The 109735-nt window shown below is 43.5% G+C and overlaps 29 protein-coding genes across 36 annotated transcripts; 16 read left to right on the top strand and 13 right to left on the bottom strand.

Moving 5' to 3' along the window:
• Positions 1 to 3958: 3958 nt before the first annotated feature.
• Positions 3959 to 13831, bottom strand: LOC132264597 (fragile X messenger ribonucleoprotein 1 homolog). 3 transcript variants are annotated; one of them, XM_059764846.1, is made up of 11 exons: positions 13711 to 13831; positions 13131 to 13183; positions 12570 to 13056; positions 12420 to 12490; positions 11126 to 11273; positions 10903 to 11052; positions 10706 to 10846; positions 10011 to 10224; positions 6734 to 7030; positions 6577 to 6654; positions 3959 to 6140 (listed from the first exon to the last, which is right to left on the bottom strand). In XM_059764846.1, exons 1-11 carry the CDS (start codon positions 13759 to 13761, stop codon positions 5797 to 5799), a joined length of 2034 nt encoding a protein of 677 aa, XP_059620829.1. In that variant the 5' UTR covers positions 13762 to 13831; the 3' UTR covers positions 3959 to 5796. The 3 variants fall into 3 exon arrangements, with proteins under 3 accessions (XP_059620829.1, XP_059620830.1, XP_059620831.1); XM_059764847.1 differs by having other exon boundaries at positions 6577 to 6651; XM_059764848.1 differs by having other exon boundaries at positions 10706 to 10837.
• A 333-nt stretch (positions 13832 to 14164) lies between these two features.
• On the top strand, positions 14165 to 19676 carry LOC132264600 (carbonic anhydrase 1). Its single transcript, XM_059764850.1, has 6 exons — positions 14165 to 14345; positions 15350 to 15415; positions 17081 to 17239; positions 18245 to 18368; positions 18434 to 18714; positions 19220 to 19676. Exons 1-6 carry the CDS (start codon positions 14312 to 14314, stop codon positions 19468 to 19470), a joined length of 915 nt encoding a protein of 304 aa, XP_059620833.1. The 5' UTR covers positions 14165 to 14311; the 3' UTR covers positions 19471 to 19676.
• Positions 19677 to 19788: 112 nt separating this feature from the next.
• On the top strand, positions 19789 to 20412 carry LOC132264601 (small lysine-rich protein 1). Its single transcript, XM_059764851.1, has 2 exons — positions 19789 to 20086; positions 20152 to 20412. The coding sequence occupies exons 1-2, from the start codon at positions 19892 to 19894 to the stop codon at positions 20224 to 20226; spliced, it is 270 nt and encodes an 89-aa protein (XP_059620834.1). The 5' UTR covers positions 19789 to 19891; the 3' UTR covers positions 20227 to 20412.
• A 367-nt stretch (positions 20413 to 20779) lies between these two features.
• On the top strand, positions 20780 to 24174 carry LOC132264599 (heat shock 70 kDa protein cognate 2). The gene is made up of 3 exons (XM_059764849.1): positions 20780 to 21109; positions 22218 to 23699; positions 23759 to 24174. The coding sequence occupies exons 1-3, from the start codon at positions 20936 to 20938 to the stop codon at positions 24011 to 24013; spliced, it is 1911 nt and encodes a 636-aa protein (XP_059620832.1). The 5' UTR covers positions 20780 to 20935; the 3' UTR covers positions 24014 to 24174.
• Positions 24175 to 25182: 1008 nt separating this feature from the next.
• On the top strand, positions 25183 to 26199 carry LOC132264342 (transmembrane protein 135-like). The gene is made up of 3 exons (XM_059764504.1): positions 25183 to 25353; positions 25411 to 25555; positions 25618 to 26199. The coding sequence occupies exons 1-3, from the start codon at positions 25184 to 25186 to the stop codon at positions 26158 to 26160; spliced, it is 858 nt and encodes a 285-aa protein (XP_059620487.1). The 5' UTR covers position 25183; the 3' UTR covers positions 26161 to 26199.
• Positions 26200 to 26362: 163 nt separating this feature from the next.
• Positions 26363 to 28525, top strand: LOC132264332 (uncharacterized). Its single transcript, XM_059764492.1, has 4 exons — positions 26363 to 26543; positions 27276 to 27406; positions 27466 to 27589; positions 27693 to 28525. Exons 1-4 carry the CDS (start codon positions 26388 to 26390, stop codon positions 28518 to 28520), a joined length of 1239 nt encoding a protein of 412 aa, XP_059620475.1. The 5' UTR covers positions 26363 to 26387; the 3' UTR covers positions 28521 to 28525.
• Position 28526: 1 nt separating this feature from the next.
• On the bottom strand, positions 28527 to 29318 carry LOC132264350 (mitochondrial transcription rescue factor 1). The gene is made up of 3 exons (XM_059764518.1): positions 29111 to 29318; positions 28927 to 29051; positions 28527 to 28861 (listed from the first exon to the last, which is right to left on the bottom strand). Exons 1-3 carry the CDS (start codon positions 29312 to 29314, stop codon positions 28585 to 28587), a joined length of 606 nt encoding a protein of 201 aa, XP_059620501.1. The 5' UTR covers positions 29315 to 29318; the 3' UTR covers positions 28527 to 28584.
• A 205-nt stretch (positions 29319 to 29523) lies between these two features.
• LOC132264635 (STAM-binding protein-like) lies at positions 29524 to 31957 on the top strand. The gene is made up of 5 exons (XM_059764899.1): positions 29524 to 29840; positions 29922 to 30705; positions 31291 to 31403; positions 31467 to 31569; positions 31630 to 31957. Exons 1-5 carry the CDS (start codon positions 29725 to 29727, stop codon positions 31690 to 31692), a joined length of 1179 nt encoding a protein of 392 aa, XP_059620882.1. The 5' UTR covers positions 29524 to 29724; the 3' UTR covers positions 31693 to 31957.
• A 225-nt stretch (positions 31958 to 32182) lies between these two features.
• LOC132264649 (calcium-binding mitochondrial carrier protein Aralar1) lies at positions 32183 to 41412 on the top strand. Of its 3 annotated transcripts, none has more exons than XM_059764917.1 (7): positions 32183 to 32469; positions 36269 to 36421; positions 36715 to 36877; positions 37647 to 37933; positions 38022 to 38245; positions 38812 to 39501; positions 40208 to 41412. In XM_059764917.1, exons 1-7 carry the CDS (start codon positions 32422 to 32424, stop codon positions 40680 to 40682), a joined length of 2040 nt encoding a protein of 679 aa, XP_059620900.1. In that variant the 5' UTR covers positions 32183 to 32421; the 3' UTR covers positions 40683 to 41412. The 3 variants fall into 3 exon arrangements, with proteins under 3 accessions (XP_059620900.1, XP_059620899.1, XP_059620901.1); XM_059764916.1 differs by lacking the exon at positions 32183 to 32469 and adding an exon at positions 34184 to 34451; XM_059764918.1 differs by lacking the exon at positions 32183 to 32469 and adding an exon at positions 35535 to 36202.
• A 606-nt stretch (positions 41413 to 42018) lies between these two features.
• Positions 42019 to 43902, top strand: LOC132265257 (uncharacterized). The gene is made up of 3 exons (XM_059765834.1): positions 42019 to 42220; positions 43396 to 43574; positions 43762 to 43902. Exons 1-3 carry the CDS (start codon positions 42130 to 42132, stop codon positions 43900 to 43902), a joined length of 411 nt encoding a protein of 136 aa, XP_059621817.1. The 5' UTR covers positions 42019 to 42129.
• A 1570-nt stretch (positions 43903 to 45472) lies between these two features.
• On the top strand, positions 45473 to 51251 carry LOC132264445 (corticotropin-releasing factor-binding protein). Of its 2 annotated transcripts, none has more exons than XM_059764674.1 (6): positions 45473 to 45791; positions 48403 to 48472; positions 49938 to 50143; positions 50211 to 50442; positions 50502 to 50650; positions 50982 to 51251. In XM_059764674.1, exons 1-6 carry the CDS (start codon positions 45741 to 45743, stop codon positions 51225 to 51227), a joined length of 954 nt encoding a protein of 317 aa, XP_059620657.1. In that variant the 5' UTR covers positions 45473 to 45740; the 3' UTR covers positions 51228 to 51251. The 2 variants fall into 2 exon arrangements, with proteins under 2 accessions (XP_059620657.1, XP_059620649.1); XM_059764666.1 differs by having other exon boundaries at positions 49938 to 50146.
• Positions 51252 to 51370: 119 nt separating this feature from the next.
• LOC132264436 (sphingomyelin phosphodiesterase-like) lies at positions 51371 to 53998 on the bottom strand. The gene is made up of 5 exons (XM_059764654.1): positions 53699 to 53998; positions 52889 to 53622; positions 52276 to 52822; positions 51630 to 51809; positions 51371 to 51521 (listed from the first exon to the last, which is right to left on the bottom strand). The coding sequence occupies exons 1-5, from the start codon at positions 53963 to 53965 to the stop codon at positions 51372 to 51374; spliced, it is 1878 nt and encodes a 625-aa protein (XP_059620637.1). The 5' UTR covers positions 53966 to 53998; the 3' UTR covers position 51371.
• A 61-nt stretch (positions 53999 to 54059) lies between these two features.
• LOC132264427 (sphingomyelin phosphodiesterase-like) lies at positions 54060 to 56328 on the bottom strand. The gene is made up of 4 exons (XM_059764642.1): positions 56167 to 56328; positions 55382 to 56100; positions 54413 to 55318; positions 54060 to 54341 (listed from the first exon to the last, which is right to left on the bottom strand). Exons 1-4 carry the CDS (start codon positions 56261 to 56263, stop codon positions 54174 to 54176), a joined length of 1890 nt encoding a protein of 629 aa, XP_059620625.1. The 5' UTR covers positions 56264 to 56328; the 3' UTR covers positions 54060 to 54173.
• A 784-nt stretch (positions 56329 to 57112) lies between these two features.
• On the bottom strand, positions 57113 to 59092 carry LOC132264462 (trypsin-like). Its single transcript, XM_059764685.1, has 3 exons — positions 58935 to 59092; positions 58575 to 58858; positions 57113 to 57823 (listed from the first exon to the last, which is right to left on the bottom strand). The coding sequence occupies exons 1-3, from the start codon at positions 59017 to 59019 to the stop codon at positions 57170 to 57172; spliced, it is 1023 nt and encodes a 340-aa protein (XP_059620668.1). The 5' UTR covers positions 59020 to 59092; the 3' UTR covers positions 57113 to 57169.
• Positions 59093 to 59416: 324 nt separating this feature from the next.
• Positions 59417 to 60522, bottom strand: LOC132265256 (serine protease 1-like). Its single transcript, XM_059765833.1, has 5 exons — positions 60489 to 60522; positions 60329 to 60420; positions 59912 to 60271; positions 59663 to 59845; positions 59417 to 59596 (listed from the first exon to the last, which is right to left on the bottom strand). The coding sequence occupies exons 1-5, from the start codon at positions 60520 to 60522 to the stop codon at positions 59417 to 59419; spliced, it is 849 nt and encodes a 282-aa protein (XP_059621816.1).
• Positions 60523 to 61243: 721 nt separating this feature from the next.
• On the top strand, positions 61244 to 62354 carry LOC132265255 (trypsin 3A1-like). The gene is made up of 4 exons (XM_059765832.1): positions 61244 to 61277; positions 61341 to 61763; positions 61879 to 62021; positions 62085 to 62354. Exons 1-4 carry the CDS (start codon positions 61244 to 61246, stop codon positions 62352 to 62354), a joined length of 870 nt encoding a protein of 289 aa, XP_059621815.1.
• Positions 62355 to 62824: 470 nt separating this feature from the next.
• LOC132263965 (sodium-independent sulfate anion transporter-like) lies at positions 62825 to 68483 on the bottom strand. Its single transcript, XM_059763995.1, has 6 exons — positions 68268 to 68483; positions 67091 to 67212; positions 65833 to 65965; positions 63554 to 64743; positions 63348 to 63493; positions 62825 to 63286 (listed from the first exon to the last, which is right to left on the bottom strand). The coding sequence occupies exons 2-6, from the start codon at positions 67179 to 67181 to the stop codon at positions 62960 to 62962; spliced, it is 1887 nt and encodes a 628-aa protein (XP_059619978.1). The 5' UTR covers positions 67182 to 67212; positions 68268 to 68483; the 3' UTR covers positions 62825 to 62959.
• Positions 68484 to 71394: 2911 nt separating this feature from the next.
• On the bottom strand, positions 71395 to 73768 carry LOC132262754 (phosphoribosyl pyrophosphate synthase-associated protein 2). Of its 3 annotated transcripts, none has more exons than XM_059762163.1 (4): positions 73620 to 73768; positions 73230 to 73346; positions 72802 to 73165; positions 71395 to 72197 (listed from the first exon to the last, which is right to left on the bottom strand). In XM_059762163.1, the coding sequence occupies exons 1-4, from the start codon at positions 73634 to 73636 to the stop codon at positions 71565 to 71567; spliced, it is 1131 nt and encodes a 376-aa protein (XP_059618146.1). In that variant the 5' UTR covers positions 73637 to 73768; the 3' UTR covers positions 71395 to 71564. The 3 variants fall into 3 exon arrangements, with proteins under 3 accessions (XP_059618146.1, XP_059618154.1, XP_059618162.1); XM_059762171.1 differs by having other exon boundaries at positions 73230 to 73360; positions 73471 to 73757; XM_059762179.1 differs by having other exon boundaries at positions 73230 to 73360; positions 73620 to 73745.
• A 114-nt stretch (positions 73769 to 73882) lies between these two features.
• LOC132264606 (GTP-binding protein 2) lies at positions 73883 to 76033 on the bottom strand. Its single transcript, XM_059764858.1, has 2 exons — positions 75898 to 76033; positions 73883 to 75727 (listed from the first exon to the last, which is right to left on the bottom strand). Exon 2 carries the CDS (start codon positions 75700 to 75702, stop codon positions 74005 to 74007), a length of 1698 nt encoding a protein of 565 aa, XP_059620841.1. The 5' UTR covers positions 75703 to 75727; positions 75898 to 76033; the 3' UTR covers positions 73883 to 74004.
• Positions 76034 to 76395: 362 nt separating this feature from the next.
• On the top strand, positions 76396 to 78224 carry LOC132264596 (uncharacterized). Its single transcript, XM_059764845.1, has 7 exons — positions 76396 to 76498; positions 76650 to 76765; positions 76836 to 76977; positions 77042 to 77171; positions 77235 to 77329; positions 77598 to 77834; positions 77895 to 78224. Exons 2-7 carry the CDS (start codon positions 76692 to 76694, stop codon positions 78006 to 78008), a joined length of 792 nt encoding a protein of 263 aa, XP_059620828.1. The 5' UTR covers positions 76396 to 76498; positions 76650 to 76691; the 3' UTR covers positions 78009 to 78224.
• A 1374-nt stretch (positions 78225 to 79598) lies between these two features.
• LOC132265253 (meckelin) lies at positions 79599 to 83438 on the top strand. The gene is made up of 5 exons (XM_059765831.1): positions 79599 to 79890; positions 80583 to 82837; positions 82897 to 82984; positions 83048 to 83211; positions 83271 to 83438. Exons 1-5 carry the CDS (start codon positions 79701 to 79703, stop codon positions 83349 to 83351), a joined length of 2778 nt encoding a protein of 925 aa, XP_059621814.1. The 5' UTR covers positions 79599 to 79700; the 3' UTR covers positions 83352 to 83438.
• On the top strand, positions 83436 to 84231 carry LOC132264832 (nuclear cap-binding protein subunit 2). The gene is made up of 2 exons (XM_059765160.1): positions 83436 to 83723; positions 83796 to 84231. Exons 1-2 carry the CDS (start codon positions 83673 to 83675, stop codon positions 84210 to 84212), a joined length of 468 nt encoding a protein of 155 aa, XP_059621143.1. The 5' UTR covers positions 83436 to 83672; the 3' UTR covers positions 84213 to 84231.
• Positions 84224 to 85190, bottom strand: LOC132264831 (uncharacterized). Its single transcript, XM_059765159.1, has 3 exons — positions 84948 to 85190; positions 84746 to 84867; positions 84224 to 84683 (listed from the first exon to the last, which is right to left on the bottom strand). The coding sequence occupies exons 1-3, from the start codon at positions 85045 to 85047 to the stop codon at positions 84252 to 84254; spliced, it is 654 nt and encodes a 217-aa protein (XP_059621142.1). The 5' UTR covers positions 85048 to 85190; the 3' UTR covers positions 84224 to 84251.
• On the bottom strand, positions 84956 to 87805 carry LOC132264830 (ATP-dependent DNA helicase DDX11). Its single transcript, XM_059765158.1, has 3 exons — positions 85471 to 87805; positions 85235 to 85414; positions 84956 to 85060 (listed from the first exon to the last, which is right to left on the bottom strand). Exons 1-3 carry the CDS (start codon positions 87785 to 87787, stop codon positions 85050 to 85052), a joined length of 2508 nt encoding a protein of 835 aa, XP_059621141.1. The 5' UTR covers positions 87788 to 87805; the 3' UTR covers positions 84956 to 85049.
• Positions 87806 to 87877: 72 nt separating this feature from the next.
• LOC132264320 (histone acetyltransferase Tip60) lies at positions 87878 to 90726 on the bottom strand. Its single transcript, XM_059764466.1, has 5 exons — positions 90597 to 90726; positions 90357 to 90489; positions 90044 to 90291; positions 89041 to 89837; positions 87878 to 88513 (listed from the first exon to the last, which is right to left on the bottom strand). The coding sequence occupies exons 1-5, from the start codon at positions 90645 to 90647 to the stop codon at positions 88297 to 88299; spliced, it is 1446 nt and encodes a 481-aa protein (XP_059620449.1). The 5' UTR covers positions 90648 to 90726; the 3' UTR covers positions 87878 to 88296.
• A 122-nt stretch (positions 90727 to 90848) lies between these two features.
• LOC132263153 (dnaJ homolog subfamily C member 3) lies at positions 90849 to 93294 on the top strand. The gene is made up of 5 exons (XM_059762771.1): positions 90849 to 91105; positions 91170 to 91280; positions 91352 to 91551; positions 91623 to 92292; positions 92359 to 93294. The coding sequence occupies exons 1-5, from the start codon at positions 91012 to 91014 to the stop codon at positions 92772 to 92774; spliced, it is 1491 nt and encodes a 496-aa protein (XP_059618754.1). The 5' UTR covers positions 90849 to 91011; the 3' UTR covers positions 92775 to 93294.
• A 415-nt stretch (positions 93295 to 93709) lies between these two features.
• Positions 93710 to 94246, top strand: LOC132264857 (mitochondrial import inner membrane translocase subunit Tim10B). Its single transcript, XM_059765189.1, has 2 exons — positions 93710 to 93927; positions 93989 to 94246. Exons 1-2 carry the CDS (start codon positions 93892 to 93894, stop codon positions 94226 to 94228), a joined length of 276 nt encoding a protein of 91 aa, XP_059621172.1. The 5' UTR covers positions 93710 to 93891; the 3' UTR covers positions 94229 to 94246.
• A 49-nt stretch (positions 94247 to 94295) lies between these two features.
• Positions 94296 to 95011, top strand: LOC132264856 (uncharacterized). Its single transcript, XM_059765188.1, has one exon. It carries the CDS (start codon positions 94296 to 94298, stop codon positions 94995 to 94997), a length of 702 nt encoding a protein of 233 aa, XP_059621171.1. The 3' UTR covers positions 94998 to 95011.
• LOC132264858 (small ribosomal subunit protein eS27) lies at positions 94985 to 95838 on the bottom strand. Its single transcript, XM_059765190.1, has 3 exons — positions 95731 to 95838; positions 95167 to 95386; positions 94985 to 95106 (listed from the first exon to the last, which is right to left on the bottom strand). Exons 1-3 carry the CDS (start codon positions 95734 to 95736, stop codon positions 95078 to 95080), a joined length of 255 nt encoding a protein of 84 aa, XP_059621173.1. The 5' UTR covers positions 95737 to 95838; the 3' UTR covers positions 94985 to 95077.
• Positions 95839 to 109735: the final 13897 nt, after the last annotated feature.

The following is a 109735-nucleotide window of genomic DNA, read 5'->3' as shown; positions in this document are numbered from 1 at the left end:
CCTCCCCAGGAAGCAATCAATTCCAGACGCCGCACGCACGGAATTATGCATGGCGAGATTCTCTCTTCAGCAGCGCACCCGATAATTTCATTTACCAGGTAATAATCATGGGAATTGCAATTAAATTGCCGCTAATGCGACGTGAGATGCACAAAGCAATTACTTTCCGTGCCATTTGCCAAAGACTTCTCGGAAATAACAATTGCAAAGGATTTCGCGCATCAATAATTGAAGGTATTTCAATTACTGCATCAATTGGATGATTTATGTGGAAAATTCTATGAATTTAGGGAAATTATAGGCTGTGAATTTTTCTTTCAAAAACGCTTAAATTTTCTAAAATTCGCCATAATAAAATGGCGTCACGAAAATTCATAGAGACTTTTATTGTTAAAAATGTTCAAAAACACTATTTTGTGACTATTTTTTGCCCTTGATATGTTCTAAAAAGTTGTAGGCTGTGAATTCAGCTTTCCAAAACGCCATTAATTATTGAAATCCACGGAAAAATGTAGTCATAATGATGATTTGATTGCAAGATTAATATAAAGACTTGGGTGTCGCTTTTATCCCAAAAAATGGTCAGAAACACCATTTTGTGTCTATTTTACATCCTTGACATGTTCTAGAGAGTTGTAGAGGACAAAGTTCCCTTTCCAAATCTGTGCCATTTATGATAATCGGATAAAAATATTGGTAGATATTGACAGATTAATAGTGGAAAGCATAATGAAAATTGACACTTTCTAAAACAAGGATTGTCTCAAAATGTGTCAAAGATGTTAAAGTGGGTCAAATTAAGTATTAATTTTGTTAAATGATAAATTAGAAACACAATGATTTGACATTGATCATGAATTCTACTCCTTTTTCTTGGATTGACACAAGAGAGACACAATTTTGCCTGAAACCGAAACCACAACGTTATTCGTCGCTTTCATTTGTTGGAAAACTTTCAAATTATATGTATGAAATTCTGCGGAAAATGGCAAATGAGAAGTGAAACAGAGAAATGCACAGCAATCGAATTACATGAATTCCCCGATGAAATGGATTCAAGTGGAAGTTTGAGTGTCGATTTCAATGAAAATGCTCTACTTTGCCCGAGAATTGCACCTGAATTGATTTGCTCATTCGTCTGAAAATTCAATGGTTGGACGACAATTTGAAGCCAGTATGAAATATTACCACAGATAACACAAATTGTGAGAACCTCTCACATTCAATCTCCTCGCTTTCCGCTCTTGTGATTCAATTTCTGCCTCTTCCCACACAACACTTCTTCCGCCGGCATTGGAGGATTCTGTGTGAGCTTCATTTGAATTTTGAGCCAATTGATTTACAGGATAATATCGCATTTCCCTAATAAGATCACGGATTGTGTGCGGATTGAAAGCACAACATCGATAATGCCGTCGTCAATTTTCTCCTTTTCTCCAGCCGCTGCAGCCGAAGATGCGACTGAAAGGAGGAGCGGCTTTGAGACAAGAAGAAAGCTGTCCATTCTCATGCTTTCTTTCTCCATCTTCTTTGATGTTCACCCCAGAAGAAGAGATTCCATTGCAGAGTAGAAGAAATCAATACGAGAAAACCCAGGGAAATTTCATTCGCCGCACACTGAATGGCCGAAGCGAAGTAATTGTGGTATCGATAAAACAAAGCTAAAGACATCGTTTTGTGGAGACTTTCACTTTGAATTAATCCCCGACAATCTGTCGACAAGAAGACACTTTTCTTCACATCTCACAATCCGATTGATTATAGAGTTCGATTGGAGGAAAACCACCTAGAAAAGCAGCAAAATGAAATACAAACGCCTCGAGAGATGTTTTCTTCGCCCAACTTCAATTCTGTCTCATGTTTCTCAAATAAAACACAAACATTCTACGATGGAATTTCCATAAAGTTTTGGGCAAAATATGAGCTTTTCTCAGCACGAATAACCAACTCGATGGCACTGGGATGAAAAGAAATATTTATCTTTGACGCCTGAGTCACTTTTTTTCCCTGGCAAAATCCTTACTTAGAGGCAAATCGCTAACTTTTGTCGTTTTCATTGAATTATCGGAAGTTAAGAGGTTGGAATTTACCATGAAAACCGAGAAAACCAATTGAAAATTGTTAAGTTTGTTCATTTCTAAGAAAGAATCAAGAAGAAATTTCGTTAAAGAAACACTGCTGAAGCTTCCAAGAAAACTAATTGATTTTCTCGTTATTAACCAAGGAATTTATCTACATATTCAAGGGGGAGATAATGCAGTCAAAAGTGGTGTACAACTCAGTGAAGTAGAAGTATTCAAAATCCTACAATATTTATATATGATCAAAGTGTTTTTTTACTGCCAAATTATCTCGTTTCGTTGGATTTTCTCTAATTTTTAACGTTAAAACAATCACAGTAATTATTTTTTTTAGGTTATGTGACGAATCTAGGACAGTTTTATTGAATAATTCACATTGTAATACATCAATTCGACAGTCTTTGGCACAATTCTGCATTTGCATGCAATAAACATTGATTTTCTGTGACATTGATGCCAAGAAACACTGCGAATTGTGTTAAAGTCGAACATAACCTCAGAAAGAGTCATTAAAACTTGGAAAATGGTGATGATGAAAACTTTTTTGACGATTTTGACTCTAAGAATAAATAAAAACTGATTTCGTGATCTAGAAAGCTTTTAAACGTAGTTTTTAAAGTCCTTTTCGTGATATTTTGAGGTTATGATTAGAAAAGATACCCAAAAAAGCGATTTAAAGAGGATTCCTATAGAAATATCGGATGGAAACTTAAGAGATTGTAGAAATGATCTCAAAATCTTATGTAATGAAGGTGTTACGAAGGAGTGTCCTTATTTAAGGCAATTATCTCCCCCTTGAAGTGAATCTCGGAAGCCAGTGTGAATTTTGCTGTGATAAATAAACAATGCAGATGAATTTCAAATCACATTCACACATTTTGCCCAAAGAACACTTAAGAAGTTACGCACTTGATGGTTGAGAAGCTTTACGCGAAATTCAGAGGAAATTCTTCAACTCCTGAAGTTTTTGCCGACCAAATTGTGTCTGATTTCAGTGCTGCGCGTGTGAAAAATCATCTGAAAAGTCAGTAAATCCGCCAAGAGTTAAATTACAGTGAATATTTTCTTCACATCTTCCCTTGGCGAAGGATCTTATTTTATTGTGCAATTTCATCTAATTTTCCCTCACAAGTCTGACTGCTTCGGATGGCAGAAGTGCGTCGACGTGATTCACCATCTGCTCGGCCGGATTTGAACCTAAATAAACAAGGAATTTGAAATTTTCCCCGACAAATCTTCAGCACATTTTCCTCCCTATGAACACCCCTGAAAGTCTCCGGCTGTAAATGCAAAAGCGCGCGTGCGAAGAGGCACAGGTGAAGCCAATAAAATCACACGTATTTTATATACAACAAATAAATTTATTACGAATTTTATTTTTAATTTAATTAATAGTAAGGTTTGAATTATATTAATCATTATTTAATGTAGTAATTGTAACCGTTTCATTTCATTTAAAATCATGTGTGTATTTGATTTTACTTGTTTTCATCTTTTTTTTTATTCCTTTATAAAATACCAAATTGTCTCAAATCATGTGTTTTTTTTCATATCCTCATTTTCATTTACTCTTTTTCTTCTCCCTTCTTTTTTTCCCATGCTTCATTTTACTCTCGTTTTTCCTTGTTTATCCTCTCCCTCTTTCGCTCTCATTTTTTTTCTCTTACTCACCTCAAATATACATGGTTGTATCCGTTATTTTTCTGTGTATTTAAATAAATGAAATACTTTGAAGGCATTAGTAGAGTAAATTCCATGTACAATGTTGGTTTTCATATTCATTTTTTTTCATCCTCAAAGACAAAATTGGGTTTTTTTCCATTATTTTCATTTTCTCATATTTTTTTGCCATTAATTATACTCATGTTTTTTTCGCATTGTATTTTTTTTTCTCCACGTCAATAAACACTCAAAATGCTATTACATTATAAGAATCTATGCTCTGTTTTTAAGTGTTACATCTTTTCTTCTTTAAAAATGTTTCCTTTCCTTTTTTCTTTACTCTCCATTTTTTGTTTTTCTCTCTACATTGCAAAAAATGTAAATTGTAACTAATGTAATAGATGAGAAGAGTTTTTTTTTATTTATTTCTCTCGTGTGTTTTTCTCTCTCTCTTGTTTTCACCCTTTTGAAAGACGAAAAAATGTCGTACAAAAAAAGTCGCAAATCAAGAAACAATCCTTTTAATTTTCTCTCAATATTTTTTTAAGCCTGCTTTTCAATCGCAAAATTCCTTGCGCACCAAAGAAACAAACATCCTACATAACTAAAGTCACTAAAGTGTGGTCATAGGAAGGTGTTAGTAAATCAGCAAAATAAATCATTTATCTCTCCATTAAACACGTTCAGCGTTTTTAAATTAATCTTCCCTTCGCGCATTGTTCATTACAATTCTTTCCATTTATCATCATCATTATCATCATCGAATATAGCAAATATTTATAATCCTAGGATTTGACAAAAAAAAACAGTTCTATCATTCGTAATTATATCAGTTCATCAAAGAAGAGGAAAAGAAAAACTTGTATTTCCATTATTATTATTAAATATACTGGTGGAAATGAACAAAATAAAAATACAGAGGCTTTAATTGAAATTGGGGGAAAAAAGAAAAAAAATTGATTATAGAACTCTCGCATGATAAGAAAGTAGTACAAAAAGCTCACTTACTTAAATTCTTCATCTTCATCTTTATCATCATCTTCTTCTTCTTCTTCACTACAGCGTGTAATCATTTGTTACTTATTTAGATTTTAACTTTGAGTTCTTAGTCCAGAATTTCACATTTTCTTCCCTTCTGTTTCACAAATTTTCTCTCTTTCTTTCTCTCTTTATTTTTATGATGTATTTTTCTCTTCATTTTCATTATTATTTTGAAGCCAGCAGTAAAAGTAAGAATAGTTATTGAATAAACAACCAAAAATATTATGACAAAAAGGGGGATAAATATTCAATTTTATGCTCATCAATCTTTGCATAACAACACTACACAACTGAATAAGTGTGTGATCATTATGTGAAACACTTCTCTACGATAAGAAATTTGCATTGCTGTTTATCTCTTTCTCTCTCTTCAAGATCATCTGCCATTCTTCTTCAGCTGCAGTTTCACTTCTCGGGATTATCTTCGAAAAAGATATTTCTCTTCTTTTTTTCTTTTTGAATATTTCATCTTGTATTTCAATGTTTTTTTCAAGCTTCAATCTTTTCAAATTGAGCCACACATAATTTAACTTCATTTCTTTCTCCCTCATCTTCACAAAGAAATTATACAATTTTTTCTTCTTTTTAACTGCTTTTCCCATCGAAACAAAGAAACCCAGATTTATCAACCAAAGGAAATATATATATTGTCAAATTCTTCCAATTCAACTTGTGACTTTGGTTGGGAAAATCAACGAAAAAAAATCCCCTTTTTTTTACTAAAGAAAAAAGACATCAATTTGTCTACAATATTATGCATGTGATCTTGTGTTATCTCTCTCTCTTCTCCATACATAGCGCAATTTTGCTCTTCGGGTTAAGATCAAGTGTCTCTCAAATTCGGTAATTCATTAAGTCGAAATATTTATGTGGTGTGTGATAGATATTATCGCGTCCGCCCATCGCTCTCTTCTCTCTTTCTCCCTCTCCTGCTCACTCTCTCTCTCTCTCGCCAATCGCCTGTTTTCGTGTGTTTTGTGTGCTGCTCTGTCATGTGTCCTCTGTGTCCACTTTAGGCTGCACCGTTGATGATGTGATTTGACTCCGGCGCAACTGGCTTGGCAGCGGCGGCAGCAGAGAGATCATCGCCGGCCGCCGCGGGCGTCGCGGCGGCTCCTGCGCCACCCTTCGCCTGATGCTTGCTGCCGCCCACGCCGCGGCGGTTGCGCGGCTCTCGTTGTCCTTTCGGATTGGGATTCCCACCAGCCGGAGCGGCGCTGTTCGCGCCTGTCGCCGCCGCCTGGCCGCTGCTGTTGCCGCCTTGTGCGCCCGAAGCCTTCTCCACAGTCTCACCACTGCCAGGATTACTCATTGAGCTCGCATTCATGCTCGTCGCCTGCTTGGCAATGCCATTCGCTGCAAATTAACAGAGAAAAAGTCCTTTTTCACTCTGAACTCAGGCAAATAATGAGCAAGAAAATGAAGAATGAGGGAAATTACTCTTGTTTGCCAATAAGATTAAATAAAAATTGATCATTTTGAATTGTTTACTGGTCAAAATAAAGTCTAAGCATGTCAAAATCACTTGGAAAATCATCTAAAATTTGACTATTTTTAGCAAAACTTCAATAAATTGGGATTTTAGTCGATTATCAATAGGAATAAAAGCTTTTAGAAATACAAAATCTATGTTTTTCACATTTTTCTGCGTTAAAATTGATACTAAACTTTCGCTTCTTGTCTAAAAGAAACTGTCTTGGCTTTGAATTATCGACTAGTGAATAATTTTCAATGGATTTCTTCAAGAAATAATCAAAGATCAGTGTTTAATAGTCTGAAGAAAGCATCTTACTTGAATGCGTCGTATTCTTCTGACGGCGTCGTCGTCGATTATTTACACCGCCGCCCTCTGTCGATGATTGACTATCTGCTGAAGAAGACAAAGACGAAGCGCCGGTTAGTAAAGAAGAGTCCACAAAATTACACACTCAAGAAAAGCATTTTTCCACCTCGATCAACACTGCTCACGTCTCGACTCTCGCGCACTTCCTCGTGATTCTGCTGATGGTGGAAATTCTCGCCTCGAGTCGCGCCGTACTCTGGAGGATCCCGCCTTCCTTCGCCGGGCCTGCGATCGTTGCCGCCGCGTCCGCCGCGACGCTCGCCCCTCTCGAAGCTGCTCCCGCCGCGGCTGCCGCCGGCGCCGCCTCGACTTCCACCCTCAGCGCCACTGCCGTCCATGTAGCTGCGCTTGTGCTCGCCGCGTGCGTGATAATCCTCGTCGGCATTCTCGCGACGTCTCGAGTCTGCAAAATTGTGGTGAGAAAGAAAAAGGCGAGAATCGCGCATGAAATTAGTCACAAAACCACTTTTTTTTTTTTGTTCTTCAGCAGGGACAAAAAGAGGCAAAACACAGCGGATAATCAAAAAGGGAAGACGAAAAAAAGGAAGAAAAATGAAAAACAGAAGAGAAAGATTGCCAATAAGAAACGCAAGACAATCGAAAACAATCTCAACAGACAGCAACATTGCGCCCTTTTTTTCATCATCATTTCTCAATATTCTTTTCTATCGAATTTGTTGTGTAACAAAAATACAATTTCGTCGAAATCTCTGGCTTTTTTTTGCTCTTTTTTCTTTGTGTTTTGCAATGCGAAAAAGCGCACTTTTGGACCATTTTCTTGTCACTGTGTCTGGACTTCAAATGTGGCCCAAAGTTTAATTTTTTATTAGAGATTGAAAAGACATCAAAATGTCAAGAAATTCATTAATTTATAATTAGAAAAACACAGTAAATAAATATACAGAAAAAGGGCACAACATTTCTCTCGTCGAGACACTCGAGACATTTTTTTTTCTTCTGCCAATTAAACAATGTTTATTCTTAACATATTTTCCCATTGAAAAGAGAAAAGAAAAAAAAATTCAAGAAGAAAAAATCAATGTGATAAAATTCAGTGAAATAGAGAAATAAAAGTGAATTTATCGTGTGTTTCTTTTTCTAACACATTTTTTTCTTTCTTCTTTCTACACGATAAATTTTGTGAATCTTAAAATCTAATCAAGAAAATTTATTCAATATTATACAAAATTATTTTTATCCTTTTATTTGAAAGAAAAGGAAAAAAATTAAGGTGAAACAAAAAGTGAGAATAAGAAGTTTTGTTTAATGAAAAAATTATTTTCATCATAAATTCAATTAATATTAAGATTCTTAAAAATATGTTTTATTTCTTAAGTGTTTTTCTTGCGCATTTTTCAAGCGTGACCATTTTTTTTTGCAATTATTCAATCATTTTTTTCCGTTTGGTTTAATTCTGTTTTGTGTTTTGTGACAAGAGAAGAAAAAAAAGACAGTCAATTGTGGCAATTTTATTTTTTTACTGCATTTTCTATCAATAACTATAAATTTCTCACTCATTTTGCAGTGAAAATGTTTTGTGCCAATTTTAATTTTATTATTGCCACGACAGATTTGACGCATTTCTGCTCTATTAAAATTAATTCGAAATAATTGCACAAGAATCAACCTTATGCACGAGAATGTGTTGAATTGCATTTTGGCCAAATATTATTAATAGACTCTCTTCATCCAATCTTCCCGGCAATCATCATCATCATCATCATCACCGTCATCATCATCTTTGACCTCCAGCGTCCATCAATGCCAAGTGAACGAACGCAATTCCATTCTATATTCTGTCTGACTGTCAAAATGCTGTGCATTTTCTGCCCATCAAACTTCAACTCTTATTATTGATTAAACGCATTTTTACATAATGCGCGGATCGAAAGTAAATAAATCCTCCGTCTTTGCGTGCAGAGGAAATCAATTGGCAAACTGTTTTTAAGCGCTCTATCGATTCACATTGCATTACTTTCTCTCATTGTGTGTGTGTTTGTGGGAAATTTCCGAATTGTGTGCATTTTCAGAAGAAGTGATTTTAGTGTTTTTGTTTTTTTTAGGTGAAAAGAATTACAACAATGTTAGAATAATTAATGTAAATTGTTTTGGTTAGTTGTTACACAAGATCTAAAAAATAGTAGGAAGTTTATGTACAGAGAAAACACCATTAAAATCTATGTTTTTACTTAATTACAAAGTGCTTAATGTTAATTAATTTACTCTAATCATATTTAATCCTACAAAAGAACGGAAAAACTCATCGATTTTTTTGTTAGATTCTTTCGTCATTTCAGGTTCTTTGAGAAACACTGATTTTTTTTTCTTCCACACAAACTTGTACCATTTTTTCAATTTTTTAAATAATGTCAGTCTTACACAAATGTTAGCAATATTATTATTATGAAATTGTTAATGAAATGAATCAAAGTGCAAAAGAGAAAACTGACGAACGTTAATTAAAAAAAAAGAAAACAACAAAATGCAACACAAAGAAAGAAGAAAAACAAAACATATCACAAAGATATTCAAAAAAATAAAACAAGACATTTTTTCATTCACTTACAAGAAACAAATAAAAAAATAAGTTATAGAAATCATCTTGAAATAATTATTAGGCTCTTGATTTTGACTTTCTTATATGCTTTTTTCTAATCTTTACATTTCATGTAAAAGCATTATTAAAGATATGAAGAAAGGAGGAAAAAAAAGAACCATTTTTTTTCCTTTTGCTTGTTAATGGCAAAAAATATTGTACTCTAAATATAAATTACTTTATAGTAATATTTAAATTCTTCTTCATTCAACTTTTTAGCACATCAAGTCAAAATCACCCTTTTTTCTTGTTATAATAATAAATTTACACTCTGCCAAAATCTCTTAACAGTCCAAAATTCAAGTCTCTCTTTTTCGACACAAAGAAAAATCCTTTTCACTATTTTTTCTCAATTCTCATTCATCTACTTTTGTGTGTGAAATTGTATTTTTGTTACCTGCGTGAACTCTTCTGTCACTAAGAGCAGAAGTTCTCGATGCTTTCATGACATTTGTGTGGCTCACACTGCCATCTTGTCCGTCATCAGGCTCAGCATCACCCGCGCCGGCGACAGTGGCAGCGGCGGCGCCAGACGACAGTCCGTTGCCACGACTCTTGCCGCCGCGCTGCGACATTGAGCCAGCGGCGCCAGACTTCCGCCTGTCGCCGCTGAGTCGCGTGCGTCCCATCGCGCCGCCCTTCTGATAACCGCCGCCGCCGCCGCTGCCGCCGCCATGCTGATGATACTGAGCCTGATGCGCGTCCGCCGCACTTGCGGATGGCGTGAATTCACTCATGTTAGTGTAACTAAAGTCATCGACGGTGTTTTGCGAGGAGAAATCATTACCAGATGGATGATATCGCGGATTTCCGCGGCCACGCATTCGTCCGCCGCGCGGTGCTCCGCGCCCAGCACGATTCATCGAGTCCATATCACTGCTGTAGCCGCGCTCAGATCGCCTGGACGATGGATAACTCTGCATGGAGCCCAGCGACGAGCCCTGAAGTGCACGCAATTGCTGATCAATCTCCAGTTTCTCCTGACGGAGTTGCTCAACTTCCTGCACAGCATGAAGAGGAAAAGAGAAACAAGAACACTTTCAGTCACTTCTCCAAAGCACACAAAGAGAACATCTTCAATCAACTGTTCTTCTAAAAGATTGTCGATTGGTTTTGTCATCAATTATTACAATTTTTGAGTAGGAAATGAAAGGATTTAAGCCTAAATTCCCCTAGAAAATGCTCTGGAAATGAAATTTCTGAATCTTTCGCTCTTAAATCCTTAGAAATTAGGCATGGAAATGAACAAAACCCTCAAAATCTCCAAATTCTCAGGATTTTCAGTGATACCAAAAATCTCATTTACATTTCAGTGTCAAAAATTCGTAACAATTTCAAGTTTTTCCTGGAAAAAGTACGATAAAATACTGAAAAGTGCACTTTAGGCGCTAATAATCTATTTCTGGACACAATTTAGAGCCCAAAATTGTCGACAATTCAATTCTAAATGCAGAGAAAAAGCAGTAAGTCAGAGTCTCTCACCTTCAGATGCTGTAAATGGTATTCCAGAAGTACCTTGGCATTGGCAATATTCTCAACGATGCCCACGAAGACAAAAGGAACTTGACCTTCCTCACGAGGAATACTCTGTTGCGTGTCATTGTCGCCAGCAATCTGTGAATACTCCCATTCGTTCTCAACATCATTTGTGCGGAGGGTGTAAAAGTCATTCTACTCACTTTCACCCGCACCACGCCGCTCTTGTCCACAATCTCCTGAATTATGCGCCCATTCTTCCCGATCACCTTCCCCACCAGACTGCGCGGGACTTGGATGGACTCTTCGCTGTACTCCAGCAGCGATCGCGCCTTCTTAACAGCCTCGTCCGACTGCACAGAGAGAGAGAAACAGTCAACACTTCGCCACCCTATCGCTTGGATAATAGATAAATTAAATATTTACATCGCCAAATATCTTAAATGTACATGTATTCTCCTCCAGCTCCACATGAAGAACGCCATCCAATTTCCGAGCTGTCTGAATATTAGTACCGTGCGCTCCAATCGCGAGTCCCATCAAATCTTCACGTACTCTGAATTCATCCGAATATCTACAATTGCAGAGAGGAAAAGAGAGAGAGAGAGAGAAAATCATTGTGTGGTGCGAAAATTGACGAAATTATATGCAAAGGAGAAGCGCAAATATTAATATTATTATTATTAATAATTATATAAATAAAAAGAAAACCTTAACATTCCGCGACGCGCAATAAGCAAGACTTCAAAGCAACTCTTTCCTTCTTTCTCAATTCACACAGTTTTGTCAAGGTTCAAAATCAAAACACGCGTGCAAAAGAGCCTCAAGTTACCATTTAAACAAAGGTTATATTCTTGCACAAATTGCGCATTCACAGCTATTGCAATCTGCCAATAAACTGCTTCATATTATTTCTACCAAGAAAATGAACTAGAATTATATTCTAAGATTGCGCGATGAACGCTGATAAAATTGCTTGAGTTCATTGACTTCTTCAGCACGTGAGAAAATTTGCCATAAAAATATCAAAAATCGCAATTTTTCTATTCTTTCTTCTATCAAATTTGCCTTTTGGATGTTTTGCAGAATTCGAACTTTCCAAAAATACCAAAAAATCAACCTCTTCTGATGAGGAATTGCGAAAGACACTCAGGAAGAGTTATTTATAAATATAGTTTCTTCTTATAGAGTTACATAACCAAGATTTTTGCCACATTTTCTCCACGATTTTCGAAAAACAGAAAAATCGCCACACAAATGAAGTGATAAAAATGACTCAAAAAAAAATTTCATCTTATTAGGCAACATTTCTTAATGTGTTTTTCCCTATAAAATGTTTACTTTAATCACTGAGCATTAAAAGGCAATAAACAAATCTATTTTCGGAAAATCTTTCAATTTTATAGAGAATCAAAAAAAGAGAGAAACTTTACTATAACATCACATGATAAGAAACCAGTGATAAGCCTGTGCGAACTGTGATTCAGCGCGACTCATTGTCTCTTTAAACTAGGAAGAGAGAGAGAAAAAAAGCATAAATTGCATCACATTTCCAGATGACAGACGAGAAAATCACAGTTTCTGCAGACTTATTGGAGTTTCTCCATCACGCGAGAGAGCGAGAGAGAGTGAGAGAGAGAGAAAGAGAAAAGGAAAAAACCGACAACTTTCGTTGCACTTTCAGTGGAGAATTGATGGAAATTGGCAAAGCGAGACTCACCCTCCAGAATTGTGTAATTTAGTCGACTCCAGTTGCCTCGCAGCCTCTTCCGTTCGCTTCAGCAGTGTTACCTTTGCGTGATCCGAGAAAGAGAAGAGAGAGAAAGACAGAGTGAAGCAGAGAACATTTGCGGCCCGCGGCTTAACTGACCTTTTGACTGAGATTCCGGAAGTGCATGTCCTGCATCATGAGCGCGCGCTTCTGTGACATCTCATTCTTCGAAATGAACTTGTAGATGCCGCGCTCCGGGACGTAGCGGCAGACGAGGGCGCGCACGGCCTTCTGGAACTCCTTGTCGACACCCTCAACTTTGGCATAGTCCCGCAAGTCCTCCGGCACCTCGATCTCGAATCGGTGAAAGGTTTTGGCATTGATGGGCAGGTTTGTGTTCTTCAATCGCAGTCGCTCCACGGGCACGATCTCTGTGTAGCTGTGATCCCAGCCGAGGTACTCCACCACGTGGAAGCTGCCCTTGATCATCTTGATGGACGCCATCCACCAGCCGCACGCCTCGCGCTCGTTGGAGCGCGAGTACACCTCCACCTCCATGCCCTCGGCCAGCTGCGGCAGGCTGCTGTTGGGATCGGCGGGCGGGAAGCGCACGAGGTTGAAGTGGAACTTGGACTCCTCCTGCCAACTGCAAAGACAGACAGACAGAGGACAGCGAGCGTGAGACACTCCGCCGCGGCGCCGCGGGCGCGGGCTACTTACTCCTCTTCGAACGCAACCTTAACGCCGTCGTCGAAGACGTCTGTGACAACACCCTAAGAGAAGCGGCGTGAATGGGCGAGAAAAAGGAGTTGAGAAAAGGTGGCCGAGACAGAGAGAGAGAGAGAGACAAAATGGAAATTCAATTCCTTCCTCACACACACGAATTATTCAGACACACAGCGCGCGGCTCAAAAGGGGACGATGATTTATGCAAAAAGAGAATATTTCAGTCAAGAATGTGTTGGTCAGAAGGCTGTTCAACTCCCGGACCGCGCGGCCTCCGCGGGCGCCGGGGCGCGCCCTCGCGCCGCCCGGTGCCCAGTGGAGGCGCCCTGCGCCCTCCCCCCGCCCGCCGCGGCCCCCTCGAGCGCGCCGCACTCGCTGGGCGAGAGAAAATATTCACGCCCTGTCACATTCCGGACACGGACATGGCGGCGTCACACACGTCTCCACTCGCAATGCTGCCATTTGCCGGTCGCTCTTTCACACCCAAGCGGCCGCGTGAGCGCCCCCACGCCGTGCCCCGGCCGTACTTCACGCACTCTTCACTCCCCCGACAGCACTCCTGGGGCCCACACACCTTATAATATGCTCCATTTTCGCCACAAACTTCCACCGCTAGTTCGTCCATTTTTCAAGCTTTTTTTTGTTTTTCACTACTGCACGCAGCGCATTCGCCAAACAGCGACGAGTCGTGGAACTGCACTGACAATCGCCCGCGACGCGCCATCTGTGCACAACACGGCCAAAGCTGCCCACTATTCTATGTTTTTTCTCCCTTTTAAAAACGCCCCAACGGTTTGCATCACATTCTCACTCACCGCAATTTCATTTTTCCCACCCTTTGCGCCCACCGGCATTCTTTTGCACCCCCTCCGCCCCGTGAGTCAATCAAATTTCTGCACTATTCCGCAGGCATAATGCAAAAGTGTCACGAGAATGCCGCCTTCATCGCCAGAACTCGCCATATCTCAAATGCTCAGCAGTTGATGATTATATAAAAGCCCTCAGATTTTCTCCCCACAGCTTAGTTCACTGCAGAACGCGCGCTCAGATGCAGAACAGTGGATGCTCGGAGCGGTTCTGAGATCTGTGCTTGTCGGAAGTTTCAGGGAAAGCGCGTGTGAATCCTCGATAGTTCTCGAGAGCATTGCAAATTAGGAAAAAATTACCGCAGGAAAATGTGGCATTTAGCGGTCTTGCTGTTGTGTTCAGGTGCGTGAATGTGCAAATTAGGCTCACAAATCAGTGCAGAAAATGCCGAATCAATAAGAAAAAAATTAGAGGGAATAATTGGTGCCGCAAAAGAGCAAAAGATGTGCAAAATAGAAGTTTAATTAGTAATTATTTCCCCATAAATGTTTGAATAATTCATTTTCCTGTTCCTCTTTATGCAAACATGACAAATATTAATGTTTAGCTATTTTCTTTCACACTAAAATTTATTGTCACTTTAAGTATTTCCATTTCATGATTTTCCTATTGACAAAACATTCCAAATGCTCATGAAATGCATTAAAACCAATAAAACCATCCATTCAGAATGCGACATTTTCTGCCCGGATCTTCTGCATCAGCCATCGAGACTCCTTAAAAGCCCCATATTTTCGTCATCAGCATGATATTTGGTCCCATTTTCTGCATAGATGATGCCCAATGATAAGATTAAGTGTGTTTTTCTTGGCGCTCGTAAATCTTCTTTTGGCTCCATCACCATAAAACAATTGTATAATAATACATTTTCTTGCTTTGCGGTGTAAAATGCAATAAAAACCGAAAACGTGTGTCTCTTCCGCAACTCCATCGCTTTAGCATAATCTGCAAGAATTTCTTCTGAGGTCTTTTATCAGGCAATCGTGAATTTATAGGGTGAAAAAATTCTGTTTTTTTCCGCAATTTACTGAGAAAGAGATGTCTAATTTTAGAGAGCATTTTAATATATTTTTGCTTCTTGAAATATCATCGCTTATTTCCGCGAGCGACAACAATAAATCCCCAAGTGAGACCAATTATCGTCAATTTCACTTCCTGTGGCCAGGAAATTTACACTATCCAGAGCAATTTGCCATGCAATTTGCATGCGAAGAATAGCATAATCTCGTGAGAATGCAGAAATCGCCGCATTTCCTTTGACTCACGCTCTTCATCTCTGCACTAGTTGCATATTTCAGAGATTTCCCATGATGAAGAGACTCAGAAACTCTCCCTTTGACTTTCAGCCAGCGGCGTCAGCTTCGCCTCCCACTGGGGATATCCCACGCCCAGGCCCAATGGCGAAGTCGTTGGTAAGTCTAATGCACTCCTTATCTGCACTGCTGATAACGCTGATCTTTGCTCAGTCACGGCCAAGAGCGGAGACTCAGCAGGGCTGTTGCGAAGTCGTTGACAAATGGAATAATATATTGGTAAATTGCTCTTATCACCAGTGATTCTGTCCAATCGTTGCAAGATTTACTCACTCAATGGACAAACGCCCCAATTGTCCGGATAATGAAATTCACCTACATTTACGACAGCCACAAATCTCCGCTCTTCTGCCAAGACTGAGACAAGAATAAAGTGTTTGATTTTAAGCAAAAAGAGGTGAAATATAGTTAGACGACAAAGAAAATACACTGTTTTATGTGCTGAAATATTTTTTTACGCTTTTTAGAAGAACTTTATGATGATTTAATAAAATCAATGCCAAAGACTGTTCAAGAATCATATTGATTAAATGGCATTTTATATTTAAAACATTAAATTCAAATGTTTGATTCGTGTTTATTCGAGTTATTTATTCCAAAGTCATGAAATTGAGCTGAAAAAAGTCCAAATTCGTCAGCTCTGACTGTTTAATTCAATCATTTTCTTGCATCCTGTTTTTCACTCCTCAAGAAGATCCTAAAAATTGCAACTCTGGATGAGAAAGGAAATTGCTCAAATTGGCACAAATTATTCGCATCAAATTTAACTCCTTAAAAATGCGAAGAGATAAATTTACAGCAACATTTCGTCTCTGCAAATGCAATTTTTCAGCATGACAATAAAAGCAAGTGAAGCAATAATAATTTCTTTCGTGATGCAAATAATCACTGAACTGTTCTCTCAGATTCTCATCAAGCGCGTGGACTTTCATTAAAATGATATTAAAAATGGATCTGTTTAGTGAGAGATATAATTACACTCCGGAAAAAAGCATTGTGCATGTGAAGCATTGCAGAAAGAACGTCTGAGAAGTGCTTTTGACAGAGATGCGCTCGTTCATGAATATTGCAAAGATCCTTTGATCCTTTGAGCCAAAGTAAACACTTTCAGGTTTCACTTTAACCTCTGACATGCTTTGATGCTCAGAATGTTTGTCATGAATGGCATTGAAACTGTCGAGATATTAAAGAGAGCATAAAAAGTATATGATCAATTAATGGAATGAGTGATAAAAGTAAATTTTTCAAATTCCACTCAAATATTGCTGTGAAAAGTGCTTCACATTTCACGACTTTTGCCACAAAAATCTCAGCATAAATTCCCTGTGAAACTGCAAAAAATACACTAATGAGAAACTTTTGTGGGCATCAGAAATAGACGCGATGGCTCTGATTGACATGTGAAGTATAGAAAGTCGTCGAATTCGTTACAATTTTTACATAATTAATATCGTCAATTCGCTTTGGAAGCTGAAAAGCTGAAGTGTGAGACGCCTTTTGGCTTTATATTTAAACTCGTGTTACGCATTAAGCGTTTATTGCCTTCTTGCAAGCGCGCAATCTGCAAACCGTGCATATGAAATGTTATTTTCTCAAAAGTCCTTAAAGTCAGAAGTAAATTCGAATGTGAGAGCTGCTCAATAAACAACAAATTATATGCAGCAATAAATTTTATTTATAAAACAAACACTTGTGCGAAAATCTCGATGAAATTTGCATGCAATTTTCAGGGGATAAATATTGCGTCTTTGTAATTAAATATAGGCCCGGAAAACTGGGGCGGCGCGTGCGACACGGGCCTGAAGCAGAGTCCAGTGGATCTGTCGTTCAGAGCGTCCGTTCGCGGCAAATTCCCACTCCTGCATTTTGAGGACTACGACGAGCCCATCAAGGGGGCGCAGGTGCTCAACACCGGCCACTCAAGTGAGTAGAAATCACGCACACGAAGAACTCTTCTGTGCCAAGAAATGCAATTTGCAATTGATAGAGTGTCTCAAAGACTCATTGACGAGACGCAATCATTCAATTGCGAATGCAAATTGAATTGTTTGCAGAGGAGTAAAGTTGATAGTCGAAAAGAAAGATGTGAGAATTTATCGCCTGTGCGGGGTCAATTAGGTAGCGAAAGTAGCACTTGAAGTCACTAATCAAATCTATAATTTGTTTATACACAAGTTTTCTACACTCACAAATCAATTGACTCGTTTGCGGTTTTCTCAATTGTCCACATCGCATCTCCATGCAATTTATTCAAATTTATTGCTCCGGCATCGCCAAAAAGGGCGGCAAATTGCCACGCTTTTGTGTCTTAATCTGAATTTTAAAAATGAATTTGATTATTTAGAAATCAACGTGACTTTTATCGCCTTTTTTTTAATCTTTAGACGCGATTTTCACGCTCATAAAGTCCATTTTCTTCCTTAAATGGAGTTTTAAATTGTTTGACGTTTTTCTGGCCATGCTGGCCTCTCAACAAGTGCTTTGGAGGGTAATTTTTTGATATTTATGATTTAAAAATGTACAAATTAACCTTTTTTGATACTATTTGCGCTCAATAGAAGCTATTTCAACTGTTATTGATTAAACACATTCTTAGCATCTCATTTATCACCACAAAACGTGAAATTGAATGTAAATTTAACAATTTTCCGCAGAGACACTTAAAGAATAAAATCTTCCTGTGCGAAAATAGAATTGTCTGCAATAGCAGCATTTGAAGCGCAGTCTTTACAGCTTAAATGAGCGTGAATCACGCTCGATTGCGCCACATTTATCAACCCCTAGCTTATCACTTCTCTGCAAATTACCCGCATCTCTCGTGCTCGCCGAGGAGAGACTCGCTGAGCTGATTGATCCACTCGATATATGTTATGCAAGGTGTGAACTTGACATAGACCTAATGCGAATCTTCTCTCCTCCCAACGTCAGTTCAAATTAACGTTGGATCGCCGCCAAATGTGGTGCTTTCCGGTGGGGGTTTGCCAAGCGAGCAGTACGTCATGGAGCAAATGCACTTTCACTGGGGCTCCGAGCACACAATCAACGGCCGCCGGTATGTTTGTGTCGTCGATGGGGATGTCGGAAATAGAACAAAACCCCTTGTTTTTCACCCCCCAGATATGCGCTGGAGCTGCACTTGGTGCACTTCGACAGCAAATTCCCCACGATTCAAGAGGCCGTGGCCACGCGGAATGGCGTTGCGGTGCTCGGCGTGCTCTTCTACGTCTCGTCGCAGGCGAATCCTGACCTGGAAAACATCCTCGACAGCGCCACGACGGCAAAGGATGTGGTGGGCATGTCGGATGTGTTGCTGCAGCCACTCTCGCCGGATGATTTGCTCCCCCGCAATCGGGACGCGTACTTCCGCTACGAGGGCTCGCTCACCACGCCCGGATGTGGTAAGAAAGGCTTGCCGGCGAAGGCTTATTAGCGTGATTGATTGCCGCTTGATTGATGATGCTTAAGATGTTTTATGGCAAGAAAAATCACCCTTTGGAACCCCAGTAGAATATTGACTGTGACTTTCGACCCAAAATATTATTGTAAAAGGTCAGAAAGCAGTGAAAAAATGATCCAAAATTGTGGCAAAGAGAATTCTAAACTATTCTTTATTTATCTTCAAATTAACAACTCAAAGCTCCGCCAGATATTAAAGCCAGACACTTGAAAGCACGATCATGAGATATTTGGTCTGAGATACAAATATCAGTCTATAGTTAACCCACAATTTCTATTTCAGGATCGTAAAGATTCTAGCAAGTCAAGCCAACTTTCATTAGAACAACAAATAGTTTCGATGCATTGAATATTTGACGGGAATATCGACATTTTGCATAAGAATCTTTCTCTCCCGCAAGCTTTTCCAGTCTTTCTCACAGCTTTTCATCTCTCTCTCTCTTGCAGGCGAGGCGGTTCAATGGACAGTTTTCACTCAATCTCTGCCAATATCCTTTGAGCAGCTGGAGCGCTTTAAGAGCATCAAGACCAACAATGGCACAATCCTCACCCACAACTTCCGCACCGTTCAGCCTCTCAACTCGCGCCCATTGATTTACGTCGCCCCCACAGAGTACGAGGAGGAAGTTTCATCTGCAGACGCCGTCAAATATTCCTCAGCGCTTGCCATCTGTCTCTTTGTAGCGCTATTAGCTTAAGAGAACATCTCTCAAGACTCACTCTTCCGCGCTTCCCGATCTCAAGAGAGCACTTCGTTTTGGGAAAGAATCTAATAATTCATCTGTGTTAGTTTATTGTAGGAAAAATGTTCGTGCCAAAAATGCATCTGTAGCAAAAGTGATGAAGTTCAGTTGCAAAATTCTGACTAGTCAAATAAAATTGTATTATTCGTTAGTTCCTAAAATTGAGCTTTTTCCTGCACGAAAGTTCCACATTCCAAAGAAAGTAAGGAATCCTCGAAACTGCGACAGTCTCTGGAATGCTAATGCATTAACGACAGCGATGAAGAAGTTGATATTGCGGTGGAAATATTGATTGCACAGCGTGACTTTGTTGGATCGATAGACACAAAAGAGTGTGCGAATTGTGCTAAAATCCTCCGCGAAGTCAGTGAAGAGAATGGCTGGGAAGAGCAAGAAGAAGCGCAACAGCAAGGATTCATCCGACGGCCAAGGAGACGGCGAGGAGCAGCGCCGCGGCTCGAAGAGCAAGTCCAAGAAGTCCTCCAGCAAGTCCAAGAGCGGCCGTTTCCAGGGCGACATCTTCAACGAGGCCGCCATGGAGAATGCCTACTTCGTTTGCCACAATGTTCAGGTGAGAGGCGCAATTGTTTCACGAACAAACATACTCGAGACACACTTTCTCTCCAACATTGTCAGGATGTGCTCAAGTCGAGAGGCTTCGCGTGGCCAGAGGCGCAGAAGAAGAAGAAGAAGGGCAAAGGAAGAAAGTAAAAATCACCTTCTCCGGACATCTATTTATAGGCACCATTTTTTGACTATTCGCGCGCTCTCAAATGTACATCTTCGGTCCAATTTCACGCGCTGTTAGTGTGTTAGGAATTCTAGTAAATTCTCTATACATTCAATACAAAAACCAATGAGCTTTATTAATAAAATGTTAGGTAAACTCTGAATTTCCCACCAAATTCACCAAGTGTTTTACTGTGTGTTTTCCGCGATGCATGTGTATTAAGCCGGGATAAACCCTGTCAAACTCTCAATGGCTTTGATTCGCATCTCAGCCAAAGCAAGAATTTGATGGAAACTTCTTCTCAATCATCACAGTTCTTAGAAGGCATCAAAATGCGTCTTGAAAGTGATTTTTTCAAGTCATTTCGTCACCAACTGTCTCAACTCTGCGAACAAATTGAGAGGCGAATTGAAAAAACTCTTCATTTGCAATATCTGTGAATTTCTGCTCACGCTTCGCAACTAAAACTCACACAGTCATGATTATATCCAGCATAAATTGAAGCACATAGTGAAGAATTCTCTATTTTTGTTTGAACCGCGACCGCGAAGAGGTGATTTTGTGAGATCAGTGGAAAATCGTGAAGTTCTCATCTTACAATAAATAAGAATTGTAAAGGATTCTGCTGAGAAAAATCCTCCTTTAAAATCCTTCCTCAAATTACTCAAAAGAGTGTTGGTGTGATTTAAGATGGGAAAAACTCCGGCAATTGGCATCGATTTGGGCACAACGTACAGTTGCGTGGGTGTCTTTCAGCATGGAAAAGTCGAGATAATCGCAAACGATCAGGGCAACAGGACGACGCCCAGCTATGTGGCGTTCACGGACTCCGAGCGTCTGATCGGCGACGCGGCCAAGAATCAGGTGAGAAAAAGTGCACCATCAGGTGCCACAGAAGTCCACCAATTAACGCATGTCATTGCGCAATCGGAGCCTCTGTGCGTCTCACCACTGTTTTCCCATTTATGGGATTATCATCTCTGTCTCTCGGCGATGCCGAGGCATTGGCATATGGTGTAATGTCTGGTAAAACAACGTGTTAATCACTCGCAGATACAATTTGTGCACAGGAGAGATGAATTGCGCCTTTATTAAATTTATAGTGTTGCACATTTGAATTAATTATGTCAACACCTAAACATTCTATATGGCCATTCAATTGCAAATTCGCCTCAGCACATTTTTCCAAATGATTTCACCGCTCTCACACTGCGTATTGATCACTCAATCGCGGCCATACAGATGGAATAAAACGATGCGATGAAGCGTCGCCAGATTCACGCACACAAATCGTATGCAAAATACACTCAATTCACTCAATTACACTCTTCTTATTCTTGTGGGTGTGCAGAGATGAGCTTGAATCCAAACTCAGGCGGAAAAAAGCCCCAAAATGCATTTCTTTTCCCTCCTAATCAAGTGTCTTCAGTTCAGGGAACTCTAGAAAATTCGCTCGGTTTTTTCTTTATTGTGTGAGAAAAAGCGACAGAGACTAAAAATAAGATTCATATAAAATATACTTCATGTTACATCACAAACTCCAAAATATCCACATTATTTTTAGTTAAGTGAATCACGCAAATTTGGCAGTTTCACGGCAGCGCGAAGAGACTCTCCGTCAAAGATCATGAGAGAATTATGCTAATTGAATGAAATATTGGACTTTTTCACCCAATTCAGTTATTCTTTACAAGATTATTCAAGACATTTTTATCATTTTCTACTGTTTTGTCTTGTCTTTTCAATAATTTGTAGGTTTAAACGTGCAAAAAAGGCAATATTTCACGAAAAAGACAAGAAACACACCACAAAGTGTGATGAATTTCTTACATTTAATGTACTTTATGTACAATAAACTTCTCTTAAGAGCAATAAAAGTCAATTTACGATGGTAAAAAGATAAATCTTACGCTATTTAAAGGATAAAACACAAGCTCAAAGGTGGAAAATTCTCCTTTTTCTCCCTCAACAGGTCGCCATGAATCCCAAGAACACCATTTTCGACGCCAAGCGTCTGATCGGGCGCAAGTTTGACGACCCCAAAATCCAGGACGACATGAAGCATTGGCCCTTCCAGGTGGTCAACGACTGCGGCAAGCCAAAGCTGCAGGTGGAGTTCAAGGGCGAGAGCAAGAGATTCGCTCCGGAGGAAGTGAGCTCAATGGTGTTGATCAAGATGAAGGAAGTGGCTGAGATTTACCTGGGCGGCAAAGTCAGCGACGCCGTGATCACCGTGCCGGCGTACTTCAACGACTCCCAGCGCCAGGCCACCAAGGACGCCGGCGTCATTGCCGGCCTCAATGTGCAGAGGATTATAAACGAGCCCACGGCGGCCGCTCTGGCTTACGGACTGGACAAGAATCTCAAGGGTGAGCGGAATGTACTGATCTTCGACTTGGGCGGCGGAACGTTCGACGTCTCGATTCTGTCCATCGACGAGGGATCGCTGTTCGAGGTGAAATCCACCGCCGGCGACACTCATCTCGGCGGCGAGGACTTCGACAATCGCCTCGTGAATCACTTCTCCGAGGAGTTCACGCGCAAGTTCAAGAAGGATCTCAAGGGCAACGCCAGAGCCCTTCGTCGGCTGCGCACGGCGTGCGAGAGAGCCAAGAGGACGCTCTCGTCTAGCACCGAAGCCTCTCTGGAGATCGACGCCCTGCACGAGGGCGTGGATTTCTATGCGAAGATCACGCGAGCGCGCTTCGAGGAGCTCAACATGGATCTGTTCCGATCGACGCTGGCGCCCGTGGAGAAAGCCCTGGCCGACGCCAAGATGGACAAGGGTCAGATCCATGACGTCGTCCTCGTGGGCGGATCTACGCGCATCCCGAAGATCCAGAAGATGCTGCAGGACTTCTTCTGCGGCAAAGCCCTGAATCTCTCCATCAATCCCGACGAGGCTGTCGCCTACGGAGCCGCCGTCCAGGCCGCCATTCTCTCGGGCGACAGCAGCTCCCAGATCAAGGACGTGCTGCTGGTGGACGTGACACCGCTGTCGCTGGGCATCGAGACCGCCGGCGGCGTCATGACGAAGCTGGTGGAGCGAAACTCACGGATTCCATGCAAGCAACAGCAAACATTCACGACATACAGCGACAACCAGAACGCCGTCACGATCCAGGTGTTCGAGGGCGAGCGCGCCATGACGAAGGACAACAATCTCCTGGGCACCTTCAATCTCACCGGCATTCCGCCAGCACCGCGAGGCGTGCCCAAGATCGAAGTGACCTTCGATCTCAACGCCGACGGCATCCTGAACGTGTCGGCGAAGGATAACAGCACCGGTCGATCCGAGAACATCCGGATCACCAACGACAAGGGACGCCTGTCCAAGGCCGAGATCGATCGCATGCTGTCGGAGGCGGAGAAGTACAGAGACGAGGATGAGAAGCAGCGCCAGAGAATCTCCGCCAGGAACGCCCTGGAGAGCTACATCTTCAGCTGCAAGCAAGTAAGTCACAATTCTCCAGATCTTCAGGACAAACTCATAATTACCCGATCCCTTTCTAGGCTGTCGAGGAGGCGCCGCAGGGCAAACTGACGGACGCCGACAAGCAGACGGTGAAGGACAAGTGCCAGTCCGAGATGTCCTGGCTGGACTCCAACACACTGGCAGAGAAGGAAGAGTTCGAGGATCACCTGAAGGACACTCAGCGCGTGTGCGGACCCGTGATGGCCAAGATGCACGGCGGCGGACCTCAGGCTCAGCCGCAGGGCGGCCAGAACACCTCCGGCCGCGGCCCAACCGTCGAAGAAGTCGACTAATCCAATCACTAACTCAAACTAATTGCCACAATAACCAGAGATAACTTTACCACTGAGAATTGGTGGTGGGAAAAGATTAGAGTATTTGCCATTTTCAATCACAGAAGAAGCACATCTAATGTATTTTTGCAAGAAAGAGAGAAATAAATGGAATCAATTCATTCGGTGTCACATTCAATTGGAGTGAACTGATTAGAACAAATAGGTAATTAGCGACTGATTTCATTCAATCGCCCCAAACACACAAGGTTGATGTCGCTTGCAGCACACTCTGTCCAATCTTGGACTGATGGAAGTGGCAAAGCTGGAAAATCATGAATAACAGCAATTAAGGATCAAATTTATCGATTGAAGCTGAAGGAAACCATTGAAAATCCTTGAAAAAATACCAAAATTGACTGTTGATTTGCAAAAATCAGGCTTTTTGCACGAAAAATCTTATCTTGAATGATCGAAAAGTGTCTTTTGAGCCTCGAAAAAGGCCCAAAATATCACTTCTCAGCGAATTCTTAAGAAGCTTCAGTCTGTCTCGTTGTGACGCTGGCTGATGAAGCTCACGAGACAGTGAAAATGTAATATATACGACACACATTTGTCGTCACAGGAAGACTGTACTTAATTATTCACCGAACCATTCTTATTAAGATGCCGAACTTCACACGACAATCTTCAGTTTACATTTCACACTTCAGCGCGAAACAACCCCTTGGAAAGCTCCTCCTCAATGGCGGGCTTTAGTAAGTTCTTCTACGAGAATTTGGGTGAGAAATCCTGCAACTTCTTCACACATCCCGGCGTCACGTGTGAACACTTTGCCTTCACCACGTTTCGCGATGGAATCATCGGCGGTATGCAGTACTATTTCCCAGTGATCGTGCTTCCGGCGCTGCAGAAGTACGATCGCTGGAGTTGGGAGTTCTGGAGCAAGATCCTGCGCGAATACTTGCGCTCCATCATGGCAGGATCGTGCTTTATGGTCTTCTTCGGCTTCGGCACGTTCTGCTATTTCTTGTGAGCCACACAATTGTGTGATGTGCGCTAAAGACAGTGGATGAAATGAGTGATCTTCATTTCAGCAACATCCTCAAGAAGCATCACTGCATCTTTGTGTTCCTGCCATGTCTCACCGGATCACTGTTTTGCCACTTCTTGCCGCCCAACATCAGGGAAATGCAATCAATTGGCGGCTTCAATATGATTCTCGAGTACTTTCTCCGCTCATCCAAGAGCAATGTTGTTCGCGTGCTGAAGAGATCAACGATCTTCGCGACAATTATGTTTCAGATCTGCAGTGCAGTGATCGCTTATGTTTACAAGTCGTGCGCTGTTAAGAAATTCTGGTGAAATTTGACATGAAATTAGGGAATTTCCATATTTATTGCATGAAATCTTTGCAGGTTCTTCAACATTCCCGCGCCTGGAGATAACAATGTCTCAACTTCACACTTCCGCGAAGGCAGAAATGGTTGGATGGACAAGATTATCGGCACTTCGAGACACATTTGCTCTCACAACGAATCCTGTGAGAGTTTTGTGTTGAAAGTAAGAATTCTGTAGACCCAAAAATCCCTCTTTTTGATCGAATTCTTCATCAAACATTCAAGGAATTGAAGCGCACAACAACCTTCGGACTAATGGTGACTCTGCTGAAAGCAATTGTGTCTCACATCAGCAGCTCTTCCAGCGGCTCTTTCCTATCAAAACTCCTGCAGAACTTCGACTACAGACTCTTCCTCTTCCTCTCGTCCTTCGGGAGTCTCTTCAGCCTGTGCAATTGCCTCATAAATCGCCACATGCAGACTGATTCGCCGAAAACCAGCACAATTGCTGGCTTCCTCGCCGGCATTGCATTCCTCTTCTATCCCAAATACGTCTTCTTCTCATTCGGCCTCAGTCGCATGATCCAAGTCGTCTGGCTGCACTACAATCAGACCGCTGAGCAGAAGCCCAGAGTCATCCAGTTCCTCAACAAAGTGCCCTTCAGCACACTCATCTACGCCTTCGCCTCGGCCTTCCTCTACCAATGTCGCGTCTTCAACCCCGGCGAGACGCCCAAGTACGTCTACCAAATCATGACAATCGCCACACAGAAGAGAAGCGACACGCTGGCAGAGTCTTATGCTACAATGCTAATGGGTCTGGCATAGAGCACGAAGACCGCGCGTCGCTCGAATTTGTTGATGCATTTGCATGTGATTAGCAAATAAAATGTTCTCCTATCCGCCACTCCTTTTGCTCACCACTTTCGGCCATTTAGTGATAATTACACCCTGCAAAAACACCGTCTAATTAGATTAACTGCAACTCTCTGAGCTTTGGCCACACTTTCTTCAGTGAATTCCCAACCGCGCAATCAACTTGTTCTGTGGCTAATATGACGACCTACAGCAAATACGTCAATGAGATACTGAAGGGATGGACTTGTCAGGATCTCATCCATCCCTGGAGCACCAGCTGTGGACAATCCTTCCTGGACTACATGGCAAATTGGTCGTTTGACGGTGTGAAGTTCTTCTTTCCCGCAATTATGGTAAATTCGTAAAGTTCGGTAGAGTTTTTCGTGTCTTTCCCAAGGGGGAGATAATACAGTTGAAAGTGGTGTACAGTTCAACGGGAATCTTAAAAATGAAATTATCCAAACATGTGCTACAATTGGCTCTTAAAGGTTCTTTTTAAATTAAATAAACGCATTTTTTTCTGTCTTTGGGCAATTTTGCTAAGAAAAAGCAATATTAATGTTTTTCTAGGTTATGTGACTAATTAAATTGAATTTAAATAGCTAAAACATTAGTTCTTGTGATTCTTGCACAGAAATTAGAATAATTTCCACTTCTTATGGCTATAATTTAGATTTCACGCTAAGAATCTTACGGAATTATGGTAGTTTTGGAGTGAAAAATATGTTTTAAAGTCAAACATAACCTCAAAAGTGACTTAACGTATGAAAATAATGTCCTTTTCCGGAGCTTTTTGTAATTTTTCGCTTAAAAAACTAGATCTGAACTTAGTTTGAAGTAATAACAACCTTTTATCCTCTTATGATAACCTCAAAAGGATCAAAAAGAGGATTCCTAACCTCACAATTTGATAAGAATCTTTTTTTTTCGATTCTTTTAAAGTGTTTCCAACTGAATATCAAGACAGAAACATTTCCTTTCTTAAGACGAATTAAACTTGATCAGATTACGATTAAGGAATTGTGAAAATGGCACAAAATGATGTACAAACTTAAAGCACATTTATCTTTCCCTTGCGCTTTCAGATTTCAGTGGTGATGAAGACCAAAGATAACTACACGAAGGCAATCCTTAAAGGGATCTTCGACATATTCCTGTGTTCGGCAATTGGACACGTTTCCTTCGCCATCGCCATGTCCTGGTCCTGCATTTTCTAGTAAGTTCTTCAAGCCAGTGCTTAAGTGTTAAATTACACCGAATTATCTTGCATTTCAGCAACATCTTCAAGCGATGCTACTACTCAACAACAGTTCTGATTCCCACATTTTTGGGCGCTCAAACAGTGAATTTGCTGCCCAACAATGCAATCGTGGGTCACGCCAATCCTTTCGCTTGCATGGTAAGTGACTTTCAGCGTTTCTTTCCCCACAATTGTGGTTCAATTTCTATTGATTGCTAAGCAGCAAGAAGCGGGGCTTTGACCGGATTAATATATCTTGCAGTTCTTTGAGATCCTCATAAAATTCATGGATTTCGACTGCATGAAGTCGATGCGGAAGTCCAAATGGTGGGGAACACTGTGGTTCATGTGTGGCAGTGCTGGATTGCTGCATTTGCTGGCAAAACAGCGCAAGACGGGCGTATTTTGGTTCATAATTCCACCAAAAATCACCAAATCCACAAATGTCGAAACGCCCAATGAAGAGGACGTGCGCAAAATCGTCACGCTCTGCACACACAAGGAGAAGTGCGTGAGTTTCATCCTTCAGGGCATGAGAACCTATGCAAACTACGGATTGATGTTGGAAATTCTGCGAAATATCACCGCGAATTTGGGCAGAATCAAGAGCAATCCCAGTCAATTCCTCACGCTGGCCACAAAGCGCATCAACTACAATCTCGTGACCTTCCTCATGGCTTACATCGGCTGCTACAGACTCACGAGTTGCCTGCTGAAGAATTACACAAGCGGACACAGTGTGGACTTCGTGAACATAGCGGCGGGATTTGCGGGCGGTTTGGCTTATGCCGTTTGGCCGAACTACAATCTCTTCACCACGTGCATCGTGACAATGCTTCAGGTTTACTGGCAATATCTGCTAGCGCAGGAGAATTGCCCCAAAGCGGTGAGGGAAGTGAACAAACTGCCGCTCAGCGGCCTCATCTATGGCATCTGCATGGCTGTTTGCGTCCAAACGATGGTCTTCTATCCGGACAAGACGGCGCACTTGTCCTACATCGCGACCAGAGCCAACAGCAGCGGAGCAGTGGATGGCCTCAAATTCACCCTAACGCGACCCTTTTTCGACGCCCCCTTCAAGTATGATTAAAATGACTTTTGGAAGAACTTTATGGCTCTTATTTCAACTACTCTTCGCTTAAACCGATCTTCCCTCAGCCTTCGGACTTATCAGACTCTTTGTACGCATCCCTCTCGTCGTAGTTGTCCACCACCAGCGTCTTGAAGCGCCTCAAGAGCACAGAGATGCTCTCCTCCTTGGGAGTGGCCGACACAAGTTCAAGCCTCGAAATCACCAAGTGTTCCGGATTGTTGGGACTCACATTCTTAATCACATCAATCTCATCTCCCACCTTCACATGGTAGCTCTTCTTGGGAATCTTCTTACCATTCACACGAATCTTTCCCTCGTAGAATTTCGTCTCCACTTTGCTGCCAAAGACAAAAACTCTATCAGTAACTTTTCCCCGGAAAACTCTCTCGCTTATCATGCTCACTTTCTTGCCGTTCCCAATCCAGTTCTTATCAGCAAATCAGCTCGCAAGGACGTCACTGATGACTTAATTAGATTCTTGTCATTCTCCTGGAGCTCCTCGAGTTCATCAGCATCACTGTCAGAGTCCTGAAAGGGAGCAAAAGTGGTGAGAAATGTGCCCAAAGAAAGATTCTCTCTGACCTAACCTCATCTTTGCTGCCGCTTGCCTTTCCCTTCCCGGTGTATTTGTGTCTCACCGGGACTCTAATGACTGAGGCACTGTGTACAGGTGATTGTCGTGAACTGAGGAACATTCGTTGGGACAAAATAGCCACATTTCTCCGCAGGAAATTCACTTTTTCCAGGCGATTACACAAGTTTAGCAACTTGTAAACCTGTCGACACGACATCTTTGTTTATTATTCGCTCTGACAGTTCGGACAGTCGAATGCGGCACGACGAGAGCCGAAGAAAACATCGCAAACATAGAAAATACGCAATAACGCATTTTTGTGTGGCAAAATTTGTGATTTGTACGATAACCATCGCTAGTTTCGTGAGATTATCTCAAATTACAGTGATTTTTGACATTCAAGTCAAGGCGAAATGAATTAAGATCGTGTGAATGAAGAAAATATGATTCTTTGCTGCCCATTTTCTGGACTATCAACACTAAAATCCAGGCTTCAACACTCGCGCTGGATTGCAATATCTGTGGCTGCTTTGTCTCATTTGGCGTTCACGTGAAGACGGAAAGAAAACAGTGAAACCTCGGAAGAGGCTTTTAGTGCAGTTTATTTATTCCTCAGCGCGAGTCGAGATGTCAAAGAAGGTGAATTTCGTGGAATTTGGCATCGTGGAGCCGCACGCGAGACTGAAGAAGCTCGCCAATCACGGGAACCTCTCGGAAATCGACCTCAACATTCCCATTCGCAGGTAAGCGCGAAGCTTCCGCGGGTCAGCGAGTGTTGACCTAAATTCGCAAGGATGACTAATCCCCCTTTCCCCTCCAATCAGGTACTACCGCTCGGGCATGGAGATGGTGCGGATGGCGCACGTGTATCTGTCCGAGGGCAATCTGGAGGACGCGTACATTCTTTACATGAAGTTCATGACGCTGTTCATCGAGCGCATTAAGTCGCATCCGGAATACAAGAGCGTGCCGGCGGCCACGAAGCAACAGAACCAGGCGAAGCTGAAGGAGGTGCTGCCGGTGACGGAGAAGCTGAAGGTCACGCTGCTGGCGCGCTATGAGAAGGAATACACGCAATTCCTGGCCAACAAGGAGGCTGAGCGTGCCAAGGAGGCGGCGGCGGCGCGCGAACGGGCCAAGAACAGCCTCCCGCCGGCCGCCACGAGCGGTGCCGTCGGGCAAGAATACGCCCCGAGCGCCCCAAATGCTGAACTGCTGGACAACATCGTGTATCCGAACGACTTTCCCTCAGATCCCAATCGCTCCAGCTCCAGCGGACTGATTCTGCCGGAGTCGGACAAGAAGCCGCGCTTCGACCGCAACCTCAAGCCCTCCTCGTCCTCCAGTCTGCTCGACGGCGTGCTGCGCACCGTCGTGGTGCCCATCGACACCATGGCCAGCTTCCTGGACCTGGCCAAGAGCAACACGCAGGCCAACGTGGAGACGTGCGCCATCCTGGCCGGCCGCCTGGCGCACAATCAACTCCTCCTCACGCACATGATCCTGCCCAAGCAGAAGGGCACGTCGGACAGCTGCAACACGATGAACGAGGAGGAGATCTTCGACGTGCAGGATCAGCACAATCTCATCACGCTGGGCTGGATTCACGTGAGTTTCCCAGTGAATCATCCGCAAAGATTGCTCTCTCTGCTGGAGCGTTTTTCCCCTTTGATATCATCTCCACTGCGTTCAGTGATAAGAAGACAATTTTTATTAACGAGATGACCTTCTTTCTTAACTCACTCTGAGTTCAATTGTCTCTAAAATAGGGTCACACTTTCTTTTGAGAAGTATTTTTACCACTTTTTAGAACATTAATATTTGATCTGTTCGTGTTTTGAAGGCGTTTAAGCCGATTTATCGGCGCTTTTGATGATTTCTCATTCTAATCGTGCCTTAAAGTGCTGATTTTTCTCTGTTTTGATTGATTTCTAACTGAGTTCTTGACTCAAGTTTCGTAAAAGTGCATAAAAAGTCGACTTTTCTCAATTTTCACTTCTCCCGTCGAATCCACGCATTGACTTATCAAATGTTTTTGCGGTTTTTACATTCATATAATCTTAAATGGCCCGCAAAACGACTTGATATTCCAATTTGCTGTCGTTTGAGTCATTCTCAGCGCTTCTCGCGTGCACTTCTCGTCAACAATGAGTCACTTTTCGTCACTCTAACTCTCTCTGTCTCTGCTTCCAGACCCATCCGAGTCAGACGGCCTTTCTGTCTTCGGTGGACTTGCACACTCACTGCTCTTATCAGATGATGATGCCCGAGGCATTGGCCATCGTGTGTGCGCCCAAGTATCAAGAGTAAGCGCCTGATTGCCTAATCAATCAACATGTGCGATTAATCGCTTTGCTTTCCATGCACAGGACCGGATTCTTCTGCCTCACGCCCAACTATGGACTGGAATTCATCGCGCAGTGTCGACAAACGGGATTCCATCCGCATCCCAACGATCCGCCACTGTTCATGGTGCGTTTTTGACTGTCTTTTTGATCTAAGAAACAGTATTAAACCATTTGAATATTCCAGGAGGCGCAGCACATCAGCCTGAGTGATAGTTTGAAGATTGAAGTTGTGGATCTGAGAAGGTAGTTTCGCTGCCAATTGTCGCTGATTAATATTAAGTGCTTTTAACAAATTACTCTCTGTGCTTTAAACAAGTGAAGTGCGCTGAAATTCACGCAAGGATGCTAACGTGTGAAAAACCGTGATGAATTTTTCACGAGGTTGTACCAAAGGTTTCGATGAAACTATCGATTTGTGCCGGTACATCGAGATACTCCACAAAAAAGAGGAAAAAATTACTATTACATTGAACTCTGTGACGACGAAAGGATTATTTATGGATTTTAGATGTACAATAAAAATCGTTTTGTGTTTAAATTTATAGGGATTTCTTTTGCAATGAATTTTACTCATTTTACTTGTGATTTATATGCAGAATTATAGGAAAAAACTTGTATTTTATCAGAATTTGCAGAGAATTTTGAACGAGATAATAGAAAATGTGTCTCGGCTAAACTGTTCTCAGCGCCTCTTACCGGAAAAATGTTCTAACTAGAAATTGCATTTGACCTTTGACGTTTTGCAGTATTTGCACCTGAAAAATCTCAGTGTCGCGTGATCTCCTGATAAATTCCGTGTAATTTCTGTGATACAGCACAAAATCATATCGTCACATTCCAGCGTGGATGTCACACGTGCTCCAGTGAAGTGAGCAGGAGCCGTAATTGAATTAATTAAGTGGTAAAAAGTGCTTAAATTCTGCCCGAGCTTCTTCGGCCTTCTTTTGAGGTTACACTTTGTGTGCTGCTGCAAGCAATGCCCTGTGATTTATTATCTTTCTTTCGCCAAGCTGATTGCCAAGAGGTAAACAATGCCGCAGAAGCTGAAGCAAATTGGATAAGTGGCTTTGGGAATTGGGAAGCGCCAGCAAATCAGTGCCGGGCGGCGGCGCTTCTGATGGGCGGAAAGAACCTTGAACGTGGCAATTGTCAGCCGCCCAAGAAACGCCAAGAAAACACCGTGAGAAGAAGAACTCGCGAATTCCTCCTTTGTCCCAGACTCTCTCTGTGAAGCTCCTGCATTCACTCCCGAATGCACTTGTTATCAGGGAAAATTGCCACAATCATCGCTGATAAGCGATTCTCCGGCTGAGGAATCTTGAGATGGGCGAAATCTCTTCGAATGTTCCCACAATCTTATCAGACGGCAAATATTGGGAGTATTTGCTTTTTGCTGCCTTGCATGTGGCCACGGATGAGCGCAGATTACGCGACTCAATGGCAGGGAAGGATTGTCGACCGCGTAGACAATTTCTATTGTTGACACTGAAGAACATTCTTAGAATAAGTTCTCGGTTCTTAAATGGCTAAAATGGCTTCTTAGTTCGCTTGAAATTCTACTTTTCCGGGTGAGAATTTTCGTACATTTGAATTATTTTCGCTCAAATTGACCCTCAAATAGTGTATTTCGAATAATGATTATAATCTCAAAAATTATTGTCTAAATTCGAACTATTTAAATCTTGCTTTCATCTCAGAATTGCTCTTAATTCTTCTTAAGCAAATGAACATTAAAAAGTGTAAAAATGCGTCTAAAACTAATTTTTATACTCATAATTTCATTCAATTTATGAGAATTTAGCAATACTGACAGTTTCTCTATAAAATATTTATTCCTTTTTCCTATAAACCAATGTAAAAAATAGAGAAAAAATTAAGATATCTTCAGACGTTAAAGCTTTCAGAATTATTTAATGAATAAATAAGTGAAAAACAGTTTTATTCCGTTTGGTATTGAAATTGTTAATTAATCATATAAAAATTGCAATCATTTATTTAATATTTATTTAAACTACTTATTCAATGTCTCTTTTCCTCTGTTCTAAAATTGCTAAGTCTTCAATTCCATGGTCATGATCGATAGTGAAACATTGGTGTGAAATGTATCATTAATATTTTTTCACACTACACCAGAGTTTTCTCTTTTTACACAATTTTCACCTTGTTTGGAGTGATTTTAGCAATCTCTCTTCATTTTTTTTTCTCTTCTTTTCCAATTTCCTCACGTTTTGAAGTGAAAATTCAAAAACTTTTTATGCACTTTTGCGGTGCGATAGAAAGTTTTTCCTCCCAATAAACGATTAATTAATCTCTGAATATATTTTCTACAATTCTGCAGAGATTAATTAACTCTCTATTTGAGGTTTTTCTCATCGAAAACTATAATTTTCTATGACTTTGTTATTGAATCCGGTGTCTCTGGGCGGTTGTTTTCCTCCGTTTCAGGGTGAAGATCTCTGTCTCTTTGGGGTGTCGCGATAACAGTATAATATGGCCTGACGTTCGTGACGTGCGGCGGCGGCAGAAAAGTGCATCGCGCGCGGGGAAAAGTCAGTGTGTGCAATGTGAAAAATTGAGGCCTCACAGAGGAGAGTTGGAAATAAATAAAATGTATTAGCGCAAACATCGCGTCATCGCGGATGAGAAACACACCAAAACTATACACAGAGATATTTCCGTTCTCAACTATTACACTTGAGCGCACCCGCGCGAGTGTAGTAATGTGCGGGACATTGGCTGAAGGAGTTGCAAGTGGCTCTGCAAAGTCGCCGTGAGGAAAATGCTCCGCGCGCTCCAGTAGATTTCAATCTGCGTGTGATTTCCCAGCACGAACAGTCCGTGCAAGAGTGACTCTTTTTCCAGCTGTTGAGCAGCCAATTAAAGAGTGTCTGTGCGTGTGTTTCTGTGTTGTTGTGGCCAAGGAAATCCCTTTCCCGACGACTGATCACCAGAGACATGACTTCAGCTGTCGCGGAGGCGACGCCAAAAGTGCCTTCGCCACCGGAGGTGTGTTCACACAGCGGCTTCCGGAAGGAAGGAAGGAAGGAAATTGTCGGGATTTAAAGGGGGTGTTTTTCTGCAACCACTGAAAATCGTGCTGCACGCATGCATTTAATCTATACTGACCTTGTGCCTCGTTTTGCAGGCAGAGAAGCAACAAGATAGTCGGTTGTCATTAGTAACTGTGTGCAATTGTGTGCTCTCTCGCGCGCCTATTTGATCGGTATTCAGGGTCATTATGCAATTGAGACCACCTTGCGATGCAACTCCGGCAATCGCGCGCGCTGTTCTGCCGAAAAATCCATACGAAATCACATCAACGTGACAAACTTATGTAATTCCTGCGGAGACAAATCAAGCGCTTCAAGAGAGTGAGAAAGAGAGATTGAGATGTCTTCTTATAAAGTTTATATTTAAAGAATGAATTTTCTAATATTATTAGATCACGCAGCGAATGTGTGAAGGCAAGAGATTAAAACAGCCACGATTGTTTGTCCAAGTCTGATGTTCTTAAATGCACACAGGGTTCGGTGAAAGTTCCACTTGAGATGCTGTAATGTTTTCACTTCCGACTGTATTTTCCTCTCAATGGCAAATTTAATTGAGAGGGAAAATCATGCCAAATAAGTGCTTATGGAGCTTCAAAGTGTTCTTAAATTGCCAAGTTTGACGTGAAAATCACTTCTAACCATACATAATCACTAGAATTACTATCTTATCGAGTATTTTTCCATATTTTCCCAATTGTTCTGTGTGAAGAAATGACTTCCTTTCCATTTTATACACCCTGTTGCGTATTATCACACGCTTTTTCTCTTTCCTCTCACCCACAAACACTCACTTTATCACACATCTCGAATTGCCTCTCAAATTCAGCCAAAGTTTTTCCTTCTCTCGCTCTTTGTAAAAATTGATGTGAAATTGCAGAAAGCCAAACGTAATAAATGAAAAGTTTCTGGAAAATCTCTTGAGAAAGTGACAAAATTCTCGTGTCGATAAAGCGTCGAAATTGCCTGTGAAGTTTATTTTTTTTTAGGATGAATAAAGAAACAGCGCCGGTAAAGAGCGTTTTAAATTAGATTTTATTTGCACTCTTGCACTTGACCCAATTTTATCGCCTTCGTGAGTGACAAAAATTGTCATTCGCGCTGTAAACAACGCGCAAAAAAATTCCCCGCTAATTAGATGGGAGATTTTTCCTATTTATCAAGCAATTTTCTACACATCAACACTGATAAAATGATTAAGATTCATTGAAGAAAGTTAAATTGATCGTGAAATTAAAATTGGACACAGAAAAACTAACACTTTAGAGAGATTTAATGCACAATAAATCATAAAATACATCAATAAAAGTGGAAGAAAAAATGACAAATAAAATTAGGCGTTAAATTTCTCTAAACCAAATAAAAACAGTCTGAAAAGAACGTTTATTTAAGTCTCTAATAAATTACACCAAAGCGAAAAGGGCGCAAAGTTTGAGACGATATTTTCCATGTCGCGTTGTGATGCCGAATGGAATCAAGTGAAAATGGAACGTAAAAAATGTATGATTATCATTGAAAATGTGTGTGTTTGTCTGGAAAGAAGCGCACATTCTGGGGTTGACAAGAGAGACACGATAAAGAGTTTAGTTGGACGACAGTTTTCACGTTGTTGAGGTGGTTTCAAGGCGCTTCTGTTCTTTCTTTTTTTCCCCTCATTGTTTAATCAATCAAATTAGCTTCCAGGGAAATATAATGCCAATTAGAAAATGGGTATTTTGGGTCAAAGAAGTGGATTTTGTGTGCATTTTAGATGATGACTTTCGGTGTCTTTTTCAGGGACCAACACATATAAAGCGTGCGTCGACGGAGAAATTGCGAGAAGTCTTCTTAAGATATGCATCACAACAGAAAGATGGGAAGCACTTTATGACCAGCGATGACTTCGCGAGAGGATTCCTGGGACTCTTTCCGGACGCGGGATTTCATGAGGTGAGCCAAGCACACACAGTTTGTAGATCTTTTCCACTGACCTCTGGACACGCGTCACAAGACTTCAATGAAAAGCACGCCGGAATTACGACGTGAGTGCGTGATATAAATGAATTCATTGACTCTGATCGGTGAGACAGAGTCGAGAGAGAGGGAGAGATAAACACGAGAGTGCGCCGATATGTAGACCACGTTGATTCATTGAATGAGTGGAATGAGTGTGATAAGTGATAAGGGAAATATTTTTACGTAGTATTTTTTCACACACTTTCTCTGTTATTTAATTTTCTCAGGAATCGGTGAAACTTCTGGCCGGCATTGCAGACACCAGCAAGGATGGACTCATCTCATTTGCGGAGTTTCAGGCCTTCGAGGGCCTCCTCTGCACGCCAGACGCTCTGTACAAGACAGCCTTTCAGCTGTTCGACACACAAGGCAATGGCACAGTTGCATATGGTAAATATTTACTCTGTCGCACAGACTCGACATTCTGCTGTACTTCTGATTATCTCACTGTGAAAATGTTGTGTGAAGGTCGAAATTTTCCAACATAATTTATTATCAAGTAGTTTTTTTTTTAGTTGAGATGGAAAACAAGCGTGTTAATAAACACATCTTATTGTTCAAAGGGTGAATAAGTGACTTTCGTAGTGAATCTTGAGTGGAAAATTGAGAAATTTGATTAATAATGAAATTAATAGCAGTTTTCTTCAATTTTGACTACTTCTCTGACAAATGTTGAGGAAAATATTGGACAAAAAGTGATTAATATCCATTTCTTACATAAAGATTCATGAAATGATAAGAAAAATTGGGAGAGATTTATTAAAATATCGAAAAACATTGCAAATATCTCATCAAAATAGCTTTAAAACGGTGGGAAATATAAAATTTTATCCTTTAATTTGATTTTTTTTTCGTCTAATCAAACTGAAAAGTGCAGAAAAGGCTTCATTTTCTGTCCTTTTTAGCCTTAAAACTGCCAAAAATGTTTCATTTTCTGTCCTTTTGAGCCTCAAAACTACTGAAAGATTGATTGAAATCAATTTTCAATTTACGCAGGTCATTTTGGATACTAGAAAGGCTGAAGAAACTTCAGAAATTCACAAATTTCCATGTTAAATTCCCTTCTTAACCGGTGTTTTAAGAGATTAGCCTTAAGAAAACAATTCTTATTGAGTTAATTTAGTTAGAAATCTTGTGTGCATTTCTTTCTCAATTGCAGCGGATTTCGTGGATGTGATAAAGAAGACAACGCTGTACGCAAAACTGCCACTGAAGCTCGATGGATCGTTCATGGAGAGGTATTTTGGGAAGACGAAGCAACGAGCCATAAACTATGCGGAGTTCAGTCAATTCCTGCACGATTTCCACGAGGAGTACGCCATGGAGGCGTTCCACAGCAAGGATCCCACGGGATCGGGCTACATTTCGCCGCTGGACTTCAAGGATATCATGGTGAAGGTGAAGAAGCACTTGTTGGCGCCTGAGGTGAAAGACAACCTCGTTGCTGTGAGTAAAATGATTGGAAATTTCGTACTCGAGAATGCGGAGATGATTTATTGCTGGCGCACTTTTCTTTCTTTCTCTCTCCGGGCAGATTACTGAAGGGAAGAAAGTGAGTTACCCGTATTTCATGGCATTCAACTCTCTGCTGAACAACATGGAGTTGATTAAGCGCATCTACCTCAATGCAACGAATGGCAATCGAATACAGCCCATAACGAAGGATGAATTGTTGCATTCAGCACAAATTATGAGCCAAATTACGCCACTAGAAATTGATATTCTCTTCCAAATGTCCGGTGTGATTCATCAAACTGGGTGAGTTTAAGTTTTTCTTGTGGTGAGACGGAAAAAAAGACTCTCTTTCCAATTTAATCTATCTCTTGAGGATTCTTCTCTATCTCTTACTCTCTTCTACTCTCTTGTAATCTGTTGATTGATTGATATAATAATGCGGAAGATATTTTGTCAACTGATTTGTTAATACAATTTCCCATTCACTCTCTCTCTGTGTTTTTTCTTTAAAATGCTTCCCAAAAGTTGGTGGAAATTAAGAAAAATTGACAAGAATAGGCAAGTGTATGGAATAATCCACGTTTAGTTTGATTTTCTTTCACATGTCTTGACGGCACACGTTTTTTTGTCTTGTTATCCCGTTTTGTGTCTTGATTTTTGTGCACCACAGAAATGTTGGAAGCTCGAAGAATTTAGTGCTATTATTATAGATTTTGTATGGAATTTTTTTTGTAAAATGTTATATAAAAAGTCTTGCGTGAAATTTCCCCTGTAAAATCCTTGATGTAAAAATTAAATTCATCATTTTGTGAATTTATCATGTGTTCAATTGCATGACTTTTTCTCTTTCTCTCTCTGATTTCTTGCAGGCGAATAGTTTACAGTGATCTGAGCAATATCGCACCTGAGCATTATGCTAAGCATATGACACATCGCTTGGCGGAAATTAAGGCCGTCTCCAGTCCGGACGATCGGAGTTTTCTCATTCAAATACTCGAGAGCGCGTATCGTTTCACGCTGGGCTCGATTGCCGGTGCCGCCGGCGCCACGGCGGTGTATCCAATTGATTTGGTGAAGACACGAATGCAGAATCAGCGAACGGGATCGTTCATTGGCGAGGTGGCGTACCGAAATTCCTGGGATTGCTTCAAGAAAGTCATCCGCCACGAGGGCGTTCTGGGCCTGTATCGCGGCCTGGTGCCGCAGTTGGTCGGCGTTGCGCCGGAGAAGGCCATCAAGCTCACTGTCAATGACTTCGTGAGGGACAAGATTGGCGACAAGGGCGTCGTGCCGTTGTACGGAGAGGTGCTGGCCGGCGCCTGTGCCGGCGGCAGTCAAGTCATCTTCACCAATCCGCTGGAGATTGTCAAGATTCGACTGCAAGTGGCGGGAGAGATTGCCGGCGGCGCCAAGGTGCGCGCCTTGAGTGTGGTGAAGGATCTGGGATTGTTTGGGCTGTACAAGGGCGCCAGGGCGTGCTTCCTGCGCGATGTTCCCTTCTCTGCCATCTACTTTCCCGCCTACGCGCACACAAAAGCCATGTTTGCTGATGAGGATGGGTGAGTTCCATTCCAGACACTTTCAAAGTCCTTCACGTTGAAATTCACGATGTGAATCGCATTGAAATTTGCCAAATTGTGCTTTACGTGACAGTTTTTTTTGACTGGATATGATTTAAAAGCACAAATTGAGTCATTAAAATGGGTGAAAATAGCAAAAGAACTCAAATAAAACTTCTTCATTTCATAGAAATTGATTGATTTATTACAATTTGACTGTAAAACGTCTTGAAGAACAGTCTTGGGAAGTCAAGTGTTAAGTCAAGAGCTTGAATTACCATTATACTTCGTAAAATATTGACAAAAACACTCATTTTTCTAGCTGAAATGCAAATAATTGTTGTTTTCTGATAATATTTCATCGCTTTATTGTAGAAAAGCATTAGAAATATCAATTAAACGTTGAGTTTTGCACCAAATCTAGAGATTCAGAACTTTGTTGTGCAGATAAAAATAAAGCAAAAAAAAAACACACACAAAGTATCAAAAGTACTGCTATGAAACACTTTAAGTACATCAATGAAAATGGAATACGTTAGCTTAACAGTGCCCTAAAATCTTGCCACTCATTAACCACAATCGCGTGCACAATTTTAACGCCGTTTTGATACGCATAAACAGCCATTACAACCACTAATGCCATTATCACTCCATTTGCACGCCAGTAAAACGTGTGAGACTCACGTGAATTCGTCATTGTTTGCAGGTACAATCATCCGCTGACTCTGCTCGCCGCCGGCGCCATTGCCGGTGTTCCGGCGGCGTCTCTGGTGACGCCCGCCGATGTCATCAAGACGCGTCTTCAGGTGGTGGCGCGTTCGGGCCAGACGACGTACACGGGCGTGCTGGATGCCACGAGGAAGATCATGCGTGAAGAGGGTCCGCGGGCGTTCTGGAAGGGCACAGCGGCGCGTGTGTGTCGATCTTCGCCGCAATTTGGTGTGACGCTGGTGACTTATGAGCTGCTGCAGCGTCTCTTCGTGGTGGACTTTGGAGGCAACCGACCGGCGGGATCTGACGTGAAGAAGGTGAAGACTGTGGAGCCGAAGGTGTTCAAGCAGAATCCCGACCATATTGGCGGCTATCAGGCCGCCGTGCCAATTATCAATGGGATTGAGACGAAATTCGGTCTGTCTCTGCCCAGATTCGCCTCCACAACGCCATCGCCGGCGAAGACGTGATGAAGGCACTGCAGAAGAGGCGTTTGATGGGATTCTTTTTGTCACACGAAAGTGTCTTCAATGATTGTGTCTTAAGTACCAAAAAAAAAACAAAGAAAAACAGAAAGAAAGAAGAAGAACAGACAGCGTAAAATTATAGTGTGTGTAAAGGCAAATTCCACAATTAAATTGGAGGAAGACGATGAAGTTTTGTGTTAAATTGCTGCAAAGATGTGAGATGAAACTATTTTTCTATAACCTTGTTGCAAAAAGAAGTATATATTAATATTTGTGAGAGATGAAATTTATGCATTTAGATTCAAACATCTTTTCTTCCGTATATGAATTTAATTCTTAGGAGGGGGAGAAGCTGAAATCGACACGCTTTGCTTAACGATTTCTTCAACATAATGTTGAATTTGGTGAGGAAATTCAGTGCAATGCAAAAATTATGAGACAAATTATGGTGTCTCATCCATCAAAAACTTTTCCATTTGATTAAAGGCGAAACGTTCTAGTGAATTGAAGACACGACGACACAATTTCTGGCCAGCGTCCGTAACAAATACAAATAAATATTGAGGAGATTGCAATGAAAAGAGTCAATGGCGCACGATGAGTTGAAGAAACAAAGTGAATAAGTTGTTGAGTTTAATTTGTAGTGGAGCAAGAATGTTAGAGATTATGTAAATATCTATGATGTATTCGTACAATAAAATCGCTATTTAATTTAAACGATAACGAATTCTACATGCAAAGAGGGAATTTTAATTGATTTTCTGTGTGTGCAAAATTCTCCGCGCTCAACAGTCCCGTGCAGATTGATGTGTGCGCATCACAGAAAATCGCCACACTAAAATACAAAATGAAGGAAAAATTGATGTAAAGCCAATATAGCAATTAGACTGTCGGCAAAACTATATCGCCGAGTCCTACTTTTCCTACTGCGTTGCACTTGAAGCCATGCAGAACCGCAGCGGCGGCTATAAAGCTGAGATGCAGCGCAGACAAGATGGTCAGTGTTGATGGTGTTTTGAGCTGCGCTGAAGACAGAGTCTTCCGCCTCGATTTGTTGTATGTTGCAACCGTTCTGCAATCTGTGTGACAATGAAACTAGTGATATCAACTGCACTCGTGGCATTTCTAGCTGTGGTCGGTGATGCAAAGACTGTGGATAATTCGTGGTTAAGTGTCGCACGCGAGGCGAAGAGTCTGTGGCGGGGCTGTGGCAAAAGGCACGACATCACGCGCTGGGAGTGTCTGCAGAGCAGGAGTTTGGATATTATCAGCAATGTGACAAATTCCGAGGTGATTCCCATTACGGATAATATTAAATTAGTGAGGAACATCGATGGCGCGAGGTAAGAAAGACAGCGAAAAGGCCAAAAAGTGTGTGCGTGGACTTCATTTTCACTCTGCATAATTTCCTCCTTCAAGATCAAACACGGCGACTGACGAGAGGAAACTGATGGGCAAATCGTGGGCTCAGCAGGTACTCCACACGATTGCCTCCACATTCAACACCCATCATGTGGAAATCAATTTGGCCAGTGCTCGAGGTAATGGCGAAAACTTTGTAATTGCCCAAAATTGCATCCGAACCATCCCACGTGGGTTTGTCTCACGGGCTTTCTGCTGTGGTCATTATTAAATTTTCACAAACTTTTCTCACACAGAGCCGAAAAGCTCCTTATAAATTACGAATTTATGACGCACAGAGATGTGCCCATGACCATCGGCAATGGTTGAACTCTCGAGGGAGGCTCAGTTTTCACAGAGAAAACACCCTTCCATCTGGCTCAATGTGATGGGAATTTTTCATTGAAAACTTACACCAAAAAGATGCTTCGAAAGATTTGCGGAAAATGCTTCAATTCACGCTGAAAGTCTGGCGTTTTATAAGAAATAAACTGTGAAGAACATTGAAAATACATTAGAAATGCATTTTTCCCGCTGAAAAATCACTTCTAAAATCAATTAGAACATGAAATTACAAAGAAAATAATTTAAAATTTACCAAAATGTCTTTCAAAATGCATTTTAAAGGGCTTTTGTCTTTACACAGCAAGAAAATCGCTTCCGGATTCATTTTGTAAAATTCTGTTCCCCAAAATTACATCAAAAAGTCGAATTTTGGATGCAAACAGAGTGAAAAGCAGTGAAATTTCATGAAAACTTCTCCCTTTCTATGTCCAAAATATCCATGAACAAAGTTTAGAGAGAAAGCTGATAAAGGGGTGGAATCTCAATTGAATTTCTCCAATATATCGTGACCTTTTCACCACACTTTCCCCATCACTGAAAATTCATCAAAATGCCACGATCGGCCTTCATCTCTGAGATGAGTTTTTCCTCACCTGAAAAATCTCTCACTTTGACGATCTTGATTTTAATAAAAACCAAACAAGGTGCGCACGATATCGAGCAATAATATGGGAAATTAATTAACTTGGCTAATAATATCGAATTAAGTGAGTTAAGGTGCATGGCGAGGAGATTCGTGAGTGTGCGGAAATCACGCGGAAAAATGAGTGCACATTTTTCTCGGAAAGAGAGGCAAATTGAGATTGTATTGTTCTTTTTTTTCAAAGCTAAATTAAGGTCAGCGTGAATGAGGAGAGTTATGGCTAAACATGCACACGTGCGAAGAGGATGTACTTCACCCACATTTATTGAAATTAGCCACCGTTAAGTGAACTGTGCAGACATGAACATAATCTTGTATGCTTTTCAGCCAATGGAGAGGCACGAAGACGACGCCAGCACATGCTGCCCATGATTGCAATTGGTTTCACGGCGCTCGGAATGATTCTCATGCCGATGGGGTTCCAATTCCTGGCCGTGCTGGGCGGCAAGGCGCTCCTGCTGGCGAAAATGGCTCTCATCCTCGCATCTATTAACGGGTTAAAACGGGTATACTTGTTTTATAAACCACACACAAGGCGGGATCCACGGACTTACCTTTACCTTCCTCCTCAACTTGACTCGCTTCTCATCCTTCGCATATTTTTCATTTTCACGCTCTCTTGGTTTCCCACACTTTTCCACGCGCTCACTCACTCACGAACGCCTCTTTGTTGTTCTTCTCCACCCCCAACAGCTAGCGGCCACGGGCATCTCCTACGGCCTGTACCAGAACATCCCGCAGCAGAATCCTGGCATGTACTTCGACAGGAACGACCCCAGCGCTCAGTACTCTCATCCGAGGGCCTTCGCAGCGCAAATACCACCACAGAATTAAGAGCATTTATGTGCGAGAATATGTACTTCTTTGCGGTAATAAATTATTATTTTATAGTGAATCCTCTTCTGCACTTGTGCCAGAGTTTTCCGGGCACACGAGTCAATATTTGTCCGAGTCTCTCTCATCATCAGCACAACTATACATTACATGATGAGCTTACATTTTGCCGCAAAATCGATAAATTCACTGAAGTTGGTGGCCAATGCGGAGCTCCATTGATGGGGAATCAATGAATAAAGTTCAGTGCAAAGGTAATGTGAACTTTGAAGTCATCACAAATTACAAATCAACCTTCAGAGAGTTTTCCAAGGATGTGAGTATTCAATTGAACGTATTTCACTGCATTTTCTATTGATAAAAAGGAGAAATTTGAGAGTAAGAATCACTTTGTAGAATTTATTTTCTCTAAAAACGGTGAATTGAAGTAAGAAAATCCGAAGTTTCTTTCTAGAAAAAGTCTTTTTACAATTCATCAGGGGTGCTTTTAGACATAAAAGGGGTTAAATTCAGTGTACTCTGGGTTAATTTTGGAAAATCCGAGAGTTAATCTTAAAACAAGATTTCCTATTTCTTCTCTTAAGGAAAAATAACATAATATTTTCTAAAATTTACCACTAAATTTTACGTTTTGTCAGTATTTTATTATTCACATGACTTCAAATGACAATTAAATATGTATTTTATTAGCAAATCTGCCAGAAAACCTTTATTTTGAACTGGAAAAACGACAATTTTGATCAGAAATAGTGGAAATCAATCGTTTTTCTTTAACTCTATCTTCTGATTGAGTTGTTTTCTCTGGTCAAACTCAATTTTCAGACATCATAAATTAATCATGAATCATTTTACAATCCAAAAACATTGCCAGGAACATCCAGCGAAATAAAACCACATTTCAGGATTGTAAAGCTCTCAGTTCGAGTCTTCTTTTATTCATTTCTCATTAATTTACAGTCTTTTGAAGCTCAACTGGAGCACTTTTAATCCTCGTGAGCTCTCCAAGTAATAAATCTTTAAGAAAAATTGCTCAGTAACACTTTTCTCCTCCATATAAACCAATCATTTATCTTCCACTGGCTGAAGTCCTTCTAAAAATTCCAACACCTACGTAATCGATACATTTCCTATGCCAATTATAGATTTCTTTTAATCCTGCTCTCACACCTTTGAGAAGCAGGCAAAGACTATTGAAACATGTCTTTGGGGGTGGATTTTCGAGCGGCTCATGGATGTTTACAGCACAGCATAAACGCGGCGGAAATCCTGATATAATTACTTTTATTCAATGCCAATAAAAGTTTGCAATGACGCAAGAAAATGTTTAACTTTTGCACATTCTTGTCTTTGTCCTCCCGCCCTCTGTTGTGCTAGAATAAGTTTTGCTGTGTATTGTGTGATGTGGAAAATGTGTGCTTCCCTGACCATTAAGGACACGCTCGCACCGATGTGACGGCGTCTCTCGTCGGCTAAGGAAGCATCTCGCCACCCCTCAGCTCTCATCCAGTGCTGGGGTATAAAAGGAGGATCTCCTGTCGGGACTGGCATTTGCGCTTTTGCGAGGAAAAAGGCAACACTAAACGGCTTCACGGGAGGCTGAGAGTGACATTGAAAATTCCCCACACACAAAACGCCAAAAGCGCAGGAAAATTCTTCACAATTTGCCACAGTGATTAATAAAGTGACAATGAATCAATAGAGAATCCAATTCAATATTTAAATAAAAAATCCCTCGTCCGTGTTTGAAAGTCTCTCTCTCGAGGAAAAAAACAGTGAACTTGTGAGGCGAAGCATAATTTTAATATTCTTCAAAGAAGAGCCTGAGTTCAAAGTTGAAAATGAAAGTCGTTGTGGTGTTTACAATTTCCGTCATATTTTTCGGGGTGAAGGTAAGACAGTGTTGAGCTGTAATTGAAGGCTCTCTCGCAAATCCACTTTTCCCTCCCATCTCAACCATCAAAGTGGTTGGGAAATTCTATAACATTTCTCCTAATCAGAATTCATCAGCAGCAATTTAAACTAAGAGCTACTTTTCATGCAAAGACCGCACACAAAATTACGGAGTCACGCTTAATTTGCAGAAACATTTCTGCCATGAGAGAGGAAAATATGCCAAAATTTTATATGTCTTGTAACATGATTTATTTCACCTCATTCATATGCATAAATGTGGAGAAATTGAGATTTTTTATGCGCAAATCTACTTTAAAATTCATTTCAGGGAACCTCTAAAGTCCCAGAGTGTTTTTCAATTAAAAAGCTCTGCGTTTCCAACGTGATTACATTAATATAACACAGTGAGATTTATTTATATGATTTCTGTGCTGTTGTTGCCGTAATTTTGTCACTGGCTTCCAAAGATAAAACCACACGCGAAAGCCAGATAAATTGGTTGTGCAATTTTTCACGGGCGCCACATTGGGTGGCTTGAGACTCTTCAGGAGATTGTGTGACATTTTTTCACCATTAAATTCAAGTGGTAACATTAGAAGTGGACAACGTAATATCTCCTAAGAATAAAAAAAAGCCTTACATGTGTTCCTCTGCTGTGTCTTGCCACTGGACAAATGCGGAGGCACTTCGACCGTCACACAGAGTCCGTAATCAGTAATTAGTTCTGCGGGCGGAATGTTTCTGCGAAGACACTTTATCAGAAATTGGAGAAGATGTTCAATTTTTTTTCCTCCCTGGCAGAAACATTTCTTTCCATTTATTATTTCTTGAATGAAAGCAAAGACGGGATGACGACATTAGTCATGATCACATTAATTAAGACACCCGCAAAATTAATAGAGTGGAATTTTTTTCTTTCCACCACTCAAATTATGGAGATGAAATATTAGAGTCAATTTTTTTTTCTTCATGGTTGAAAATGAGCAGTGAAATTGTTTTAAGGACTCTCGGGAATTTGAAGCGCTGGGAAAAGAAGAAAATTCACAGAGTTTTTCTCGAAAGTGAAATTTCCTGTTTAACTTTCAAGGGTGGATTCAGGGAGGAAATCAAAACAGAGAATGGATGATGACCTCTAGAAACTTGCCGACAACCTCGAAACTACTTGAGCGTGATGTGAAAAGTTTGTGTTTTCATTTTGAATGTATAAATTATATATTTGAGGATAATGTTGTGTCTATTCATCGCCTTCAGGCAATGAAAGTTAATGTTTTGCATCACTAAAAGTCCTTCTGCGTCAATTGTTCAGCTCTGAAGCATAATTTGATGGTTTTATAGAGATTACTATCATTCTCTAAGCCATAAGACAAATCTTATCTTCATGTCTGTAAGATTTTATATCGTGATTTTGTGCAATTTCCATCCTTATTCTTCTCCTCATCGATAAATCAAATATTTGTCAATGGAAAATGTGAAGACTTAATAATACACTTTCAGTTTGTCTTTCAAGATTATTTCAGAAACAACATTTCATGAGTTTGTGAAACTTTATTAAATTGCCTTCAAGAACTTGCATGTGAATCATCAAATATCATCCTTAAAAGAATATCAACGTATAAATCCTTTGGGTGAAATACAAGAAACTCTTCTTCGAGTGGGTTTCAATCAAATTCTCTGTGAGAAACAGAAATTCTACATTTCATTCACATTAACTTTGCCTTGAACTTTGCCTTCAAAAGCTCCAGCAATAGTAGAACTCTGAAAGAACTTAAAATTACATTTAAAACACAGTGAAATACAAAATCACAAGAACCAAACAAACTTCCCAGACGATTTTCCTCTGAATTGCGGAAAGAACAGAAACAATCTTGGGATATTTATTTAATTTTCTGGTTAGTTTGTTGAACAAGTCCAACAAAAGTACAACAATTAATCATTACTTGGGAGAATGTAATTGATTTGCTCACTAGAATTTTAGAGAGAGGCTTTCAAGTGTATTAATTAATTGATAAGTTAATTAATTCATTATACTTTACTCAATCTCAGAAGAGCTTAAAGCTCTCTCTTTCTCGCTTTAACATTAAGCACACGGCGCTTGTTGAAAGTTTAAGGAGTTATAATATGACGTAATGCGCCTCCTTTTGCGGCGATACACAGCATATAAATTATTAATTTATCACTACATCGCCCTCAACTAATCTCCCATCTTTCGCGAATCCTCCGCATCGCGCGGCAGATTTGCACAGGGATTTAATCCTCAGATGTTGACAAAAAACAATTATGCTGCGTTATAGATTGGCAAGAAGTTGAGGGTGGCGCAATTAACTCTGCGGCATTTGCAATCCACCCACTTCTCCAAAAGTATCGCCGTTATCTCTTTTTGGTGGAACAAGAGTGTCACACGGAAAAAGCTCGAGCGGAGATACTCTAAAGCTATTAAAGCCCAGGGGATTATTTATCGCTGGCTTTTCTGTAAATGTTAAATTAAATTGGGCTACATTTCTTGGGTGGAGACTTCATGAATGAATTGTATGGAGAGAGTGGCGAAGAGAGGAAGTCCATGGAATATTAATGCCGAGACCCATATATTTTTTCACATTACACTTTCAGGCGTGGTCAGCAGTTAGGAATCCCTTTGAGATTCAAAAGGAGCCCCAGCGAACAATACACACAATTACAGGTAAGCGTTTCCTCACCTGGCCCCATGTTTACCTTTCCATCACTCCTCCAGTTGGCGGGGGTGAAATGTGCAAAATTTAATGATAAGCAAACACCCGCCACGCGAATTTAACAGTCACAGACCAGCCGTCAGTCCATTAGGCGGAGGATTTTACGATATTGAGACGCATTATGGAGAAATTAATTGCCAGCACTTTCATGTGGTCGAGAATAAAAGTTGTCCCACTAAATGAGAAAAGACACCCACTGACATCGCGCCCTGCTAACGACACTTCTTGCGTCTTTAACACCGCATTGCTCCCCAAAGATCGCCCATAATTAACCACTTGTTGGCGATATTGCACATTTATGAGGCTCGAAATAACCTTCGACGAATATGTGTGAAACGTGCGAAATAGAAATATATTTTCCGGAATTTCCCACACTAGCATTTGTCATCTCTGTGTTGTTCTTTTACGTGGCAAGAAATGAATGAAGAAAAATCTACTAATCTTGCCAGAATCCTGCAAGAAACAGACGAAGACGTGGTCTGGCATAAATGATGTGTTCTAGAAAGTTATAGATAATTCTCTGCCCTTTCTAAAACTATATTACTTTTGAAAATCTGTTGAAAAATAGCGCTACTGTGAATATTTGGAGTAAAATTGCAAGACAATTAATAACAATTTATAGAAACTTTATCAAAGCGGTCAAAACACTTTAAGAAGCAAGAAAAGAAATGAATTAACACAATTATTACGTTCTAGACAGTTATATGCTAAATTACCTTTCCAAAAATTTATTAGTTTCGAAAATCATTTAGAAATTGCCCCAGAATTAGAGTTTTCATTGAAAAATGCATAAAAAGACTTTTCTCTGCCAAAAAGCTGTAGTTTATACCATTTTGCGACCATTTGTCAACTTCGGTATATTCTAGATAGTTATAGACAATGAAATTTCCTTTCCATATCCGTGCTACTTATGGCAATCGAATGAGAAATCTAGGAGATATGCAAAGGAAAGCATTTTTCCGCCCAACACTGCTGGACATTCTCCAACGTCAAATGTTGGGGACGTTTTGCATGGAGATGGACAGGATATTGATTCAGTGAGGGTGTTTTTGAAGCCTTCTCCTGGAATAATGATGTGACGTGTAAAATAAATATTCAATTAGTTCAAAAGGTCCAAGTCTCGTGTAAACATTCTGCGGGAGCAAAAAAAACGCTGCTCAAGTTCAATCAATAGTCAAATTGGAACTGTGTGGATTTTTAGCATGAAGAGGCCATCAATAATTTGTGTTGCATAGTAAGACTCTGTGGGTTAATTGATATAGATTCTCACAGAAATAATTCACGGAGACTAATTAACAGAGGAACTGAAGGATGAACTCATTGTCACACTGCCTTGCGGTTTGCACTGCTAATAAGACTGTTGAATTGCATTCTGCGGAGAATTAATTAACGATTAATTGCACAACATTCTTCCAGATTGTATGCACGTGACGTCGGAGGAAGGTGATTTCGTGTACCGGAAAGAGCAAGAGCCGCCCATTCTGCACCAGCTCGGCATGAAGAGCTCCAAGAGATCTTCACCGGCGGAGGTGTGCGGCCTGTACGTCATCGCGGCCCCGGATCAGATCATCGAGCTGTCCGTGAAGTTCAGCAACATTCCCTGCGAGACTGGCGCTCTAATGGCAGTAAGACAAATCGGGGGCTTCTTTCAGGGTGTAAATCGCTATTTTCTGTCCTCTGTCATTTTAGTTTGTCGACGGCTGGGAGCTCAACGGCCAATACTTTCCCGGCATCCACGATCACCAGCTGGACATCAAGGAGCGCGTGAAGGAGTTCTGCAATGAGAACGTCAACTGGTTTCCCAACTACCACATTGCCCCGAAGGTCTACAGATCCAGCCAGAATGCGGCCCTCATCCAGTACCGAATACCCCTGCGCGGCTCCTTCCACGTCAACGTGCGATTTCGGCCCCATCCCAAACGTAAGTCGCCTCTTATAAGCTAATCTCCTCCCTAACGATCGATCATGGATTGCTTGCAGCTTGTCACATCATGGCTGAGGGTTTGGCTCCATTCTATCGGCTTCAGAGTTCGGAATTCTCCCCAAATTGCACCCTCACAGCTCTGTTCCCTGCAGTTGTGTCAGTTGTTGGACTGAAGATTGGACGAAATGCTGAAATATCTAATGAGGTATGAATGCATCAAGGGGGAGATAATGAGTCCCAATCTTAATTTAGTCGTCTAAAGAAGAAGTTGAAGTTCAGCAAAGATTTGGATATCAGATCGTGAGAACTGTCTTTACTGGTCTAAAAGTATTTGATTTAGAAACTTGACTAGGCTTATCTTTTAGCTACTAAAACAGCTTTAAGGAAGTCTCATAACCTAGAAAAGAAAAATAACCTAAAGAAACTCAAAGTATTGCTTTAATTTGTTTCAAAGGAAGCTCTTGAAGAGCTAATATTGAACTATTCACCATTTCTAATCGAATTCTGAGCAAGAAACATTTCTCTTCCACCATCAGTGCACCTCCAAGAGCGGCGAAGTGAACCAACTGAGCATCGGAGGATCTGCCGGCCTGGATTCATACACAATGCAGAGGACCAGTTCGATTTGTGGCCACACGGACAAGGTGGGTCCTGAGCAAGCAATATTCTGCGATGTGACGTCCGTTCGCCTGGAGTCCAGCGCCCGGGGCAGCAACATAGCCCTCGTGTCCGTGCGACCAGCCACCGAGAACGACCTAGACATTGCCACCCTTGTCTGTTAAGTTGTTTATTTTTTGCTCACCGCCATCATCATTCCGCATCCCTTGGTTTGGCCAATTGACATAGTATTGTGTGTGTAATAGTCTCTGGGGGGAGGGAGGGAGGGAGAGGAGCCTCCTCGCGTTGTGAGCCAACTCATGTTTAGATTAACTGTAGAATATTTTCAAGAGTTCCTCGCATTTCACATTGTCGCCATGCTCCACAAAAACAATATCACACAGAGTGTCCGTGAGGCAGTCATCATCGCATCCCTGACTCAGTTGGGCATCGGAATACTTGACTTTTCTCTTCCAGTACTGTAAAATGTAATATGAAGAAGAAGAAAAAAAAGAACAGAAAAACACTTATACCTTAGCTAAAAAAGAGATAATCTTGAAATAAATATGAATTATGAAGGTACTTGCCGAGAGTAATTTATTCTTGTCCGCCGCCAACTCCCTCACCAGCTTGTCCACACTCGCCGGACTCAGGCTCTTCAGCCCGTACTCGCGGGCGAAGCTGTAGGAGTGCCACGTTGGCCTCCTGGTCGGCGTCAGGTTCGCCTCGGTGAGATTGTACCACCACGTGTCGTAATCCAGCACTTCCTGTGCGAATCAATGGCAGATTAATGAATAATTCCTCCCCGTTGAATGCTTTAGTTGTATGCATGGTCAAGGGGGAGATAATTGGCTGAAATCTGTACAATATTTCCAGAACTTTGACTTCGTGTGTCTGTTGGAAATCAATCTCAATTTTGAATGAAATTTCTCGAGTTTACATTCAATATTTCTGTAAGAATCCGTCTAAAACCGTCTTTTCACCATCTTTCTTTACTTTAACCCGAAAAAAAGTTATTTTTGAGGTTATGTTTGGCCTCAGCACAATTTGCAATGTTTCTTTTATCTAAAAACAATTAGCATCAATAAATGTGATACTAAGAATAATTCAAAGAAAATTCGTAAAGTAATATTTTTGCACTTTCACTTCAAAAGACTTCTGCTAAATTGTACACAACATCCGACCATTATCTCCCCCTTGTGCTGGACTTAATGCACGGCGAGGAACACTCACAAAGTTGGTCAGATCAGCATAATACATCCTGAAATTGGAGTTGAAGTATGCAAATGTGGTGGCACTGCCACCATTCCAGGCCACGTTCAGTGCCTTTGATGGATCGCTTTTGGAATAGAACACGTTAAACTCATCCTCGTGGGTGTGCCCATTGAAAATACCACTGATGATGGGAGAAAACTTCTCCACCAGCTTCCGATACTCCCTCGCCCACGGTCCGAAGCAGTCTCTCTCATTCGCTGGAATGTGGGAGATGATGTGCACCTTCTCCCGGGCTGTCGTGGCCCTCTGCAGCACCTCTTGCAGCCACTCGAGCTGCTGGGCGAAGTACGTGGTGTTGTGCAGAAGCCAGACGTTTGTGTGGTAGCAGAAATTGTTGTTGATGGCCACAATGCGGAGGCCATTGTAGAGCTTGACTGTGTAGTAGCCAGCTTCTCTGAGGGTCTCGAGGGCCGCCCGAGGAAGCCAATCGCTCCAAATGTCCGCCACATGCTCGTACAGCCACTGGCTGGAGATGTTTTCACCCTCAACACTGGACGGAGCGAATCTGTGGAAGCAGAAGAAAATGATTGAATTTTTCATCTTCTTGCTGCACTTTCCGTATTTGCCTTACGTATTTGCCGGATGAGATTCATGATTTCCCAACACTGGATACAGGGGAATTCCTGGGAAAGCACTCTTGAAGAGTTGTGTGAGATTCGTGATAGACTCTTTATTACCCGCCACCGATGTCGCCCACTTGAAGTGGTCGATAATGTCGCCCGTGAAGTAGATCATATCGATTTTGGAGTATCTTCTCTTGATTTCCTGCACAACATTCTTCAGTGTGTGCCACGGAGAATCACATCCACGATAATCACCCCAGAATCCAGCTCCATCGTGTGCAACGCGATCTCCTCGACAGCAAATGCCCTCCTTGCAGTTCCCAGCCGATCCCACGGCGTACAGAGGATCGTAGTGGAAGTCAGTCAAGTGGAGGATCGTGAGATTCCTATCGCTGTGATTGTGCGCTGGAGTGGCTTTGCTCGAAGTGTTCCGCGGATGCGTGGGACGCTGGAATGTCACCGGGAACTCCTCGTACAGATCCTCAATGGAGCCACAATTGAAGGATTGATAGAGAATGCCACAGATTCTGTCCGGGAGAGTGTTTCCTGTGTTGCGCAGAATGTACAACATAGTCGGTTTGAATGTGGCAATTGTGTCTCGACACACAGCCTCGGTTCCTTCGAGTTTGAGCAAGAGACAGAGATCATTGGCAATCCTCTCGAGAGATTCATCATCGGCTCCAGTTGCATTGAAGCCGAGAAATGTGTACGTAACAGCGCGACACTTGAGACAAAGTTGCGGCTGATAAGAGAGAATCCAAAATTAAACTCCGCCCGTCTTCGATTGAATCGATATTGAACAAATAGGCTAAACTCACATTTCTCGCATTGGGAATATCATCGACAATCAGCACTTTGTAGAGAGAATCACTGAAGAGTCTTATCATCTCATTAAGACGACTTGTGGTTACATTATCTCTCTCATACTTGGCAAATTCATCATGGAACTCCCTCTCGAAGGCGCCCGCATTCACGTGAATAACATCAGTGGGCCCAATTGTCACTAAATTATCTATCAATCGCGCCGTAATTAGCGGCAGCAGCAATGTAAATAGCGCAGACAATTTAATGCCAGCTAATGCCATATTCAAACACTTGCACTCGCCAAGCACTAATGAGAGACTGATTTACAGCTTGTTTTTCTTCCCAAAGTCCCACTTCTTCGAACCGCAATCCCACTTTTGATAACAATACAGAGAAAGTTTCACTTGGCGATCATTAATTGATGTAATCACGCGCTGACTTTATTAATGAATCTCTTGGGAAGAAGTTTGTGTGCGTGCCTCGAAAGCACTATGCTGAGCCGCCGACCGTTGACCAGAAAATGCTCTGGAGCTGGTCACAGCGCGGGCTGTTGCCGAACACATTCCGGACAATCTGGCAGAGATGACTGGCAAGGCAGTTGTTATCGCACCCGTTGGCCAGAGACGTATCTGCCAGGGATGTCGTGAGCTGCCAATACTGCGTGAAGAGAGAAAGATTGATTAGTCTTTGTTTGTCGATTTCAGAGAGATTTTTTTTTCTATTATTACCCTGTGCAATCGCTGAGGATTTCTCGCGAAAGATTCCGCGAGGGCGTTCAGTGTTGCCGGACTCATGTTCGAGATGCCGTATTCCGTCATGAAGTCGTACTCCTTGAACCAACTGGGATAGAGCTGGGGCGTGAGGTTGGCCTGGGTCAAGTTGTAGATCCACGTCTCGTGGCCGTTGATCTGATAAGTCTGCGGATCAGCGGTGTAAACTTTGTAGTTGGGATTCACATCGGTGAACGCCGTGGTGCTGCCGCCGTTCCACTGCACATTGACCGCCTGCTGGGGATTCGACTGGGCGTAGAAGACCGTGAACTGGTCAGCGTGCGTGTGGCCCATGAACTGACCACTGATGGTGTTCCAGAATCTTTCCACCACCTTGGCGTACTCGCGCGCGTACACGTAGTAAGTGTCTCCACTGCCGGACGGCACATGGCCAATCACGTGCACCTTCTCTCCGGCACTCTCGGCGGCCAGGAGTGTGTCGTGGAACCACTGGAGCTGATTCCTGGCGTACTGTGGATCGTACAATCCCCAGAAGTTCCACGTGTAGGCCTGGTTGTTGTTCAGGGCGATGATACGGAATCCTGGCCGAACAAGGACGGTGTAGTAGCCGCCGTTGCGGACTGTGGTCAAGGCCGCGGCGGGAAGCCAAGCGGACCACTCGTTGGCGAGGAAGTCATACAGCCACTGAGTGGAGAACATAGCATTTCCTCTCAGAGAATCTGGCGCGAAGACGTTTGTGGGATGAGCTTCGTGGTTTCCAATGACTGGATAAGTGGGAATTCCGCCGAAACTCTCACGAAGCGCCGTGTGGACGCGACTTATGCTGTTCCTGTTCCAGTCGAACGACGTCGCCCAGATGCCATGATCGACAATATCACCGGTAAAGTACACGTAATCAATGTTCTGAAAGAGATAAGAAAAACTTCCATTGAAGCTGCACAAATCTCAAGATCATTCAGCACTTACCGGATGCTGAGATCGGATGTGGCGGAAGCTGTCCTGTACAGCCCGGAAGGGACTGTCGCAGTCCCTGTAATCACCCCAATATCCAGCCGCTTCTGACGCCGGAGTTCCTGGCGGCAGAGGCTGATCAGATCGGCAGCAACTCGGCTCTCCGCAGACGGCATGAGTGCCTTCCTGGTAATTGGGATCATAATGGGGATCGGAAATGTGGACAATTTTGATGTCATTGGGTCCTTGAGGCACTGTGTTGTCCTTGTCTCCGGTGAGTGGCGGTTTGTTCCCAGCCACGTTGATTGACCACTCGAAGGCCGACATGTCGGCAGGACAGCCGAGGTTCTGGAAGACGTAGGCGCAGACGTGGTTCTCGTCGAATTCCGGACGGTTGTCCATGATGTGCACCATTATGTCTGCGTTCAGATCGACGGCTCCGTCGCACACACGTGGCGGGAAAATGGTCAGAGCTTTGCAGAACTCCTTCGCGAACTCGGCAATCTCATCGCGCGACTGACCGTCGATGCGACGACGATCTATGAAGGCGCCGAAGACGGAGTTGCAGAGGGCACACATGGCGTCATCGCGGGGAACGGGCAGCTCAGGTCCTTCCAGCTTCAGCAGCTGCTGAGGCACCTCGAACACCTTCAGCAGAGTCCTCAGAATGGGCGTCTCGATGCCAGTCTGGCGATGCTTCTCCAACTCCTTCATCAGGAGATCGGCGGCATCCTCTGGAAAAGACATTCACACCATCATTCCCCCCAAATCTCTCGGACAATCTGAGAGTTGACGCGTACTCTGAATCTCATCCTTTGACTTCTGTATCCGCGGGAAGAATTGCTGGGAATCGGCGAAAAGTGCCACGACAAGGCACAGCAGAAGAATCCACTTCATGGCACACAAAATTCTCTTTTACACAGTCCACGAAAACCAAGCACTTCCTTTGATGATCTTTGAGACACTACGCCAACAATGTGTCGCCTCACCGTCTTTTAAACACGTGCTTATCATTCTGAATGATCTCCTGAGTATCGATACCGTTCAATCGTGAAACCTGATAATGTTCATAATTGGAAGATTTAAGAGGTAACTTAACATTCTTCAAACACACATAGAATCTCCAATATTCCCGTGATATTGTACACCACGAGCGACAGTTAGTGATATTGGCTCGTGTGTTGTGATTTCTCATTGGTAAATATTGTCGATTGTCCACACTTCCACAAGCCATGCACGTTTCAATCACTTGCTGATGCCCAGAGACGATTGCCATTCAACTTTGAGCCCTGCTTCCACGGTGATAAAGTGGGTATTTACAGGTCTTACTTAGACTTTCATTGAGGGTGGAGATTACAAAATTTTCCTCCCGTTATCAAGTCCGGAATGTCGTATGATGGTTCGAATTCACACCTCACTTTCTCATTACTTTTAATGCGCATAAAATTACCTTAAAATCTTGCGCAATATGTTGCACTGTTCCTTCAAATATATATTAATTTTGTCTTCTCTTAAAAGCCATTGAGAAAAGTTCACTTGATTCTCGTGCAACAATGGCTGGTGGAAAAGTATATAAATCACGGCCACAATAAACTCTGTAAATATTTAATGAAATCGATGTGGGAAAGAAGAAAAAACTGACGTGCTTTCTCGGGTATTTGACGGAATTTTAAACATTCATAAGGAGAAGAAAGATGTTCTCTTCGTCACTCAGAATAGTGGATAGCAATTTGATTAAACGCTCGTGGAAAAGATTTATTCATCACTATTTGACAAAGTCCCTAAATATTGTATTAAAGAGCTTCAGAACAGTCTGCAGGATTTCACGAGGAATCCCGCCAGGATGAGCAGCGCCGATGGCACGAAGGCGGCGGCGCCCGCTGGCCGCGGCGTGGGAATGTCCACGTGCGCCCCCTCGAATTGCTGGCTCGTCTCGATCCACTCGATGTACTGACTCACGTCGATGTACACGCCCGGGAAGTGTCTGCGGCCGCAGCCGTAGCCGAAGGACACGATGCCCGTGACGATGTTGTTGCACATCAGGCCGCCGCCGGAGTCGCCCTGGCACGAGTCCCTGCCGCCGGCCATGTGTCCGGCGCAGAACATGTTGGCGCTCAGCAGTCCGCGATAGGACTGATTGCACCTGTCCGTGTCGATGATGTCCAGGTCCACGCGCTGCAGCGTGGGCGAGGGCGTGTTCGAGCCCTCGGCGGTCGTGCCCCATCCCGCCAGGTTGCACACCGTGCCCACGGCCGGAATGCTCCTGGACAGCGGCTGTGGCGACACGACGCCCTGCTGCAGGCGAAACGGCAGGCTGAGGCGCAGCACGGCGATGTCATTCTCCATGGTCGCGATGTCGTAATCCGGATGGACGAAGATGTGCGACAGGAAGCGCACTTCTCTCGTTGGCGCCGCGTCGTTTCGCACAATCGACACATCGCCGGCCATTATTTGTATCTGTACAAACGATAGTAGAAGACGCTGATAAGATAAGCGATAAGAGCGAGAGGCAAAAGTTCATTTGCCTGCAAGAGGTGAGCTGTGACAAATGCACATTGATTACGCAACAAATGTGTTACAAAATATTTGTGGGAAAAGCGTCTGGCATTAAAGACACAAAATGATGAATAATTTTTCTTGCAAATAATTGAATGAAAGAATTCTATAAGAAAATTCAGTGTCAATACACAACAATCACAATATTTCTCATCAAATTAGAAGCATTTATCACTAAAATATAGTCCTTTTTGCTCTATTAATGTTCAACAGATGTTTTCTGCAATTTTTACTGATCAAATTAAGGGAATTCTGACAAAATTCATTGCTCTCAATGCACTAAATACAAAACTTTTCAGACGTTCAATGTTAAATAAACATGCTAAAGAGAACCTCGCCCTACTTTTCATTATGATAATTCACCGATAACGAATTCGGATGAAATTCTATTCGTTTCCAATTTACGAATAAATCAAAACATGCCGGAATAAACATATTAAAATGGTGAGTAAGATCGATTCTCTGACGCCATAAACACTGTGAAGATTTATAGTCACACAACTTGCAATGCACATAAAATCATTAGACATGTGATTCCACTTTCACTTCCTGCCACCGAAACCGCACTTTGCCTCTGATAAGACTGAGTGTGAGGATAATCCGATTATGTAAGTCTGTGCGCTGGCAAATTCAGCCATCCTTGGCGACTTACCGCGGCAGGATTGAGGACTTGAGCGCGTGAGTCCGTGACGCAATGCGCTGCGGTGAGAATGTGCGTGAGATCAATCAGAGTTCCTCCGCAGAAGTGCGACCCCAGTCGAGTCTGGAGTGATACTTTCCCGGGAAACTCCCCAATGACTGCCTGTGTGCCGCCGATGATCCGCGGGAACCACTTGAAGTCGCCCTCTTCGTCGAATCGCGGCTGGATGTAGACAGGAATCACAGGCACATCGCTATCATCGTAATCATCATACTGTGTCTCAGTTGTTGTGTCATCTTTGCGGCATTTCGTAGGGGGAAAAGAAGCACGTGAATCAATTGCTGCGTGTTAGTCATTAAACTCCCAGAATACCTTCCTGATCGTCCTGGCCAAGGACACTCGCTGTGCAGAGCAGAAATGCCAACAACAATGAACTCGTGCTCACTTGTATCTTCATCTTTGTTGAACTTGTTGAACTGTGAAATGCAGTGAATGTCGCGTGAAGACGGGAGTGAATGAGGTCTCTTTGGATGGAATGAATATGAAGACTGAGGTGAAAAAATTGGGAGCGTAATTCTTGCCGTCGATAGCTTATCTAATCACAAAAATGTCTATTAGTCACGAACGAATTGGTCAACGGTTAAAAATATCGCGAAAATTCGTACGAATTGAGATAAAAGAGCTGACAAGAGACATCTGCAGCAGCTTTTCCAACCTCTCAACATCGGAGCTTTTCCTTATCAGTGCGTGAGGGAATTTTATCAACTCGCATGTAAGTTAACGCCTTTTATTTGAAAGTCATTGTAAAATTTTCAGAATAAGGAACAAAATGAAGGCGATTTTGGTGTGAATGCTTAGTTCTGGGTTTCCTGGGCAGGTGCTGCGCGCGGGAATTCCGTATTTGGCGGAATGAGGTCAGTTCTGGTGAAGGTCTGGGTGATCCAAGTGGAGTAGAAGCGAACATCCATGTAAATGCTGGGATTGTTGACTTGATTGCATGTCAATCCATCGTGAAGAATGCCGATGAGTTGTCTCTGTTCGTAAAACCGTGAATTAGTGTGATTATTTGGACAGCGCAAAAGGATTCCATTGAGACTTACGTTCCAGTAAAGTCCGGCGCCAACGTTGCCCAGGCAAGGACTTGCCGTTGGAGCTGGAGTCAATTGTCCGGCGCAGAACATGTTCACCAGTTGTGTATTGATATTTCCAGGCGGAGTCGTGCAAACGGCATTCGTGATGATGGGCATATTGAATTGCCTCAAGAATCTCAAATTATCAGCGGCCTGAAAAGTGGGAATAAGAGGAGATGAAGCTCGAACATCGTCAGGACACAGAGACACATTTCATACCGGAATTGGAGTTTGCCAGCCGGCGAACTGCACTGAAGTTCCGACAGGAACAATCCTGGTGTTCAGGATGGCTTCCTCGATGACAGGGTGAGGCAATTGGATGGGATGCGCCAAGCGAAGGACACAGATATTGTTCACGCCTGTCTGGTGATTGAATCCATCGTGGATGAAGAGATGAGTCAGTGTCCTTTCCTCGCGATGCATGCTGCTGCCGGTGATGTGCAGATCGCCCAGCATGACTCTGATCCAGAAGTGATTCACCGAGCGTCCGTTTAGCGTGCAAGTCGTTCCTGCCGTGAGGACGTGATTCTGATTCACGAGAACTCCTTGGAAGAACTCATTGTGCACTCTCACGGAAGCCTGCAAAATCACCGCACTTAAGAACATTTTTCTTCTTTCTCAGTCTTCAAAACTCACCGTCGACGGAAATTCTCCCTGTTGGGCATTAGTTCCGCCGGAAACAAATCCTTGTGGAGCATCTTCCGCCACAGGATTGCCCAAGGCAAAGCCTGAAACACATACACAAATCCCCGGAATTAAACCCCGCGAAGAAACTAAATCAATTCAACAAACTTACCCAGAAGAGCAACAAGTATCACAATCTTGTACATTTTCTGTGTACTGTCTTAAACTAATAACTCAGGTGTGAAGTCGAAGCACAATTCTCGAGAGTTGTGCTGAAAATGAAGGATCCGATTGGATTCTTCAACACTTTTTCGTAACTTGTGCGCAGATTTTTATCTAATCAGCTAATTTTTTCCCGTGAAAACGACTTATGACTCTCATCCGGGGGGATTAAAGGGTGGTTTAAGTCCGAGTTTCAGCACCGCGAACAAAGACCGTGATTTATCAAAATTCTCTCATTGATTTTCACAATGCGTCGAAAGGCAAAGTTTTCGTCAAATACTGACTTTTTATCAATACAAATTAATTTAAATTAATAAAAATACACAATAAAATATTTCACTATGATTGTTTATCATTTGAATTGAAACTCAATTTAATTATCACTCAATATATATTTGTAAATTGCTGCAGAAATTCATAGCTAGACCAGAAGCTGAGCGTGATTAATGTCGGTGGTTTTTTTGGCATTGCTAAAAGTGCTGAAATTTCGGTGTGATTAAATGCTTCGGGATCAGAATTTCGTAAACCGTTCCTGATTCACACAATAAATCTGTAATCCTGACCTGATATCATTTGATAAGGCGGTACGAAAATACTCCATCGTGAGCCGTGAGGTGAAATCACGCTGATACAGTGACTCCAGAGCGAGGCGGAATGTAGTTCATGAAAAGGCTGTGAGCAAGAAACACTTCCGTTCAGTTCGCCATGAAGATCTACTTCGCCACTTTGCTAGTCCTCGGTGAGTTTCCGCCGTGATTCCTGGGTGCGTTTGGAATGTCCTTCTGACAATATTTCTCTGCAGGACTTGTGGTTGGGTCTGCCGTGTCGCAGGCTGCGCTTCCGGGTCAGTTCCCAAGTCACGCGGGTCTTGTGTTCCTGAACAGGTTCTGTGACGCCACAGTGCTCAACAATCGACATGTCCTTACGGCCGCGACGTGCGCCTTGAACGCCAACAACGAGCGCTTGGCACCAACTGTCTACACCCTCTTCGTGTCCACTGTGAACATTGTTCAGGGTGCGACAGGAATGGCAGTCAGCCACGTTTTCGTCCATGAACACTACAATCCTGACGAGCAGTGGAACAATGTTGCAGTGCTGCGAACAACTGCAGACATCAATTTCAATCCTGCTCCGCCATTGCCGCCCGTCGAGGCAGTGGAATTCTACACAAGGATAGTTCCTGACACCGCCCCGTGCACCCTTGTGGGCTGGAATTCACCCCCTCGTGAGTACACTTAGATGTCAGGAGGGAACTTTTCCTCTAGAGTGCAAAATATCAGATAAGATAAGACTTTGAGTGCAAAAATCAAAGTTAATACTTCCTTTGAATCCCTCTTCAGAGCACCTGAATGTTCCTCTTCAGCACCAACAGCAGAACATCTTCAATCGCGACCACTGCAACACTTTGAATGAAATTGCCGGCAGAGTTCAAAATTCAATGATCTGCGCTGGATCTGTGGTTGGCAATCCAAATCCTTGTGCTGTAAGTAATTTTACTTTATTCAAGTCTCAAGTTTATACTGAGAAAATCCCCTCCTTTGAGCAGAACAATCCCGGAGGAGCTCTTTACTGTGACAATCGCCTCGTCGCCATTATGTCGCACAATCGCCGATGTGGTCAGCCGAACGCACCTGGCGTCTACACAGCCATTAGGTTCCACAGCACCTGGATTCAGCAGCAGTTCAACAGGACGGATTTGCCTGCAGCCGGACCAACTCCTGCTCCAGGTCACCCGAACCTGGGAGGCTCTGGCAATGCACTGAAATCCTCCTTCTTCGTCCTTCTGTCGCTCCTCGCTCTGCGACTGTTCGCCTAGAGCAGCACGAAGCGGTGTAAAGTTTGACTGTTTGTTATAATTTATTATGAAAAGAAAACGTTCAATAAATCTAACAATGCTTAATACCAAAGCAGGAGTAGTTCAAATGTAGACTAGAGACTCCCCAGCAACTGTTTCTGCCCATTTTGTCTCTATATATTTTTGTAATCAGACTCAATAAAATTTTAAACCACTTCTGATATTACCATTGATAAAAAGATGACGTTAATGCCGATAGAAAAGAATGTCTGAAGTTAAATCACAGCCACATAACGTCGTGGTGAAGACTACTAGTCACTTTGCTTACATTTTTGAAAGTTCCGGTATTGAAAAAATTGTTAAGTCATTAATTTGAACATTGTGATGATTAATTTCAATGATAAGAGATTTTAAAACTTCTTACCTCTTCAAAACGACCAACAGAATGTCTCCAATCGCGTTCAACTGTTCAAAAACTATTTAATTTTCTTAATAATTTATTACATTACAATGATTACAATACTAAAAATAAAGAGTCTTCGTTGGAAGACGTTTTACAGATGCAGTGGATCATTTGTACAACTTACTGTCTAAGCTTAAGCCTAATCATTGCAGACCTGCAAGCATCACTTCTCATTGATCATGCGCTCGAGGGCGTCAAAGTCGTAATAGACGAGAATCTTGTTATCAACGCCCTCGAATACGTGCAGAACGGAAGGCTTCAGGTTGTAGAAGAGGATCTTCTGGTTGCGCGACTCGAAGTCGCTCACTAACGTCTCAACGACCGTGGCCGCCGTGTAGTCGGCGCCGTAGATGTGACTGCAGTCGATGACGACTGGCGTTTGGGACTTGAGACCCTGCTTGTTCACCAGGTTCCGCACGTATTCCGTCGACGGGAAGATCAGACATCTGTCGGGTGTTATCATGAGGTATTTGCTGTTCACGCCAGTTGTCTGGAAGGATTAATTCGGAAGGTGAAACAAAGGAAATCCCCAAAATTCTTCAGAATCTTACTGCGCATAATTCAACAGAAATCTTCGGGCGTGCAGAATGGTAGAGAATAAAGATCACATTGATTCCAATTCCCACCAGAATTCCAAACTCCAGCGGAAGCGCCAGACAAGCGATAAAGGCAGCAATTCCGGGAAGAAGATCGGTTTCTGCGAAGAGAAAGCGTGCTTAGAACTTGAGATTACTCTCAACGAATCTTTATCACTCACTTTTACTTCGCCACATCGGCTTGATCACTCGCACTTCGACCATGAAAATCACGGCGGCGATGATGATGGCAGCTAGAGCGGCTCTGGGGATGTAGTAAAAGTAGGGCGTGAAGAAGAGCAGAGCCAGGATGACGAGGATGCCAGTGTAGAGACTTCCCATGGGAGTTCTGGCGCCGCTGGCGTGATTTACAGCTCCTCTGGACAGGGCGCCGTTTCCCGGATAACCCTGGACGAAGGAGTTGAACACATTGGCCGTGCCGATGGCTATCAATTCCTGGGAAGCGTCAATCGTCTTACCATCGGCAAAGGCCTTGCAGATCGCCATGTTCTCCAGCAGGGCAATCAGAGGGATGACAATGAGTCCAGAGCCGAGATTTGAGACCATTTCCGTGAAGGATTCCTCCTCCTGGAGGATTTCTGTGCCATTGGTGACGGCGGGAATGGAGAAAGGCGGCGCCTGGAATGCCGGAAGACCCGGCGGAATCTCGCCGATGAGTTTGAAGTAAGCGTGTCCGGAATAGTGAACGGCAGCTCCAATTCCTCCAGTGATCACCACAAGAATGGCATTCCTGGACGTTCCAATGAGCCAAAGGATCTTATTCACGGCCTTGTGCATTGTCGTCTTGTCTTCATTGTTCACAGGCCCGATTTTAACGTTCGCAATCATCCGCATGAGCAGCAGGACAATTATGCACACAATTCCCAGGACAGTGTCCCAGAGTCTCGTGTCCTGGATGTGCTCAATGATCGACGTCCACATCTGCACGAACGTGTTCCCTGAGGCGGCGATTCCCAGCACATCCTTGACTTGAGAGGAGAGAATGATGAGCGCCACGGCGCTCGTGAAGCCACAATTGACGGGTCCTGATACGAAGTCCAGCAGAAAGCCGAGTCCCAGGATGCCCATGAGGATCTCGATGATGCCCGTGAGGAAGCCCAGCAGCACGGCTCTCTGCCACACGCCGGCCGATGCCTGCAGCGTGAGCAGCGAGGCGATGGCAGTGGGGCCAAGGGGCACGTCCTTGTGCGAGCCCAGGATGATGTAAACGAAGCAGCCCATGAAGGAGCCGTACAAGCCATAAGCCGCCGGCAATCCCGCGATTCCCGCGTACGCCAACGCCTGCGGAATTACCGTCAATCCCACGGTGATTCCCGCCACCAAATCCCCCACAGCATCAGCTCCAGAGTACCTGCGGCGGAAGCAGTATTTCAAGCATTGGGACATCTCTTAATCACCGCGATTTATCTAATCATGCGCCTCTGAGATTAATGAGTATTAAAAGTTAATTGTGTCGTGACATGACTGCTCAAAAGGAAATTCTCCACAGCTTTTGTGTGTTGTTCTTTCTATGATAAAATATCGTATCGTGTGCGGAATGTGTTTTATTGTTGTGTGATTGCAAACCGCGAATTGAGAGACACACGAAATTCAACATGATTATCAGTGCTACTTGTCTTTATCCGCCAATGAGACATCGATCGATAGGATGGAATTCGCCAGTCCAATTTATGTTTTACGACGCTTGTCAATAATTTACCAAGATTTTACTGGTTATTGTTTTGATGCTCCCATTATATTGACTTGCGGTTAGTAACACTTGGTGCAGAGCGTCTTATCTTATGCTATCGCGCTACACTTCCTTCGAATATCAAAATTTATTAACTCCCCTTTCGCATCATGATGATTCGTATCGATTCAGTGGAAGAATACAATACAATTATGTGAAAAAATTCTTCTGACGTCAATCCGCAATTTTCCATCAATTATAGTTCAACAATAATTTTCTGCCAATTTATAGAGAGAGTTGTTGTAGATTTCAATGACAAAAATTCATTAAATAAACACTGCATTGTTACATAGTTAGAAAAATACGGAAATAAAGCTTATTTCTTCAAACTCTGAGCAAATTGTTGTAATTTTTTAATTACAGGTGATAAAGAAGAAATTCCACAACTAGTTTACAAAGCCACCCTCAGTATTTGCACTGAGATTGCTGCCATAATAATTTCTTCTCATCGCAATAACTCAACAGCTGATACGCGAGCAGTAGAAAATTATCTCCTGGAGCAAGTTTAACAATGAAGAAACCGTGCAAATTGAGCCAGAATTCAACTTGACCCTCAAGCACATGATTCACACACCGCGTGTTAAGATCTTCTAATTTTAGGCCAGAGAAAGATTTACGATTAATTCTTCACAACACATCATCCCTTTGCAAATAGTTGATAAAAGTATACCTTTTTCTGCCGTCAAACACGGAAGAAGTTTCTGTACTCACTTTGGCAACCAGCTGAGAATTGGGAGTCTCTTGTACAGCGTCTTCTTGCGGAAGATGTTCCTCGCCCTCTGTCGACACCACGGTGCAACGGCCCTAAGATGATCCCTCGTTGTCTTCCTCTCATCCTCGTTGACTGCAAAATACAGGCAGAAGATCAGCGAAATGCGGCACAAGAGGCTTTTTGACGCTTTCTCAGTATTTACAGAACAATAAAATTCACGTGAGTGATGTCGTGTATTAAATGTTCATACATCAGACGTGTTGTTGTTTGTTTTTCTGGGGGGTGGTGAACACACAAAATCAAACAAACAGGCAAGATTTCTACTCGCTAACGGATTTCTTACAACGGCCAATTCGTGCTGGAATTAAATTTGCCTGGAAGCAATCTTCAGGAGCAAGTAATTTCGTTTCTGTTGGTGATTTGTGAAAAGAGTTTGTAATTCAGGCATTCAAATCCTGCAAAAAGTGTCTTCAGAAGGGACTGTAATAATAGATGGACGAATTGTTGGTTTTACAGCGCGACAAATCAATTTCGTGTGACTCAATCAACGAAAACCGTTGAGAATTGAATATTTGTCGTGAATAATTATGTGTGTAATTTGTGAATTTCTACAAATATCAAGATAAATACAGATAAAAGGTAGAGAATAAATATCTATGGTCGCTGGGGAAGGCTTAAAGGATTGACTGAATCAGGAACAGACTTTGCTGAACAGATATAGAAGACAACAGATAGAGAAACAAGGATTCAAATCATATCTTCAAAACATCAGAACGCATAGATAAACAAGGACAGACAAGGGAAACTAAGACACATTGTTACTTGGGACTCTGCAATTTCATATTCAGCATCTAAATACCCTTTTGAGATCCTTTTCTTTTCAATTGAGATCGAAACCTACAAACAAAACCTGTGATTTGAGTGTCTTACCCACAAAATTAAACCTGGATTTGAAAGAGAAATACAAAAATCAACCCAATTTCGGAGGTATTTTTGGTCAGTCACCTAAAAATGGACTTAAAATTGCGAGATAAAGAGTAAGGAAGGAAGAGGGGGTTAAAGTCGGGGGGAAACTCGAATTGAAAACCACCCAATTTAAGGTCCAACTAATCTCCCTCTTTGGGAAGGGTCACAGTTCAATCTGAAGACGTCGATGTGTTGTGAGCAACACAACAGGAAATCTGCAAAAATGCTAATGTTAATTTGGAGAGCGATTAACCTAGTGTGTGGGGATTTATCATGAAGGATGATACTCACGAATAAACTGATTTGAGCCAGTGTAAGCTCCTCTTGGCTCAGAAGGTATGTTCAACATTGAGTCATTCATGCCGTGATTATCGTAAGCCATCTTGTCTGCGTGTTGCGTCAGTTTGCGGAATCTGCGAAAAACGTTTTCATACAAATTCTTAATGAGCGATTGCAGATGTGAATTTTGGGCAGATTTCTAGATAAGGAAATTCTGCTCTGCTTCACCACATTTATCACTCTCTCTCTCTCTCAAGCCAGAATTCATCCGAGAGCGCGAGTGTAATCACAAATGCGGCGGAAGGAGAGAAAAAGTGGAAATAATAACAATGCAACTTGCATTTTTATCACAGAAAAATTGTTCACATGGAAATGAAAATCAAACAATTCTGCTACTTTACTGCATTCAAGTTCAAGGTACATTTGCCGGAAATGAAGACTCTCGTCTATTGTGTTGGAGTGTTTGCATGTTGCAAACCAAGAGGAAAATCAATGAAAAGCGCGCACTGGATGGAGAAATTTTTGCCCCGGGAAACTCTATTGGGAAATCAATGTGTAGAACACAGCAGAAAATGACTCTTTGTGAAGTTTTTCCGCTCGAAAATGTATTTATGTCACGATATCGCATAATTGTCACATAAAATACATCGCTTAAATTTGCGCAGAATAAACTTTCTTGACTCTATTAAACATTTATTTTTGCAAAATTGCACGCAATGTTGTGTCATCTTTCTTTGGGTAGGTATTTTTCTGTCTGAAGGAATTCCTTTTTGCCCAGGAGAAGCAGCAAAAAGTACCTTAAGAACATCTCATTAACTGCCTTTTATTATTCCACTAATTGCATGATTTTGCACAACATAAAGAGAGCAGGAAAAATCTCGTAGACCATTGAAAGTGAATGAATCTGCTGTGAAGTAGCAAGTAAAGAAGGAGAAAGACTGTAAAACTCATTAGTGTTTAGAATTTGTACCACAAATTACTTGAGAAAACATCGCGTTTTCTTTTGCAAATGTGCATTTTCCGAGGGAAATTTCTATCGCACAAACGTCAGAGAATTCTCTATTGTGAAGCCATTTGCAAGGTCTGAAGATGAGAATTTTCCACACAAATTCCAGACGAAAGACGCGCGTGGTTTTTATCAGATTGAGATTTTGTGCATATTTGCAATCATTAAAGTATCAATTCTCACCTGAATTATTCACAAAAGGAGCAGCAAATACCACACAAATCACTGATTTAAACTGTTACTTAGTGAAGAAAGGATATGAATATTCTTAAGAACTTGTGTTGCATTATATTTCGCGACAATAAACTCCAATCACTGCACAATTCCCAGAAGATATTGTTGCAAAAAAAGCCCCAGAATATGTAAGGCACAGGTGAAGCTGATCAACCTGTCTTCGGTGTGATTCAGCCGACGACTGAGCACTTTTCCTCAGAATCTTTGAAGAAAATTGTTTTTTATCATGATTCTGGTCGGATTGTACGCTGTTAAGGCGGCCTGGAGGGGGAGTATATGAGATATAATAGGAGCTATTCATCATTTTCTGGCGCGAATGCGGCTGTTTTCACAGAGTGACTATAAACATTTCGCATTTGGCTGTGCCGATGTGAAACTTGGCCGATTGATTAGGATTTTCGCGGCGGGAACCACGCGATTTTGATAAGCCAAACAAGGAGAGGCGCGCGCGATAAACCAAACAAGGAGACACACTTCTGGACACACTTCTGTTTTGGTGGCTAATCATTGGCCAGAAGCGTCCCACAATGTGATTCACAACATCACTAAGTTCAATCAGAATAGTGCAAAACCATATAAAATTGTCAATTATCGCGATACGCGACGGGACTTTTGGTATTCATTCAAAATCTTAAGAGTCATCCATCATAAATTGTGGCGATTTATTGCGCAGCACAAGAGTTATTACTTTTATAAATCTTGTGCTGTATCGGAAGTTTGTGCTCAAAATGCCTTCTTTTTCTCAACCCAAGGTTTCTAATTGATTGAACTTTGTCACATTGATTTGCAGAAGCAACAGAAATCAAGGGTGAAATTGTCCCCAAAAATAACCAAAAATTGGGTCACTAAATAAGTGCGATAAAATATTGCAGACACAATAATCATAAAAAAAAGATGTTGAATTGTTATTTGGGGAAAATTTCCCGCAAATCACTCCCGAAATTTCACACTAATTTCCCTTTTCCTCAAGATAACAAGAAAACACATTCTGAGACATAAACATGAGCATCGAGAGTTATTAAAATTTCCGCATTCTTACAATGAAGAATTGTTTAATTCTTGCTGTATTTTCGCCACCAAAAAATATATCTTCACGTCAATAACACAAATTACTCTCATTTGCCCTGATAACCGTGAAATTTAATTAAATTATTCATCTTAGGGGAATGCAAGGGACATTTAGGTTGGATTTCATGAGTTTTCTGTGGATAAAATGAGCAACTTGAAGAAGAAATTTGATAGTTTAACTGAACTTTTAAGGAAAATTATCAGTTTTAACTTATTTTAGAGGCTTTTTTTGAACTTTTAATCATCTGTTAAAGTTATTTTGGTTATTTTATTTCAAATTCTATCATTTTCAGCTGAAAACTGCGTTAGAAAATACTGGAAAAACTCTTTTTTACCATAGAAAATCAAATTTAATACATAATTTCTCTGTCTGATAACACAGTAATTTTAGAGAATTATCAAATATGTTCTGCAAATTGTTTGAATTCTTAAAGAAAGTGATATTTTAAGGCATTTCCACCTATTTTATTTACAAATTTGTGCTTTTTAGCAATAATGAAGCTATTGCTTTTCAATTTAAACAATTTTTGCCCAAAATTTCGCCCTTAATACACCAAAATTCATTCTAAAAGCGACTTTCCATTGCCCTCCTCTCCCCTACAGCCAAAGAGAGCCAATGCAAAGCGCCCAAAGCGCCACAGAGTTGACAAGAAGCGCGACCGCAAGTTGTCGCGCGTGAATTGGTTGAGACGTTCGGTGGGAATCTTATCGGGTTGTTCAGGAGATTTGAGTGTCCGCGTGGCCGAAATCCATCATCTCATTGTCAATCATTCATTCATCAAACAGCAATTTTGCTTGTGGCTCTAATTGTCGCCTATTCGCGTGCTTGCAGTAAAGCTGAAAGCCCATAAATGACTTATCGATCTTCACTTTTACTGCCGCCACCGGCAAAAAAGCCGATCAGATGCAGAGAGATGATTGATGGCGAGTGGCGAAAGCGCGCTGTTGCCGAAATCACCTGTTGTCAATTTAATATATTATATGGACGTGACAATTGACTTATATGACCTCTGATATCGACCATTCGCACGGTAGCCTGGCAGAATTGCTTGGCGCGGTAATTTATGGACGCTGACCAGATACGATGGCGGTCAGACATGTCGCAATGAACACACCCTCGGCTAAAGTCCCGCCTCTGAAGCCGCTCCTATTCTTCTGTCTGCCGAGGATCTTTGTCCAGAAAATCAAGAGACGCGATGCGCAGCCTTCGAGAGCCCTTTAAGCGAGATCCTTGGAGATTTCCAGACAAGATAGCGTCAATGAAGAGCGATGACTTTTGAAAATCAAGTGAAATCATTGAACTGAGCATTGATAAAGTCAATCATTTCGAGACTTAAATATCTATAAGTGCGATTAATATTCTTAATCAGCACAGAAATGGTTTTAAATTGGTCAAAAATTGGTTGCCAATTGATTTCTATTGAGAAATTGAACAATAAAAATCTCCTGGAATTCTATACAAATGTTTGCAAAGTTATAAAAATTACCAGCAAAAGATCAGCTGAAAGCTATTAAAATTTTGTCAATCGAATCTTGATTAACAAATTTCACCAGAAAAATGATACCATAAATATTCCTCCAATTTTTTATTCAGCAAAGAGAGAGTTTATCTAATTGATAACAGCGAGATCAGATATCAAAGCAGTGCGAATACATTCCAAGAATGAAATTCGTCACGAACTGTCCTTATTCTCTCCGTGAGGAAACGTGGGATTTCTCATCAAATATTAGAACCGCGCAAACATGGAAATCATGTGACTTTCGGCACAAATTCTGCGCGATATGATAATTCACGTTCATCTTCGAATGTGACGCATTTACGATCGTATTTTTGCCGGGTATTTGCCCAAGGAGTCGCACACGAGATGCCCGAGATGCCACCGCCAATTGTCGCGATAAGGCCGCGAGGAGAGGTGAAAAAACGTGGCGTTTTCTGCCCATTCATCCACCTTGCCTATCACCGCTAATCGCCGTACAAACTTCCTCAGCTGGCTTTATCAATGATTAGCTTATATTTCCCAATTTTAATACATTTATTTATGCCTTTATGTCGCTTCGACAGTCCTCTAGATTAGCTCCTGATAGCGTGACTCGGGGAGAAGAACTCAAGTGTGTGTTTGTGTAGAAAAAAACACAAAAAATCCACGCGCGCCGCCGCTGGAGACTCGCGTGCGCGCTTTAGTCCTCCAGTGTGACATTCTTGAACAGATACGACATCGACTCGCGGTTGTGGATGCGCCGGATGGCCTCGGAGAGCAGCACAGAGATGTCGATGGTCTTGATCTTGTGGCACTGCATCTTCTGGATCTCGTGCGGAATCGTGTTGGTCACCACCACCTCGTCAATGGGCGAGTCCTCGATGAGCCGCGGCGCGTCGGAGCTGAGCAGGCCGTGTGTGGCCAGCACGTAGATCTTGTACGCGCCCCTGTCCTTCAGCACCTCCGCCGCCGCCACGAACGACTGCACGTCATCAATAAGATCATCCACCATAATGGCGATGCGCCCGCCCACATCGCCCACCACGTTTATCGGCGGCTTCTCCTTGGCCGGGTGCACGGGCACGCCCACGGACACGTCCATCGTGCGTGAGCGCGACACGGCCGGCGGCGAGTAGCGCCCATCCACCTCGTCCGCCTCGGACTCCTTCTGCTCGCCGTGGATCACGGCGATGCCCAGACGCAGGCGCTCCGCGTACGACGTGGCCTTCTTGGCGGAGCCCGGATTGCGCGCCACGATCACGGAATTGCGGTAGTCCGGAATACTCTCTTGAATGTACTGAAGCAGGAACGGCGAGGCCCTCAAGTTGTCCACCTGCAGAGCGACAAAAGGAAGGAGATTTAGTGCATTTTCTGTGTTTCTTCTCAAAGTTTAAGCTTGTTCTTAAGACTGAAAAGCATTTCTGTCCACTTTTCAGCTGAGAAAGTGGTCAGACAAGACTTTGGAGGCGCTTTAGCCGTTATTTTGCTACAATTTATCAATGAAAACTACTTAAATTGGTCAAATGTGTGCTATTTCAGGACATTTTCATCCCAAAATCATGCTTAAAAGGCAAATTGAATAAAAAATTCAAGAGAAAAATCTTCAAACGGAATAATAAACAGTCCTTAATTCACTAAAAGCTCTCTGAATCGCCCTTAAGTGATCTCAATTACAAAGGATTCTTCTTCTGAGACTGAGTGCAGCTCAAATGAACTCACTTTCAGGCAAAGAGCTACAAATTGAGGGCACGTCAAGCCTTGTTTTCTTGTCTCCATGGTTTTAGTGCATATAAATACACCTTTGCAATTTCTCAGACACTCCAGAAACCGCACAAACTTCCATGTGTGCACAGAAAAGCCTTCAAACTGCAGCTGTGCAAATCATGGCAGTCATATTTCAAGGGAAATCCCCTGAATTTGATGAGCAACAGACTCACGGGACAGTCGAAGAATCCCTGGATCTCCTTCTGGTGCAGATCCATGGTGATGACGTGCGTGAGGCCGGACTTGCACATCATCTTGGCCAGCAGCTTGGACACGATGCAGCCCCGCTTGCGCATCTTGCACTGCTTCGAGTACGGCAAGTACGGAATGACGCCCACGATAGACCGGGCCGATGAGGTCTTGCACGCGTACGCCATTATCAGGAGTTCCATGATGTTATTGTTGACGTCTTTGGTGCCCGTCTGGATGATGTAGATGGACTTGCCGCGCACGGAGTCCGAGATGTCCACCATCGTCTCGCGGTTGGTCTTGTGGTACACGGAGGCGCTCGAGGAGCCGCTCTTCACGCCCAGACGGCTGCCGGGAGACGCCAAGAGAGGGTCAGAGAGTTACGTAAGCCACGCACGCCGCGAACGCTCACCTGGCTATGAGATTCGCCAGCTCCGGATGTGAGTTGCCATGGATGATCACCACGTCGGTCGTCGAAAATCCCTCCATGCTGGCTTTATAGCGTTTTGGTCCTCTGCTCGCTGACGGACTTGAATATTTCAACTGATATGATTAATAGGGCAATAGCGAGAGCAAAAGTTTATGCAAGAGACAAAAAATAATCTGTTAATTTGGAAGCAAACTCGAGTGAGAATTCTTGTTATCACGGTAACCTTGTTTTTTCTCTCTTTCTCTCTTCTACTTTTGCGTGCGAAGCAAAATTTTTCGCATCAAATTAGTAACTCTAAAATGCATTCAAATCAACACACTATCAAATGCACCAAGGCTCAGGAGGGGTTCTTAACGGAAAATGTGCATTTACATTCGATTGAGAAACATTTATTTCACGAGATTTTGGGGAGAATTTTGCACAGAAATTTGTGATTTCAACTTTTTCGCAGCACACGCATATGAAAAAAACTAACACGGCTGTCAAAGTGCGACGCTGTCAAAGTGATGGCGTGAAAGTTTCATAAATTTCAACATGGCGGAAATATAGATTTCCAGAGAAGGCGCGCGCCAAAAACTCACAGCCCGCCAGCAGCGCCACCCGCCGGGAAACGAGAACACAACATCGTTTTTTTTTTGTTTTGAGGGGGAATCAAAGTTTATTTGCATGAGAGCGAATTCAAGTTGCGAAAAAACTAGATTAATCTCAGTATTGAAGAATAAATAGTGTCCTGGCGGAGTGAGACATTGCGGAGTGATCACTGGAGAGTCACATTCAGCGGGAATACTTGCGTGACAACGCCTATGCCTTTGCTGGAGCCCTCGCGAAAGAGGATCCGCATGCCCTCGCGCACGTACTCGGGCTGGCGCACGAAGCGGAACAGCACGGAGGCGCTGTCGTTCGTCTTCAGCTTCTTATCACCCATGATGCCTTCGATGATGGCGGTCTGGCGGATGCTGCCGATGTGGACAGTCGTCTGAAAGCCCTTGTAGATGGACGTGGCGTGGTAGAGCACGGACACCTTGGCCTGGAAGTACAGCGTGCCGAAGGGCTCGGCGTCCGAGCCGTAGTCCGTGGACACCAGCACCATGCCGCTGCGCAGCGTGGGCAGTTCGCCGTTGGCAGTGAAGGAGAGCGACGCGCTCTGGCCGGCGCGCACCATCCGACACGGCGCCTTGTTGCGATGAATGGTGGCGACGGTGACGGACTGGAAGGAGCCGTCCGGCAGCGGCCCCACCTTGAGCGACGTGCCCTCCGTGACGACGCCCTTGACCAGCAGTCCGCCCACCACCACGCCCACGCCCTCCACCCGGAAGATCTCGTCGATGTGGAACTCGCAGGGCTCCAGCTCGAGGCGCTCGCGCTCGGCGTTGCTCACGCCCGGCGACAGCACGTAGAGGAAGCGCTGCAGCAGACTCAGGCACTCGGCCGTGACGTTGCTCACGCAGAAGATGGGCACCACGTTCTCCGACAGCTGGTGCGAGCTGGCCGTGAACACGCTGTCGTACGAGTCCACCAGCATCGGCACCTTCCGATAGCCCACGGACGTGAGGATGCAGCGCAGCTCGTCGATCACCGAGTCCGGCGGCGTGATGTCGATCTTCGTGACGACGATGAAGAAGGGAATCTCCAGCGCGTTCACGATGGCCAGGTGCTCCTTCGTCATGCCGCCAATCGTGCTGCCGCAGCTCACCACCAACATGGCGTGGTGCGGCGAGTAGCCCGTGAGCGCCTGGACGGTGGTCCTCAGGTACCGGCGGTGTCCCGCGAGATCCATGAACGTGACTAGCTTGGCGGACTTGTCGCGCACCTCCTCCGCCGTGATCATGTCGTTCGTGTTTATCACATTGCCCACGGCGTCGAAGCCCAGAGATTCGTGGCTGATGCACGACGTCCTGCCCGACTTGATCTCGTGCACGTGCCTGAACATGTTCAGTCGCGCCTTGCCGCGCCCGTTGTCCGCCACGCCCTGCGTCAGCACGCCCAGCAGCGTGCTCTTGCCCGCCCCGGCGGCGCCCAGCACCGCCACGCGCACCTCGATGTTGTGCTGATCGTCTGGGATCTTCCGCACCAGCACTTCCGTCACGGAGCGCCTGTAGCCCACCGCCTTGCGGCGCAGCACCGTCGTCGTGGCGCCCAGCTTGTCCGCCATCTGCGTCAGCGTCTGCAGCGAACTGTCCATGTCCGCGTCGTCCAGCCCGTGAAACTTCCCCGCGTCCGACACGCCGATCTCGTACACCGCCTCGCCGTGGCCCTCACGCAGTCGCCACTTCATCTGCGTGACCAGGTGCTCGAAGCGCATCTGCGACGGGTTGATCAGCTTCAGTTTGTACTCCACATTGCCCAGCTGCGGCTCCGGCGGCAGGATGCCCTGGTCGAAGTCGATCAGCTCCTTGCTGGCCGTGCTCTCCGTGTGCAGCACGAACCCATCCGACTCCATTCGGTTCATCTCCATGGCCTGCGTCCCCACCAGTACCGACCTAAAATAGCCCAATAGAGAGAGAAAGTGAATGCCTCCCGCCAGCGACGAGCCCCTGCGGGCAGCCTAAAAAAAGACACCCAAATCCCAAGTGCAACATTGTGCAAGACTCTCGCGCCCCCCAACACAGCGCCCTCACTGGCGCCCTCGGCGCTCCGCCACTCGACCTACCTTTGCGTCTTATTTACACTGGTTAAGTAACATATACACAAAATACTGCAGCAACAAAACCTTCTATTTTTGTTGACGTAAATATTTTGCACTGAAAAAGCGACGTGGCGCCGTGACGGCAGATTCTGTAAACACAAATGCTGTGAAAAAATCGCGCTCACTTTTTCACCTGTGCTTCAATCACGCAATCATTCACACATATTGCAATTCACCGCGACAAGTGCAGTGCAGGACACCTGCAAAAATGATCCAGAACTGAAAAATAGACTCTAGTTGCGCTATTTACCTTGAAAATATCACTTTTCTGCCACAAACATAGCATGTCTTCGCTAAAATACCAGGAAATTTGTGCCTCAAAAGCTCGAGAATCTTGCAAGAATCACAACATCCTGAAAGCTTGCAAAACTTTATGCTGTCAGAAATGGCGCTCACTTCCAAACACTTCAACGACCGCGGAATTTGACAAGCTTCCGGAGATCCGTGACGTCACACGCCGTCAAATTGACAAGCTGTGAGTGTGTTTTGGGTGTTGTGCTGTTTTGTTGTTGATTTCCACGCGATTTTCGCCAAATTCATGAGAAATTAGCCGACTTTTCCTCAAGTAAGCCATCTCAAAATGCCACAGAAACTGCCACAGATCAGTAGAATGCAGTAGTTTTGGCTGGAAAACAGTGAATTCATCCCTAATTGCTGAACAGTGAGAAAGACACGCCCTTCTTTTGCTAACACAAAACTATTTTCTAATTTTACAGGTGATTTTCCCTCTGAAAGTGCCTTAAATCCAAACCCGAAAGATGAATTACGGACGGAAAACCCCAACATCGACCTACAGGTCAACACCATCGGTGTATTCTCACATCACCGGAAGGTAATCTTGAGTGTTTTCTGGGTTCTCTTGCACAGGCCGGAAAGCTGACGTTCTTCTGACTCTCTTGCAGGTCCTCGAATATGGCGAATATGTCCGGCAAGTCGAGATCCCTGAAATCTGTGCGCATTCCGTGGTATCAGAAGCCAATCCTCAAGAACAACGCCTACATGGACGTCCAGAAGGGCGCAATGATCACAGCACTGGCTTCTCTGGTGAGATTCATTGAATTCTGGCGCATTTTCCGGCAGTTTCTCACGGAAAATCCTCTAATTCCAGTGCGTTGCCATATTCACCATGGTCACGGGCGTCTTTGACATCTACTGCCTGGCCATGGCAGCTCCCGGATCCACTCACTACGGCTACTACATCATTTCCTACGAGTTTGTCTACGTGGGCAGCATTCACGGTGAGTCAGAGGCGTTTTTCCAGCCTCAGAAACACCCTTTAAACTCCTCTTCTTGCCTTCCAGTCCGGAACACTCTGGTTGTCTTCGCGCTGTTCTCCGTTCTCATCGCCATTGCAGTGTTTGTCACCACAATAATGCTGATAATTGCTCTCAGGAAGGTAAAAATCTCCCATTTTTCACTGCTAAAATCACAGAATTTCATTGCTTTTCATAAATTCATGGCATTCATGCATAAATTTCACCATTTACAATTGATTAGCAAGCGAATAAAGGAAGAAGATCGCAGAAGAAGGTACAAAATTCGATGTTGTAGATTATTTTGGCAAAAAGTCCTGGAAAAAATTCTGTCAATTGTAAATTCTCATAGCAAAACCTCAAGAATTTCACACACAAAAGAATCTCTACAATTCTCTGAATGTTTCGCAGGAATACGAGAGGAAGATTCTTCCCTGGCTCTATGTCTTTGCGCTCTTCATCATCTTCCGGACGCTGGCTTTCCTCTTCTTCGCCATTCTCAACGACCTGATCTTCGCCTACAACATCCTCATGGTTCTCTGCTGGATCGTCATCCTGCCGGCGTCCGTTTACGGGTGGCTTCTCGTCTATTCGCTCTTCCTCGAGCTCTCGGACTTGACGAAGCTGGAGGATTTGGCTCACTTGAGGGTAAGATTCAGCGCCAAAGAGCTGTTTAAAGTTGCTAATTTGCTCCTTTTCACCCTCCAGATGGGCACCATGGCGTCCCTGAACGCCTCCACGACGCATTCTCTGGCCGGCTCGCGTCCCACGACGCCGCACAGCACAGTCTCGACGATGCCCGTCGGCGGAATTAGCAACTAAGTGGCACTCATCTGTGCATTCCATGCGCAACTGTCCGTCCAGAAGCACCTTTAGCAAGTAACTGTAGTTCCCTAAGAAGCCCTTTTTATCTACGACATCAGCGATCTGCAATTCCGTCCGCACGCGACGCGTGCTTTCTTTTTTACTATTTGTAGAGATGTTTTATATGTGTAGAGATTGTCTCAAAAGAGAGAATGAATTTTTCTGAGAAAATAATTTCCCCGCTGTTTTGCTTTTATGGAGCTTTTTCTCTCTCTCTCGCGATGGTGGTAAAAATAGAAAAATGTTTGATCTATATATTGCACAACCCTCTGAAGGAGAAAACTATTCGCCGATGGAAATCTCTCCGTTCGTGCCACAGCAATTACACTCACGTGAGTGCGAAAAAAGTCAGAGTAACAATTTACATATAAATTATTTCAACTTCAACCCCAAGAGAAATGGCTTGAGAAATGGGTTCTTCGTGTGGCGAGGAAACTTAAAGACAGCGAATGACTTGAGATATTGCGGTGTGCTTATATTTTAATGTCTGGTAATTCTATATATTTATCTAGATGCTCTAGAAGTTGTAATTAATTACATTTGCTTCAGTTTGATCAGTAAAAAATCTGATTTAACCAGTAAATGCCCGAAGAATATTAATTTGGCCAGAAAATTACATTTTTGTATTAGAAATAAATTAAGAAAAGACTTGAATTCTAATGAATAATCATATTTTTCAAAGCACGAAGACGTAAAAAGAGATTCAAACCATTTTTTATTGGCTAAACTATAAATCTTGAGCAAAACACTCAAAATCGTAACTTTTCAGGAGAACAATTTGAAGTTTGAGACTTGAAATTGCTTCGCAATTTGCCGAATTTTCCTCAAAATTCTTCTAAACATGCACTAAATTGTTGATATCAACATATTTTACATCATTTCCTCTTTATTTCTTTGGTATTTAATGAAAATTCGACTGAAATACAGCAATGTTAAATACCAAAAGTCGATCTTTGATAGTTTTCGCGTACATTTTAATGATTTTATCCAGTAAATTTGCAAAAAAGGGTTGAAGTTTGGAGTTAGATGAGCTCAGAATATTTACTACTTCACTGGCAACTCAAAGAGACCTTAAACGACAAAGCTTAACCCAGTGAATTTAGTGATAAAGCTCATGAGCATAAAATATTCCGTGCGCCAGTTGAGCTCTAATCGCTCTGTTCGTGTCTAACTACTGAATTAGGATCAGAGAGATGAGGAAAAAACGCGACAGGACTCGAGCGCGAGCATGCCACAAGTTAATGAGGAAGTGGGCGCGTTTGGTCAGCGAGCCCAGAAGGGCGCGTGGGTGAGAATCAACAATTCGTCCGCCACGGAGAAGTGCAGTTGAGCATTTGGGCCGTAATTGAGCCAAGATTGCCAGGGCAGAACGCTGCGGCGCTGGCCGAGTATTTGGCGGGGTTTCCATGGGAATCGCGACAACACACAATAAATTGTGTGGTGCTGAGAAAACGCGCGGGGTGGCATAAATTAGGGGTGGCGCGCGCCAGCGAGTGCGAAGAGAAGACGTTCAGTGCTCTGCCGCCGCTCGCGCGCGTTTGTCGGCCATGGAGCAGCCGCTGAGTGGCTGAAGGGAAGTTGCGTTCAGGAAGTTGCGTGGGGAATCGAGGACGGAAGCGAAGGACACACCGAGAATTTCCTCTCGCCATCATGACACTTCCCATCGCCCTGATGATGATCACTTCCCTGGCGTGCCTCCAAAGCGGCGCGTCCGGCGAGGAGAACAGTGTCCATCTGTTCAGGAGCGCGGAGAGCTGCAAGAAGGACGAGTTCTTCGACGTGAACTACTTGAAATGCAAGAAATGTGAAAGTGAATTGAATTTAGTGCCATCGAAGAGTCGTAAGTGTTTCTCTTCCTCTCCTTTTGACCTGCTTTACTTCTCCACATTTCCGTGTCAGTTTTGCTCGGCTGAACTTTCACCCGACAAGGGTGAAAAAGAGGGTGAATAAAAATATTGACGAATTGTAAATAATGTAAACACTTTGTACGTGTGTTAAAATGAGTCTAAAAACCAGGGAGGAAATAATTTCTCAAGTTCCCATTCGATATTTCTGTAAGAATCTATTGAAACCTTTATTAAGATAACTTTTAAAACCCTGTTTAGAAGCTTTCAGGACAGTTTTATTCGGTTTTCAAGCCTAAAATCGCCCAGAAAATTACTAAAATTAATATTTTTCAAATTTTAAATATCCCGAATGTCCAGAAAAGTGAATTTTTTGCATGAAAATGCTTGATTTTAAAAATAATTAGCTATCTTTCGGTCTTAAGCATAAGAATTCATGTTCTAGATTGCGAATTATCCACTAAACCTGATTTAAATTAATCACATAATCTGAAAAAGAATTTTCATAAATATTTTCTGAGTAATAATTTAAAGAATTCAAAGAATTACGCAAATTTCATAAGAAAAAATCCCGCAAGATGCAAATATTCAATAAATTGAGCATTTCCTGAGACTTCCGCTGAGCTATTCATCAAGGATAAATCCCCCTTGACTCATCCTGAGACGCCCACAATTTCCCCCATTCCAGGCCTCGCGTGCGAATGCCAGCCGAAGGAGTTGGAGCGCATCGAGTACGACAATGTCCTTCAGCAATCGATTTGCGATCGGAAGTGCAGGAAATCGGCCAATGAGACGTGCCTCGACGCCCCGTGTGGCCTTCGACATGTCAATCAGACGAATCTGAGTCACCAGGCGCGCCACATTCAGATCCTGGGCGGCTCGGCGAACTGCTCGTGCAACTACAAGCACTCGTCGCTGTACCGCAACACCTTCTGCATCCCGAATCATCTGCTCAAGGATTATGCCAATTACGGCCACTTCCGGCTGGGCGGAGTGTCGGAGGACCTCATGTTTCTCACGTTCTTCTGCCACACGCTGAAGCGCTGGCGCGACTGCAATCACCTGGCCAACCTGTGCGCCCTGTCGCTGTACAGCCTGGACAGGCCGTCGGCGTGCTTCCTTTTCTTCGCCACGCAGACGTCCGACATCGCGTCGCCGAGCGACATGGGCGAGAGGATCACGCCGCAGCTGTTCCACCGCCGCGGCCGGAGCACGGCGGAGGAGCTGGACAAGATCCTGGATCACTCCTTCCGCCTGCGCGGCGACACAGTCAACTTCACGGCGCTCCAGTTCTCGCTCGATGGCCGCCTGAGGCAATTCCGGTCGGTGAATGTCCTGCGCGAGCTCAATCTCTGTCCCACATCTCGGCGGGAAATCCTCTTCGGTCGGAGCTTCAGCATTTCGTGCCAGCTGGCGATGGAGGATGTCGTGCGAGATGGAAATCACGAGTTAATCTTCACGAATCTCTTCGTGAACTACATGGAGAAGCGAATGCCGCTGATCCGAAGCATTCCGGTGCTGATAAGAAACTCCCCTGGCGCCAATAGCGATAATCCCGAGACCTGGCAGCTGGTCAGGCGCTTCTTCACCGTGGATCTCCTCACGGGCCTTCGCGCCGGCTACGCGCCGAAGATGTACGAAGCGGACAAGATGCAGGACAAGTTCGACTACATTCGCTGCCTCACGCGAGTGGAGCTGAGATTCAGCGTGAAGGAGAGCAATAAGCTGTCCACGCCACTCCTCATTCTCACCTATGGAGAGTTCAACATGAGCCAAAGAGATTCACATCCCGTAGACTTTCACTTCGCCGTGACTTTCGCACGAGATTTCGACTTTCAGTATCTGCTGGAGATTCTGCTGCCCATCTTCCTCCTCCTGGCCTTCGTGCTGGCCATCTTCGAGGCGATCGCCTACAAGACTCGCCAGCACAAGCTCATCTACGACCTGGACGTCTTCTGCAAGTTCACGGTGTTCCTGCTGTCCAAAGTGGGCTCGTCGCTCTTCGCCATCGTCATCATCATCTGCCTCTACATCCACTTCACATTCAAGGGCCAGACGACCGTCCGGCTGTTGCTGCCGCTGCCCGTCGAGACTCTCCTGCGCATCCTCACCGGTGTGGCTCTGGCGCTGAAGAGCGTGAAGCTGGCGCAGCATCTCTGGCAAATCGCCCACATTGATATCTTCTTCATTGATTGGGAGCGCCCGCGGATCTTCGAGCAGCGCAATCAGCTGGACACGCCTTCGGTGTGCAGCGGATCAGTCACGGCCAGACTGGCGTCGCCTGGCGAGAGCATCTCGGCATGGCGGAGCTACTTCGTGGCCAATGAGTGGCAGGAAATCACCACCAGTCGCAAGATCTCCATGTTCATCCACACAGTGGCGCTGATCTGGCTCCTCCTGCTCGTGCAGATGGAGAACTTCGCCTCCACCAACTTCCTCTTCCACCTCTGGCCCTCCACAGATCCTCCCGACGGCATTCTGCTCATGTCCACGGGCATCCTGGCCTACACGGGCGTCTACATCGCCCAGCGCCTCTTCAACTGCGTCATCTGGGAGCGCTACTTCAAGAATCCCATCCAGCAATTCATCGACGTGTGCTGTGTGGCCAATGTGTCCGTGTTCATCCTGCGCCTGGAGTCCTACGGCTACTACATCCACGGCCGCTCGCCGCACGGCTTCTCCGACACCGACATCTGCTCCATGATCCTCCAGTTCCGCCAGGAGGAGCGCGGACAGCGCGGACTCACGCCCGGCTCAGAGCTGCAGACCTACTCACTCCTGGCGCCACGCAATCTCCGCATCTTCTACGACAGGCTCATCCTGCCGCTTCAGCAGCCGCCGCAGATCAGCGAATACATCACGAAAGGCTACGAAGGGACCTTCGAGCGCACCATCCTCACTTACTACAGCATCAACAGGTTCTTCGGCGCCTTCATCGACCACGTGAGCCTCCCTTAGAGCACTGCGCGAAGACAAATTGCAGCTCTTTTCTTCCCTTTCAGGCTCTGAAGGATCTGGATTACATCGTCAAGGAGAAAACCATCCTCGAGAAGCTTCTCAATTGCGAATTTGAGGCAATTCTGTCTGAGAGTGAGTTACATTGGCCAAATCTCCCTCACAATTCAGACTTCTTAAGCCCACAAACATTTTCAGATAAAGGGATATTCTATGTGGACAACGCGCACTCCTTCGACGAAGTCCTTTTCTACGGCAGTGAGCAACTGTTTTTCCAGTTTGAACTCATTCTTTTCACATTTATCGTGGGAATTTCGCACAATTTTCTCCTGGCAATCATCCTTGTGGGAATTGTCTACAAGGTGAAATCCTTGAGACCACATAATTTCCATCAATTTCTCAATATTTTCTGTACTTTCAGCTTCTCAAATTCATCATGAATCTATCGACAAAGCACAATTTAGCGAAAAAGACTCTAATCGACAAGAGATTTCTCATGTAAAAATTCGTCTCTGACTGTACAAATTATGATGGTTGTGGTGAGATTATTAAGGTAAATGCAATAAAGATCTATTTTTCCGTCCAACAATATGAATTTATCCCCAGAATCCCAAGAATCTCACAAGCTTACAAGGCTTCATCAGCAGTTACACTTCAAATTCTCAAATCATCATCAATTTTCAGCCAACTTCACACTGTCGATAAGTGTCGGCAAAAAACTCAGTTGACGCCTGAAAAACGTAAACAAGTTGCGTTTTTTCACAGTTTTCACGCGAGAAAAGCAGAAAATTGACCAAAAATAGTGCAAATTTCCCCACAAACCATGGCAGCGTCATCTGTGGAACTGAGTTCATATCGAGATCAGCACTTTAAGGTGGGATTTCGTGGGAAATTCGGTGGAATTCTGAGGATAACCTCGAAATTTGTTTTGATTTCTCTTGTTTAGGGCTCTCGCACTGACCAGGAGCGTCTTCTGAAGCTCTCCTGCACGCTGTACGTGGGAAATCTGTCCTTCTTCACCACCGAGGAGCAAATTCACGAGCTCTTCTCGCGCTGTGGCGACATCCGGCGCATCGTGATGGGTCTGGACAAGTTCAAGAAGACGCCTTGCGGCTTCTGCTTCGTGGAGTATTACAGCCGGATTGACTCGGAAATGGCCATGCGATACATCAACGGCACACGACTGGACGATCGGCTGATTCGGGTGGACTGGGATGCGGGATTCGTGGAGGGGCGCCAGTATGGCAGAGGGAAGTCGGGCGGACAGGTGAGAGACGAGTACAGGACGGACTACGACTCCGGACGGGGCGGCTATGGGAAGATCCTGCAGCAGAAGGCCGTGCCCAACACGGACAATCTCTAAATAAATAGCATTAAAACGACTTACATTTAGCTCTTTGACCTACAAATCTTCATAGTTTCGCTGTCCGCCGGCCAATTGTGGGCCGCGTTTCAGTTTCTTCCGCATCTTCTTCGTCGGCTTCGGCTTCTCGGGCGGCGGCAGCTCGATCTCCTGCCTGTAGGGATTCATGAAGTCCTTCGAGCGCTGCTCCGGGTTGATTTCCTGGTTGAACAGCCTCAGCATCTCCATGGATCTCTCGTCAATCACCAGCTCGTGTCGCACTGTTACCCTCAGCGCCCAGTCAATGGTCTCGCGCCAGCCGGCGGTCTTCTCCAGCACCTTGTACGATATGTCTGGCATGTACAGCACGAGATCGCCGAAGAGACAAGTGTTCTCCAGCAGCAGGAACAGCGCCTCCATCTCAGTCTGATTCGCCGGCAATTCCTTTCCCATCGGCTCCACTGTCAACACTTTGCGACTCTCGTTTATCACCTGCAACAACGGAGCGACATCAGCATCCCGCCTCTCCTGGCCACACAGCCTCATTCCCTCACCTGCAGAATCTTCTCGTAGGCCATCTTCAGGAGCGTGAATTGCTTCTCATAGCTGTCTGTAATCCTCAAGTGCGTCCGCACGAGGCGATGCTCTTCCCGCTTGCGCACAAAGATGTTGGAATCTGCAGCGACAGAGTCAAGGAAGAGTCCTACGGGACACTTGTGGCTAGAATTGGGAGGAGAAACTTTTGCAAAAGGATACAGATTTTTGGTGTGATGTTGATGGAGGGCTCTTCAGCGCCCGAGGCCGAGGTTAGGGCACAGAAGAAGACGCAAATTGGCACAATTCCCAGTATTCCCATCGTCAGCAGCGATCTGGAAGAAAGAATACAACTTTCCAGCACTCCACAGCACTCAAATTGGACACTTTTCAGTGAATTCCTCGGCAGGAAAACCGAGGCGAAAAACTGCGCCGGAAAACGTCGCCTTGCTTTCGGCTCAACATCGGCAGAGTCTTCTCACCACAATTTCACAGCTATTGTAACTCACCTTTCGCCCGTTTCTCCCTGAAGAACTTCACCAGCAGACTCTGAGCCATGCCGAAGTTGCTGGCCTCCTTCAGGCTCCGCCTAATCCACCCGGGAAGCTTCTGTGACGTTCTCTCCTGAGCGTATCGCTCGTCCAGAAGGATAACACTGGCGTAATCGTTGATGTGGCGAACAGCTCGTCCTGGAAGGAAGCAGAAAAGGTCATCCAGGAATCTCACATGAGGAGCTCTTCCTCACCTATGCACTGATTCACCGCCTTCATGCACAGATTCTCGTAGAACTCATTCCCAGCGCCTGGCCGAAGGATCGCGTCGCAGTGTTTCATCTTCTCCACCAATTCTGGGCTGTTCTTGTTGGGATACGGCAATCCCACGACCAAAACGCATCTGCCGAGATCGTCTGAGAAGTTCAGTCCCTCTGACAGTTTCCCTCCCACGACACTGAACATAATAGCGCCCCCGCGAGCGACAGCGCTCGCGTATTCGCTGAGCAACTTCTCAACTCGCGCTCCGCCTTGTCGGGGCTCTCTGAAGACGCTCTTCCTTGCGCGAATCCTCTCCAGCACGCCACTCTCGTCCAGATGCCGGAACACCACGTCCAGATAGTCGTAGGAGCCCAGGAAGACGACAATTCCTGCCGGAATCACATTGCACAGATTCTGGAGGCTCATCGCGATCGCCGCCAGAGAATCTCTGGAGCTTCTGGAGGCGAAATTGAGACACAGAGGCTTTCCCGTGGGCCCACGAGGCACCACAATGGGCAGCACGGCGTCTCTGGACACCACGTGGTCGAAGATGTGTTCCCTGATGCGCGCCTTGTGGCGGAAGAAGAGCTGCTCGCGCAGTTCACTCGTCGGCTGCATTGTGCCGCCGGCGACAATCACAGCTCTGCACTCCGCCAGGATGGCCGCGAAGTGGGCGTCAGGCTTCAACAGGATGTACTTCATGCGCGGCTTGACATCCCAGGAGAGCAGGATCCTGCCGTCCGCGATGTCTTCCGTGAGACACTGGAGGAAAGCCAGGAGAGGACGAATGACTGACGAAGGCTTCTTTCTGGGCTCCTCTTCCTCCTGAACAGCAGGAATTTGTGGCTTCTTCGGCTTCTTCTGCTCCAGTTTCTCCAGCAAAAGCTGAGTGGCGGACTTCTTCGGCTCAGCTTCAGGGATTTTCCCACCGAAATTCACTGAGAATCCGTGAACTTTCTGCGCCAAGCGAGTCTTCTCGCAGAACATCAGCAATTCGTGGAGATTGATGCTGAAGAACTCGCCCTCGGACATGAACTGGTGCGTGAGGCAGACTCTGTGGCCAGTCTGGGCGACAGGAAGCATCTTCACCAGTCTGCCGGCCACAAAGATCAACTGGTTGAGCTTCAGAAGGTTCCGCGTGCTGAATCTCTTCAGATATCTGTCGCGATACGCCGTCAGCTGTCCATGAGCTTCCTTCAGCTGCTCCAGATCGATCTCTGCGCAGTGGATCGACGACACAGTCTCCAGGAGATTGTGAGCCTCGTCAATGATAATCACGGAATCCCTCAAGTCGATTCCCATCTGCTCTCTCGTGCGCCTGTGGAAGATCATCTGGTAGGGCAGCAGCACGAGTTGGGCGTCCGGAAGAGCTGCCCGGCTGGCGTAGTAGGGACACGCCTTTTCCATCCTGCCCGCATCGGCGATCTCCTCGATGTCCAGAACCTTCGAAATGGCAGCGTTCCTCAGACTCTCAACGGCGCTCTCCCGGAGAAATTCACATCCTCTGCCGCGCTTCCTCTTCAGGATTTTGCCACTTTCCTCCACTGAAGTCGCCTTGGAGCGATTCCGCTGCAAATCCAGACACTTCTCGTTGATCAGAGCGGCCGATCGGAGATCCTTGACTTCCTGATTCACGCAGAAGTTCTGTCTGGACGCCAGCGACACAACGCGCAGATTCCCGGCAAACTTTGTCTTCCTCACCTCGTCAATCACCTGAGAGAGCTGCGAATGCGTGCGACTGCAGAAGAAGATCTTCGTGTTCTTGTACTGTTCCTCAGGGATTTCCTCCGGCAGCTCATCTTCCTGCTCAACGTCATCCAGAGCGAAATCCTCCACATCCTCCACAGGCTTCTCACCAGCTTCCTCATCGTCACACTTTTCCTGCTCTCTAGTCCTGAAGTTCCTCTTTCTCCTCGTCTCCTTGCCTTTCTTCGCCCGGATCGCCTCGATTCTCTTCTCATACTCCAGAATCTTGTCCAGGAGTTGCTTCTGCGACGTCAAATCCTCCTTCAACTTGATCGTCGCGTACTGACTGTCAATCCAATCACAGGACGACGAGGAATTCTTCTCCTCCTCCGCTATTGTGTGCTGTAAATCCTTCAGCTTCAGCCTCAAATCCTCCTTCAGCCGCTCCTCGTGACGCCGCAACCAAGTCAGAGCGCCACAGAGCAGACTCAGCGTCTTCCCAGTTCCTGTCGGACTCTCGAAGATTCCAATTTGTCTCTCCTCAATCACCTCGTGCAAGGCAGTCATGAAGTCCTGCTGGATCTTGTAGGGAGGAAAAGGGAAGCCAAAGTCCTGAGAATCCATCGCACTGAAAAAACACTGCACAAATTTCCCTCCAAAACTTTTGACAGCTGAATCGCGAGTGTTGTGAGCCGAGGCGGCCGAAGTGAGCTGAAACAGTGAAAAGCGCGGCGTCGAGGCGAGAAAATAATTTAATTTTCTAGAATTTATTATACAAATTCGACAGAATTTTCACTGAAATGATCCTAAGAGCTTTCTCTCTCTTCTTCATCCTATAATACAGTTCTGAAGTGTCTCCCAAAGTAATCCTCATTCATCATCTATATAGACAGGAGAGTTAGAAAAAACGTAACCTCATTTGTTCTGCGCGCAAAAGAACTTTTTTGCCCTCCTTTCCACATCCTTATCATCCTACAGAGTCTCTATGTATATTAAATTTAGATCCTTACATTGCATACCTAGTGCAGCATCGAATGTACAGTGACGAATCTAAAACCAACAACTCTCAACACGGACACGTGGACACACAATTAAATAGTTAAACACGCTAAAATACTCAACATTGGGCGCCATCACCACTTCGACCGCTTGGACCAGTCCTTGGGCGACCAGTGGAGGCATTTGGGGTCGATGCGCACCTTCCGCTTCTCCATCGCCTTCTTGTGCTGGTCAATCGTGTCCCGGCACAGCGACACGATGTACTGGCCTTTGTAGTAGTTGATCAGATTGAGATTTTGCAGGGTGGATATCACGTCCTCCTTCTTGATACTGGTTAACTCACAGATTTCGCTGCAACAAAACACATTTGAATTAATGCTAGAGTCGCTAGAGCATTGCAATTACCATCAAATTAGGAGATTTTGTGATTAGAAATCAATTTCTTATACAGAAAACAGGCAAATTTGAGATTATTTCCCAACATTTTTAGATCTTAAGTAACTTTACGATGTCTAAAAGATAATTTCTTGCATTATTTTCCAAGAATTTCAACATGTTTTCCTTAAAACAATGAGAAACGTAAAGAAAATTCATATAAATTTTCAAAATTTCAATATTTTCCTGTCTTTGAAACTGAACAAAATGAATTTTTCTCCTAATTTGTGACAATTTGAATAATAAATAACACACAAATTAAGGCTATTATCACACCTAAAGTATTTCGCTTCAAATACACAATTATTCTACATGAATTTCTATTCCCAATTCGTGCTTTTAATCACTAAATTGTCTCTCAATTTGACTCATTTTCCACCCAAATTTAATCAAATAAGACAAAGTGCTAAATTAGATGTCTTTGACAAGCAAAAAGGACTCACTTGATTGTGATTTGCGGCTTCTCCTGGTCGACGGTGGGCTTCTGTGCCAGGAGAATCTCGAGGATCGTCTGCGCCCAGTAGCTGCGATAGGAGAGCAAGCCCAGATCTGACAGTGGCTTCTCAGGCGAGCCAGTCTTGCCCTCGTACTTGGACAGTTCGTAGCTGAACTCAATGAGCAGCTTTCCGTATCCTTTGCGCTGGAACGGCGGCATCGTGAGGATGCACGCCACATTGTAGTCCTCCGTGCTCTCCTTCTCCTTGGAGAAGTAGCCCACGATGTGGAAGCCGCGCTGATCGAACTCCGTCATCACGTAGAAGAGGAACGGATCCGTGTCGTAGTAGAGAGTCTTGTGGTCGAGAAAGAGCTTGGCCAGGAGACACAGATTCTGCGCATACACCTTGTTCTTCCGCCCGTCAATCTCGAAGAAGGAGATCGTGCCCTTGCGGTAGATCTCATTGCCGGGCGGATGCTTGAGATTGCACTTGTTGATGTGCCGCTCCAGGCACTTTTTGCTCTTGCGGTATTTCAAGCAGAACTCGCAGATGTAGATGCACGACATCTGGCACAGCTCCTGCGGATACGGCGCGAAGTACCACGGCTTTATCCGGTGGATGCCCAGCTCTATCATCTCCACGTTCTTCATCCGCGTCACCACGTCGTCGTGATGCGCCACCAGACTGCCCGACTGCCGCGGCGTCTGCTGCTTCGACGCGTCCTGCGAGTTCTCCTCCACTTCCACCGTCGGTGTCGTCGGCACGGGCACGGCCACCGGCGGCGCCGCCGCCACAGTGCTCAGCTGCAAACACACAAGGCAGGAAAAATGGATTATTCTCCTAAACTAGGCTTCCATTTGGCTACACAAACATGTTTCTGTGTACAAATAAGATTCAAATTAGGCATTTTCCCTCACAAAAATCAAATTGACTTGTTTTCTGTCCAATTTTTTCTCTCAGTGTTCAGCGTCGGAGCGCCAAATGCTTCGCATCACACTTCCTTGCTCACCTTCCGCTTCCTGTTCATCTTCTTCTGCAGCGCCGCCGCGAGCACAGCACTGCCGTTCACGAGTTCACTGGAGGGTGTAACTGGACTGGCCGGCCGGGAGCTGGCGCCTGTGGTGGGAACGGTTGGCTGCTTCTTGGGCGTCGTGACGCCCGTGTTCTGACCCGTGGTCGTGCCGTCTCGCCGTGGAAATTGTACTTTTCTCGTGTCCATGAAGTCCTCGCTGACCCACTCGTCCAGACGCTTGTTGACTGCGGGAGGAACAGAGCGCGTTGACAAGCGAGTGTTTACAAAAAACATTTCGCCGGCAACTTACAGTCCACATAGTGCACATAGAAGAGCTTCTGTTGTCCTAGTGATGTGTCCTTAACGCTAATTATCTCGGCCAGGGGCCAATCATTTGTCCCATTCATCCGCACCGGAAGCCTGCATCCTTCCGTGAGTGAAGCCTGCGGAGCATCCGAGCAAAGAGTTGGGTTATGTTTACATTCTGCCCACCGACCCACCGTTCGCCCCTCGCACGTGCCGCCCCGCCGCCAACCACCCGCCTACTCACCGTAGACTCACAAATGGATGATGCATCTTCATCAAGATCCATTATTTGCATTTGATTTCACGGGTTTTTCACACCAATTGTGAGCGAAACCAACTTTTTGTTTTGGGCGATTGGTGCTGCTGTCAACTAAGTACTGACCATTTCCGCCAGAGCGCACCGGCGGCGGCGCGCGCGGTGCGTGTGCGCTCGGGCGCGCTCGGGTGCCGATGCGCGATGGACCAATCAGCGAGCACCACATGACATGTCATCGCTCGGTCAGTGTCATTCGGGTTTGTATTTTTCGGGAAGAGCGAGGTTTCGTCATGTTCCTGCACCAATATTTCCCTGGATTTCAATGAGATATCCACCTGCAACTAGTCTCAGTGGTGCAGTGACAAGCAAAGCGGATAGATAATAAGTGAAATTGTGAATAATCATGGTGATGAGTGTGTTGGAAATGGCGCAATTTGCACAGGAGAAGAAGCTCACGGGCTTTCTGCTCCTCCTCATTCTGGATCTCTTCCTCGATGGTAAGACAGACGCTCTCTCTGAGTCTCAGAGTCTCTGTGGCTCACCTGGTACACGCTGTTGCAGGTGCCGAGTCAGCAACGCAGGCAGAAATCAACAGACATCTGGAGATGGGCAGGGATTATCTGGCCAGGAATCAGCTGGCTGACGCCCTCACACACTACCACGCAGCCGTTGGTGAGGCAGCACTGATAGCGCCCAATCTGATAGGGACGCACCAATTAACTCTGCTTCCTTTGCTTCCACAGAGGGTGATCCATCCAACTACCTGGCGCTGTTCCACCGCGGCACCGTTTATTACGCCCTGGGCAAGGCTCGCAACTGCCTCAGCGACTTCTCGCGCGTCCTAGAGATCAAGCCGGACTTCTCGATGGCACGCGGACAGCGAGGAATCGTGTATCTGAGACTGGGAGACTTCGACAGTGCCGAGATTGACTTCCACACAGTGGTTAGTTCATGATCAGGAGCTTTCTGTGGTCTTCCCGGGTGCTTAATTGACTCTTCTTCCACTCTCAATAGCTTCTCGATGAGCCTTACAATGAGGACGTGAACTACTTGTACAGCAAAATTGATCCCGCGCGCGAGCAATGGGAGTCAATTGAGGAGTTGAGAGCGCGCGGCGACTACAGGACGTCCATTGCCTTCCTCACGCAACTCCTGGAGATCTCGCCGTGGTGTGCAAAGTTCCGTGAGACACGCGCCGATTGCTACATCAAGGAGAACGACGTGTTGAGCGCCGTGTCTGATCTCAGGTCTGTCAATCGGCTGTCGCAGGACAGCACGGCAGGCTACTTCCGCTTGGCGGAGTTGCTGTACAATCTGGGCCACACGGCGGATGCGCTGAAGGAGATCCGTGAGTGCCTGAAGCTGGATCCGGAGCACAAAGACTGCTTTCCCTTCTACAAGAAGCTGAAGAAGGTGGAGAAGGCGCTGTCGGATGCGCAGCAATTCCTGGACGAGCGTCAGTTTGTGGAGTGCGTGGAGTCGGCCGAGAAGGCGCTGAAGTTCGAGACGGAGATCCCAATGGTGATGTTCAGCGCCAAGCAGCTGCTGTGCTCGTGTCACGTCAAGGAGGAGCAGTTCACGCAGGCCGTGACACGATGCCGTGAGGCGCTGGAGCTGCACAAGGATCCCAGCGTGCTCTGTGATCGTGCCGAGGCGTTCATTGGCACCGAGATGTTCGACGATGGTGAGTATTTGGCGTCTGCAGGCAATTGAGAGCGTCTCTGACGGGATTCTGGGGTCTCTTTCGCAGCCATTAAGGACTATCAGGCCGCCATCAACATCGATGAGCACCTGCAGCGGGCCAAAGAGGGACTGGAGAGGGCGAAGCGGCTGCAGAAGCAGTCCGAGCGTCGGGATTACTACAAGATTCTCAATGTGAAGCGCACAGCCACGAAGCAGGAGGTGATCAAGGCGTACAGGAAGGCGGCCCAGAAGTGGCATCCGGACAATTTTCAGGGTGATGAGAAGAAGATTGCCGAGAAGAAGTTCATCGACATTGCGGCGGCGAAGGAAGTGCTGACGGATCCGGAGAAGAGGCAGCAATTCGACAATGGTGAGGATCCACTGGATCCCGAGGGTGGAAGTCAGCATGGCTTCAGGGGTGGCAATCCCTTCCATCACTTCCACCACGGCTCGCCGTTCCAGTTTAAATTTCACTTTAACTAATCACACGAGGCCACGTCAGTGAAGCTGGAAGATCGGCGGCGGCGCTTCTGTTCGTTCCGCCCATCCGCGACCAAAACAAATTCTGCCTGGATGATCCAGTCTCGCGATAGCTTAACTTATTTTCTCTTTCTTCTTTATATTTCTTTTTGGAGTTTTTCAACACAATTTCCCCACCGTTTCGACACGAACTTCTTTTATTTAATCACAACACAAGAAAAGTGCAGGAATGTGCAAATCGCGGGAAGACGCGAGGAGGAGGAATTCAGGGCCGTTTCTTGCCTTCTTTTTGGGGCAGTTTTCAATCACAGCTTTGCGCCTTCCTGCACTTTGCTGATGATCAGCTCGCGATTTTGCAATATTAATCCTTCCGCGGCGCTGTTGGAAGTTCGAGTGTTGAATTTGGGAGGGGTTTATCAGTCAGGTTTTAAAGTGTCTGATGGAAAAGTGTGACTGTGAGATCTGTGTGAATCTTGAGAATATCTGTAAATACAAAATAATAAACTTTGTTAAGTAACGCAAATTTAGGGTGTTTTATAGAGACATTTATTGAATTAGAATGATTAATTAGGCCAAAATCAAAAATATTCTGCTAAATCATCACTAAAAATCAACAGGAAATTAACTAAAGTCTAACTGAAAAATTTTTCAGACAAAATTTTAGGATTTTCTTCTTATAATTGCATTTCTGGGTATTTTTCATGGTCATTATTTTAGATTAACACTGAATACTCCTTAAGAATCTCAATTACAATCTTTTTAATTCAAAATCACAGCTGTTAAGTAATTCAAATTGAGGTTATGTTTGATTTCATCACGTTTATAGAGCAAAAGAAATTGATTTGAGCTGAAATTCGTTTAATTGAGGAAAAAAACACTAAATGTACAGTGAGAAAATTGCGAAAATTCTCTTTTCTTCAGCTATTTCGTGTGTTTTCTTCCAAATCGAGTCTTAACGGTTTCAACCCTGCTGTCGTTATTCATCACATCAATCGCTCAATTCATCGAACCTTCGTCCAGCCGGGAACTGTGACGTCAATCTGCCATCTCTTTGGATAAGTTGGATAAAACGTGTTTTGTCGCTGGGATTTTCTTCTGCGGCCAATAAACAAGCTTCCCAATGAATATCGACGCTGCAGTGTCTCAAATCAGGAACGTAAGTCGCGTCCAGAGTCCGACGCTGCGCCACAATTGCTCACACTTCATTGTCATTGCAGTTTAAGGACTTCCTGCAGCTGTACAACAAACTCACCGAGCACTGCTTCACGAAGTGCGTCGACAACTTCTACAGCCGCACAATTTCCGCCAACGAGACGCGCTGCGTGGAGAATTGCTTCGGGAAGTTCACCAATGTCAACCAGAAGATCCTGGGCGTCTACATAGGCGTGCAGCAGGAGATCAACGCGCGGCGCATCGCCGAGATTGAGGCTCAGCAGAACGCCGCCGTCGATGCTTAGAATGCCGTTGTGTTTGTGCCTGTTCTCCGGAATTCCCGCCTCCGGGAAGACAACCACTGCCAGGCGGATGAGCTCGGCGACAGTTTATCGTCTCAGCTATGATGAATTTGTGGAGACTGGCACGGATTACAAGGCGTTTAGAGCGAAAATGCTGGAGAGAATAGAGGAATTCATTGGGCAGTACAAGAGCCGGAGGAATCCGGTTGTTTTGATTGTGGATGACAACATGACGCTCAGGAGTATGCGAAGGGAGGTCCTCAGCCTCGCCAGGAAGCATCGTTTGGGGTACTTTCAAGTGTGGTTCAGGATTTCCCTGGAAAAAGCCCTGGAGAGGAATAGAAGTCGTCCGGAAGCTGTTTCCGAAGACATTGTGGCGAATCTGTGGTCTAGAATTGAGGATCCTTCCAAGGATTCGAGTGTGGAGACACTGACAATAGCTGTGGATGAAGATCAGAGGCTGGATTGTGAGGAATTCCGTGAGAAAGTGATTCAACACTTGAATAATCCTGAGAAAACGCCGGATTTGCCGAAGAGGGAGAAAGTGGAGCATTCAGAGCTGCACAAAATCGATCTAATCCTCCGCCAGGAAGTGTCCAGAAGACTGAGAGAAGCTTCAGACAGAGAAACCGTTAGGATCCTCGCAGATGCCTTGAATTCCCGCAGGAAAACCGCGCTGAAGACGCTCAGAAATGCTTCGCAGCTTCCCGAGAGTCTGGACGATGTGAGAAATCTCCTGGACAGAGACTGTACAAATGGTTCCGTAGAATAAAGCCCTTTATTTGACGTTGTCTTCGCGATTACACGAATGCTGGGCGCTCTCCGGAAAGGTGTTTCCTAGCCTGCGGACGCTTAGTGGGGCTTTCGTCTGAAGGAGCAGCCTGGAAAGCAAAACACGCGCAATTAGCCGAATCCTCTGGACGTGAGTGGGAAGTACCTACCCTCTGTGAGCTTCGCCCGGCCTCCCGTGGGCTGGCACAGGATTGTGGAGCAGCCGACGCACACAACAACGCCCTGGGCATGACTGAAGACCGTGGAGATCTTGATGCATCCGGGGCACTTGACGTCCATGAAGTAGGAGTTGGGATGCTGAACCAGTCGCTTTAGCTTGTGCTTGCGCTTCTCCTCCGCCGGCAGCGGATGCAGTAAATCCTTGGCGAGCTGCGCAGAAGGGAAAACAATGAGGTTATGTTTCGGACTTTCTCATTATTGTGAAATCGCTCCAGAACAACAAAATTCCATGAAATTCACACAAAAATCTCCCAGAACACGCACAAACCACGCCAACCCACAATTCATCGTGCGTGTCCTCGAAAACCCCCGGAAAACCAGAGAGAAAAGCAACCGAGAGCATGTGATGAAAACACAGCTGTTTCGCTCTATTTTCTCAGGATTTCGCGCTTTTTCCACCATTAACAAACACACCGACGCGTTTGGGAGACTTTTGTGCGGTTTTCAGGACATTTTCTGCTGCGGAGAGTGCGGAAAAACGCGAAAATTCTCACCGGCATGACTTTTGCTTGCGTATTTCACCAACTTGGGACAGAAAGGAAGTTGATTTTGTCTGCTCCAAGATGGACGCTTCCGGCTGTCAACTGCCGTCAATTGATCTCCGAAGCGCCGTCAGCGCCTCTGTCGGGGATTTGAGTTCGATTTCAAAATGATTGGCGCAAAGGGCGCAAATTGATTGAATTCAGTTCATTTCGTTGAATAAGTGAGGCAAAATCAGTGGAAATCCTTTGAATTTCACATGAAAAATAGATAAAAGAAAGTAAAGAATATGCATTGTTTCTATTTATTTGTATTTAATTTTATTTCGTTCCTCTATTGCGAATTCTGCAGCTTAAAAATCGTTTTGATCTAAGAAATTGCTTCAGAATTTATGTTTACAATACTTTTGATTAAATACAAAAATTCCTAATGAAATTCAATAAGTCTACTAACAAATCGTCATTATTAGCTTGATTTCAGTACATTCGTACACTTGTCATTGGGAAATTAAGTGGACAATCCAACAAAAATCGTTAGATTCTTTCTTTTAAGATTAATTTTGAATATTTCTTCTCGAATTCAATTATTTGTCCAGAAAAGTTTGCACTCGCAGGGAAGGGTTAAGGGATTAATTGATTTCGAGAAGCTCAATAAAGCAGATGATTGGTACGAATGTCTGCCAATATTTCACACAATTTTCCACGATCTTGCAACACGCCGTGCATCGTGGAAGACAGTCATATTTCAGCGACGCTTCTGCATTCAATATATCGCAGAGTTTATGGCTTCTGAAGAGAGATTCTGACCCAGATTCGCCACTTAACTTTTGCGCCTCGGAAAACTCCTTCAAAAGTTTAATTCCGCCACGACTTTTTGCACTTTTGTCCATGCGACTGAAGAGCCTGTGAAAATATTATTCTACGTGTAATATTTGGTCATGTTTTGTGTGTTCTTGGGGGGGATGGGAAAATTTTTGGCAAAGGGATTCGAAGCACACTCGGCAAATCTTGTCGAGTCCTGAAGAGGGATTTTCGAGGGGCCTCGAAGTGCCTTCGGAGGTTTTCCTCTCTCGCACTCGAGAGGAAAACTATTGGAAAGTGTCACGGCCACATCAATGCAGGAGGAAATGGAAAAGTCACTGCCTCACCTGGTCTTCGCCACTGATTTCCCACGAGGCGCTCTTTTTCGCATCCCTTTTGGATGGCCGCCGCCGCCAATCGTGACGCCTCAGCACATTTTGTGCACCTGCACAAGAGGCGGCGAAAGCGCCTTTTTTTTCGCCGGTAGAAAAACTGTCGAGGAGGAAAATTAATTAAATCAAATGACTCGGAAGAGATTTCTCAGCGGTGGGAAATTGACTGCGAAAGCACTTGTTTATTACGTGACTCTTGCAACTGAAAAATCCCGCACCATTTTCGCATTTGGGAATCGTGTGTGAAAGTGAGAATTCACCCATCCAAGGGGGAGATATTGCGCTGAGAAGTGATGTATTTACAATATTCTATTCCTCAGTGCTTCTACTCTATCAAATTAGCGCAATTTTCAGCATTTTTAGGCTCAAAGAGGTGATTTTAAGTGGATTCTTTCAGAAATATCTAATGTTAACTTAAGAAATTCATGAATAATTTGAGAAATAGTATTTCAGGCGTTGATGAAGTCAAATTTGAAAGAAATTTACAGATTGTAGCCAAATTTTCTCCCTCTTTGAGTCCATTGATTCGCATTTTTGCTGCTCTTCGGTGGGGAATTATTGAAATTTCCACTCTTGGCTCGCGATGACTCGCCCAAAAATAGTTTCTCGAAGAATTTAAATATTCTCCGCATGGAGTTCCTCAACTGAGATTTACTCAACATTTTAGCCAATGCGAAAAGGATAAAATGAGAAGCATTGCAGAGAGATTCTGCAGCATCCTCGAAAAGTGTGCGCTTCCGGACATTCGAGAGGAATTCGCTATGAATGCAATCCGCATTTCATGCCTTTTCACGAGCCATCAAGCCATTGACGTTTTTCCCACCCAACGCGATGGAAAGTGCGGAAAATGGCTCGGCATGTGAGTGATTGTAGTATTATCTTCTCGCGCGCACTTCACCAGCGAGTTTGGGATAATAAAACGTTGTAAATGAGAGAAAAGGAAAATTCTTTTAGCAACTCGGCGCACGCCCTGCGGATAAACTTCATTAAAATTCCATGGATTGCAGAATCGAATGTAAAATAGCGATACAGAAACATTCCGCATACCACGAATGTCGATTTATCCTCAGTCGCTGCGCTTTATTGGGGTTTTTTCCTCAAGAACTGCTCGCAAACTCATGCGAAAGACCGCGAGTTTCTGTCTCGCAAGATAATGTGCAACTGCAGAGGAGATTTCATAGAGTCTTTCCAATGGGAAAATGGAAGGATAATTGCGTTACAGCTGAACTAATTTTCTTCCCAAATCAATTCTTGTGTCCGATGGAATTCCTAATGACATGCATAAGACTGTATTTAATAAGATTATACTTAAAAATATGTCAGATGATCCAATTTATCTCTAATTATCATTATTGGTTTGAAATTGTACAGGAATTTCTAAAAATGTGTAAAGAAACGAGACGTCCATGGACAATCGTGGACTTTCCGACTGAATTCTTAAGGACACACTTAAGACTTTGTCTCTTCAGACTGTTTTATATGAAATTATTTAATAAAACATCATTATTAATATCAAATTGCATCATTCTTATATTCAGGATGAAAATATTCATCGACAATTGCGAAATTTCCAATGGATTTCTCACGGAATGGCATAAGATTGGTATTTTCGGCCTGAAAACCATGTCAAATGAGCCATTCTGTCCCCAAGAGTGGCGTAAAGTGCATTTTTATCGGTATAAATCGACAGAATATTGAATTTTAATAATCCGTTGTGCCATGGAAGTGAAAATATGATTCTGGGTCACATAATGATTCCCATCCACTGAAGTTTTGGCGGCGCAACGATAAAGTTTCGCCCAAACAACACTTGGGGTTGTTTAGAGTGTGTGTCTTTAGTTCTTCGTCTCCTGGTTTGCCACATATATTCATATAAAGTGCGAAGAAGCGATGGTGTAAAATGAGGTGGTGGATTCTCTCCGCACCACATATAAATTCTGTCACACTCAGAAATAAACAAATGGAATAATTGAGTCTATTTTGGTATTAATTTCGTCAAGCGGAAAGACGCTGTGGTGCAAAAGTTTTCCCTCCCAAATCGATCCCGGGCGTCATTTCTCAGCGGATTGGGATTCAATTTGCCACCCCCTCGTCAACTATTTTGGCGGGCGCGCGGGGCGTGGAAATTCTGAGCTTTTCTCGCACTTGTCGTTACGCCGAAAGAGTGTTTCCCTTTTTCGAGGGGGGGAGTAAATAGAGGAAAAAAGTCAAATATACGTATTTATCAGGGGTGGAAAGGAAGAAAAAACATTATTTGTGCCTATAAACGTTAAATATTTACGATCCATCAATATGTTACAGCTGATTGAACAAATTACGAGTGGAAATAAAAAAGGGCACGGGAGGAAGTGTGTGTGAGAGCGGGACGAAGGACGAGAGAGAGAGAGGCGCGTTGGACGTGTGAAAATCCTGGAGAAAGTTTGACGCATTTTTTCCTGTTTTGTTATTCTTTCACTTCACCATATAAGAAGAGTAAATTCACACAAAAACACCCACAATAATCTCATGGAATCTTCATTGATTTCCCAACACGCATCAAAGCCTCTCTCTCCTCCCCCATTCTTCCCTTTCTCCCCCTTGGCTCGCCAAGGGAAAATGCCGGCGTCTTCGAGAGGAAGGCGGAAAGTAATTGCAATTGAATTACCCGGCGTTTGTTTCTCGATTTCTTGTGGCTTTCAGCCTCTCAAATTCTTATTCCTGTGCGTTGTTGGGCTCTTAAACTTGGATGACTTACATTTAGGGCTTTTCCCTCTTGAGTGTTCTCGGGGATTTCACTTTGGGGTTTGCGTGTGAAAATGTGTTGTAAGAGGAAGAAAAAAAGTGGGAAGGAGCCGCGTGCGAGGAGAGCAACAATAGCCGCATTTTTATGAACCCACGTGAAGATTTTCCAATGAAGCTCCTCCGGAAAAATCGCACCGGGGCGAATTTTATTGGTGGGATTTGCGCAATTAAAATTTAATGCCACAAAAAAAAAAATGTTTAAAGCCAACCAACGAAAATTGCTGCGGTGTGAGAATGATGAAAAATCTCTCTTTTTGGCAGCCATAAGAAAATTTCAACTCAACCGCATCAGGGCGAAAAGGGCGCGTTTTTGGATGAGAGAGAAAGTTTGACAAAGTGGGTTATCAAACTTTAACAATTTACTCAAATTGTGCACTTTATGACGAAATAAATTTAAAATAACCATTCTTAGGCAAAACACTTTTCACCCAGTTACTGTTGAAAGTTTAGATTATATTTCAAAGAGTCTTTCACACATTTTCCATATTTGCATCATGTTTTATTTGTACTTGTTGGAAGAATTGTGTGAGTTGAACGGACTCTAATATGATTTTGTTGCTCATGTGGCTTATATAGTGATTCTATGTAAATATCGTGGTCAAATTTTATGCATTGCAGAGGCTGAATTTGATGAATAAGCATGAATAGACTTTTATTCTTGATCTCAACAATGAAAGGATGTGTAAAGCACTATTCTGCCTTCCATAATGCAATTTTAGTCGCTTAAAGGAGGTGTAACAATGGATATTTCTTTTTTATTTTAAAGAAAAATTAGTACAATTTGATATTTGGAGCAATACTCAAAAACACACGGATTTAAGCTAATATAATACATTTTTAACATTTATTGATTAAATATAAATTGCTCCAATTATTTTATTATTGATTTATAACTATAATAGGAATTTAATAAATATTGAAATGGTGAAAAATGTCAGATTTCGGTTAAAATATTTTATTAAAATTTACCACATTTGATTGATTTACGAATTCTAAAGTGCAGAAATGAATTCCATTAGATTACAATATATGAAATCCTGTTTTTTTTCTGTAAATAATTTCTCTTCATGCAATGCTAAGAGTTTATCAATGTCGCTATCAAATGACTAAATTTAATCAATTTCATCTGCACGGAAGTTGAGGCGTTTTTTGAGAAAGAATTTCCACGGAATTGCAATATTTTGTGTGCATAATAAATGCGATAATCCTGTACATAAACCTCGATGACGCGGAGAGAGCAAAAAAGATTGGTCAGCTTATTTATGTAGCAACTCAGCTGAGCCACACTGTGCACTTTCCCAGCACTTCACAGCGAACTAATTTCCGCAGTGGCTATAAAATGTTAAATAAACGACACCCAGAGAACAAATAGGCAGGCAATTATTCATATTTTTTTCAATGAGGCGTGCGCGCAAAAAAAAGTATATCGGGAATTGAATAAAACAAATATTGGCATAATTGAGAAAGAGATACAGAAATTGGGAATTAAGTGAATGAAAATAGTGGGCAGACACAAAAAAAAGTGTACAAATAATATTTTTGGCCAGAGAAAAAAAAACACGCACACATTTCGAGTTAATATTTCACTGGATTCTGTGGTCATTTGTGATAAAACCAACCTCACATTGCGAAATACTCTTTTGCCAGGCGAAAAAGCCACTGTAGTGACAATTAATAATTTATGGCCATAAATACTGTAAAACAAAAATAAATGCTTGCGCGGAGTGGATCAGTGGGTGGCGCTTTTCCGCCCACTTCCCCCCGCCCCCGCCCGCCCAGCGTGGCGACAAAAAGAGCGCGCGAGACTTAAAAAGCGATGAAATAAATGATGCGATGGTATTTAAAAAAAAAACAACATTACAACCACAATTGATTACCTATAAATGAATGACGCGCCCAAAAATGTCCAATTGCTCAATGGTGAAAAATTTAATTTCGCCAGAATCGCCTGGAATTGTTTCGCCCAAGGGGTAGATATTATGGTCGGAAGTGGTGTACAGCTTGAAAGGAAGTGTTTAGAAGTGGAAGTGGCAAAATATATTGGAATATTTGCACTGAAAAAGCTTCCATTTCCACCAAATTGAAGCATTTTCCTAATTAATATTGCTTAAAAATCAATTTTATCGCCTTTTTTGAGGTTATGTTTAATTTAAAACAGATTAAATTGTCAAATTTCTCTGTTTCTTGGCAGATTTGAGCATTTTTGTGGACAAAAAACTTAATATTGATTGAGAAAAAACTCAAAAATCAACCATAACCTCAAAAATATCACTTAAATGCAGAAAAATGTCTTTTGCCTTGGTTATTTTCGCGGTTTTTACTTTACAAGAATATTTGCACTGCAAAAGTTTCAATTTCAACTAATAGATGCATTTTTTTTATTACTTTCACTGGAAAAATGAATTTGATCGCTTTTTTAGGTTACGTGATAAAATTACCCTCAAAATCATCTAATTTGTGTTTTAACGGAGAATTCTTCTCTTTTCTTGGCAAAATTAAGCATTTGCGTTCGAAAAAACTTAAGATTAGATTAGAAAACAGCTTTAAAGTCAACCATAACCTCAAAAATGTCTCAAAGAATTCTCTTTATTTGTCAGAATTGAGTGTGAAAAACAGTTGATGGAGTGGAAAAAGCGATGGAAAATGTATTTAAGGGAGTTAAGAAGTGTCTGGAAGTGTTGAAAATTGTGCAGAGGAATTGTGGAAGTGTTTGGAAGTGGTGTACACTGTTTAGCCGTATTATCCACCCCTTGGTTTCACCCAACAATTGAAGCTTGTGCTACACATGAGAAAATCATCTGGCAGAGAAAAGCACACAATAATATAATATGTGAAATTCCCAAAGCGACAGGAGAGAAATTGTGAATAGTTTTTGGGGAGATTTTCACATTTTCCACTCTCACATGAATTTTACCTTTACCAAAGTAACAGAATTCTTCGGAGGATTCTTCAGGGGCGAATATGATTGAATTAAGTACACAAATTGCACCGTAAATGCATTTGAAGCATTCTCAGTGTCATTTGCATGACACCAATCTTGTTAAATGGAGTGGAAAAAGATGAGTTTGGAGAAATTTTACTCAATTTTCTCTCAAGTTGTTCTCGAGGAAAAAAATGGTTCAATTTAAAATCGAAATTAATAACACTTGTTTCATCTTAATCATTTATACAATTTATCAAGCTGAAATTGAACGAAAGAAGCTGTGAATATCGTCTTAAAGCGGATGATTTTCATGTGATTCACTGATCAAATTGACAAGAGAGAAAGAAGAAAGCTTCAAATCTCAGCACAAATCGTATGGAAATGAAATTAATGAATTCCCCGAAAAAGCTAAAAACTTTCTTATCGTCTTATTAATCTATCTTTTGTGGTGGAAATTCGCAACTTTTGCCCAAAATCACACTGTCATTTTCAATCGTGCGCCATCAAATATTTACCATTGTTTAACATAAATCATGGGAATTGCGCTTGTAAAGTGGTTTGAGAGTGAATTTTCGCCAAAAACCTCTGCAAGACTGAATAATAAATAATTATAATATACAACGAATATGTCTCAATTTTGCGATGAAACTCCATAAAATTCATAATGGATTGAAGTTATATTTATATGAAAATATTTCAGAGCGTCATGAAGAAACGTCGAGGCAAAGTATTTAATGGAGTAATTTAATTTTTACCATCAGTCGTGCGCGCTTTAATCCCAATGCCAAGAGTGAATTCTTCGACTTTTCGTTTTGGGTATTCACGTAATATTCGTAAATTATACTAGTGAAAACTTTCTCCGCACGGTCATGAAGAAGTTCTCCTTCGATGTTTACGATTCATTAAGTTTCGAGAGCCTTTCGCGTGAGTCCTTTCTCATCGGAATGCAGTGGAAAATTCACACGTTCGCCGATTGGATGCAATTTTAAGGACCACAGAGAGAGAGAGAGAGTCGAATTATGACATGGGAAAAAAGACGCAGAGCCTTAATCATATTAATTGAAATTGGAATTGGGAAAATCTCCAGGGGTTTCAATTAATTGATTAGCAGATTTTCCATGCGCACTGTTCCGTGCAAATGGAGCATTAAATCAATTTGGCTCTCACGGTGCGCCCATATCATTTAATGTTGAGCCGCACAGAGTGTAATAGAGAAATTCCAGAACAATGGGCGAACCAATAAAAAAAATGGGGGAGGAAAATTCATTTGATGAATTTGTCATATTTCGCTTCCCCATCATTTAACCTCATGCATGGCGGGTGTTCTGTCTCTCTTACGGCTGTCCACATAAATTCACCAGATTCCTTCGCAACAAATCAAAAGAGCTTTTCTCCAGGGGGTGGTGGGTGGGTGATTGATGCATTGGTGTATTTTGTAAATGAGATCAATCGGCGGCGGGGCCCCTCGAGAAAAGGCACGGCGGAGAAGATGAAGGAATCATCCGGAGAGTCATTCATATTGAATTTCGATTGTCACTCCTTGGGTAAGGATGTAATGAAGAGGAGAACATCCTGCAAAATACAAGGGACCAAGAGCAATATCATTGTCGTAAATCATATTTCTCCGTGACATTTATTGCCAGCAATTTGTCCAACATTCTATAAATGTTGTGCGACTATGAATCTGCACGATACTTTGTCTCCAGCTCTTCGTCTCTCCCCGGGAATATTCTTTGGGCCTTCCTTGCCGAGCAAGGAGATGGAAATGTGGGCGAAAGCTGTACAAACACTTCTCGGACATGTTCTTTCTGTCTCAACAAACTCAGCATAGTTTGATGTATCCAACAACTTGGCTTAAAGTTTCCAGAAATTGTGTTCACTTGCAGTTCGGACATGAACGGGGATTTCCTTTGGAAAATATTCACAAACTTCATAAATTACTTTATTAAGTCAATCAATTTGTGAATGAAACAAGTCAAAAATGTACTTTTAACACTCTCCCAATGAATTGTACACTATTTCCGGCGCAATGTTCCACCCTTGCTCGCCACCGTGAAGAGAGACATACACACAAATTGTCAGAAATATTGGATTAATATCACAGGCACGTGGAAAAAGGTTTAAATAACGTCGTTTTTGCCGCCACCGCTGGATGGGCGGCTTTTTGTTCCTCTCTCGGGTCCTTTTGTGATTAAGCCGCCCATAGTCAAAATAGTCTTCATTATATTGTGCTGCCGAGTGAGGATCTCATTAGGCGTTCCCAATGAGACTTCCGACTTTGAGGACTTGTGCCCGAAACTCTTGCGCTCGCCAGGCAGAGGAAGGCGCTCCTCGGCAAAAGGTGGAAAGTGAAATAGATGTTACGCTCTGGAGTGCTTTGTAATGGAATAGAAATGACTTTTGGGGGTTAAGATCAGGAGGAGAGGAAGAGAAATTGTCTTGGTAATGCAAGGAACATTAGCAAAACTATTTTCACTCTATGACCACAACCGTCGCTCTCTCATGAATTTATTCTCCAACCTAAATGCAACACCCATTTCAAACTGATACAGCCTGGGATATATTTATGTTCCGCCTTTATCAAAGGCCATGGCAATCAGGCTGCTTGGCCACAGCAAATTCCACGCAGATGAGATTTTAACAGGACAAATTGGGGTGTGTTTTCTCCCCTCCTCCCCCCGAGAATGCAGTTGGCAAAAATATTTTTACCTTGACATCCCCAAAAAATAAGGTAAAGAAAAGTTTCTCCTGGAAAATTGTGAGTCACTGTTACGATTCCGCCGGGGAAATCCACCGTCTTATTACTTTGTAATACTTTTGTGCAACGAGATAACAATATGCACCACAGAGCTTAATAAGAATTCACTTTAGCCAAGCTTAACTTCTGCACAAAAGTCATAAGACTTTTGCTTATCATGTCTTTCTTCCGTGAACTCACGATTTTTTCTCCCCCGTTCATGGCTTGAAATGTCTCAAGTAGCAAAATGCAGTCGAAATGACGTTATTTTTTGGAGTTGTTGTCATTGAATGATTAAATTTAGACAAAAATACCCTTATTTTGGGGGGTGAAAGGTAAATATGTGTCCAAAAACATCTTATATGAAATAATAAATTTATCTTTAAAATTAAAATTTTATTGATTGTGCTTCTAAAATGCAGTGTGAAAATTTTATACAATTAGCGTGCATTAAAATCCTATAATTTATGTTTTCATCATGATTTCACCTTTAAGCTTGCAGTGTTAAAGGAAACACAGTAACTTTCCTACAAGTTCCTCGTAGTGTGTTTTCAGTGCTACTCGGGATTTCCTCAATTGCTGAGGAAAATATCATCCCTTCTTGCTTTTGGCGGATAAGAATGCAGGAGACTTTTTCCTCGGTTCGCTTTGCGATAGAGCGGCGCTGCAGTTTCTTCCAGAGTTGTAATTTGAGAGACCTTTCGTGGAATGAAAATAGGACGCGCGATGGAAAACATAACGACTTATATAATTCAATTCATTTTGTCACCTTTGTGAGAATACCTTGAGCGATGGGATTTCCATTTTCTTGCACTGTGTGTGCATCTGCCTTGCATTCTGCGACAGTCTGTTTGCTCCTTTTTTTTCGTCCCACTCCTTCCTGGGAAAGTGCTGGGGAAAAGTTAAAGCTAATATTAAACTAACAAGAGATGCTGGAGGAAATCTTCAGGATAACTCTATGGTTAAATATTTGCCATGGGAATATTCTCATGGGGTGTAATTCGAGTAAATTCTCAATTTAGTGTGTCGTTTGGGCGCAATTGACGAATCGTCTTGATCAGAATCTAAGAGGAGAAGTTAATTAGGATGAGTCCATACACGGAGGCAAGAGAGAGAGGAAATGGCCTCATCGTCATTTTATTTTATAGTTTGTTCACAGAATTACGCCAAGGCTCACCACAGAAGACACACACACACAGCACACGAAGAGATAAATGCCAGGCCCGAAAGTGCTTTTTTCCTGCTACCGGCGAATGATGGTATAAAATAAAATTCGCTCGTGGGTGGGATAAAAAAAGCCTGACGGGCGGCAGAAGGACTCTCGAAGCATCGCAATCCTGCCTTTTTATAGTGTTAATGAAAGTTCTATAGCCGAACCCCATCGGAAAAGTGGTGTAAGAGCGAAAGACTTCATACCTGTGCGAAGCTGATGGAGAGTGAGTTAACTTTTCGGTGGGCGGGAGAATGCAGAAAAGATAGATAAAGACATACACACAGAGACAGTGCGGGGAGAGAATAGAGGTGCCCAGGCCATTTTCTTTTCTCTCTTCCTGTGAAACAAATCACACAACTTTATCCATAAAATAACTTTTCCGGGAATAGGTAAATGGGCGCTACATTCACATCTGCATAAGTAAATTGGCTGAAAGCAAAGAACCATAAAATGCTGAGGGACTTGAGTTTTTGCTCCAGCACCCCAAACTCCCCGCACATACAGAATGTGTGTGTGTCTCTGCATGTCCCCTGCTGACTGAGGGATGTGGGTGGGTTTTTGAGAAAACTTTCAGTTCTATAGCTGGGAATTTTAGTCAAATAGAATCACAGTGTTTGGCTTGGCTTCAACTCAATTCCACATTTTGCAGAGTGAGAGAGAGTGTACATATGATACACATACAGTATGAAAGCATGTGAGAAGAACGAATTAGTCCAAAAGAAGAGCTTAAAGCATTAGAAAGCATTTTCAGCTTCCCTCGACAAGCACACACACACACACACACGCGCCGAATTCAGTTGAATTTCCCTCCATTTTCTCGCACATGCAGTAAATTGAAATCACTATGAGCAGTTGTCGACAAATGGCATTTCAATACCCAGCGCGCCAAATAATGCGAACAATTCACTTTATTTTTGCCCATCAACATTTTTCACACCATCCATTCGATCCAGAGGCGAAGTCTTCAGCTCGTAACACTGTTACTATTCATTGCAATCCAGTTTACTCGAGAAAACTGCACTTTTCCCCTTTTTATTTGTTTCAAAATCAACAAAGGATATTTCGAGGGGTGTCAGGATGTACTAAAACCACCCTCAATTGCCAGGAGAAATAGGGTGGCTCTTCATTTGTGGTTTAAAACGCAATCACGGCTTTGAATTCAAGCTACTCAAACACCAAAAACCTCTGATCGTTAAACCCTTTTGTATGGCTTTGTAAAACAGTTTTCTGCTCTATTCTTCACTAAAGTGCTATTTTTACTTATGTACATCCTGACAGTCTTCCCTATTGTTGCCATTTACATGTTTCGTCATGTGAATGTGAAGGCTCTCCATCAACTCTTTTTTCCTGTTCTTCTTGCTGCAATCGATGAAGTTCATTCAATTGAACATTGATTTGTGTTCCTCTGTCCAAGATCATTTGAGAGCGACTGTGGTTAGAACACCCGATTCTCCTTTCCTGGAACATTTTATCAATGTCACAGATCATTTGCGGTCGATTCTTCCTGGACAAATTTCATCAATCTATAGATCTATTTGTATATTGAATACATCTTTTCTCTGCAGCACCTTGTGCATTGCATCTCCTTACTTTCCCCGCTCTGTGCTAAAGCGGGGAAGTGAGGGGAGGTGAAGTGCCTGCCCCTTGTTTAGCACGTGGCTTCAGGGTGAGCGGGGAAGCGTCAGAGCCATGCGGCAGCGAGGGGAAGTGAGGAGAGCGCCGCCCCTCGCGGAGCTGTTGCTACGAGGACTGTACTAAAGCATTCACCGCATCGCGTGGTGCCTCGAGGGGTGCACTGCCCCTGCACTACCCCGCCGACACATCACCGGCGAATGGCAGAGACGAGGGGAGAATTTAATCTTGCGGCGGGTGAAAAATGAGTTGAAAAAAAGTTGTGTAATCTATTTAGTACAGAGAAGTTGCACGACGAAAAAGGGCAAACTTTGTTATAACTCCCATATATGTACAGTGTGTATAATTTAAAATATTTCTCTGGCAATAAACTATTAGAAGGGGGGCGGGCAAAAAGTGTGAGAATGAAAGGCGGGGAGTTGGCATTCGCAGGAAAACGAAGTGAAAGCAATAAAAATTAGAAGTAAAAGTTTATGGGTTGGATTTTAAAATTAAAAGTGTTCTACATGAATGTTCCCAGCGCTGGGGATAGAAATGAATTTCTCTTTGGGAAGAAAAGTTTTGCTTGTGCCAAACAAAGTAATCAGAGAAGATTTTCCACCCCCACCCCCCATCCCTGCACGCTCTCCTGTGTTACTCCTATTTCACCTTTTGAACTCTATGTGTAAAACCCACCTCAAAATGGGCGGATAGTGAATGAGAAAGAGAGAGAAAGATTGGAGAATCTCGAGAAAGCGTAAAATCATATGAGAAGTTTAAGTATTAACTTTTCCACTATCTGATCTCTTTTCATCCCTCTTCATTCTACCATCTCCCAAAGTATTCACAATTGATAAGAGACCTTCTCGTCTAAATTGTCAGTTATGATGGAAAAATACCGGAAATTCTACTTGGCAAAGAGCGCGTCTCTTGCGTCGTCAATTCGTGGAAGATTATGGCGAAGAGATTTAGAGGATGCATTTTCTGGAAGATATAATATATATTTAATAGAATTCGTGTTGCTCAGAGACTTCATCCTCTTATCAACGATACCAAAACCGTTTCGTATATCGCGCGATGCAATATTAATTTTCTCTCCCTCGGTGAAAATTACTCCACGCTCAATGGATGGAAACACAACACTCATCATCTCCAGTGGAAATATTCATAATTCCTTTGCAAATTTCACTCGCTGTGTGAAATTAAAAACTTTTTCTTGATTTACAAGGTTTTTAATTGGATAATTTCCCAACGCGCGGGAGAACAAAAATGCATACAAAGCCAAAAAAAGGGCAATGCAAGAGTGGGCGAGAAATCCCAGAAGAAATGGAAATTGAATGTGAAAATAATACAAGAGGGAGCTAATGTGGGAATTTCCATAAGAATTTCCACCTTCATCAATCTCAAGGTGGGTGAAATTTTATCGATCACACGATGAGTCTCTCTGTGAGCCGAACAGGTGGGCTTCTCCAGCAAAATAAAATAAATAATTTACATTCACACTGTCTAGTCGCAAAGTGGAATTTTCGAGGGTTAAGGAGTGACTGATATTGCCATTAGAA

Source organism: Phlebotomus argentipes, unplaced genomic scaffold (assembly GCF_947086385.1).
Source record: "Phlebotomus argentipes unplaced genomic scaffold, Phlebotomus argentipes genome assembly contig_2, whole genome shotgun sequence".
In the NCBI taxonomy this organism is placed as follows: Eukaryota; Metazoa; Arthropoda; class Insecta; order Diptera; family Psychodidae; genus Phlebotomus; species Phlebotomus argentipes.
Note: the sequence above shows the minus strand (reverse complement) of the source record. Positions and strands in the feature narration are given on the sequence as shown.

Bases quoted from the DNA above. Each gene is read 5' to 3' on its own strand.
- LOC132264597 (XM_059764846.1), bottom strand. From the start codon at position 13,761: ATGGACGAACTAGCGGTGGAAGTTTGTGGCGAAAATGGAGCATATTAT. The intron at 13,184-13,710 runs GTGTGTGGGCCC...CGCTTCTCTTAG, and splicing joins AAAATGGAGCATATTATAAG to GGTGTTGTCACAGACGTCTT. The intron at 6,141-6,576 runs GTAAGATGCTTT...GTTAATTTGCAG, and splicing joins GAAGAATACGACGCATTCAA to CGAATGGCATTGCCAAGCAG.
- LOC132264600 (XM_059764850.1), top strand. From the start codon at position 14,312: ATGTGGCATTTAGCGGTCTTGCTGTTGTGTTCAG. The intron at 15,416-17,080 runs GTAAGTCTAATG...AATTAAATATAG, and splicing joins GCCCAATGGCGAAGTCGTTG to GCCCGGAAAACTGGGGCGGC. The intron at 18,715-19,219 runs GTAAGAAAGGCT...TCTCTCTTGCAG, and splicing joins GCTCACCACGCCCGGATGTG to GCGAGGCGGTTCAATGGACA.
- LOC132264601 (XM_059764851.1), top strand. From the start codon at position 19,892: ATGGCTGGGAAGAGCAAGAAGAAGCGCAACAGCAAGGATTCATCCGAC. The intron at 20,087-20,151 runs GTGAGAGGCGCA...CAACATTGTCAG, and splicing joins TCGTTTGCCACAATGTTCAG to GATGTGCTCAAGTCGAGAGG.
- LOC132264599 (XM_059764849.1), top strand. From the start codon at position 20,936: ATGGGAAAAACTCCGGCAATTGGCATCGATTTGGGCACAACGTACAGT. The intron at 21,110-22,217 runs GTGAGAAAAAGT...CTCCCTCAACAG, and splicing joins GCGACGCGGCCAAGAATCAG to GTCGCCATGAATCCCAAGAA. The intron at 23,700-23,758 runs GTAAGTCACAAT...ATCCCTTTCTAG, and splicing joins ACATCTTCAGCTGCAAGCAA to GCTGTCGAGGAGGCGCCGCA.
- LOC132264342 (XM_059764504.1), top strand. From the start codon at position 25,184: ATGCAATCAATTGGCGGCTTCAATATGATTCTCGAGTACTTTCTCCGC. The intron at 25,354-25,410 runs GTGAAATTTGAC...AAATCTTTGCAG, and splicing joins TGCGCTGTTAAGAAATTCTG to GTTCTTCAACATTCCCGCGC. The intron at 25,556-25,617 runs GTAAGAATTCTG...CAAACATTCAAG, and splicing joins GTGAGAGTTTTGTGTTGAAA to GAATTGAAGCGCACAACAAC.
- LOC132264332 (XM_059764492.1), top strand. From the start codon at position 26,388: ATGACGACCTACAGCAAATACGTCAATGAGATACTGAAGGGATGGACT. The intron at 26,544-27,275 runs GTAAATTCGTAA...TTGCGCTTTCAG, and splicing joins TCTTCTTTCCCGCAATTATG to ATTTCAGTGGTGATGAAGAC. The intron at 27,407-27,465 runs GTAAGTTCTTCA...CTTGCATTTCAG, and splicing joins TCCTGGTCCTGCATTTTCTA to CAACATCTTCAAGCGATGCT.
- LOC132264350 (XM_059764518.1), bottom strand. From the start codon at position 29,314: ATGTCGTGTCGACAGGTTTACAAGTTGCTAAACTTGTGTAATCGCCTG. The intron at 29,052-29,110 runs GTTAGGTCAGAG...GCTCCCTTTCAG, and splicing joins CAAGCGGCAGCAAAGATGAG to GACTCTGACAGTGATGCTGA. The intron at 28,862-28,926 runs GTGAGCATGATA...TGTCTTTGGCAG, and splicing joins GGATTGGGAACGGCAAGAAA to CAAAGTGGAGACGAAATTCT.
- LOC132264635 (XM_059764899.1), top strand. From the start codon at position 29,725: ATGTCAAAGAAGGTGAATTTCGTGGAATTTGGCATCGTGGAGCCGCAC. The intron at 30,706-31,290 runs GTGAGTTTCCCA...CTCTGCTTCCAG, and splicing joins TCACGCTGGGCTGGATTCAC to ACCCATCCGAGTCAGACGGC. The intron at 31,570-31,629 runs GTGCGTTTTTGA...TGAATATTCCAG, and splicing joins ACGATCCGCCACTGTTCATG to GAGGCGCAGCACATCAGCCT.
- LOC132264649 (XM_059764916.1), top strand. From the start codon at position 34,401: ATGACTTCAGCTGTCGCGGAGGCGACGCCAAAAGTGCCTTCGCCACCG. The intron at 34,452-36,268 runs GTGTGTTCACAC...TGTCTTTTTCAG, and splicing joins AAGTGCCTTCGCCACCGGAG to GGACCAACACATATAAAGCG. The intron at 36,422-36,714 runs GTGAGCCAAGCA...TAATTTTCTCAG, and splicing joins CGGACGCGGGATTTCATGAG to GAATCGGTGAAACTTCTGGC.
- LOC132265257 (XM_059765834.1), top strand. From the start codon at position 42,130: ATGGGCAAATCGTGGGCTCAGCAGGTACTCCACACGATTGCCTCCACA. The intron at 42,221-43,395 runs GTAATGGCGAAA...TATGCTTTTCAG, and splicing joins CAATTTGGCCAGTGCTCGAG to CCAATGGAGAGGCACGAAGA. The intron at 43,575-43,761 runs GTATACTTGTTT...CACCCCCAACAG, and splicing joins CTATTAACGGGTTAAAACGG to CTAGCGGCCACGGGCATCTC.
- LOC132264445 (XM_059764666.1), top strand. From the start codon at position 45,741: ATGAAAGTCGTTGTGGTGTTTACAATTTCCGTCATATTTTTCGGGGTG. The intron at 50,443-50,501 runs GTAAGTCGCCTC...GATTGCTTGCAG, and splicing joins ATTTCGGCCCCATCCCAAAC to CTTGTCACATCATGGCTGAG. The intron at 50,651-50,981 runs GTATGAATGCAT...TTCCACCATCAG, and splicing joins ATGCTGAAATATCTAATGAG to TGCACCTCCAAGAGCGGCGA.
- LOC132264436 (XM_059764654.1), bottom strand. From the start codon at position 53,965: ATGGCATTAGCTGGCATTAAATTGTCTGCGCTATTTACATTGCTGCTG. The intron at 52,823-52,888 runs GTAAGGCAAATA...CTGCTTCCACAG, and splicing joins GAATCTCATCCGGCAAATAC to ATTCGCTCCGTCCAGTGTTG. The intron at 51,522-51,629 runs GCAAGTACCTTC...TACATTTTACAG, and splicing joins ACAAGAATAAATTACTCTCG to TACTGGAAGAGAAAAGTCAA.
- LOC132264427 (XM_059764642.1), bottom strand. From the start codon at position 56,263: ATGAAGTGGATTCTTCTGCTGTGCCTTGTCGTGGCACTTTTCGCCGAT. The intron at 55,319-55,381 runs GTAAGTGCTGAA...TATCTCTTTCAG, and splicing joins ACATCCGATCTCAGCATCCG to AACATTGATTACGTGTACTT. The intron at 54,342-54,412 runs GTAATAATAGAA...CTCTTCACGCAG, and splicing joins ATCCTCAGCGATTGCACAGG to TATTGGCAGCTCACGACATC.
- LOC132264462 (XM_059764685.1), bottom strand. From the start codon at position 59,019: ATGAAGATACAAGTGAGCACGAGTTCATTGTTGTTGGCATTTCTGCTC. The intron at 58,859-58,934 runs GTATTCTGGGAG...AATGCCGCAAAG, and splicing joins TGGCCAGGACGATCAGGAAG to ATGACACAACAACTGAGACA. The intron at 57,824-58,574 runs GTAAGTCGCCAA...TCGTTTGTACAG, and splicing joins AAGTCCTCAATCCTGCCGCG to ATACAAATAATGGCCGGCGA.
- LOC132265256 (XM_059765833.1), bottom strand. From the start codon at position 60,522: ATGTACAAGATTGTGATACTTGTTGCTCTTCTGG. The intron at 60,272-60,328 runs GTGAGTTTTGAA...GTGATTTTGCAG, and splicing joins AGGGAGAATTTCCGTCGACG to GCTTCCGTGAGAGTGCACAA. The intron at 59,846-59,911 runs GTATGAAATGTG...CCCACTTTTCAG, and splicing joins GCTGGCAAACTCCAATTCCG to GCCGCTGATAATTTGAGATT.
- LOC132265255 (XM_059765832.1), top strand. From the start codon at position 61,244: ATGAAGATCTACTTCGCCACTTTGCTAGTCCTCG. The intron at 61,764-61,878 runs GTGAGTACACTT...ATCCCTCTTCAG, and splicing joins GGGCTGGAATTCACCCCCTC to AGCACCTGAATGTTCCTCTT. The intron at 62,022-62,084 runs GTAAGTAATTTT...TCCTTTGAGCAG, and splicing joins GCAATCCAAATCCTTGTGCT to AACAATCCCGGAGGAGCTCT.
- LOC132263965 (XM_059763995.1), bottom strand. From the start codon at position 67,181: ATGGCTTACGATAATCACGGCATGAATGACTCAATGTTGAACATACCT. The intron at 65,966-67,090 runs GTGAGTATCATC...TGTATTTTGCAG, and splicing joins TGGCTCAAATCAGTTTATTC to TCAACGAGGATGAGAGGAAG. The intron at 63,494-63,553 runs GTGAGTGATAAA...TTCTCTTCGCAG, and splicing joins GCCGATGTGGCGAAGTAAAA to AAACCGATCTTCTTCCCGGA.
- LOC132262754 (XM_059762163.1), bottom strand. The intron at 73,166-73,229 runs GTGAGCGTTCGC...GTCTCCCGGCAG, and splicing joins CTGGCGAATCTCATAGCCAG to CCGTCTGGGCGTGAAGAGCG. The intron at 72,198-72,801 runs GTGAGTCTGTTG...GTCGCTCTGCAG, and splicing joins AGGGATTCTTCGACTGTCCC to GTGGACAACTTGAGGGCCTC.
- LOC132264606 (XM_059764858.1), bottom strand. From the start codon at position 75,702: ATGGAGATGAACCGAATGGAGTCGGATGGGTTCGTGCTGCACACGGAG.
- LOC132264596 (XM_059764845.1), top strand. From the start codon at position 76,692: ATGAATTACGGACGGAAAACCCCAACATCGACCTACAGGTCAACACCA. The intron at 76,766-76,835 runs GTAATCTTGAGT...ACTCTCTTGCAG, and splicing joins TATTCTCACATCACCGGAAG to GTCCTCGAATATGGCGAATA. The intron at 77,330-77,597 runs GTAAAAATCTCC...AATGTTTCGCAG, and splicing joins TGATAATTGCTCTCAGGAAG to GAATACGAGAGGAAGATTCT.
- LOC132265253 (XM_059765831.1), top strand. From the start codon at position 79,701: ATGACACTTCCCATCGCCCTGATGATGATCACTTCCCTGGCGTGCCTC. The intron at 82,985-83,047 runs GTGAGTTACATT...AAACATTTTCAG, and splicing joins TGAGGCAATTCTGTCTGAGA to ATAAAGGGATATTCTATGTG. The intron at 83,212-83,270 runs GTGAAATCCTTG...CTGTACTTTCAG, and splicing joins TTGTGGGAATTGTCTACAAG to CTTCTCAAATTCATCATGAA.
- LOC132264832 (XM_059765160.1), top strand. From the start codon at position 83,673: ATGGCAGCGTCATCTGTGGAACTGAGTTCATATCGAGATCAGCACTTT. The intron at 83,724-83,795 runs GTGGGATTTCGT...TCTCTTGTTTAG, and splicing joins ATCGAGATCAGCACTTTAAG to GGCTCTCGCACTGACCAGGA.
- LOC132264831 (XM_059765159.1), bottom strand. From the start codon at position 85,047: ATGGGAATACTGGGAATTGTGCCAATTTGCGTCTTCTTCTGTGCCCTA. The intron at 84,868-84,947 runs GTATCCTTTTGC...CTGTCGCTGCAG, and splicing joins CAACATCACACCAAAAATCT to ATTCCAACATCTTTGTGCGC. The intron at 84,684-84,745 runs GTGAGGGAATGA...CCGTTGTTGCAG, and splicing joins CCTACGAGAAGATTCTGCAG to GTGATAAACGAGAGTCGCAA.
- LOC132264830 (XM_059765158.1), bottom strand. From the start codon at position 87,787: ATGGATTCTCAGGACTTTGGCTTCCCTTTTCCTCCCTACAAGATCCAG. The intron at 85,415-85,470 runs GTGAGGAAGAGC...GCTTCCTTCCAG, and splicing joins GGCGGTGAATCAGTGCATAG to GACGAGCTGTTCGCCACATC.
- LOC132264320 (XM_059764466.1), bottom strand. From the start codon at position 90,647: ATGCAAATAATGGATCTTGATGAAGATGCATCATCCATTTGTGAGTCT. The intron at 90,292-90,356 runs GTAAGTTGCCGG...TTCCTCCCGCAG, and splicing joins CTATGTGCACTATGTGGACT to TCAACAAGCGTCTGGACGAG. The intron at 89,838-90,043 runs GTGAGCAAGGAA...GTGTGTTTGCAG, and splicing joins AGATGAACAGGAAGCGGAAG to CTGAGCACTGTGGCGGCGGC.
- LOC132263153 (XM_059762771.1), top strand. From the start codon at position 91,012: ATGGTGATGAGTGTGTTGGAAATGGCGCAATTTGCACAGGAGAAGAAG. The intron at 91,281-91,351 runs GTGAGGCAGCAC...TTGCTTCCACAG, and splicing joins ACACTACCACGCAGCCGTTG to AGGGTGATCCATCCAACTAC. The intron at 91,552-91,622 runs GTTAGTTCATGA...CACTCTCAATAG, and splicing joins AGATTGACTTCCACACAGTG to CTTCTCGATGAGCCTTACAA.
- LOC132264857 (XM_059765189.1), top strand. From the start codon at position 93,892: ATGAATATCGACGCTGCAGTGTCTCAAATCAGGAAC. The intron at 93,928-93,988 runs GTAAGTCGCGTC...TTGTCATTGCAG, and splicing joins CAGTGTCTCAAATCAGGAAC to TTTAAGGACTTCCTGCAGCT.
- LOC132264856 (XM_059765188.1), top strand. From the start codon at position 94,296: ATGAGCTCGGCGACAGTTTATCGTCTCAGCTATGATGAATTTGTGGAG.
- LOC132264858 (XM_059765190.1), bottom strand. The intron at 95,107-95,166 runs GTAGGTACTTCC...TTTGCTTTCCAG, and splicing joins CCGGGCGAAGCTCACAGAGG to GCTGCTCCTTCAGACGAAAG.